This window comes from Rana temporaria, chromosome 12, assembly GCF_905171775.1.
Source record: "Rana temporaria chromosome 12, aRanTem1.1, whole genome shotgun sequence".
NCBI classification, from domain to species: Eukaryota; Metazoa; Chordata; class Amphibia; order Anura; family Ranidae; genus Rana; species Rana temporaria.
In genome coordinates, this window is record NC_053500.1 from 5,395,980 (window position 1) to 5,540,158 (window position 144,179).

Consider the following 144,179-nt stretch of genomic DNA (forward strand, 5'->3'; position numbering starts at 1 on the left):
TGAAGTGCTTGGGCGCCATGAGGAAATTGGGGGGGGGGGAGGCAACAGGGGGTAAGGATTGTTCTAGGAGGTTGAAATTTGCGGGGAGGGTGCTAGTAGAGGAGATTTGGGGGGATTTGTGCTGGGGGGAGGGATGGAACCCGTTGTATCATGTGAGGTGCGGGACCCCATGAGAAAATTGGGGGGGGGAGGCAGGGAATTTGTGTTGGGTGAGGGAATTTGGGGGGACAACAGGGGGTAAGGATTGTTCTAGGAGGTTGAAATTTGGGGGGGGGGGGTACTGGGACAGGTGATTTGTGCTGGAAGGAGAGATGGGACATGTTGTACCATGTGAAGTGCTTGGGCGCCATGAGGAAATTGGGGGGGGGGAAGGCAACAGGGGGTAAGGATTGTTCTAGGAGGTTGAAATTTGTGGGGAGGGTGCTAGTAGAGGAGATTTGGGGGGATTTGTGCTGGGGGGAGGGATGGAACCCGTTGTATCATGTGAGGTGCGGGGCCCCATGAGAAAATTAGGGGTGGCAGGGAATTTGTGTTGGGTGAGGGAATTTGGGGAGACAACAGGGGGTAAGGATTGCTCTAGGAGGTTGAAATTTGGGAGGGGGGGTGCTAGGTGAGGTGATTTGGGGGGATTTGTGCTCGGAGGAGGGATAGAACCTGTTGTATCATGTGAGGTGCTGGGGCGCCATGAGGAAATTGGGGGGGGGGGGTCTGTATTGGGGGAGGGGGATTTGGGGGGCAAATTTTGGGAGGGGATGTGCTAGGAAAAGTAATTTGGGGGAATTGGTGCTGGGGGTGGGGAATGGATTTGAGCTAGAAGAGATGATACGGTGGAGGGGGGGAAGATTTGTGCAAAGAATTATTGGAGGGTATTTGTGGCTAGGAGGGGGGCATGGGGTAGAAATTGTGCTTTTGGAGGGGGGGGCGCAATTTGGTATGTTCGCCCCGGGCTCTAGATGACCTTGTCCCGGCACTACATACGGGTTTCAAGCTCTGTATTTTATAGGTAGACGACGCCCGTTAGGAAAGAGTTTTCTGGATCTTCGCATTCTTCGGAACGCGGCGGCGGCGGCGGACTGGTAAAAGACGGAGTACGCAGCACAGGTGTGACACGGAGGGGAACTCAGATTCGTTCCAAGTGTTTAGTTAAAGCGTTCTTTTATATTTTCTTTCTCTCCAGCGCTTTTGCTCGCTGCTCTATTTGAGTCGGCGCTGTTGCTGAGGTCAACTGATTTTCCCTTCTACGCCGACTGCCGATGACAGCTTTCTGGAAGCAGCTTGCCGGCAAAGACCGCCACTTCCTGCAGCTGCAGCCATCGCTGCTGCCAAAAGCAGACAATGAGTGCGTCTGCGTGCCAAGGACTTTGAACGTCGAGAAAGCACGATCACGATTGCCCTGGCAACTACCCTTAACTCTTCCACCACTGCAATGCAGCCGGCTCCACGGCGACTAACGAGCCCCCTGAGTTTTTAGGGATGGTTTTGCATCTTTTAAATTTGTCCCTGGAAATGTTTTTCGTCTTTTTTTGGGTGTAACCTTGGTGATTGAAATCGTAAAAACATTCCCCATTTTTCTGTATGCTGGAGTGAAATCTCAGGCTTTGAATGCACTCGATGTACTTCGTATCGTGATCTAATGGAGGAGTAGGGTAATGTTTTCAAGTGGAATTAAAGTCTGCTGCCGGTATTCAGGGTTTTTGGCATCATATAGCATATTTGCACATTATAGCAGACATACCTGCCAAAGATCACCAGTTTTTTTTATATGGCGCTCCCCGAAGCGGTGCTTTTGTCGGACCCCTGTGAAATCAAAGCATGCAAAAAAGTCCACAGAGGGTACAGAAAATAGCTAAACCTAAGAAGAAGAAGAGCCTCTAACCCTAAACTTCCCAGGGTGCAAGGCACTGACAGAGGCAAGCTACACCATTGTCTACCTAGGCCCAAGCCAGGTGCACCCCACTCCCTAGGGACCAGCTAAACCCGATCTACCAAGTACTTGGTGGGGCAAACTTCACCATGGTCCACCTAGGCCAAAGCCAGGTGAACCCAACGCCCTAGGCACCAGCTGAAGCTGGTTTAACAGTTACTTGGTGGGGCAAGCTACACCATAGTCTACCTACACCAAAGCCAGGTGGACCCCACTCCCTAGAGATTACCTGAAGCCTGTCTACCAAGGACATGGTGGGGAAAGCTACACCATGGTCTTCCTAGGCCGAAGCCAGGTGGACCTCACTCCCTTACGAATTAGCTGAAGCTGGTCTACCAAGTACTTGGTGGGACAAGCTGCGCCATGGTCTACTTAGGCCAAAGCCATGTTGACCCCACTCCCTAGGGACCAGCTAAAGCCGGTCTACTAAGTACTTGGTGGGGCAAGCTTTACCATGGTCTTCCTAGGCCGGAGCCAGGTGGACCCCACTCCTTAGGGACCAGCTAAAGCCGATCTACCAAGTACTTGGTGGGGTAAGCTTCACTATGGTACGGTATATCTAGGCCAAAGGCAGGTGAACCCCACTCCCTAGACACCAGCTGAAACCGTTCTACCATTTAATTGGTGGGGAAAGCTACACCATAGTCTACCTAGGCCAAAGCCAGGTGGACCCCACTCCCCAGGGATTAGCTGAAGCCTGTCTACCAAGTACATGGTGGGGCAAGCTTTACCATGGTCTACCTAGGCCGTAAGCCAGGTGGACCCCACTCCCTAGGAATCAGCTAAACCCGATCTACCAAGTTCTTGGTGGGGCAAGCTTCACCATGGTCCACCTATGCCAAAGCCAGATGGACCCCACTCCCTAGGCACCAGCTGAAGCTGGTTTACCAGTTACTTGGTGGGGCAAACTAAACCATGGTTTACCTAGGCCAAAGCCAGGTGGACCCCACTCCCTAGGGATGACCTGAAGCCTGTCTACCAAGTACATGGTGGGGCAAGCTAAACCATGGTCTACCTAGGCCGAAGCCAGGTGGATCCCACTCCCTTTCAAATAAGTTGAAGATGGTCTACCAATTACTTGGTGGGACAAGCTTCACCATTGTCTACTTAGGCCGGAGCCAGATGGACCCCACTCCCTAGGGACCAGCTAAAGCCGATCTACCAAGTACTTGGTGGGGTAAGCTTCACTATGGTCTATCTAGGCCAAAGGCAGATAGACCCCACTCCCTAGGCACCAGCTGAACCCTGGAGGAAAAGAACCTCCCCTTGTTCTTGTTCCCACCTAATCACATCAGGTGAATACTAAGTGGCACCCCCACTCAACAAGGGGCTCCAGCTATCTCTCTCCTGAAAACTGATAAGAACAGATACTTGATAACCACAAGGCTAAGAAGCCAAGGAGCACCACTGCGATGGCCGCAATATCCCTTGTCACTCCTGCTAACATCTTCGCCCCGTTGTCTTCTAGGATTGGCATCTTTGGCCACCTCGATTGGCTGACCCGTGGTGACGTCACTTCCACGCATGCACACAGAAGTTAATTCGTTCCTACACATGCATGGATCAGTAAACATTCACAAAAACATTCAGAAAACATAGAAAGAGTCTATAAAGAAAGGAGAGCTGTGGGAGGGACCCAGCATGCTCCACCCACTATAGGCTGGTTGTAGAAAATTGCAGGTGGGGTGGAGACAAGACCAGTCATCCTGCACAGGGAGAGAGAGCAGCAGTGAGCGGTCTTCATTACAGGAAGTCTCACAACTGCATTACTGCACAGATTTTGAAAAAAATACACTAAGCACACCAAGGGGAAAAAAAACATGACAAATGTATTTAGACAATATTTTCTTATGCTGGAGTCCAGCTTAAAGTGATTAACGACTCTCTTTCCGTTTAAATCTGAGGCCAGTTATGATTTACTATAACTGCCAAAATGATGACAAAATATATCCCCCCGCTTCTGTAGCTGGCCCATTGTTTCCCCCGGAGGTCAAGTTACAGGCATCCCCTGCAGCATCCTGCACTGCAAGCTTTGTCCTTCATAATTGAACATTTAAAGAGAACTGTCTTTTGGTTCAAAGCAGGGGCAAACATCGCATTTGTGCAGCTTTTGGGCCATTTTTTTTCTTATTAGTTGTGGGTCAAATGGGTGCTGGGACCTCTCCCACTATCACAGTGGACACTGTTCACTTTTTGTTTAGCTGTCAATTAGTATAAAGTGACTAAAGCCGGGAACACGGCCAACATTCGGCCCATGTGTAGGTCGGTCTGTCGGACGTACATGCTGGAAAACGAGCAGGCGACCGATTCCCGATCAGCGCTTTCAGCCAATGGCGGAGAGCTTTGATTGGAGTGTTCTGGTGGGGGGTTCCCGTGTCAGAACACAATAGCTCCACCGGGGAGATCGCTATACTAACTAGTGAGTAAAGCAGCTCCGACCAGAGCTGACAGCGGGATGAACGGAAAAAAATAATAATAGTGGTTGCCAGGCTGGCCAAATTTGAATAACGGTGGGCTCAATGGCTTGATACTTCAGGACTGAGCCCTAATGAGTTCATTAAGTTGAGACTTTTGCAATGTCTTTGAGGTGGAAGGCTCACAGGGCCATTGATTAAATGGAGGGTTATCAAGCATTTAAGGCCCCGTACACACGACCAAACATGTATGCTGAAACTGGTCCGCGGGCCAGTTTCAGCATACATGTTCGGTCGTGTGTAGGCGCGAGCGGGCCGAATTCCAGCAAACGTTTTGCCCGCCGGGCCTTTTCCCAGCAGACAAATATTCCTGGACGTGTTTTAAAACCGTCCGCTGGAATCCTGCCCGCTCGGACATGTACGGTCGTCAGTACAGACCTACCGTACATGTCCGAGCGCCCGCCGTCCCTCGCATGCGTCGAATGACTTCGACGCATGCGTGGAAGCCTTTAAATGGCAGGCCCGCCATCGTCGCGGCGACGACGACGCGGACACGCCCCGCGTATTGTTTACGCGCGGACTTCTGTACGATGGTTAGTACAACCATCGTACAGAAGCCCTCTGGCAGGCATGTACGGTGAAAACGGTCCGACGGACCGGTTTCATCGTACATGTTTGCTCGTGTGTACCGGGCCTAAGTGTTTGTTTTTTTACAATGAAAAGGCTCGCCTCAGGACTTCTCCAGAGACTCTCCCATCCTCTGGAACTCCCTGCCTCGGTATGTCCGATCAGCCCCTACCCTGTCCACCTTTATGAGATCCCTGAAAACTCATTTATTCAGGGAAACCTATCCCACACCCACCTAACAACTGTCCCCATCAAATTATTCTCTGTATCTATTACTTTTTGTACCACCACCACCCCCTCCCTTTAGAATGTAAGCTCTACGAGCCGGGCCCTCCAGTACCTTCTGTATTGAACTGTACTGTAATTGTGCTGTCCCCCCCTATACATTGTAAAGCACTGCGTAAACTGTTTGGGGCTATATAAGTCGTGTATAATAATAATAATAATGTGTTTCCTGTACATTCACTTTCAATGTACAGTGGAACCTCGGATTACGAGCATAATCAGTTCCAGAAGAATGCTCGTAATTTAAAGTACTCGCATATCAAAGCGAGTTTTCCCGTTGAAGTCAATGGAAACGAAAATAATTTGTTCTGCATTGACTTCAGTGGCATGCAATACCGCATGTGGCCAGAGGTGGAGGGCGCCAGAAGGCCTTGGAAAGGCCAGAGGACACCGAGGCTGATCTTGGAAAGACATAGTTCCCGAGATTAGCCAATGTCAGCAGAGTTGTCCTCTGGCCTTTCTGTGCATTTCCGAATGGCATAGATCGGCGATGTTCGGCTCGCCTCTGGCGCCCCCCCCACCTCAGGCCAAACGCGGTACTGCACAACGCTTTAGCCTGAATCGTGCTAGTTTTGCGAGACAACACTCACAAACCGAGTTACGATTTTTAGAAATACAGTGCTCGTATTCCGAAACGCTCGTTAACTGCGTTACTCGCATTCGAGGTTCCACCGTAGATGCATTTACCTGAAGGTGTATATTGATGGCTCAGCACCTCTGTAACCTCCTTTTCGCCTGCTTCTTGCTCAGAAATGTATGACATTGTAATGTGTATGACCACGACAAGTTGAATTGGACTGTACTGTGATGTTTACATGTGTGATATTTTGCTTTTGCCAATAAAACTTTTTTCTGATTCAAAACACCTGTCCCAAGCTTGAGACTATTTATGGGCTCTTCAGCCACCTACTGGGCACACCTCCCCATAGATTCGGCTGGGTCCCCATAAATATTCAGACTGCCCTTCTGCCTTCCCTCGCCACTGTGATTCCAGAACCCTTCTAGAATGCAGGGTAAAATAATCAGTGAGCCAAAACAATGAGCAGGCTAAAGCAATCAACAACCGCTGAACTGGCTGCAAACGAGCAACTACATTTTTCCTAGCATGCTATACTCTAGGAGGGTGCTGCATAGGGCTGAAGTTTTTTTTTTTTTGCTTGGCTCAGACTTGAAGCCCAATTTTAAAAAATGTTCCCACATTGGCCTGACTGTTATGGGAATCTCACCAATAGAAATAGGGTCAATGTGCCTCCAAAATTGCAATCAATTTTCATGTAAGGTCAGACTGAGCATCTCTCAGCTTGGAAAGGGTTAAGAGGAGACGGTACACTTGACAGCGCTAAACGGGTCATTTAAACAGAGCACTGTGCAGCATTACAGGCCTCCTCAGACCACCATCCTGAGCACTGTGCAGCATTACAGGCCTCCTCAGACCACCGTCCAGAGCACTGTGCAGCATTACAGGCCTCCTCAGACCACCGTCCAGAGCACTGTGCAGCATTACAGGCCTCCTCAGAGCACTGTGCAGCATTACAGGCCTCCTCAGACCACTGTCCAGAGCACTGTGCAGCATTACAGGCCTCCTCAGACCACTGTCCAGAGCACTGTGCAGCATTACAGGCCTCCTCAGACCACTGTCCAGAGCACTGTGCAGCATTACAGGCCTCCTCAGACCACTGTCCAGAGCACTAAGCATTACAGGCCTCCTTAGACCACTGTCCAGAGCACTGTGTATTACCACTGAACGCTGCTGACCGGGCTTTCCCTCCCCGAACACAGCTAATGATGCTCAGACGGGTTCGTGTAAGGTCAGACCGAGCATCTCTCAGCTTGGGAAGGGTTAAGAGGAGACGCTACACTTGACATCGCTAAACGGGTCATTTAAACAAAAATGAATACAAATTTGGAGCTGTACACGAGAGACGTCACCGGAGACGGCACAGGATGTTTTGGCCCGCCCGCCCGCGAGTTCATCTCCAACTGAAGGATTCTTATTTTTAGGATTTGCTATGCAGAGGAAACGGTACGCGGCGACTTTTTTTTTTTTCCCAGCAGATGCCTGCGTATGCATATTGTTCCTGTGTCAGAAATACATCTCGAGCAGAGAACATTTTAGGCCACGGAGCGCCTGTCTCCGCCAATAAGAGCGGAGATGTTACATAAGAGGGGAAGGGAAAAAAAAATCTCCTTCTTTTCAACTGGCACGCAATTTGGGTTAGAATGACCCTGTTATTGCGCTGCAGCAAAAATCCAGGCGGAAGAGAGCCCGGGGAGACGAAATTCTCAATCTAACCAGCGCTGATTGTTAAGGCCATCCGCTCCAATGACTGTTTTTTTTTTGTTGCTGAAACCACTAAAAAGAAAAGGAAACGAGATATCGTTTTTTTGGATATATTTTTTTCCATATTTTTACTATATCGTTTTTTAAATATTTTTTTTCTTTAACCGGTTAAGCCCCGGACCATTTTGCAGGTTAAGGACCTTGCCCCTTTTTGCGATTCGGCACTGCGTCGTTTTAACTGACAATTGCGCGGTCGTGCGACGTGGCTCCCAAACACAATTGGCGTCCTTTTTTCCCCACAAATAGAGCTTTCTTTTGGTGGTATTTGATCACCTCTGCGGTTTTTATTTTTTGCGCTATAAACAAAAATAGAGCGACAGTTTTGAAAAAAAATCTATATTTTTTAATTGTTGCTATAATAAATATCCCCAAAAAGATATAAAAAACATATTTTTTCCTCAGTTTAGGCCGATACGTATTCTTCTACCTATTTTTGGTAAAAAAAAAAAATCGCAATAAGCGTTTATTGGTTGTTTTTTGCGCAAAATTTATACCGTTTACAAAATAGGGGATAGTTGTATGGCATTTTTATTAATATTTTTTTTTTTTTTTACTACTAATGGCGGCGATCAGCGATTTTTTTCGTGACTGCGACATTATGGCGGACACATCGGACAATTTTGACACATTTTTGGGACCATTGTCATTTTCACAACAAAAAATGCATTTAAAATGCACTGATTACTGTGAAAATTACAGTTGCAGTTTGGGAGTTAACCACAAGGGGGCGCTGAAGGGGTTATGTGTGACCTGAAGTGTGTTTACAACTGTAGGGGGGTGTGGCTGTAGGTGTGACGTCATCGATTGTGTCCCCCTATAAAAGGGATCACACGATCGATGACGCCGCCACAGTGAAGAACGGGGAAGGTGTGTTTACACACGGCTCTTCCCATTCTTCAGCTCCAGGGACCGATCGCGGGAGCTTCGGACCGGGTCGCGTGCACGCACCCATGGCGCGTGCGCGACCCCACGGCTGGGCTTAAAGAGTTACGTACATGTACGTGGATGTGCCCAGCCATGCCATTCTCCCGACGTATATCGTCGGTAGGGGGTCCTTAAGTGGTTAAAGAGGACATATATAGACGTCCATGTGCCCAGCCGTGCCATTCTGTCGACGTATATCGGCGTGTGGCGGTCCTTAAGTGGTTAATATATAGTCTTTGGGCCGGATTCAGAAAGAAGATACGACGGCGTATCTGCTGATACGCCGTCGTATCTCTGAGTCCGGCCGTCGTATCTATGCGACTGATTCATAGAATCAGGTTACGCATAGATATGCCTAAGATCCGACAGGTGTAAGTGACTTACACCGTCGGATCTTAGGCTGCAATTCCAGGCCGGCTGCTAGGTGGCGCTTCCGTATCTTTTACGCATCGAATATGCAAATGAGCATTTACGCCGATTCAGAAACGAACGGCCGCCCTGCGCTTTTTTTTTACGTCGTTTGCGTTTGGCTTTTTCCGGCGGAAAGTTACCCCTGCTATAAGAGGGGTAAGTGCGGCGTATCCTATGTTAAGTATGGCCGTCGTCCCCGCACCGAGTTTTGAATTTTTTACGTTGTTTGCGTAAGTCCTTCGCGAATACGGCCGGACGTAATTTACGTTAATGTCGAAACCAATGATATCCTTGCGACGTCATTTGGAGCAATGCACGCTGGGAAAATTTGCGGATGGCGCATGCGCTGTTCGATCCGCGCGGGGACGTGCCTGATTTAAATTTTAGACGCCCCCTAGCCGCAGCCACTGTGCCCCATCAAATGCCGCCACTGTGCCCCATCAAATGTCACTGTGCCCCATCAAATGCCGCCACTGTGCCCCATCAAATGTCACTGTGCTTCATTAAATGCAGTCACTGTGCCCCATCAAATGTCACTGTGCCCCATCAAATGCGCCACTGTGCCCCATCAAATGTCACTATGCCCCATCAAATGCAGCCACTGTGCCCCATCAAATGCCGCCACTGTGCCACATCAAATGTCACTGTGCCCATCAAATGCAGCCACTGTGCCAATCAAATGCAGCCACTGTGCCCATGAAATGCCGCCACTGTGCCCCATCAAATGCCACTGTGCCCCATCAAATGCGCCACTGTGCCCCATCAAATGTCACTATGCCCCATCAAATGCAGCCACTGTGCCCCATCAAATGCCGCCACTGTGCCCCATCAAATGTCACTATGCCCCATCAAATGCAGCCACTGTGCCCCATCAAATGCCGCCACTGTGCCACATCAAATGTCACTGTGCCCATCAAATGCAGCCACTGTGCCCATCAAATTCAGCCACTGTGCCCATGAAATGCCGCCACTGTGCCCCATCAAATGTCTCTGTGCCTCATCAAATGCTGCCATTGTGCCCATTAAATGCCGCCACTGTGCCCCATCAAATTTCACTGTGCCCATCAAATGCTGCCACAGTGCCATCAATTGCAGCCACTGTGACCCCCCCGCTTGCCTGCATTCTGGTGGCGGGTCAGGCAGTGGGTGACGTCGACGGGCTGTGGGACCTTGCAGCGGTGAGCTGTGTCCTCCATGCGTCTCCTCCCCTCCTTCTGATGGCGTCCAATTCGTTTTTCTAACACACCTGTGTGGACTCTGTGTGCAATGCTTTGCGCTCCTAGTCCACCTTTTTTTGAAGCTCTTTAGAGCCTACGGCTATAATCAGGTGCTTTAAAAATACGCCCCCCGCCGCTGAAATTCATGTGCATGGTGTCCGGAAAGGGGCCGGACGCATGAAGAGGGGCTGGACATAGCGGCCATAGATAGATTCATGCTCCATTTTTCATAGAGGGGGTGGCCTTGAGAGAGGAGGCGGAGCCCATGCTCCCTTAATGGACGGGCCGCCCCTGAATGACACCAACAATGGGGCTCTAGTCTCCCCACTGATACCAATGAGGGGGCACTAGTCCTCTCATTGACACCAAATATAGGGCATTGCTTTTACGCCTACTGGATGCCATGACATTTTCTGCTCCCACTGCGCACAATACGGCCCCTCAAAACCCGAAGGACAGTAACCTTTGCTTAGAATGCTTGGCCCTGATTTAGTGCGTCTGCTCTTATCGCCATTGTGTAAACTCTTATGCCCCGTACACACGATCGCAAATTCCGACAAGAAAACCGTGGATTTTTTTTTTGCGACGGAATTTTGACTCAAACTTGTCTTGCATACACGCGGGGCCAGATTCAGAGAGCTTCGCCTATCTTTAGGCGGGCGTAGAGTATCTCAGATACACTACGCCGCCGAAAGTTTGAGCAGCAAGTTGTGTATTCACATAGAACTTGCGCTGAAACTTACGGCGGCGCAGTGTAACTGGGCCGGCGTAAGCCCGCCTGATTCAAAATAGGCTGGTTGGGGGCGTGTACTATGTAAAATAGTAGTGACCCCACGTTTTTGACGTTTTTAACGAACGGCGCATGCGCCGTCCGTGGACGTATCCCAGTGCGCATGCTCCAAATGACGTCGGCAAATCGTCATGCTTTCGCGAACGACTTACGCAAACTACGTAAACATTTCAAAACTCGGCGCGGGAACGACGGCCATACTTAACATAGGATACGCCGCACATACCCTTCATATAGCAGGGGTAACTTTACGCCGGAAAAAGCCGAACGCAAACGACGTAAAAAAAAGCGCCGGGCGGTCATTCGTTTCTGAATCGGCGTAAATACTAATTTGCATATTCCTTGCGTAAAAATACGGAAGCGCCACCTAGCGGCCAGCCAGAAAATGCAGCCTAAGATACTACGGTGTAAGACACACCTGTCGGATCTTAGGGATATCTATGCGTAACTGATTCTATGATTCTATGATATGATGCGCATAGATACGACCGGCCGGACTCAGAGATACGACGGCGTATCAGGAGATACGCCTTCTTATCTCTTTTCTGAATCCGGCCCACGGTCACACCAAATTCCGACGTACAACACTACAAACGAACCGAGGAAATTTGAGTTCGATGATTCCGAGCATGCGTCAAATTGATTCTGAGCATGCGTGGTTTTTTTTTACTCGTCGGAATTGCATACAGACGATTCGGAAATTTCCGACAAGAAACTTTTCTTGTCTGAAAAATTGGGAACCAGCTCTCAAATTTTTTGCTGTCGGAAATTCCGACAGAAAAAGTTCCAATGGAGCCTACACACGGTCGGAATTTCCGACCAAATGCTCACATCCAACTTTTCTTGTCGGAAATTCCGATCGTGTGTACGCGGCATTGAAGGTTTAGCTGTAAATGTGCTAATTGCAATCCCAGTGGTCTGCCTATAACTTTCTAAAGATCGCCTGTTCAGAGCTAAAATTCCGCCACTAGAGGGCTCTCAGCACAATGGGGTAGATTCACAGAGAAGATACGACGCCGTATCTCCAGATACGCCGTCGTATGTCTGAGTCCGGCCGGTCGTATCTATGCACCTGTCTTACACCGTCGTATCTTAGGCTGCATATTTACGCTGGCCGCTAGGTGGCGCTTCCGTATATTTACGCAAGGAATATGCAAATGAGCTAGATAGGCCGATTTAGAAACGTATGTCGGGCCGTTTACGTTAGGCTTTTTTCGGCGTATAGTTACCCCTGCTATATAAGGGGGTATCCTATGTTAAGTATGGCCAGCGTTCCCGCGTCGAGTTTTGAAAATTTTACGTCGTTTGCGTAAGTCGTTCGCGAATAGGGCTGGACGTAATTTACGTTCACGTCGAAAGCAATGACGATTTGCGGCGGAATTTCGAGCATGCGCACTGGGATTTTTTCACGAACAGCGCATGTGCCGTTCGTAAAAAATGTCAAATACGCGGGGTCACGGTTAATATACATAAAACACGCCCACATCATCCACATTTGAATTAGGCGGGCTTACGCAGACACAGATACGTTACGCCACCGTAACTAAGGGCGCAAGTTGTTTCTGAATACAGAACTTGCGCCCTAAATTACGGCGGCGTAACGTATCTGAGATACGTTACGCCGGGTGGATAGATAGACCATTCTATCTGAATCTAGCCCAATGTTTTTATAGCCAGAAGGCCCGGATTCAGATAGATTCCTCTATCTATCTGCGTGCGTAACGTATCTCCGATACGTTACGCCGCCGTAACTTTGGGCGCAAGTTCCGTATGCAGAAAGAATTTGCACCCTTAGTTATGGCGGCATAACGTATGTGTGGCGGCGTAAGCCCGCCTAATTCAAATGGGGATGTTGGGGGCGTGTTTTATTTAAATTTCACTTGACCCCCGCGTATTTGACATTTTTTGTGAACGGCGCATGCGCTGTTCGTGAAAGAATCCCAGTGCACATGCTCAAAATTACGCCGCAAAGCCTCATTGGTTTCGACGTGAACGTAACTAACGCAAAGCCCTATTCGCGAACGACTTACGCAAACGACGTAAAATTTTCAAAACTCGGCGTGGGAACGACGTCCATACTTAACATTAGCTACGCCTCATATAGCAGGGGTAACTTTACGCCGGAAAAAGCCTAACGTAAGCGACGTAAAAAAAATGCGCCGGCGGAGCGTACGTTTCTGAATCGGCGTAAATACCTAATTAGCATATTCCTCGCGTAACTATACGTAAGCGCCACCTAGCGGCCAGCGTGAATATGCAGCCTAAGATACGACGGTGTAAGACACTTACGCCAGTCGGATCTTAGGGAAATCTATGCGTAACTGATTCTCTGAATCAGGTGCATAGATATGACGGCCGGACTCAGAGATACGCCGTCGTATCTCGTTCCTGAATCTGGCCCAGAAGTCTTTACCGGCACGCTGACAAAACGGAACTTCACCACTAGAGGGTGCTCCAGGCTTAGTTTTCTCTTCACCAAGCTATAGTCTGTTCTGCAGTATATTCTGCAATGTATCCTAAGTGAGAACATCTTTTAAAGTGAAACGAAACTCCTGTTAATTTAAAAATTAAAATTGGCTTCTCACAAACCGCAAACAGGACTTCTTGGCCCAGATTCACGTACGACTTACGCCGAAGTATCTTCTGATATGCTGCGTAAGTTCTCGGATGCGCCGTCGTATCTGTGCGCCTAATTCGCAATACAAGATACGCCTGAATTTTGGCTTGATCCGACCGACGTAAGTCTCCTACGCCGTCGTATCTTGGGCGCATATTTGAGATGCGCTACGCCGGCACAAAGATGCGCCGATGTACCTGAATCTGGCTACTTATGTCTTTCTTTCTCCAATGTCTTTCTTCTTGTCACTCTTCCATAAAGGGCAGATATGTGGAGAGACCACTAATAGTTGTCCTGTGGACAGATTCTCCCCCCTGAGCTGTGGATCTCTGCAGCTCCTCCAGAGTTACCATGGGCCTCTTGGCTGCTTCTCTGATGAATGCATGAATGCTCTCCTTGCCCGGCCCGGTCAGTTTAGGTGGACGGCCGTGTCTTGGTAGGTTTGCAGTTGTGCCATACTCTTTCCATTTTCGGATGATGGATTGAACAGAAGCTCCGTGAGATCTTCAAAGCTTGGGAGATTTTTTTTATAATCTAACCCTGCTTTATACTTCTCCACAACTTTATCCCTGACCTGTCTGGTGCGTTCCTTGGCCTTCATGATGCTGTTTGTTCACTAAGGTTCTCTAACAAAGCTCTGAGGGCTTCACGGAATAGCTGTGTTTATACTGAGAATAAATGACACACAGGTGGGCTCTATTTACTAATTAGGTGACTTCTGAAGGCAATTGGTTCCTCTAGATTTTAGTTAGGGGTATCAGAGTAAAGGGGGCTGAATACAAATGCCCCCCCCCCCCACACACACACACACACACAATTTTTACATATTTATTTGTAACAAAATTTGGAAAACCATTTATTATTTTCCTTCCACTTCACAATTACCGGTATATGTCACTTTGTGTTGGTCTATCACAGTGGTCTCCAAACTGCGGCCCGGGGGCCAGATGTGGCCCTTTGCTTGATTTTATCTGGCCCTTGGGGTGCTTTTTTATTCATTGGCACCAATGGAGGGCAAAATTCCTCCCAATAACACCAATGATGGGACAGAATTCCTCCCAATAACACCAATGATGGGGCAGAAGTCCTCCCAATGATGGGGCAGAAGTCCTCCCAATAGCAGCAATGATAGGGCAGAATTTCTCCCAATGATGGGGCAGAAGTCCTCCCAATGATGGGGCAGAAGTCCTCCCAATAGCATCAATGATAGGGCAGAATTTCTCCCAATGATGGGGCAGAAGTCCTCCCAATGATAGGGCAGAATTTCTCCCAATGATAGGGCAGAATTCCTTCCAATACCACCAATGATGGGGCAGAATTTCTCCCAATGATAGGGCAGAATTTCTCCCAATGATGGGGCAGAATTTCTCCCAATGATGGGGCAGAATTTCTCCCAATGATGGGGCAGAATTTCTCCCAATGATGGGGCAGAATTTCTCCCAGTGATGGGGCAGAATTTCTCCCAGTGATAGGGCAGAATTCCTCCCAGTGATGGGGCAGAATTCCTCCCAATAAAGGGGCAGAATTCTTCCCAATAAAGGGGCAGAATTCCTCCCAATAAATGGGCAGAATTCCTCCCAATAAAGGGGCAGAATTCCTCCCAAGGATGGGGCAGAATTCTTCCCAATAAAGGGGCAGAATTCTTCCCAATAAAGGGGCAGAATTCCTCCCAATAAATGGGCAGAATTCCTCCCAATAAAGGGGCAGAATTCCTCCCAATAAAGGGGCAGAATTCCTCCCAATGATGGGGCAGAATTCCTCCCAATGACGGGGCAGAATTCCTCCCAATAAAGGGGCAGAATTCCTCCCAATGATGGGGCAGAATTCCTCCCAATAAAGGGGCAGAATTCCTCCCAATGATGGGGCAGAATTCCTCCCAATGACGGGGCAGAATTCCTCCCAATGACACCAATGATGGGGCAGAATTCCTCCCAATGACGGGGCAGAATTCCTCCCAATCACACCAATGATGGGGGATTTTGTTCTCTTGATGGCCACAGTCCGGCCCCCTTAAAGTCTGGAGGACAGTAATCCGGCCCTTTTTTTAGAAAGTTTGGAGACCCCCCCTGGTCTATCACATAAAATCTCAATAAAATACATTTACATTTTTGGTTGTAACATGAGAACATGTGGAAAATTTCAAGGGGTATGAATACTTTTTCAAGGCACTGTTTTGCATAATATTGGCCACTGTATTCTGTAGTCATATTAGCTGCATTTATGTTTCGACAAAGTGGCTTCCTCAGGGGATTTGTCTGGGACCACCAAAATATAACCCGGCTCTAACACAAAAAAAAACAAAAACAAATAAACAATTAATTATTAAATTGAGACATCAAATACAAAAAATATCAAGGAAATTCAAATAAGAGAATGTTGTCATGGAAATGTTTCTTTGTTTTTCTTTTTTTCTTTCTTTAGTGACCCGGAGTTCTGCCCTAAACAGGTTTCGAGTTTCCATACATCAGGAGGTGGAGCTGCGGCGGGGAGAAGAATCCAGTTTCAGTTTTGTTAGCGATGAAACAGAATAGAAACTGTCTGCAGAGATTACGTGAGCGGAACTGGTGATAGGCCGGCGCTCAGACGAATGCCAGACTGATACGGGACGACTTACTTCCTCCCCAACTCTGCAAGGTGAGTGCAATCCTCAACACTTCTCCAGAGGCTGCTAAATCCTGGGCTCCCCCAAATTATCGGGGATCCTGAGAATGAATGAGTTACTATTGGCTGAGAATGTGGGGCGCAGCATGAAAACATCCCCCCGAATTGTTTGGAAGCATTGATATTGGGGGAACAATTCTCAATCACTTCTACTCTTCATTTCAGGTGCAATGGCGGAGGCGTCCTGGGACGGCGCAGATCCAACGCAGAGACTTCCCGAAAAACGCGAACTCACCAAACTACGTGAGTAGAGAAGACCAAACTCCGCGTATGTCTGTTACATGAGGAGCTAAAAACATCGGGGTAGATTCAGAAAGAAGTTACGCTGGCGTATCTATTGATACGCCGCGGAACTTCTAGGATGCTCCGGCGTATATTTTTTCTGTATTCAGAAAACAAGATACGCCGGAATTTGGCTAAGATCCGACTGGCGTAAGTCTCTTACGCCGTCGTATCTTAGTTGCATATTTACGCTGGCCGCTAGGTGGCGCTTCCGTCGATTTACGCGAGGAATATGCAAATTAGGTAGATACGCCAATTCAAAAACGTACGGCCGCCCGGCGCATTTTTTTACGTCGTTTACGTTAGGCTTTTTCCGGCGTAAAGTTACCCCTGCTCTATGAGGAGTATTCTATGTTAAGTATGGACGTCGGGCCAGCGTCGAATTTTCCGTCGATTACGTCGTTTGCGTAAGTCGTTCGCGAATAGGGCTGTGCGTAATTTACGTTCACGTAAGCTAGACTTAAAATCAGTTTACTGTATCAGCTCAGGCAGTAATTGCGATTGGTTGCCAGAGGTTACAGCATATCATTACCACTTACTGACTGGTTGCTAGAGGTTACAGCATATCATTACCACTTACTGACTGTTTGCTATAGGTTACAGCACACATTACAGCTCACTGATTAGTTGCTAGAGGTTGCAGCACATGATTTCTTCTTGTTGATTAGTTGCTAGAGAGTACTGTACAGTAATACTACTCACTGGTTGGTTGCTAGAGGTTAGAACACATCATCTCTTCACTGCAGAGGGGCATGATATACCTATGAATGCCGCCTTTATTTGCTAGAGGTTACAGCATATCATTACCACTTACTGACTGGTTGCTAGAGGTTACAGCACACATTACAGCTCACTGATTAGTTGCTAGCACATGATTTATTCTTGTTGATTGGTTACTAGAGAGTACTGTAATACTACCCACTGGTTAGTTGCTAGAGGTTAGAACACATCATCTCTTCACTGCAGAGGGGCATGATATACCTATGAATGTCGCCTTTATTTGCTAGAGGTTACAGCTTATAATTACCACTTACTGACTGGTTGCTAGTGGTTACAGCATATCATTACCACTTACTGACTGGTTGCTAGAGGTTACAGCATATCATTACCACTTACTGACTGGTTGCTAGAGGTTACAGCATATCATTACCACTTACTGACTGGTTGCTAGAGGTTACAGCATATCATTACCACTTACTGACTGGTTGCTAGTGGTTACAGCATATCATTACCACTTACTGACTGGTTGCTAGAGGTTACAGCACACATTACAGCTCACTGATTAGTTGCTAGAGGTTGCAGCACATGATTTCTTCTTTGATTGATTGGTTGCTAGAGAGTACTGTACAGTAATACTACTCACTGGTTGGTTGCTAGAGGTTAGAACACATCATCTCTTCACTGCAGAGGGGCATGATATACCTATGAATGCCGCCTTTATTTGCTAGTGGTTACAGCATATAATTACCACTTACTGATTGGTTGCTAGAGGTTACAGCATATCATTACCACTTACTGACTGGTTGCTAGAGGTTACAGCATATCATTACCACTTACTGACTGGTTGCTAGAGGTTACAGCATATCATTACCACTTACTGACTGGTTGCTAGAGGTTACAGCATATCATTACCACTTACTGATTGGTTGCTATAGGTTACAGCATATCATTACCACTTACTGATTGGTTGCTAGAGGTTACAGCATATCATTACCACTTACTGACTGGTTGCCAGAGGTTACAGCATATCATTACCACTTACTGACTGGTTGCTAGAGGTTACAGTATATCATTACCACTTACTGATTGGTTGCTAGAGGTTACAGCATATCATTACAGCTCACTGATTAGTCGCTATAGGTTGCAGCACATGACTTCTTCTTGATTGGAAGACTAGTCCAGCGGTTTGGGGATTATTTGAAATATAATGAAATATCCCTTCAGGGGGGGATTGGCCATTTAATAGATACGATAATAACAATAGTAAAGTATTATTAATAAATGAGAGTATTGCTGGTCTCCTAATAGTTTTATGAACGGTTTACATGGCTGCAGGCGATCACTCGCTGACATTACACTCCTTTCTTACAGAAAACGACATTTATGAGTTCTTGCAGAAAGATAAACCCCAGAAAGCGCTCGCTGTCGCCAAGGCCGTTGGAAAAACCTGCGCTAAAGATGTTAATCCTGACTTGTACACGATGAAAGGCTGGCACTTGCTTGACTGTAGTGAGGACAAGCTCTGGAGCATAAAGGCAGAGAGCCGTGCCTCAGGTAGGCAGTTTTATTTATTGTTACTGTATGTGATAGAACCAACCAGGACGGAGGCTTTTGGAGGGGACTGCAGGGTGGCCTCCTGCCTACTGACTATGGGCCCTGGCATTTAAGGGAGCACAACTCTTTGGGAGGTGTGTGCCTAGGAGACCATTGTAGTAGGGTGCCCACATGTCCCGGATTTCCCGGGACTGTCCCGCAATTTACATGTGTGTCCTGGGTCCCGGGCACCTTCATCCCGGGACAATACAGTGTCCCGGAATGAAATAGAGGACACAGCCACACCCTACTAACTGATTGTTGGAACTGGCTGCTAGGGCAGCTTTGGCATCTAGATGACGCGGCGACGTGCGCGACGCTGGAAGGTAAAGACTTCCACGCATGCGTCGAATCATTACGACGCATGCGAGGGAGGGGAGCGGACGGATTGATCCGGTGAGTCTGTACAGACCACCGGATCAATCCGCTGGAGCCGATTCAAGCGGATAAATATCCGCTAGGCCGTACAGATGACCGGATTTGTCCGCTGGAACTGATCCGCGGATCAATCCCAGCGGATAGATCCGGTCGTGTGTACGGGGCCTTAAAAAAAATAAAAAAAAGATGCCAATCAGTGCCCACAAATGGGCACTGACTGGCAACATGGGTAGATCAGTGCTGCCCCACAATGTCCATCAGTGCCACCCCACAGTGTCTATCAGTGCCACCCCACAGTGTCCATCAGTGCCACCCCACAGTGCCCATCCATGCCCAGTGCCCACCTATCAGTGCCCATCTGTGCCACCCATAAGTATCCATCAGTGCCGCCCATGAGTGCCCATCTGTGCCGCCTATGATTCCCCCAGTGCCGCCCATCAGTGCCGCCCATGAGTGCCCATCAGTGCTGCCTATGTGTGCCCATCAGTGGCGCCTATGTGTGCCCATCAGTGCCGCCTATGTGTGCCCATCAGTGCCGCATACCAGCGCCGCCAATCAGTGCCACCTCATCTGTGCCCGTCAGTACTACCTCATCGATGTCCATCAGTGCCCATCAGTGCCGCCATATCAGTGCCCGTAATTGAAAGAGAAAACTTACTTATTTACAAAAAAAATTACATAAAAAAATAAAAACGTAATTTTTTTTCTAAATTTTCAGTCTTTTTTTAGTTGTTGCGCAAAAAAAAAAAAATTGCAGAGGTGATCAAATACCACCAAAAGAAAGCTCTATTTGTGGGGAAAAAAGGACGCCAATTTTGTTTGGGAGCCACGTTGCATGACCGCGCAATTGCCATTCAAAGTGCGACAGTGCTAAAAGCTGAAAATTGGCTTGGGCGGGAAGGTGCGTAAGTGCCTGGTATGGAAGTGGTTAAGGAACTCAGTCAAGTAATTGCCAGACCGTTGTTCCTAATTTTTACTGACAGTCTACTGACTGAATTGGTACCAACGATTGGAGAAAAGCCAATGTAACACCAATCTCTAAATAAGGACCCTGGGCCAGATCCACATATAATTGGATAGGCGCAGCATATCAGAGATACGCTACGCCGCCGTATCTTACCTGGCTTTAAGTCAAATCCAGGAAGATTTTGCGCCGTAAGTTATGGCGGCGTCGAGTATTTCTGGCGGCGGAATTCAAATCGGCGGGTAGGGGGCGTGATTCATTTAAATGAAGCACGTCCCCGCGCCGATTGAACTGCGCATGCTCCGTTTCGAAATTTCCCGTCGTGCTTTGCGCGAAATGACGTTGCAACGACGTAATTTTTTGAACTTAGACGTGACTTACGCCCATCCCTATTCACGGACGACTTACGCAAAAAAAAAAAATTCAAATTTCGACACGGGAACGACGGCCAGACTTTAACATGGCAAGTCTATCTATACGCCGCAAAATAGCAGCTTTAACTATACGCCGGAAAAAGCCGACTAGAGACGACGTAAGAGAATGCGACGGCCGCGCGTACGTTCGTGGATCGTCGGAAAAAGCAAATTTGCATACCCGATGCGGAAAACTACGCAAACTCCACCCAGCGGGCGCCGAAGTATTGCACCTACGATCCGAAGGCGTACGAAGCCGTACGCCTGTCGGATCGAACCCAGATGCCGTCGTATCTTGGTTTGAGGATTCAAACTAAAGATACGACGCGGGTAATTTGAAAGTAAGCCGGCGTATCAGTAGATACGCCGGCGTACTCGCTCTGTGAATCTGGCCCCAAGTTCCCTGGGAACTATAGACCAGTTAGCCTAACATCAACAGTATGCAAGCTCTTTGAAGGGATGATAAGGGACTATATACAAGATTTTTACTGTACTATAAACATTAAGTTAATGGGTAAATCCACTTTCTTGGGGAAAAGAATAGCAAATAAAGAAAAAAAGAAAAATATAGGGTATACAACTAAATGGGATAAAATTTTAGGAACACAGAACACGGAGGAAAAATGGGTGTGCTTTCAGAGCATATTAAATAAGAGTATTAGCCAGTGCATTCCAAAGGGTAATACATTTAAAAGAGCTAATAAAAGCCCTTGGTGGCTTAATGCCGACATAAAAATTCATATAAATGCAAAGGAGAAGGCCTTCAAAAAATACAAGGCTGAGGGAACATCATCAGCATTCCAACAGTACAAAGAATGCAATAAGAAATATAAGGGTGCAATCAGGGCGGCTACGATAGAACCAGATAGACCAGTTAGCCTAACATCAATAGTATGTAAGCTCATTGAAGGGATGATAAGGAACTATATACAAGTTTTTAGTAATGAAAACTGTATCATTAGCAGTAATCAGCATGGATTCATGAAAAATCGTTCTTGCCAAACACATCTATTAGCCTTCTATGAGGGGGTGAGCTGCCATCTAGATAAAGGAAGGCCGGTAGACGTGGTGTATCTGGAGACTGCGGCGATCTATGCCCAGAAGTGGGAGCAAATACCTGTATTAGACAGGTATCTACTCCCCCCTCCCCCCTGAAAAGTGTAAAATGTGACACCGGAGGGAGGGGGAGGAATCCGAAAAGCGGTTTGGGAGGAACTCTGATTTAACCAGCCTTCTTTTCACATATATCTGCTTACTGGGTTTTAAGCTGGCAGAGACCATCATGGCTTCCTTGACTGTTAAATGCAGGGGTGCCCAACCTTTTGAATAACGAGGGCCACTTAAGCAACTTGGTAACCAATTGCGGGCCACAATGAGCGGAGCGGGCGGATGACAGGTCACGGCTACTCTATAGGCCCTCCGATCTGCCCAGATGGAAGGGGACGAATTCCCTTCTGTTTTTCGGATTGGCGGTAGGCGGCCCTAAATGGACGTCTGTCACTCTATAGAGGTGAATTGAGGGCCCCATTTGGTCAGGCTGATCGTGTGAAAAGGGCCTAAAACTGCTTTCAAACTGATGTGCTGCGGTCTACCCACACCGCGAGTGCAGCATAGTGCACCTGTGTCTATCCTGCGGGTTAGCTGAACTTTGTTATATAGACTCCCCCTGTGGCAAAGCCGGCCCTGTAGAGAAAAAAAATCAGCTTATGGGGCTCTGGTCCACAGCCGCTTTCTTTCCACTACCACCAGCTTCATTCACAACACTGATGCTGTGGCATGGCTGGTCGGCAACCTGCGATCTGGGCTTGCCAACCCACTATTCCAGAGCAGAAGGTCTCGGGCCACATCAAAGGTCTCCGCGGGCCACATATGGCCCCCGGGCCACTGGTTTGACCACCACTGGTTAAATGTATTAATGTCCTTTTGCATCATATAACAGGACATCTTCCTAAATGCTTGTAGCTCCTTCGAAATGCCAGGGCCCATAGTCAGTAGGCATGAGACTAGCCTACAGTCCCCTCAAAAAGCCTCTGTGCTACATGTTCTGTGTGCATTTACAAAAAACAGGTCCAGTTTGCACCTAAGCTAGTGTCGTCTAGTCCTTGGGTACCCTCAGCTATAATACCTTGTTACTGGATCTAGACTGGAGGAAGCTGTATACTGACAGGAGTACCCAAGCTGGGTGCTGCACGGTTCCATCACACTGTATATACTATATATACTGAATGGATGGAGACAATTGGATGGGGATAGATGTATAAAAATGCATTTAATGATGGATTAATGAATACAGATCTTTATTAGTGTGTGGCCTACAGTTCACTTTTTATCTTTTATTCAGTAAATAAAGCAAAAATGGAGCAACCGATTAGGACTGGATCCACAGCGACCAGCCCATTAACAGAGCAACGTGAGTATTCCTACTGAGCAGAACGTTTTTATAAGACCGGTAAGATACAAAAATGGTCTTGTGATGGCCGTAATCCAGTCACCTTTTATTAAAGTGGATGTCCAGGCTACATTTTCTAATCTTAACCACTTAAGGACCGCCTCCTGCACATTTACGTCGGCAGAATGGCACGGCTGGGCACATCCACGTACAGGTACGTCCTGTACTAGTACCCAGCCGTGGGTCGCGGGCATGCGACCCACGGTCCGAAGCTCCGGGACCGCGGGACTCCCGCAATCGGTCCCGCAATCGGTCCCCGGAGCTGAAGAACGGGGAGAGCTCAGGGCCATCTTTTCCATTGGGCACGCCGGGCAGTTGCCCGGGGGCCCCGCTTGCCTGGGGGCCCCACCGGCTGCCCAGCAACTCCAGTAAAAAATTGTGGAGAGTGACGGGTTAGAACTTCCCATGCCCAGTTTGCGTAAATCACAGAGAAGATCCGGTCCTCCACGAGTGCGGGGGGTTGCTGATGTAAAAAAATGTAAGGGGACACTGATATAAAGGTTCCCCCTCCTATATTAGTGACCCCCCTTACCTTAGTGTATTTACTCACCAGAGTGCCCCCCACATCAGAGTTCCCCTTTACATCAGAGTCTGCAGGATTCCCCCTTACAATGCAAGGGGGAACTCAGTCTGCGGACCCTGATATAAGGTGGTCTCTGGTCACCAGAGCCCCCCTCCACATCAGAGTTCCCTCCTTAGATCATGATCTGCAGCGTTCCCCTTTACATAAGAGTTCCCTTTCACTGTAAGGGGGAATCCTGCAGACTCTGATGTAAGAGGAAACTCTGTGCTGGCTGGGTTATAGTAACCTGACCTTCATGTCAATGAAGACATTTTTTTTTACTTTTGTTTAACTTAAACACATTGCTAATAGCACTAGCTACTGTATATGTTTATAGTTTAAATACTGACATTTGCATTATTCGGCACTGAAAACTGTAATTTTAGGTACTTTTTTTGCACTGGCAGTAAAAAATGTGGTTCTGCCAGTAAATTTTATGATTTTTGTCAGTAAATTCTCGTATGTGATTGTGTAGACAGGGCCCCTGTGCACTGTATTGCCCGGGGGCCTATAATGCTCTTAAGATGACACTGGGAGAGCTGTGTGTAAACACAGCTTCCCCGTTCTTCACTGTGGCGGCGTCATCGATTGTGTGTTCCCTTTTATAGGGGGACACAATCGATGACGTCACACCTACAGCCACACCCCCCTACAGTTGTAAACACACTTCAGGGAACACATAACCCCATCAGCGCCCCCTGTGGTTAACTCCCAAACTGCAATTGTCATTTTCACAATAAAGAATGCAATTTAAATGCATTTTTTGCTGTGAAAATGACTATGGTCCCAAAAATGTGTCAAAATTGTCCGAAGTGTCCGCCATATCGTCGCAGTCACGAAAAAAATCGCTGATCGCCGCCATTAGTAGTAAAAAAAAAATAATAATAAAAATGCAATAAAACTATCCCCTATTTTCTAAACGCTATAAATTTTGCACAAACCAACCGATAAATGCTTATTGCGATTTTTTTTTACCAAAAATAGGTAGAAGAATACGTATCGGCCTAAACTGAGGAAATTTTTTTTTTATATATATATACATATTTTTGGGGGATATTTATTAGAGCAAAAAGTTAAAAATATAGAATTTTTTTCAAAATTGTCGCTCTATTTTTGTTTATATCGCAAAAAATAAAAACCGCAGAGGTGATCAAATACCACCAAAAGAAAGCTCTATTTGTGGGAAAAAAAGGACGCCAATGTTGTTTGAGAGCCACGTCGCACGATCGCGCAATTGTCAGTTAAAGCGACGCAGTGCCGAATCGCAAAACCTGGCCGGGTCCTTTACCTGCCTAAAGGTCCGGGTCTTAAGTGGTTAAGCTGGCGGAGACCATCATGGCTTTCTTGACTGTTAAATGTATTAATGTCCTTTTGCATTATATAACAGGACATCTTCCTAAATGCTTGTAGCTCCTTCAAAATACCAGGGCCCATAGTCAGTAGGCATGAGACTAGCCTACAGTCCCCTCAAAAAGCCTCTGTGCTATATGTTCTTAGGTAGATTAACATAGGGCCTAACTTTAGGGCGGCCTAGCCTAGTCTTTTTAGGCTACACCGCCGTAAATTAGTTAGGCTAGTAGTGATTCTCAAATGCTCATTTACATAATCTACGCCGGCCGCAATGGAAGCGCCACCTAGCGGTAAGCCAAAACATTGCAATCTAAGATAGAACGGTGGCAAGCTGTCCTATCTTAGATATGTTTAAGTGTATCTCTGTTAGAGAATACACTTAAACATAGGTCGGTGCAGATTCAGAGTTAGGTCGGCTTATCTGTAGATAAGCCAGCCTAACTCTTTGTGAATCTACCTATCTGTGTGCATTTACAAAAAACAGGTCCAGTTTGCACCTAAGCTAGTGTCGTCTAGTCCTTGGGTACCCTCAGCTATAATACCTTGTTACTGGATCTAGACTGGAGGAAGCTGTATACTGACAGGAGTACCCAAGCTGGGTGCTGCACGGTTCCGTCACACTGTATATACTGTGTATACTGAACTGGATGGAGACAATTGGATGGGGATAGATGTATCAAAATACATTTAATGATGGATTAATGAATACAGATCTTTATTAGTGTGTGGCCTACAGTTCACTTTTTATCTTTTATTCAGAAAATAAAGCAAAAATGGAGCAACCGATTAGGACTGGATCCACAACAACCAGCCCATTAACAGAGCAACGTGAGTATTCCTACTGAGCAGAACGTTTTTATAAGGACCTGTAAGATACAAAAATGGTCTTGTGATGGCCGTAATCCAGTCACCTTTTATTAAAGTGGATGTCCAGGCTACATTTTCTAATCTTAACCACTTAAGGACCGCCTCCTGCACATATACGTCGGCAGAATGGCACGGCTGGGCACATCCACGTACAGGTACGTCCTGTAATAGTACCCAGCCGTGGGTCGCGGGCGCATGCCCGCAGCGTGCGCCCGCAACCCGGTCCGAAGCTCCGTGACCGGGACTCGCGGACCCGATCGCCGCTGGAGTCCCACAATCGGTCCCCGGAGCTGAAGAACGGGGAGAGCCGTGTGTAAACACACCTTCCCCGTTCTTCACTGTGGCGGCGTCATCGATCGTGTCATCCCTTTTATAGGGGGACACAATCGATGACGTCACACCTACAGCCACACCCCCCTACAGTTTTAAACACACTTCAGGGAACACATAACCCCAACAGCACCCCCTTGTGGTTAACTCCCAAACTGCAACTGTCATTTTCACAATAAACAATGCAATTTAAATGCATTTTTTGCTGTGAAAATGACAATGGTCACAAAAATGTGTCAAAATTGTCCGAAGTGTCTGCCATAATGTCGCAGTCACGAAAAAAATCGCTGATCGCCGCCATTAGTATTAAAAAAAATAATAATAATAAAAATGCAATAAAACTATCCCCTATTTTCTAAACGCTATAAATTTTGCGCAAACCAATCTATAAATGCTTATTGTGATTTTTTTTTACCAAAAATAGGTAGAAGAATACGTATCGGCCTAAACTGAGGAAAAAAAACCTTTTTTTTATATATTTTTGGGGGATATTTATTATAGCAAAAAGTTAAAAATATTGCATTTTTTTAAAAATTGTCGCTCTATTTTTGTTTATAGCGCAAAAAATAAAAACCGCAGAGGTGATCAAATACCACCAAAAGAAAGCACTATTTGTGGGAAAAAAAGGACGCCAATTTTGTTTGGGAGCCACGTCGCACGACCGCGCAATTGTCAGTTAAAGCAACGCAGTGCCGAATCGCAAAAAACTGGCCAGGTCCTTTACCCGCATATTGGTCCGGGTCTTAAGTGGTTAAGCTGGCAGAGACCATTATGGCTTTCTTGACTGTTAAATGTATTAATGTCCTTTTGCATTATATAACAGGACATCTTCCTAAATGCTTGTAGCTCCTTCGAAATGCCAGGGCCCATAGTCAGTAGGCATGAGACTAGCCTACAGTCCCCTCAAAAAGCCTCTGTGCTATATATTCTGTGTGCATTTACCAAAAAACAGGTCCAGTTTGCACCTAAGCTAGTGTCGTCTAGTCCTTGGGTACCCTCAGCTATAATACCTTGTTACTGGATCTAGACTGGAGGAAGCTGTATACTGACAGGAGTACCCAAGCTGGGTGCTGCACGGTTCCATCACACTGTATATACTATATATACTGAATGGATGGAGACAATTGGATGGGGATAGATGTATAAAAATACATTTAATGATGGATTAATGAATACAGATCTTTATTAGTGTGTGGCCTACAGTTCACTTTTTATCTTTTATTCAGAAAATAAAGCAAAAATGGAGCAACCGATTAGGACTGGATCCAAAACAACCAGCCCATTAACAGAGCAACGTGAGTATTCCTACTGAGCAGAACGTTTTTATAAGACCTGTAAGATACAAAAATGGTCTTGTGATGGCCGTAATCCAGTCACCTTTTATTAAAGTGGATGTCCAGGCTACATTTTCTAACCTTAAACCTGTCCCCGCCCCCCCATTCTAAGTCCTATACTAACCAGCCTGTGGGGGGGGGGGGGGTGCAGCATGGTGCGGTGGTAATAACTGTAGTAAAGGTGAGAACAATTCACAACCAACCCTGTGGGAGAAGGCTCAACCCGGGAGCACTCATGAATTTCAGCAGCGTGTAGCTGAGCAGGTATCAGCCAAACTGACAGTGGGGTGGATTCAAGAAGCAATTGCGCCTGTGTAACCATAGGTTACACAGCGCAATTGCTTACTTGCCCCGGCGTAACGAGTGCTCCTGATTCTGGAACCTTGTTACGCCGACTGCAGCCTAAGATATGCGTGGCATAAGGCTCTTATGCCCGCATATCTTAGGCTGCATTCTTGCGATGGCCGCTAGGTGGCGTTTCCGTTGTGCTCAGCGTATAGTATGCAAATTGCATACTAACGCCGATTCAAAACGTTGGCGCGAGCCCTGCGTACGCAGTTTACGTCGTTTCCGTACGGCGGTTTTCGCGTAAGGCTGCCCCTGCTATTAGCAGGGGCAGCCAATGTTACGTATACCCGTCGTTCCCGCGTCACGAAATTTTAAATTTTAAATTTCACTTTGAAGCAAATGACGTCCTTGCGACGTCATTTGCCGCAATGCACGTCGGGAAAGTTTCCCGACGGAGCATGCGCTCTACGATCGGCGCGGGAACGCGCCTAATTTAAATGATTCCCGCCCCCTACGGGATCATTTAAATTGCGCGCGCTTTCCCCCAGGCATTTTGCCGGCGCGCCTACGCAATTTACGGAGCTACTGCTCCGTGAATCAAGGGCAGCCCAGTAAATTTGCGGGGGGCGCAGGGCAAAAACTTTGCACCGGCGCCTCCGCAAAAAAAGCGCAATTGTACCTGAATCTACCCCAGTGTCTGTCTGCAAAGGCAACTCTCTAATTAGGCAAATTAGGCGGCCGCCTAAGGCCTCGCACTCTCAGGGGCCTCGCGGCCACATAATTTGCCTCTGCTCGATCACTGGACTGACCAACAGTCTCCAGGTGCCATCTGTAAAAGCTGTGCGGGCAGCCATAGGGCACACCGGGCGGGGCCGCAAGTCCATGTGGGGCATTAAAGCAGTTGAGCTGCTCCTTCAGCCCGCGCCGCTCACCTGGCCTCTCCGCGTCTGGCCGGCTGCCTATTCGGGTCAGGAGTCGGGGCCAGGCGGCGGAAACTTTATCCATTATGGGGCCTCGTGTCTAAATTTTTCCTAAGGCTTCACAAAGCCTAGAGCCGCCTCTGTCTGCCTGGAGGGGCGAAATGCGGCCTCATACCCCAACGGGAAGACGTCCAAGGAGATGGCGAGCCCTAAGCTTTCTTTTCTTGTCTGGAACCTTTCCCTGCCGCTAACACTGTCCTTACACTATCCATACGCGAATGCATGCCAAACCTGGGAGCCGGGGGCCCTTAAATAGGCTCTGCCTGACCCAAGATGGCTGCTAGAGTCACATGGGGGTGGCGGAAGGGTGCTGTACATAGCTTGCTGAAAACATCACAGCACTCTGCCTCAGTTCTTGAGAGGGGATTCCTGGACACACCGCCGCATCTCCGATCTTGGCAAAGAGCCTATGATCTAGGCTCTTTACCATGTGATCAGCTGTGTCCAATCCGATCAGCTGTGTCCAATCACAGCCGATCACATCCTAACCAAGAAGTACCGGTTATTGGCTTTTACTCCATTCACGCTGACAGGGCGCGAGTAGAGGAGAGCTGATATGAAAGGGGGGGTCTGAGCCACGAGTGCCTCCCCCCCTTATCAATCCCCTGCTGCCCCCCCCCCCCCATCTATGCGTCCGGCCCCTTTCAGGACACCGGGTGCATGAATTCCTATGGCGGGGTGTTTTTTGAAGCACTGATTAGTAGAGCCAGAGGCTCTAATAGGCTTCAAAATAGGGGGGGGGGGGCTTGGGGCGCAAAGCATTGTGTCCAGAGCCCACCCAGGTGTGTTGCAACAACGAATGACAATTCGCTGTTGCAACACTGGTCCTCCTCCCGGTTAATCGGTGAAGTGAGTCTGATAACTATCACCCGATTGGCTGAAAGGACAGGCGATCTTATTGGATGCCTAGGGGAAGGGAGGACACAGGGGCCGGCCCCGCCCGCTGTCCATAGAAGCCCGCTGCAGCCACCAGAGCTTGCAAACCAGCGGAGCCCGCAGCCACCAGAGCCCGCCACTGGCACTGCTGCCCGCTCAAGCCTGCCGCTGCCACCGAAGCCCGCTGCCCCCTGATGCCCACCACTGCCTGCCGGAGCACGCAACCCGTTCGCCGGGGCCTGCTTGGGTAAGTGTGTGTGTGTGTAGGGGGGGTGCTGACTGAGATGCCACCGACCAACGTGGGGGGGATTGTTTGCTGCTGCACTCCCCCCCCCCCCCAAAAAAAAAAAACTGGGGTAGATTCAGAGAGCAATTACGCCGGCGTATCCATAGATACGGCGCGTAATTGCTAAGTTGCGCCGGCGTATCTACTTTCTGTATTCAGGAAGCTAGATACGCCGACTGTAGCCTAAGATACGACTGGCATAAATCTCTTACGCCGTCGTATCTTAGGGTGCATTCTGAGGCTGGCCGCTAGGTGGCGCTCCCATAGTTGTCAGCGTAGAGTATGCAAATTGCATACTTACGCCGATTCACAAACGTACGCGCGCCCGGTGGTAGTTTTTTACGTCGTTTGCGTAAGTCGTTTTCGTCGTAAGGCTGCTCCTGCTATTAGGAGGGGCAGCCAATGTTAAGTATGGACGTCGTTCCCGCGTCGCGATTTGAACATTTTACGTCGTTTGCGTAAGTCGTCCGTGAAGGGCGCTGGACGCCATTTACGTTCACGTCGAAGCCAATGACGTCCTTGCGACGTCATTTACCGCAATGCACGTCGGGAAATTTTAGGGACGGCGCATGCGTAGTACGTTCGGAGCGGGAACACGCCTAATTTAAATGATCCACGCCCCCCTACGGGATCATTTGAATTACGCGCGCTTACGCCGGCCCCTTTTACGCTACGCCGCCGCAACTTTACAGGCAAGTGCTTTGTGAATCAAGCACTTGCCCGTAAAACTTGCGGCGGCGTAACGTAAATGTCATACGTTACGCCGCCGCAGTTTTGCGCGCCCCTACCTGAATCCACCCCATTGGCTGCCGCAGGTCTGTGCTGATAATTAGCACATTGATTATCAGTGCAGACCCATTAAGGATGCCCACAAGTGCCCACCTGGAGTGCCAATCAGTGCTCATCAGGGATGCCTGTCAGTGCCTCCACATCAGTGCTGTCCTTCAGTGCCATCTATCAGTGCCCAAAATAGGCTTCCTCCACCGACGTAACTTGATTGCGGCGGCGTAGAATTGTGTGCAATATAACTTTGGCCGCTAAGGGCGCTTCCGTTGTTGTTGGCATAGAATATGCTAATTTCCTAGATACGCCGATTCACAAACGTACGTGCGCCCGGCGTTCGTTTTTTACGTTGTTTGCGTTAAGGCTTTTTTGGCGTAAGGCTGCTCCTGCTATTAGGAGGGGCAGCCAATGTTAAGTATGGACGTCGTTCCCGCGTCGCGTAAGTTGTCCGTGAAGGGCGCTGGACGCCATTTACGTTCACGTCGAAGCCAATGACGTCCTTGCGACATCATTTACCGCAATGCACGTTGGGAAATTTTAGGGACGGCGCATGCGCAGTACGTTCTGCGCGGGAACGCGCCTAATTTAAATGATCCACGCACCCTACAGGATCATTTAAATTGCGCGCGCTTACGCCGGGCATTTTGCCGGAGCGCACACGCAATTTACGGAGCTACTGCTCCGTGAATCGCGGGTAGCGCAGAAAATTTGCGGGGGCGCAGGGCAAAAACGTTGCCCTGCGCCTCCGTAAAAAAAGCGCAAAAGGTACCTGAATCTAGCTCACTAATAAGAATGGTCTTATGTTGGGCTCATGTGGTTTGGGCACAAGGGTGGCGAGTCTCCAGGACCTGTAATAATGTGTCTTTGTATGGCAGAGGAAGAGATCTGTACACTTCTGGAGAAGAGCCGGCCAATGAGAGCGAAGGACATCGCTAAAAAGATGGAGAAAACCAGGAAGGACGTCAATTCCGACCTCTACAGACTGATGAGTATGGGACTCCTCACTCATAACGAGGAAAAACTCTGGAGGCTGAAAAGTCAGAACGATACGAGATGTGAAGAGAGGGAGAAAGGTAAGACACTGACTGAGAGACAGGATACGGAGCAGAGACCTCCAGCAGAGCAGAGTATTTCAGGAGAGGAGAGTTATAGAGGAAGGAGCAGAGTCCTCCAGCAGAGCAGAGTATTTCAGGAGAAGAGAGTTATAGAGGAAGGAGCAGAGTCCTCCAGCAGAGTATTTCAGGGGAGGAGAGTTATAGAGGAAGGAGCAGAGTCCTCCAGCAATGCAGAGTATTTCAGGAGAGGAGAGTTATAGAGGAAGGAGCAGAGTCCCCCAGCAGAGTATTTCAGGGGAGGAGAGTTATAGAGGAAGGAGCAGAGTCCTCCAGCAGAGTATATCAGGAGAGGAGAGTTATAGAGGAAGGAGCAGAGTCCTCCAGCAGAGTATATCAGGAGAGGAGAGTTATAGAGGAAGGAGCAGAGTCCTCCAGCAGAGTATTTCAGGGGAGGAGAGTTATAGAGGAAGGAGCAGAGTCCTCCAGCAGAGTATATCAGGAGAGGAGAGTTATAGAGGAGGGAGCAGAGTCCTCCAGCAATGCAGAGTATTTCAGGAGAGGAGAGTTATAGAGGAAGGAGCAGAGTCCTCCAGCAGTGCAGAGTATTTCAGGAGAGGAGAGTTATAGAGGAGGGAGCAGAGTCCTCCAGCAATGCAGAGTATTTCAGGAGAGGAGAGTTATAGAGGAAGGAGCAGAGTCCTCCAGCAGTGCAGAGTATTTCAGGGGAGGAGAGTTATAGAGGAAGGAGCAGAGTCCTCCAGCAATGCAGAGTATTTCAGGAGAGGAGAGTTATAGAGGAAGGAGCAGAGTCCTCCAGCAGAGTATATCAGGAGAGGAGAGTTATAGAGGAAGGAGCAGAGTCCTCCAGCAGTGCAGAGTATATCAGGAGAGGAGAGTTATAGAGGAAGGAGCAGAGTCCTCCAGCAGAGTATATCAGGAGAGGAGAGTTATAGAGGAAGGAGCAGAGTCCTCCAGCAGAGCAGAGTATATCAGGAGAGGAGAGTTATAGAGGAAGGAGCAGAGTCCTCCAGCAGAGCAGAGTATATCAGGAGAGGAGAGTTATAGAGGAAGGAGCAGAGTCCTCCAGCAGAGCAGAGTATTTCAGTAGAGGAGAGTTATAGAGGAAGGAGCAGAGTCCTCCAGCAGAGCAGAGTATTTCAGGAGAGGAGAGTTATAGAGGAAGGAGCAGAGTCCTCCAGCAGAGCAGAGTATTTCAGGAGAGGAGAGTTATAGAGGAAGGAGCATAGTATTTCAGGAGAGGAGAGTTATAGAGGAAGGAGCAGAGTATTTTTGGAGAGGAGAGTTATAGAGGAAGGAGCAGAGTCCTCCAGCAGTGCAGAGTATTTCAGGAGAGGAGAGTTATAGAGGAAGGAGCAGAGTCCTCCAGGAGAGTATATCAGGAGAGGAGAGTTATAGAGGGAGGAGCAGAGTCCTCCAGCAGAGTATCTCAGGAGAGGAGAGTTCTGGAGGAAGGAGCAGAGTCCTCCGGGGTACAGAGAATTGTATTACATTGTGACTCTCGTGTTACATCTGTAATTTGTATCTGCAGAATGTGAAGAGGTGGGAAGAAGTCCGATCCCCTCAGACAATAATCATACCGATGATACAACTTCTCCAAATCAGACAGAGACTGAAAACCCGAACAATCAGCTCTGTACCGGCACACAATGTAACACCGACACTGGTGAGGACTACAGAGGGATCTGTACTTGGTGACAGTCCAGGGCTGGGGCTGGGGGGCGGCGGTTGGTCTGTACACGTTACACTCCACACACAGGGCAATTTTTTAAAAGATACAATTATTTATATATTTAAATATACATATTTAGGGTGATTTTTGATTTTTATTATATGGTGATAGTGGGGCAGATCCACATACATGCGCGCTGCGCCCGGCGCAGATGTAAGATACGCTACGCCGCTGTAACTTACCTGGCTTTGGTTTGAATCCTCAACGAATTTGCGCCGTAAGTTACGGTGGCGTAGTGTATCTTTCATTTAAATGAAGCGCATCCCCGCGCCGAACGAACTGCGCATGCGCCGTCCGTAAAAACTCCCAGGGTGCTTTGCGCCAAATGACGTCGCAAAGGACGTCATTCTTTTCAACGTGAACGTAAATGGCGTCCAGCCCCATTCACGGACGACTTACGCAAACAACGTAAAACATTTTTAAAATTAGACGCGGGAACGACAGCCATACTTAACATTGAGTACGCCACCATATAGCGGCTTTAATTATACGCCGGAAAAAGCCGAACGGAAACTACGTAAAAAAATGCGACGGCCAGTCGTACGTTCGTGTATCGTCGTAAATAGCTAATTTGCATACTTGACGCGGATTACGATGTGAACGCCACCTAGCGAGCGCCGAAAAATAGCATCTAAGATCCGACGGCCGTACGAAGACGTACGCCTGTCGGATCTAACACAGATGCCGTCATATCTTGTTTTGTGGATACCAAAACAAAGATACGACGCTCAAAATTAGAAATTACGCGGCGTATCAAGAGATACTGCGCATAATTTCTTTGAGGATCTGCCCCAGGGTCTTTATTTTTAAGATTGAGGCGCTCAAAGCGCAGCATTCACTTCTTATTGAACATCCATTCTTGGAGTTGCCTTCTCTTCACAATAAGTGGAAGAAGAGTGAACACCCAAACCACTTCACTTTATATCACTCCCATTCTCCGCACCCCCCTCCCATCCCCATAGAAAGAATAAAAGTAAGGCACACACCAGTTAGGCCTATCATCCCTAATTGAATCTGTTCTGCTACCGAACAATATCACACTGCTGTATCCTCTGCAGCACCTCAATGCTTGTCGTAAAATCCCAGCCTGTGCTCTTTGTCGCTAGTAAATTTGGGCCTAGCCTTGCTATTTGAAAATGTATTTATTTTTTTGTATAATGTGAAAGATGATATTACGCAGAGTAAATAGATACCTAAAATTTCACGCTTTAACCACTTAAGACCCAGACCAAAATGCAGCTAAAGGACCAGGCCCCTTTTTACGATTCGGCACTGCGTCGCTTTAACTGACAATTGCGCGGTCGTGCGACGTGGTTCCCAAACAAAATTGGCGTCCTTTTTTCCCCACATATAGAGATTTCTTTTGGTGGTATTTGATCACCTCTGTGGTTTTTATTGTTTGCGCTATAAACAAAAATAGAGCGACAATTCTGAAAAAAATGCAATATTTTTTACTTTTTGCTATAATAAATATCCCCCAAAAAAGATATAAACATTTTTTTTTTTACTCAGTTTAGGCCGATACGTATTCTTCTACCTATTTTTGGTAAAAAAATCGCAATAAGCGTTTATCGATTGGTTTGCGCAAAATTTATAGCGTTTACAAAATAGGGGATAGTTTTATTGCATTTTTATTTATTACTAATGGCGGCGATCAGCGATTTTTTTTGTGACTGCGACATTATGGCGGACACTTCGGACACTTTTGACACTATTTTGGGACCATTGTCATTTTCACAGCAAAAAATTGATTAAAAATGCACTGATTACTGTGAAAATGACAATTGCAGTTTGGGAGTTAACCACAAGGGGGCACTGAAGGGGTTAAGTGAGACCTCATCTGTGTTTCTAACTGTAGGGGGGTGTGGCTATAGGTGTGACGTCATCGATTGTGATTCCCTATAAAAGGGATCACACGATCGATGACGGCGCCACAGTGAAGAACGGGGAAGCTGTGTTTACACACGCCTCTCTCCGTTCAGCTCCGGGGACCGATCGCGGGACTCCAGTGGCGATCGGGTTCCACGAGTCCCACAGCCGCGGTCACGGAACTTCGGACCGTATCTGGGGTCTAAAATGTCCCAAATCCCTCTTTTGCACTTAAAAGCATTCAAAACACCAAGTTTGACTGTTTTGAATACAGCGGAACCTCGGATTACGAGTATAATCCATTCCAGGAGAATGCTTGTAATTCAAAGCACTCGCATATCAAAGCGAGTTTCCCCATAGAAGTCAATGTAAACAAAGATAATTCGTTCCGCATTGACTTCTATGGCTTGCAATACCGCATATTTATTTTAGTTACAAAATGTAAATCGATTCATATTACTGCTAAACGATTCATATTACATAAAAAAATGTTCATTGTCTTTCAGCACTGATAGGAGTTTCCTCCCCGGATCATTCATACGTGGGAGGTCAATCTCTTACCCAAGTTACGAATGGCTGGAGCGCCGTACAGAGCTGTGAGTTCCTTATGTCGCTTAGTTTGTGTACATCCTGCAAAATTCTGACCAAAACTGTATTTACAGCGCATCCGGAAAGGATTCACAGCGCTTCACTTTTTCCACATTTTGTTACGCCCTTATTCCAAAATGGATTACATTAATTATTTTCCTCCAAAATGTTACAAACAATCCCCCATAATGACAACGTGAAAGACGTTTGTTTGAAATTTTTTCAAATTTATTAAAAATAAAAAACAAAATAAATCCCATGTATATAAGTATCACAGGCTCCTCCCATGTACATACGTATTACAGGCTCCTCCCATGTACATAAGTATCACAGGCTCCTCCCATGTACATACGTATTACAGGCTCCTCCCATGCACATAAGTATCACAGGCTCCTCCCATGTACATACGTATTACAGGCTCCTCCCATGTACATAAGTATCACAGGCTCCTCCCATGTACATAAGTATCAGACTCCTCCCATGTATAAGTATCACATGCTCCTCCCATGTACATAAGTATCACAGACTCCTCCCATGTATAAGTATCACATGCTCCTCCCATGTACATAAGTATCACAGGCTCCTCCCATGTACACAAGCATCACAGGCTCCTCCCATGTACACAAGCATCACAGGCTCCTCCCATGTACACATGTATCACAGGCTCCTCCCATGTACACAAGCATCACAGGCTCCTCCCAGGTACACAAGTATCACAGGCTCCTCCCATGTATAAGTATCACAGACTCCTCCCATGTACACAAGCATCACAGGCTCCTCCCATGTACACAAGCATCACAGGCTCCTCCCATGTACACAAGCATCACAGGCTCCTCCCATGTACATAAGCATCACAGGTTCCTTCCATGTACACAAGCATCACAGGCTCCTCCCATGTACACAAGCATCACAGGCTCCTCCCATGTACATAAGCATCACAGGTTCCTTCCATGTACATAAGCATTACAGGCTCCTCCCATGTACATAAGCATCACAGGCTCCTCCCATGTACACAAGATCACAGGCTCCTCCCATGTACACAAGATCACAGGCTCCTCCCATGTACATAAGTATCACAGGCTCCTCCCATGTACATAAGTATCACAGGCTCCTCCCATGTACATAAGTATCACAGGCTCCTCCCATGTACATACGTATCACAGGCTCCTCCCATGTACACAAGCATCACAGGCTCCTCCCATGTACACACGTATCACAGGCTCCTCCCAGGTACATAAGCATCACAGGCTCCTCCCATGTACACACGTATCACAGGCTCCTCCCATGTATAAGTATCACAGGCTTCTCCCATGTACACAAACATCACAGGCTCCTCCCATGTACACAACTATCACAGGCTCCTCCCATGTACACAAGCATCACAGGCTCCTCCCATGTACACAAGCATCACAGGCTCCTCCCATGTACACAAGTATCACAGGCTCCTCCCATGTACATAAGTATCACAGACTCCTCCCATGTACATAAGTATCACAGGCTCCTCCCATGTACATAAGTATCACAGGCTCCTCCCATGTACACAAGTATCACAGGCTCCTCCCATGTGCAGAAGTATCACAGGCTCCTCCCATGTACATAAGTATCACAGACTCCTCCCATGTACATAAGTATCACAGGCTCCTCCCATGTACATAAGTATCACAGGCTCCTCCCATGTACATAAGTATCACAGGCTCCTCCCGTGTACATAAGTATCACAGACTCCTCCCATGTACATAAGTATCACAGGCTCCTCCCGTGTACATAAGTATCACAGACTCCTCCCATGTACATAAGTATCACAGGCTCCTCCCATGTACATAAATATCACATGCTCCTCCTATGTACATAAGTATCACAGGCTCCTCCCATGTATAAGTATCACAGACTCCTCCCATGTATAAGTATCACATGCTCCTCCCATGTACATAAGTATCACATGCTCCTCCCATGTACATAAGCATCACAGGCTCCTCCCATGTACATAAGTATCACAGACTCCTCCCATGTATAAGTATCACATGCTCCTCCCATGTACATAAGTATCACATGCTCCTCCCATGTACATAAGCATCACAGGCTCCTCCCATGTACACAAGTATCACAGGCTCCTCCCATGTACATAAGCATCACAGGCTCCTCCCATGAACATAAGCATCACAGGCTCCTCCTATGCACATAAGCATCACAGGCTCCTCCCATGCACATAAGCATCACAGGCTCCTCCTATGCACATAAGCATCACAGGCTCCTCCCATGCACATAAGCATCACAGGCATGGGTGTCCGCTGAAATTTTTTCAGAGGGGGGCGCTTCGGCAGCGACGATACACAGTTGCCTTTTACCCTTTCTTCGAACCTCTAGCGCGGGTTAAAAGCGCCCCCCCCCCCCCTCACGTTAAAATGTAAAAACACCCCACTGTGCCCCCTGCATATTTCAATATCTCTTTGTCACTACTGTGTACCCCCTCTCCACAACTGCACCTCTGGACCCCTTTACATTACACAGCACCCCACAGCTCTGGACCCCTTTACATTACACAGCACCCTGCATCACTGGACCCCTTTACATTATACAGCACCCTGCATCACTGGCCCCCTTTACATTACACAGCACCCTGCATCACTGGCCCCCTTTACATTACACAGCACTATGCATCACTGGCCCCCTTTACATTACACAGCACCCCTTTCCCTTGATTGAAACACTACACTATATTGACAATATATTTATTTCAGGTCAAAAAGAGGAACCTTTTGGAATGAGGGACAAATGGATTTGATTCCAGAAGAGGGACAGGCACTCTAAGGGACAACTAGAGGGGAGGGGAGCGCTGCAGTCACCGCTTAAATCGGCCCCAGGACCAGTTCGGCCCTGCTCCTGGCTGTCCCTGGCGATTCCAGGGGGGGTGGGCAAACGACCCCCCTTGCCCTATGGAGCGGATGCCCATGATCACAGGCTCCTCCCATGTACATAAGCATCACAGGCTCCTCCCATGTACATAAGCATCACAGGCTCCTCCCATGTACATAAGCATCACAGGCTCCTCCCATGTACACAAGCATCACAGGCTCCCATGTACACAAGCATCACAGGCTCCTCCCATGTATAAGTATCACATGCTCCTCCCGTGTACACAAGCATCACAGGCTCCTCCCATGTACACAAGCATCACAGGCTCCTCCCATGTACACAAGCATCACAGGCTCCTCCCATGTACACAAGCATCACAGGCTCCTCCTATGTACACAAGCATCACAGGCTCCTCCCATGTACACAAGCATCACAGGCTCCTCCCACGTCGCACGACCCCACAATTATCAGTTAAAACGACAAAGTGCCGAATCGCAAAAAAAGTGCTCTGGTCTTTGGCCAGCCAAATGGTCCATGGGGGCTGAAGTGGTTAGGGGAGCTTGTTCCTTCACTTCCTGTGTGGTCATTGAAGGGATCTCCCACATCCTTCTATCCAAAACCATAATAATCGTACCCTTTGGTAGTCCTGCACTCTGGATTGGGAAGGTCGATGCAATTTGCTGGCAACTGTGGTAATAATAGTAATAATCATTTATTTTTACATTTTTTTTATTACAGATACCCAGATCTGTCCTCCTGTGGTTAAAAATTACACCATTTATATTCAAAACAGTCAAAATTTTACAGTAGGCGATAACATGGTGACCGGAGGAGACAGCCAGGACCCCGGCTACATAACAGGTAACATTTTGCTGTATCAGCAGAAACAGACGAGTGCCCAGATGGGGGCATTAAAGGGGCTTTCTGTAAATCTTTTCTTGTATCTTTTTCATGAGACAACACTGAAGAAATGACACTTTGGCCCAGATTCTCAATGGCGTTACGACGCCGCAACACCATTTGCGCCGTTGTTCTAAGTTCTAATCTGGCCCGGCGTATCTATGCGACTGATTCTTATAATCAGTTACGCATAGATATCCATTAGATCTGACAGGCGTAAGGCTCTTACGCTGTCAGATCTTAGATGCATTTTTTTTCCCGCCGCTAGGTGTCGCCGACGTCGTTTTCCCCGTCGTCTATGCAAATTAGGTATTTACGCGAGATTCCCGAACGTACGCGCGGTCGACGCAGAGAATTTACAACGTTTCTGTAGCTTTTGCGACGCGTAAAGTTGCCCCTGCTATATACGGGGGAAACAACGTTAAGTATGGCCGTCGTTCCCGCGTCGAAATTTAAAAAAATTACGTCGTTTGCGTAAGACGTCCGTGAATGGCGCTGGACGCCATTTACGTTAACGTCGAAACCAATGACGTCCATGCGACGTCATTTAGCGCAATGCACGTCGGGAAATTTTAGGGACGCGAATGCGCAGTACGATCGGCGCGGGAACGCGCCTAATTTAAATGATCCACGTCCCCTACCTGGATCATTTGGATTTGGCGGAGCAACTTTACAGGCAAGTGCTTTGTGAATCAAGCACTTGCCCGTAAAACTTGCGGCCGCGTAACGTAAATGAGATACGTTACGCCGCCGCTGTTTTACGCCAGTCTACGAGAATCTGGCCCTTTGTATCTACAATGTTGTGTAGTGAGTGTACAGCTTGTATAACAGTGTACATTTGCCGTCCCCTCAAAATAACTCAACACACAGCCATTAATGTCTAAACCGCTGCCAACAAAAGTCAGGACACCCCCCTAAGTGAAAATGTCCAAATTGGGGCCCAAAGTGTCAATATTTTGTGTGGCCGCCATTATTTGTAACCCTCTTGGGCATGGAGGTCACCAGAGCTTGACAGGTTGTCACTGGAGTCCTCTTCCCCTCCCCCATGGCGACATCACGGGGCTGGTGGATGTTGGAGACCTTGCGCTCCTCCCCCTTCCGTTTGAGGATCCCCCACAGATGATCAATAGGGTTTAGGTCTGGAGACATGCTTGGCCTGTCCATCACCTTTACCCTCAGCTTCTTTAGCAAGGCAGTGGTGGTCTTGGAGGTGTGTTTGGGGTGGTTGTCATGTTGGAATACCACCCTGCGGTCCAGTCTCTGAACGGAGGGGATCATGCTCTGCTTCAGTATGTCACAGTACATGTCGGCATTCATGGTCCCCTCAATGATCTGTAGCTCCCCAGTGCAAAAAAAAAATAAAAAAAAAAAATAAAACAATTTTAAAAATAAAACAATATTTATTTTTACTTTTTGCCATAAAAAATATCCCAAAAAAAAAATTCGAATTTCTTCATCAAAAATCCCAATAAGCGTATATTTATTGGTTTGCGCGAAAGTTATATATAGGTAGATTCAGAAAGAGTTAGGCCGGCTTATCAGTAGATAAGCCGACCTAACTCAGAATCTACGCCGACTTATGTTTAAGTGTATTCTCAAACAGAGATACGCTTAAACATATCTAAGATTGCGGTCGGCGTAGAATATGCAAATCAGTAGATACGCCAATTCACGAACTTACGCCCGGCCGCCGCAGTACATTTACGCCGTTTACGTAAGAGATAGGCCGCCTAAATTTAGAGCTAGGCCCTAGTGGAATAGTAATGTCAAGTATGGCCGCCGTTCCCGCGTCGAAATTCTAATTTTTAACGTCGTTTGCGTAAGTCATCCGTGAATCAGGATTTACGTTGTTTACGTCCACGTCGAAATCAATAGGCCCGTGCGGCATACTTAGCCGCAATGCACACTGGGAAATGTAGGCGCCCGGCGCATGCGCAGTTAAAAAGAAACGTCAAAAACGTAAGGTCAAGCCCCATTAACATAAAACACGCCCCCTTACACACATTTGAATTAGGCGCCCTTACGCCCGCCCGCTTTAGGCTACGCCGCCGTAACTTAGCAGGCAAGTACATTGTGAATCATGTACTTGCCTCGCTAACTTACGGCGGCGTAGCCTAAACACGCTAAGCTACGCCGCCGCAAGTTTAGGCCAATGTGTCTGAATCTAGCTAATAGTCTACAAACTACAGGATCATTTTATTTTTTTAACTAGTAATTATTAATTTGTTACATTCAATTCGTTTAGATGCGGCATTCGTTATTTTAGATAATTCGTAACGTCGGAAAAATTAGTATTCGTTACGTGATCCGTGGGTACCGTGGCACGGTCAGTTCGTTATTATTTTGGATTTTCAGATTTACGAATTTTTACCAATTTACGAACACCGGCTTCTAAACGAATGGAACATAACAGATTCAAAGTCATGAATTTATTCTAAATAATAAATCTCCATCATAAAGAATGACCCAAAATACTAAAAAATTATCCGCTTGTTTTTTTGTTCAAAAAGTTGCAGTTCTGACTTTCATCCCACTTTTATTTATTTATTTATTTATTTTTGCAAAGGAGATTCATCTGCTATGATCGATGGCTCCGGTGCGCAGGGGGCGGAGCAACCGCCGGCCTCGGAGTGGCCCAACAGCAGTCAAAGTGAAGATGGTTCGATGAACGCCTCCGATCTCTCATTGGCTGAAGGTGATCAGTTATGGTTTTATTATTGGTTTATACATCTCCAGCCACACTGTGATGTCACGGGTTTCTGGGTACATAAGCTTTGGCCGGTGTTTCGTCAGATTAGGCGACCCCAGTGGCGTAGCGTGGGTTGTCAGCGCCTGGGGCGAGGCAAGTAATTTGCGTCCCCCTGACCCATGGACTTACCTATTTTCAGCTAGCTCCAGTCTGGTCATATGATCCACTGTGTGAGACAGCAGTGGCTGTAGGGAAGAGGAGAGCGTGCTTGATAATGACTGGTAAAGCCTGGTGTGGTGACATCATGCATATGTTACTATGTCCCATCTGTTGTTGGCACTCCCTCCTCTCCACACTCGTGACAGGGCCCCTCTAAATTTTGCGCCCGGGGCGGTGGTCCCCCTTGCACCCCCCACGCTACGCCACTGGGCGACCCATCAGATTTTGTAACGGAAGTGACGTTCCATGGCCGTCATCTTGCTACACCCCGCACTCCTTCACAGTAAGGATAGAGTTAGAAGGGGGCAAGCGGACATCTTGTTACACCCACCAGAGCCTGGCATTTCACACTTATTTTTACCAGTGAACTCAGCTTATATAGTGAAATGCAGGATTTTAAAATCGGTCGGACTGTTTAGATGTTGAATTTCAAAAGCGGCAGGCAAGCCTCTTGATCTCACAGGTTTGCTGATCTGACAGAACACCGCTGATTTAAAAAATCAACATCAAAAAAGTTTTACGGATTTAAAAATACAAAATTTCACTATATAAGCTGAGGCCCAGATTCCCAAAGGAGATACGACGGCGTATCTCCAGATACGCCGTCGTATCTCTGAGTCTGAGCGGTCGTATCTATGCGCCTGATTCTTAGAATCAGTTACGCATAGATTTCTATTCGATCCGACCGGCGTAAGTCTCTTACGCCGCCGGATCTTAACTGCATATTTACGCTGGCCGCTAGGGGCGTGTACGCTGATTTACGCCTAGAAATATGTAAATCCGCTAGATAAAGCGAATTCACGAACGTACGCAGTACAGATACACCGTTTACGTTAGGCTTTTCCCGGCGTAAAGCTACCCCTGCTATATGGTGGCGTACCAATGTTAAGTATGGACGTCGTTCCCGCATCGAATTTTTAAAAATTTACGTTGTTTGCCTAAGTCGTCCGTGAATGGGGCTGGACGTCATTTACGTTCACGTCGAAACCAATACGTCCTTGCGGCGTACTTTGGAGCAATGCACACTGGGATATTCCACGGACGGCGCATGCGTCAATCACGTCGGGTCACAAGTTATTTACATAAAACACGCCCCCCTGTTCCACATTTGAATAAGGCGGGCTTACGCCGGCCTATTTACGCTACGCCGCCACAACGGAGAAAGTGCTTTGAGAATACTGCACTTGCCCGTCTAAGTTGTAGAGGCGTAACGTAAATACGATACGCTACGCCGGAACAAAGATACGCTCTTCTACGAGAATTTGGCCCTGAGTTTACAAATAAGTGTGAAATGCAAAACTCCGGTGGGTGTAACAAGATGTCCGCTTGCCGCCTTCTCACTGTATCCGTACTGTCGCCGAGTGCGGGGTGTAGCAAGATGGCCGCCGCGGAACGTCACTTACGTTACAGAATCTGACGGGTCGCCTAATCTGACGAAACATATCGGTATTACAGAGAGAAAACATAGCGGTGTCAGCGGAATGTGCCTTTTGAAATCTTTATCAACTTAGAGGAACCCGTAGCAGAAAGTTTTGCAATTTCAGGGATGCCCTAAAATAATTTTCAGATCTGCAGCTCATGGAACTGTGTGCTCAGCAGTGGCGGCCGGTCCACAAGGGACGTTGCCCCTCCAGCTCGCACCATCTGTGTGGCCGTGTAGGTTTCTACCAGATCCATCACCCTCTCGCAGGCATGTGACCACATCCAGAGGCCCCAATTGGCCAGTTTTATATTGTCCTCGGGGTGTAGTGCTCTGCGCCCCGAGCCCTCCCAACCTCGATTGCCAGTGAATCGGTTTCCAGCGTCCCAGCCATTCAGAACCTGGAAAGAAGACCGGTGAAGACAGAAGCTGCGGTGTGGGACAGTCCAGGGGAGCTCCGTTCTAGGGTGAGTGCGGACCTGAAGGGGAAAGCCCAGCCCCCCCTCAAAATCCTTTAGCACCAGCTGCCATTAGTGCCCAGTTATACAGTACATTGATGGTCATTTGTAGTGCTATTTAGTACATTCCTCCCCATTGGTGGTCAGTTGCAATGTTACCTAACCCCCTGGTGTTGTATAAGTGGCCATTGGCAGTGTTTCTGGTTGTGGTCAGGACTCTGTGAAAGCCAGTCAAGTTCTTTCACCCCAAATTCGCTTATACATGTCTTTCTGGACCTTGCTTTGTGCGCTGGTGGGCAGTCATGTTGGAACAGGAAGGGGGACATCCCCAAACTGTTCCCACAAAGTTGGGAGCATGAAATTGTCCAAAATGTCTTGGTATGGTGACGCCTTAAGAGTTCCCTTCACTGGAACTAAGGGGCCAAGCCCAACCCCTGAAAAACAACCCCCACGCCATAATCCCCCCTCCACCAAATGATTTGGACCTGTGGACAGATTCTCCCCCCTGAGCTGTGGATCTCTGCAGCTCCTCCAGAGTTACCCTGGACCTCTTGGCTGCTTCTCTGATGAATGCTCTCCTTGCCCGGCCGGTCAGTTTAGGTGGACGGCCATGTCTTGGTAGGTTTGCCGTTGTGCCATACTCTTTCCATTTTCCGATGATGGATTCAACAGAGCTCCTTGAGATGTCCAAAGCTGGTTATATTTTTGTATAACCTAACCCTGCTTTATACTTCTCCACAACTTTATCCCTGACCTGTCTGGTGTGTTCCTTGGTCTTCATGATGCTGTTTGTTCACTAAGGTTCTCTAACAAACCTTCACAGAACAGCTGTATTTATACTGAGATTAAATTACACACAGGTGGACACTTTAGGTGACTTCTGAATTACTTCCATTAGATTTTAGTTAGGGATATCAAAGTAAAAGGGGCTGAATACAAATGCCCCTCCCCCACACACTTTTGACATATTTATTTATTTATTTTTGTCCTTGCGTGTACTCGAGAGAGGAGCCGGACTGCAGGAGTTGGGAGTAGGAAGGCCTCCCCCAGAGGCAATCTGCCACCTTTCTCCATGCCCCGGGTGGCAATGGCGGGTGTGTGAGGGGGTCCTCCCACACAGCCCGCCCTACCTGCTCCGCTTTGAAGCCCAACGGGGCAGAGGGACTCCCTATAAGGGAGTGAGAGGATTTGCCCGCTCAACCAGCCCCGTTAGTCCTTCGCCTCTCTTTTTTAGAGACCGCGTGGTCAAAGTGTGTGCATGTTAACCCAATTTCGAGTGCGTGTAAGTGTGGTGGTTTTTGTGGGAGGGTGGTGGGCGTACTAAGCGCAGGCTTACCTCGCATAGCACACCCACCGGGAGCCGGGCTGAGACCACCAAACTCAATTCACATGTAGCAGAGACCGGGATCCGAACCCCTAGCTGCAGAGGTAAATGGCTTGTCAGCGCAGTGCCAATCGCGTTGAGCCACCACAGCTCCCTTTGACATATTTATTTGTATAATTTATCATTTTCCTTTCCACTTCACAATTATGTGACACTTTGTGTTGGTCTATCACATAAAATCCCAATAAAATACATTTACGTTTTTGGTGGTAACATGACAACATTTGGAAAATTTCAAGGCACTGTAACTATGTATAAAATATTCATTTCAGTCTGATGAGTTCAGAGGGCAATAAATCACCATACTAGGGCAGCTTAACAAATTATTTTTTCAATACTTTTTCAATGTATAAAGTATTCATACTGGGAATTATTATTTATGTGGTCTTGTAGAACTACAAACCTCAGCTTTCTTATCAGGTTTTAGCTGAGGAGAAATTCTGGGATTGATGGCTGCATTAGTCATACAGGGTTTATTTCAGTATGGAGCAGGAGTTCAGAGGGCAATAAATCGCCAGGACAGCTAAACAAATGCTTTTTCAAAAGGGGAACTTTGACTAAGACCATTCCTAAGTTCTGACTTTGGCCATCCTATACTGGAAACTTCGTAGTTTCATTTTCCTTAACAGGCTCCGTAATGGGGTCCCCATCCTACCCTAGGGCCCCATAGCAGCTCCATTTAAAACAGTCATCCAATATATTCAGTCAGGGTATAAAGAAATGCTTTCGGTAGACCCACACCTGCACATCATTTGACATACTGGAATTTTTAGAAATTCAATACAGAAAAAAATCAATTTAACAGAAAAGTATCAGAATCGGTGGAAATTTTTAAGGCTACAAAAGGCTAGCCCCTCGGGTTGCAGATGGTATACCAGCCCCTCTCCCGATGCCATGAAAAGTGGAAGGTACTTTAATGGCTCACGATGAGACAGCATCTGCACTAATAAAAAAAATGAAATGAGACCGTTCTTTTTCTGTAGAAATCCAGGAGCGACCACCACGCACGTCCTCCCCCGCCGACACCAATCCATCCCGACAATGTTTAAACCTCTCCACCATCTGCGATGGGATCGAAAAACTGAATCTGGAACAGCAAGACGACCATCTTTCGTGATTCTGTTGCCTCATTGTTTAAAGGGAAACTTCAACTTTAAAGTGTAACCCCCCCACCTCTGTACAGATTCATTTGGCAGCGCCATAACTGACGTGCATCTTCAATTATTCCGCCTCCTTTCATTGTTTACAAGCCAACTGGAAACGTTCAACTTGCTTTTAGCTCTGGGTGATATGTAGACACATGAAATGCTGTGTCTAAGTCACAGTCCTTGGACGTCTCCAAGAAGATTTTTTTAATAGCAAACCAAATTTTTTTAAGAAGTGAAAGATATGTCCAAGCTGGGCGGCCATATTGGAACACTTGCAGTGATAACTTCTATTTAAATGCTTCTTTTCCTTTGCGGTTCATCACCCACCTACCTCCATGTATAGTCCGCTGAGAAGACAATACAGCGCCAGAAGCCATACAGATGGAAGAGCGTTCATTATACCGCATCAGATATACAGACAAGGTTTTTGGATTTATGAAATAATGAGATATGGGCAGAAATTATGTGACTTTGTAAAATAAACATCTCAATGACCCTTCTCTGTATTTGGTTGTCATTAAAAAAAAATTGACTATTTAAAGTGATATTAAATTGACTTTATATAAGTGGGTGTCTCCTTAGCTAGCTGGCCGCTGAGGGGACGCCCATGTGTGTACGCTTCCAGCCGGTGCTGTGTGCATCCATAGACACACACAGCTCCTACTGCCTCCCTTCTCCCAGCAATTTGACTGATGCCATCAGTACCCTTCTCTACAGCCCAGACAACGGGGAGTTGACACAGATCAGCTGATGCTATGACAGTGAAACACACAGGTAAGTGTTGTGGGATGGGGAGCAGCGAAAAAAAGAGAGAAACAGAAAAATAAAGAGAGTGAGAGAAAAAGAAAGAGAGAAAGACTGGAATAAAGGAGGGGGAGGGAGAGAGAGTGCCGGTTCACACAGGGGCAACCCGACTTACAGCGCGACTTTGTAAGGCGATTTGGAGGCGTCTTTAGCATGACTTCAGCGTGACTTTGAGCAACTTACACCGCGACATGAAGTCGCCTCCAGGACAGGCGACTTTGGCTGTGGCCAATCACAGAATAATCAGCTCTGTGGGAGGGGTTTGCCTGGGTAAACTATTTTCCTTTCCTGGAAAGTTGCTTCAGTTAAGATGGAAATCCGGCTTCTGAGGTGACTTCCATTGAAATCTATGGGTACAAGTTGCCTAGAATTTGCCTTGAAGTAGTACAGGAACCTTTTCTGAAGTCGGAGCGACTTCAGTAGTGTACATTAAGACGCCTCTCTTTCACTTCAATGGAATTTCTTATGTCCAGCGACTTGGGGCAACTTGAGGTCTGACAAATCGCTGTAGTGTGAACCGGCACAGAGAGAAGGAGAGCGAGAGGAAGAGAGAAAAAAAGGGAGAGAGCAAAAGAAAGCGAAAGATAGTGCAGTGCAGTACTAGGCGCACTCTGAGTCTCTCCGTCACTGGTTGCTAGATGCCAAGCAACCAGTTTCGACAATCAGTTAGTAGGTTGGCTGTCTCCTCTACTTCATTCCGGGACACTGTATTGTCCCAGGATGAAGGTGCCCGGGACCCAGGACACACATGTCAATTGCGGGACAGTCCCAGGCAATCCGGGACATGTGGGCACCCTAACACAAGGGGGCCCGGTCAGCAGATGGTAGGGGTGCATGTGCTAGAACCAATCCCCCTGCAATGCAGGCGGAGGGAGAAAAAGAAGGAGAAGCTAGCAGCAGAGGCGGCTCTAGGCTTTGTGAGGCCTTAGGCAAGACTTGACATGGGGCCCCACTCACGCCCATGATGGGAAAAATAATTAAAGGACAAGAGCCTCTTCCCCACAACCCTGGCCGGTAGTTGTGGGGGTCTGCGGGCAGGGGGGCTTATCGGAATCTGGAAGCCCCCTTTAACAAGGTGGCCCCCAGATCCTGCTCTTTAATAACTAAGTGGCGGGGCCACCCAGTGATGTCACCTGGTGAACCTGCCCCCTTGTGACGTCATTGACTGAGGGCATGCTGGGTCATTGACGTCACAAGGGGTGGTGTCACCAATATTCACTGGTTGTTAGGGACGCTGTGACTGTGAGGCCTTAGGCGACCTCCTAATTAAAGAGCCGCCTCTGGCTGGCAGTGCTTCAGGGGAGGGCATTAGAGGATCGGTTTCTGCAATAAGACAGTACAGCCAGCCTAACTGCTCAGCAGGTTCCCCGGCCCCCCTTTTGAATTGATGGGGCCCGGGCCCAGTACAGGAAGGCTGGCTGTACTGCCCTGGCCGACATTGCTGGCCTCCTGAAAACTCTAGTTCGGGGATATGCAATTAGCGGACCTCCAGATGTTGCAGAACTACAAATCCCATGAGGCATAGCAAGACTCTGACAGCCACAAGCATAACACTCAGAGGCAATAGCATGATGGGACTTGTAGTTTTGCAACAGCTGGAGGTCCGCTAATTGCATACCCCTGCGTCTAGTTGAATGACAAAGTAGCTGACCTACTGCATTCAGTACATTCTGTATCACAGACCTCTAACAAGGATGCAGTGCCAGAACACCTTGTTAGTGTATCGGAAACCCGCCGGAGCGCAGTGAGAAGAGAGCGATCCTGCCGATCCGGGGTTTCGTCTTCTCTGTTCATGTCTGCAGCTATATTAAATTGGCGATTTTTCTCAGGAAGATGAATACATCCATGTTTAATAGCAGCTGAACTTATCTGTTGGAGGCTGACAGAGCAGATGGCTCACTCAGTGAAATCTCTGACGGCCGAGCAATATCTGCAGCTTCTCGTTTCTGCATCAGCTCTTTATTAATTCCGATGTCATGGCGGTACTTCTGAAAGAGGAGAACCAGCTCAGCTCATTATTTGGCTGATGTCTTAAAGCAGGGTTTGACAAAGTTGCTTGGAATCTAGGAGCCAGCTAAAAAAGTTAGGAGCCAGAAAACGCGCCCCGTCCCGACAAGCTTGCGTGCAGAATAGAACGCGTACGTGAGCAGCGCCCGCATATGTAAACGGTATTCAAACCACACGTGTGGTATCGCCATGATCGTTGGAGCAAGAGCAATAATTCTAGCTATGGACCTCCTCTAACTCAAAACATGCAACCTGTAGTTTTTTTTAAACGTCGCCTATGGAGATTTTAAAGGGTAAAAGTTTGTCGCCATTCCACGAGCGGACGCAATTTTGAAGCGTGACATGTTGGGTATCTATTTACTCGTCGTAACATTATCTTTCACAATATAAAAAAAATTTGGGATAACTTTACTGTGGTCTTATTTAATAAAAAAAAGTGTATTTTTTTTTTCCAAAAAAGTGCGCTTGTAAGACCGCTGCGCAAATACGGCACGACAGAAAGTATTGCAACGATCGCCATTTTATTCTCTAGGGTGTTAGAATCAAAAATATATATGTTTGGGGGCTCAAATGTGAGGAAAGGAGATGGCAGTGAAAATTTTAATTTTTCATTTAGAATTGCTGTTTAACATGTAATGCCAACGGCCACCACCAGATGGCGCCAGCTTACAGAAGGGAGAGCTTGGGACTTCACAAGGCCGCAAAGCCGGGGCCTCAAGTACCGATCGCGCGGCGGGGCGCACGGAGACACAGGCTCCAGTGCCTCCATGCGCCTCCACCTCCCCCGCCGTGCGATCGCAGCAGGCCCACGGTGGCCGGTAATTGAGGCCCGGCCTTGTAGGCCGCAAATCCGGGGCCTCAATTACCGGTGGGCGCCAGGTCACAATTTCTTGTCGCAATTGCGACCTGGCGCCCGGATATTGTCGACCCCTGTCTTAAAGTGCATCTAAAGCTAGTGCTGAGGGGTTAGCACCCATGTCAGATTTTTATTGCTACCTGTGTCATTTATACCAGTGGTCATCAACCCTGTCCTGCAGGGCCCACTAACAGGCCAGGTTTTATGTATAACCTTGGGGAGATGCAGTCTAGAATACTGCAATCACTGAGGAGCAAATGATATCAGCTGTGATGTATTTCAGTTATCTTGCAAACCTGGCCTGTTAGTGGGCCCTGCAGGACAAGGTTGATGACCACTGGTTTATACTATCCCTCATGCTAAAACATCTGCAAGGTGGTGTCTGTTGATTGGGTGCCAGGGCTAACAACTTCCACTAGGAAAACTTGGCTGCCACCTAGGGCACAGCTATGGCCGCTGGTTTGGTGAGTAAACCCCCTTTACTCTGATACCCCTAACTAAAATCATTTGCCTTCAGAAGTCCCCTAAATAGTAAATAGAATCCACCTGTGTGTAATTTAATCTCAGTAAAAATACAGCTGTTCTGTGAAGCCTTCGGAGGTTTGTTCGAGAACCCTAGTGAACAAACAGCATCATGAAGGCCAAGGAACACACCAGACGGGTCAGGGATAAAGTTGTGGAGAAGTATAAAGCAGGGTTAGGTTATAAAAAAAATTATCCCAAGCTTTGAAGATCTCACAGAGCTTCTGTTCAATACAACATCGGAAAATGGAAAGAGTATGGCACAACTGCACATTATGTTAAACTTACCTTAATTAACCGCTTGCTGACCAAGTCTGGTATGAATATTAAGGGGAACCCCGAACCCAAAATGTAAAAAAAAGTGTGTGGGGTCCACCCAAAATACATACCAGGCCCTTCAGGTCTGGTATGGATTTTAAGGGGAACCCTGCGCCAATTTCTCTTTTAAATGGCATAGGGGGTCACCCCAAAATCCATACCAGACTCTTATCCCCAGCACACAACCTGGTAGGTCGCAGGAAAAGGGGGGCGAGAACACCTGACTGAAAAAAAAAGGCCTCAACTGTTCTGCCTCCATGGGAGGCTCCCGGCAAGTGACGCTTCTCACTGTTATAAAGCCAAGGGCAGGGCCACCCAGTGACATAAATGGGTGACCCCACCCCCTTTGACAGCACAGGCGTTTCCCTGTGGCGTCAGAGGGGAGCAGAGGGTCACACGTTTGTCACTGGGTGGCCCCGCCCTCAGCTAACATGGAGGCAGAACTGTTGCGGCTTTTTTGTCGTTCGGTCGCCTGGCGACATGGATTTACATCTCTGGACATTTTTATTTTTTTTTATATTTTTATAAAGGACTTGTCCCAAGCGGTCTCGTCTACCATTTTTGACACTTGTGAAATGGTAGGGGTACAATATACCCGTTACCAATTCAAATGCGGGTGGGATCTGGGGGCCCCCCTGTTAAAGGGGTGTTCCAGTCATTTTTTTATGTTTATTAAAAGTCAGCAGCTACAAAAAGTGTAGCTGCTGGCTTTTAAACATACACTCACCTGCTCCACGTTCCAGCGACGCACCGGCCGTAACTCCGCTCCTCCCCTCCCTGGCCGGCGTGTTTAATCCAAGTGTGGGCACCCAGCCGTGACAGCTTTCGGCTTCACGGCCGGGCACCCACTGCGCAAGCGACGGCGCGCCATCCAATTGGACAGGCGATCGCCTGGGACCTGTCACATGTCCCAGGTGATCGCCTACAGGGAGGGGCTGCAGAAAGGCGATTAGGCTTATTCGCCTTAGCAGCCCCTCGGCGGAAGGAGGAAGTGGGACAGGAAGTCCCACTCCTCCTGAAGCCCCCACTCCCCCCCAAAAAAATGACATGCCAATTGTGGCATGCAAGGGGGCGAGGAGTGGATTAAGCGGAAGTTCCACTTTTGGGTGGAACTCCGCTTTAAAGGGGGCTTCAAGATTCCAATAAACCCTCCTACAGACCCCCACAACCACCGGGCAAGGGTTGTGGGGACAAGGTACTTTGGGGGTCAGAAGCACCAAAGCACCCTCCCCTTGTTGAGGGCATGTGGCCTGGTACGATTCAGGAGGCACTCTCTCATCCCCCCTCTTTTCCTGCAGCCTGCGTGCAAGGATAAGGGTCTGGCATGGCTTTTTGGGGGACCACTACACCATTTTGGCGCATGGTTCCCCCTTAAAATCCATACCAGACCTGAAGTGCTTGGTATGGATTTTGGGGGACCCCCACGCAATTTACATTGCCTTTTTTTTCCAATGAGTTTTATATGTATATTGCCGAGACCCGACAATTCATTACAGCCACAATAAGTTTTAAATGACTATTTCCTTTAGAAATTTTATTTTGTGCAGGGACTGTTCTAAGCACAGGAATAATGCGCTACTTTACAGGCATACTATAGACACCCCCAGGTTTGGAATTTAAATGAATATTTAATTTTTGTTTCACTTTAAAATCACTGCTCCTGAAAAATTTTAACTTTTGCATTGATGCATGTCCGCTGGGGGCAGGACCCGGGTCCCCAAACACTTTGACAATATCTTGCATACAAGCTTTTAAAATGAGCACTTCTGATTTGTCATGTTCGTGTCCCGTAGACTTTAATGGTGTTGACACCAATTTTTTGGGCAAGTTCTGGTGCAAACCGAACCGGGGGGGGGGGGGGTTGTTCAGCCCATCCTTATTAGCAACATGCTAAACATACCGATAATGGGATTTCGGGTTTACACTTATGTGTACATTGCCACCGTTTAACATATGTTCAATTACTGGAATTTGGCAAAATTCAAGAACAAACAAAAAACTCCATAATAATCTTGCACTTTATTGGTAAATTTGACAGAATATACATTCTCCTCTCAAGCATTAAGCACAAAGCCATAATAAAATCAGGTCATACTTCAAGAAACAAGGCTGTAAAAAACACATGTAGTGAGAGGGAGCGTGGAACAAAGTCTCCGATACGAGAGACCAGCAAGGTCCATCAAATCCATGTACAGGGGGGGTTGGTGTCGGGTGAATCAATATCATTGAATTATTTAAATGTGTTATTAAGTGCATTATTTCAAAAACCATGCAAGAATAAAGGCTTAAAATATTAAAATATTTACAATTTCTTAAATATTGTGAATTTAGAACCATGAAATAAAATAAACGCTTTAATTTTATGCATATTCAGTGTTATAATAGTGGTCAAAAATTTGAAGGCATTACCCAATTTTTTTTTTTAACAAAAAAGAAAAAAAAAAGGTTAAAACCCTCTCCCCACCTGGGGCGTGTTCAAAAAAGTCAAAACTAAAAATGTGTTTTTGGGCAAATCTCAAAGTAAACAAGACAATTTTATTAAGACAGGCCTAGTCACAAGACAGGACATACAAATACATAAAACAAATACATAAAACAAATACATAAAACAAATACATAAAAAAAACACAACTTTACCAAGGACATCGCCCTTGGTCTTATAAAGTCTGATGACCTCCAACTGGAGCCAACTTCAAACCTTCTGAAATTCTTGAAGTCAACCAGTTTCGTAAAGGTAGTCTAAGTTACCACCTTATATAAAAAGGTTTATTGTCTTGAGAATGGTGTCGCAGATACAGACATGCTTCGGGATTTGAAGGTTCCTCCGGGGATCTCGCAGCTCCGATTCCTTTTGATTACATCCAAAATGTACTCTTGGCACTTAAGACATATGGACATTGAAGTCCAGTTGTACATTATCCATTTGCGAAATGCAAAGTCACTGGATGCGTTTTTGGGATGAAACATAACCAGAGGAACACTAGGAAGAAAAAGGTCAAAAAGGTAAAAAGTAGGTAGATTTATAAACCATTTAACTCATTAGCTTTGAACATGTAAAAGAAATTTCCAGATCAATTTGAATCTTCAAATGTGTAAAAGGGGGAACTTTTGGGACAGCAGGGAGGAGTATGGTAAAATAGTCTACTAAAAAAGGACAATGTTTTAGGACAGGGGTCTCCAAACTGTGGCCTGGGGGGGATGTGGCCCTTTGCTAGCCTTCATCTGGCCCTTGGGGCACCCTTCCTCCCCACTGACGCCAATGACGGGGCACCCTTCCTCCCCACTGACGCCAATGACGGGGCACCCTTCCTCCCCACTGACGCCAATGACGGGACACCCTTCCTCCCCACTGACGCCAATGACGGGACACCCTTCCTCCCCACTGACGCCAATGACGGGACACCCTTCCTCCCCACCGATATTGACGGGACACCCTTCCTCCCCACCGATATTGACGGGACACCCTTCCTCCCCACCGATATTGACGGGACACCCTTCCTCCCCACTGATATTGACGGGACACCCTTCCTCCCCACCGATATTAACGGGACACCCTTCCTCCCCACCGATATTAACGGGACACCCTTCCTCCTACTCACAGGTGTTACATGTACCCGACCACAAACCCTGAGGCAATGTTAATTTTCACTGATGCTGGGCCCAGGACATTTTCTACCCTCAGTGGCCACATTCCAGCCCCCATAATGCCTGAAGGACAGTAACCACTTTTTTGAAACATTCAGAGACCTGCTTTAGGGTACAACATCCATGCGGATCATGCAAATTAATGTAAATGGCCCAATCATTGGCAGCTCTGTCCTTCGAAAAAGTTTTGCCTATAGTTCTACTTTAAGAGCAAGGTCTGCTCAGTACAGACTCTGCTCCTTCGCATCTCAAATTGCCATACACCACATCCATTTCCTTTGAGGATGTAAACCAGGGGTCTCCAAACTATGGTCCTCCAGTTGTTCAGGAACTACAATTCCCATCATGCCTAGTCAAGTCTGTAAATGTCAGTATTACAATGCCTTATGGGTCACATAGTTCTGCAACAGTTGGAGGGCCTTAGTTTGGAGATCTTTGATGTAGACCAAGTCCCATACTGGGTTTTTAGCCTGAATAAGCTTAGAGCCAATGACCTGGGCACAACAAAAGCCAAGACTTTACTGTTATATACTTTCTGGTCAGCTTAAGACTGGCAGCCCTATGCCCACTCAGTATGGCAGCTTTCATGTTTCTATTGGCCTCCCTTTAAATAGCCGGGGGAACAGCTGACAAGATTTGTCCTCTCCGCTCTTAAGACCTCCTACTCAAGCTCTCGTCTCCTCCTCCCATGCTCATTTCAAGGATTTCTCCAGAGCCTCTCATTCTCTGGAACTCGCTACCTCAACCTGTGTCTGACTATCCCCTACTCTTTCTACCCTCAGATGATCCCTGAAAACTCATCTCTTCAGGGAAGCCTATCACCTCTCAAAATCTTTTACCACTTCCATCAGCTCATTCCCCACAGTTACAACCCTTTGTACCACCTGCCCCACCCTATTAGATTGTAAGCTCTTCTGCATAGTGCCCTCTTAAATCCCGTTGTATTTTATTATAACTGTATTGTCTCCCTTTTATATTGTAAAGCGATGCGTAAACTGTTGGCGCTATATAAAACCCTGTATAATAGTTCAAAAGGTAGGCAAGCATGGGCGTCCGCTGAAATTTTCAGGGGGGGGGGGAGCTCCTGCAGCGGCGATACACATTTAACCCTTTCTTCAAATGCTAGCAGGGGTTAAAAGCGCCCCGCTATCGGCCAAATAGCGCAGCTAAAACGATGGTAAAGCAGCACTTTTTAGCGACGCTTTACCGATAACGCGGCCAGTTGGCAGTGTGAAATGGCTCTTGAGATAATTCAGCTTCACTCCATGCCCATATAAATAAAGTTTAGAGAATGTACGGACCCTCCATCCAGAACAGACGGACCCCCTCCATCCAGAACAGACCGACCCCCCTCCATCCAGCACAGACCGACCCCCCTCCATCCAGCACAGACCGACCCCCCTCCATCCAGCACAGACCGACCTCCCTCCATCCAGCACAGACGGACCTCCCTCCCCCCATCCCATTCAGTACCTCAGATCAGCCATCAGCACGGCCGGGTCACAGCAGCTTCCCTCCCCCTGTGTACACATAAACACTGGAGGGGGAGGCGGCTTCAGTCTGCTCGCTGTGTCTGCGTGACATCCGGCCCAGGACCGATCAGACAGCCCGCAAGACTCTTCAACACCTTCTCGATTTTCCAGGGGGGGTCAATTGCCCCCCCTCACCCTATGGAGCGGACGCTTATGTAGGCAAGATGGTAGTATTCCAGGCTTAGGACGTTAAACTCCGACAAAACCTCACCTGGAGTTGTTCCAATGGAGCAAGTCCTTGTTTCGAGTAAGATCACTCTCCTGCGTGAGAACCAGAGCTTTGAAGAAGCTGATCGGTAAGTGCATGCACTTTTGGTGGGGCATCAACATCTGCAAAAAAAATTGAAAATCTTGGCATTACTTAAAATTCAAGCTAAGAATACATTTCTTTAAACGGTTGATGTTCTAATGTGGCTGAGAGACCCAACCTGACCTACTAAATAGATACCGTATTTATCGGCGTATACACTTTTTTGCCCTGAAATTCAGGGAAAAATCGTGGGTGCGCGATATACGCCGATACCCGCGCCGAGTTTGAACTACTGCATATACCGAGCGCAGTACACTCGTGTATAGTCGGGCAGGCTCGGCTCCTCTCGCGGTCACGTCCTGGACGTACAGGACGCACAGGAAGTGACCGCGAGAGGAGCCGAGCCTGCCCGACTATACACGTGTACTGCGCTCAGTATATGCCGGCGCGGTAGTTCAAACTCAGCACAGGAAGCGGGGAGGACACCGCAGAAGGACGCCGGACCCGACGAGGCCGCTGATTGACGCCGCGCAAGACACCAAAACTAAGTACTAAAATGTTTTTTTACAGGAATGCGGGTCCACTTTAGGGGTGCGCGCTATACACCGGAGCGCGCAATACCCCGATAAATACGGTAATTCCTCCCGACAGTGGGGTCTGAGAATTATTAGAAGGGAGTCTGGTAGAGGGAAGCTGATGATACCGTTTGAAATTGTAATGTGGGCCCTACAGGGCCAATACAGTATTCAATTGTAATTTGAAAACCATAGAGATCTGGATTTTTCCCTAGTTCAAAGCACTGGGTGGGCACACCTACTCAGAAGTATGGCTTGATCATAGGCACTGACTGCAAGGGATCATGGGAAATCAAGCAGTTTTAGTCGTTCCTGGAAGCATTTCATAATTTGCAGCCAAACGAAGGCAGCTTACGGGTCAGAAGCACTAATCCAGCTTGAAGTTGCCTTAGGTCAACCACAGATCCAAAAACCTATTTTAAAGATTTAATTCTGTAATCATTTCACCAATTAAGGACCGCCTCCTGCACATTTACACATTGGCACGGCTGGGCACATGCATGTACTGGTACGTCCTGTGCTAGTGCCCAGCCGTGGGTCGCGGGGGCACACGCCCGCGACCCGGTTCGAAGCTCTGAGACCCGCGGACCCGATCGCCGCTGGAGTCCCGCGATCGGTCCCCGGAGCTGAAGAACGGGGAGAGCTGTGTGTAAGCACAGCTTCCCCGTTCTTCACTGTGGCGCCGTCATCGATCGTGTGATACCTTTTATAGGGATACACAATCGATGACGTCACACCTACACCCACACCCTCCTTCAGTTGTAAACACAGATGAGGTCATACATAACCCCATCAGCGCCCCCAGTGGTTAACTCCCAAACTGCAATTTTCACAGTAAACAAAGCATTTTAAATGCACTTTTTGCTGTGAAAATTACAAAGGTCCCAAAAATTTGTCAAAATTGTCCGAAGTGTCCGCCACAATGTCGCAGTCACGAAAAAAAATCACTGATCGCCGCCATTAGTAGTAAAAAATTTTATTTTCATAAAAATACAATAAAACTATCCCCTATTTTGTAAACTCTATAAATTTTGCCCAAACCAACCGATAAACGCTTATTGCGATTTTTACCAAAAATATGTAGAATACGTATCGCCCTAAACTGAGGAAAATTTATTTTTTATATATTTTTGGGGGATATTTATTATAGCAAAAAGTTTAAAATATTGAATTTTTTTCAAAATTGTGGCTCTATTTTTGTTTATAGCGCAAAAAAATAAAACCACAGAGGTGATCAAATACCACCAAAAGAAAGCTCTATTTGTGGGGAAAAAAGGACACCAATTTTGTTTGGGAGCCACGTCGCACGACCGCGCAATTGTCTGTTAAAGCGACGCAGTGCCGAATCGCAAAACCTGGCTGGGTTCTTTTAGCTGCCTAAAGGTCGGGTCTTAAGTGGTTTAACAGGACGTCCTTTGTAACAGACCCAACTTTAAAATTGATCTGTGGAGGAAAATATATTTCAGTGGATGGCGGTTAACCCGGTTAAAGTCCAACTCAGGGGCGGTGCGTTTATAAGGGGGGCATGGGCGCCGCCCCCTCTCTAATACCATTGATGGATTCATGCATTTCTAAAGAGGAAGGGGTGGCGACGACAGGTGAAGGGGTTGATTTTAAACAGGAAGGGGTGGGGCACATTTAGATAGGGGGCGTTTTTAAGCTAGTATGAACATTTTATAAACCCCTTTCTCCTCTAAAGGGGTTCTAAGGTAAAGTTTTTTTACTTTAATGCATTAGGCTAAAAGCTTTCCATTTGCTGCTCCTTCTCTCCCTCCCTACTTGCATGAATCCTCCCTCGACAGTGCCGAGTTTCTGCAGCAGCCGAGTCAAATCCTGCGAGTAGGGATTGGGGGATGTGGAAAGTCGGGCTTGGGAGCGTACCTGCACAGGTGCCCTGTACCGAGATGAAACTGGGCTCATGTGCATTCCTGCCAACCTTTTTCTCAAATACCCCCAAGTCATTACAAGGAACCAACTCAACCCTAATTCCCAGAAGTATTTACCTCCACACGGCATTCCGAACAAATAGTCCTGCAAAATAAATGAGAAACATTTCTATAGAGCAATCAGAACCATCCAGGGAACCATTAAACCAGGTAAAGTGCAGCCAGAAATCAAGAGCATGTTCTGGTCTAAGGCGAGATATCCTTCTGCTTTAATGTATTCAATAAGCTTCTGGTGCAGTAGTCTCCCAGGGGGCCCGCTGTGGCCCTTTGCTTGCCTTTTTCTGGCCCTTGGGGCACAGTACCTAATTGATACATGGCACCATTCTGCCCCCCCTCGCCCCAACGAGGTACCATTCTACCCTCACCCCAACGAGGTACCATTCTACCTCACCCCCTCGCCCCAACAAGGTACCATTCTACCCCACCCCCTCGCCCCAACAAGGTACCATTCTACCCCACCCCCTCACCCCAACAAGGTACCATTCTACCTCGCCCCAACAAGGTACCATTCTATCTCGCCCCAACAAGGTACCATTCTACCCCACCCCTCGCCCCAACAAGGTACCATTCTACCCCACCCCTCGCCCCAACAAGGTACCATTCTACCCCCCCTCGCCCCAACGAGGTACCATTCTACCCCCCCCTTTCCCCAACGAGATACCATTCTACCCCCCCTCGCCCCAACGAGGTACCATTCTACCCCCCTTGGCCCCAACGAGGTACCATTCTACCCCCTCGCGCCAACGATGAGCTACTATTCTTCACCCCCACCCCCTCACACCAATGATGAGGTACTAATTCCTTCCACTGACCATTGATAGGGCGCTATTCCTTCCACTACTAATGATTGTGTACTTTTGTGCCCACGGACAATGGGACGCTACTCATACTACCGATACCAACATCCAGCCCCCCCTAAAGTCTGGAGGGCAAACTGGCCCTTTGTTTAGTACGTTTGGAGACCCTGTTCTAGTGTAAAAACCTAATACCGGTCTGGTGCAATCATCTCTACCACCACATTGGGCCCTCACTATGCTACCACTTCCAGTTTCCAGTCACAGGTTGGGGGTGCGACCTTGACCATACTGTGTAGCTGTGGTGAGGGAGGGTGAGGGCCTGGCTTTGTTTTCTGGCAGAGGCATCTGGCATGCAAACAAGGCTACAGAGAAAGTTTTGACAGTATTGGATCACGTACATATTTCAACTACATAGTTTGCCAATTTTCTAGATTTCAGTACATCTGGTTCAGACTCATAAGAAAGCAACTGGACCAAGTTTTCATTCATGAAATTGCAATGGATCAGGTCAAATGGAATATCTCCGGAACATGACAATCTTACCTTTCACAGAATTTGCAGAGGACCTGCCTGCACAAAAGCCTCTTGCGACAACTTGAACAAGCCTGCCATGCAGAAAATGGTGTTCAGTTTAACAAAATTAGTTTTACAGCATTTAATGCGATTATATCTGTGTTTATGTTGCATTTTCTTCACTTGCATAAGGAAGCATGTCTGCTTACACAGTATTTATACTCCATACCAACGCACTAGAACCACCCTTCATAAAATTAAAAGGGGCTGTAAAGCTTTAATTTTTTTTTAAACATTTCATACTTGCCTCCACTGTGCAGTTCGTTTTGCACAGAGTGGCCCCGATTCTTGTCTACTAGGGTCACTCAGCGGCTGTATGCTACCCGCTTCTGGTAACCCCCCTCTGGGAAGCGTGCACCCGAATCCTGAATTCGGCGTCCATAGCCGCCAACTACAGGACTCGGCCCCAGCCCCTCGCGTCATGAGAGCCAACAACCTATCCCCGAGAAGAGCCAACAACCTATCCCCGAGAAGAGCCAACAACCTATCCCCGAGAAGAGCCAACAACCTATCCCCGAGAAGAGCCAACAACCTATCCCCGAGAAGAGCCAACAACCTATCCCCGAGAAGAGCCAACAACCTATCCCCGAGAAGAGCCAACAACCTATCCCCGAGAAGAGCCAACAACCTATCCCCGAGAAGAGCCAACAACCTATCCCCGAGAAGAGCCAACAACCTATCCCCGAGAAGAGCCAACAACCTATCCCCGAGAAGAGCCAACAACCTATCCCCGAGAAGAGCCCGACTTTCAAGGGCTCAGGTAAGAAACCATCTGGAGACCATCTGCCACCCTCAGCAGAAGGTTCAACTTCATTCAAACCAGCGCTTACAGGCATAAATTATCCTCAGAATAGTATTAGCCAAACAATTCCATGTCCAATAAAGATCATATACAGTTATTGGCACCGCTGCATTGCTGTCAGACAATGCGTCATTTCACCCAAAAAATTGTCGCAAATCACAAATGTTTAGGCATTACGTTTTTCTTTGATTGTCGGAGGCGGGCCACGATGTTATGACGTCACGCCCGGCCTCTGCATTTAAAAAAAATGGCACCACCTTGGCTGGGGAGCCAGGATTGTTTATTTTTTTCCTTGATTTCAGGCTTCCCAGCCAAGAGGAGATGTGGGGTTTTATTGACCCCCTCATATCTCACTGTAAAGAGGACCCCGGTAGCTCGCACGCAGAAGCGAATGCATACGCAAGTCCCACCCACATATGAAAACGGTGTTCAAACCATACATGTGAGGTATCGCCGCAAACGTTTGAGTGAGCAATAATTTTTGCCCTGCAAACATACAACGGACAGTACTCAACTGTTGTAAATGCACCAATATTGATAGTCTCATACCTTAATCCTTGCCCTCACCTTTTGCCTCAGAACATCTCTACTGGACCGAAAGACTGACACCTCAGTTTTTACCATCAATCGACGAAGAGGAGCCAGCTCCAGGACCGTTGGAGGTAGACTAGACCTTGGAGAGTCCCAAGCCTGAGACTAGGAAACAAAAAAAACAAAAAGGCAGGTGCAATTTCTAGAATTCCCCAAAAAATTTACACTGGAATCATATGCAAGTTATCTATAAATAAGAGCACTTCACATGAATGTTTGATACCTGCTCATCCGGTGCTTCTCCTAGTAAGCCTTCGAAGGAGCTTGACCGCTTGTGACCAAAAGACAGCTTCTTCTGGACTGATGAAGAAAGCAGTTTGTCAGGAGTAGATCCACTGGTTGTTTGGCGGTCCGCTTGGGATGAGCCACAGTTCATTCGGAGGTCCACTTGTGATGAAGTCCACACAGGCAGGAAGGAGAGCTCTTAAAAATACGAAGACCAATTCACAAACTACGTAAAATTAAATTTAATGAGTTACAATACGGTGTGTAAGCTGCCATTTCTCTCCACAAAATTCAGTCTTCAAAAAGTAGAAATTCACCAACCCAGATGGATTAGACCAGAGGCAGTTCCTCCCGGATCTCAGTGACAGGATCTGGAGGATGATCCCCAGGAAAAAGATCCTAAAGCAGCCAGATTCAATTTTAAGTGGTAGGACCCCCCTGAAATGCCAGAGGGCTAGGGTGACCACATTTCCAAACTACCATTTAGGGACACCTTCCCTTCCCAAAAATCAGCTTGTTCAACAAATCACAGCACAGTGATTGGACACAAGAGGCGGGATTTATGATTTCTCCAACAAGCAGGGGCGGGCATTATGCTCCTCCAGGCATTGCCGGCCAGGACAAGTACTGTCCGTGAGTAAAGCGGTGATGTGGCGTCCTTTTTTGGGGGAATCAGATTGGCCCGGGGGGGGGGGGGGGTGTCTGTCAATTTCATTCCGGGACACTGTATTGTCCTGGAATGAAGGTGCCCGGGACAGACCTGCAAAATGAGGGACTGTCCCGGGCAAACCGGGACACGTGGTCACCCTACAGAGGGCCCTCCCAGGAGTTGGTGTCTTCTGAGCTGAGGCAGGGTGCTGGAGGGACTTTGACAGCTCCCCTGGGAGTAGGGCTTGGCACCAGTAGGGGGCTCCATGAGAGGTTCCTGTTATTCTATAGAAAACAATGAGTGGGATTGTATGCAGTCAGTGAGGTGGGTCGGTGATGGCAGGTGGGGAGCAGAGGACAGCAGTGACTCAGGTGTCACCACCTCCTTCAACAACCAGTTTATTTCAAAGACAACATGGGGGAGCGGCCGGGGTCTGGCCTTCCTCCAGGAGCGGCCGGGGTCTGGCCCGTCCTCCAGGAGCGGCCGGGGTCTGGCCCGTCCTCCAGGAGCGGCCGGGGTCTGGCCCGTCCTCCAGGAGCGGCCGGGGTCTGGCCCGTCCTCCAGGAGCGGCCGGGGTCTGGCCCGTCCTCCAGGAGCGGCCGGGGTCTGGCCCGTCCTCCAGGAGCGGCCGGGGTCTGGCCCGTCCTCCAGGAGCGGCCGGGGCCTGGCCCTTCCTCCAGGAGCGGCCGGGGCCTGGCCCTTCCTCCAGGAGCGGCCGGGGCCTGGCCCTTCCTCCAGGAGCGGCCGGGGCCTGGCCCTTCCTCCAGGAGCGGCCGGGGCCTGGCCCTTCCTCCAGGAGCGTAGGACAGTTCAATATGTAAGTGAGGCTTTGTGTGGGTGGGGCTTGTGTGGGCAGGGTCAGTCTACCCCTGCAGAGTATTTTGCATGGGTAAACCGCTGACTGTGCCTGTTTCTACCACCCCCTTCCCCCAGCCTTTAACAAGCGCCTCAAGTTTTAAATTTATTCTAGTGACACAAGTCCACTGCTGGTCAAAACGGACCTATAAGGAGAGTGCTGGGTTTTCATGGCTTGCAGCATAGGAAAATGAATTTGGGGTACCGAATGAGCGCCATTAAAGGTGCTTGTGTCTTGCCTGAATTAGTCAACCGACACTGCCCCCTAGGGGAGGCTGGAGGGCAGCATGGACTCTGCTTACCTGTGCTACTGGACGTTAGGTCTGGGAACTTTTGTTCCGAGGACGATTCCTGGCTTAATTCTGTGTTCCAGCTTATCCTTCCCTATAAATGACAAGACAGGACAGATTACACATTGTACTATCAATAAATCACATCTATCACTAACTGCATTATTGCTGACATTATGGAAAAGACAGATTTTTTGCTGTTCTGCCACCATACTCAAAAAGGTTACCAATTTAACTGCAGAGGAGATCAAATACGACCCAAAGAAAGCTCTATTTGTGGGGAAAAAGGACATACATTTTGCTTGGGTACAGCGTCGCACAACCGCGCAATCGTCAGTTAAAGCGACGCAGTGCCGAATCGCAAAAAGTGCTCTGGTCAGGAAGGGGGTCAATTCTTCCGGGGCTGAAGTAGTTAAAGATGTATTGACCACAGAACTGCATAGATTTCTGCCTGGCTTCCAGTTTTAATAGTAAAGCAAAGGTAAACTGTCCAGAAATAAAGTGGAACCTCGAATTAGGAGTATAATCAGTCTCAGCAGAACGCTCGTAATCCAAAGCACTCGCATATCAAAGAGAGTTTCCCCATAGAAGTCAATGGAAACGAAAATTTGTTCCGTGTTTACTTCAATGGCATGCAATACCGCAAGCGGCCAGAGGCGGGGGGGTGCCTGCCTCTGCAAACTTTGGGAGTAGTATTTTAGTCTTTCCGAACGGCTACGATCGGCTCCAACGCCCTACCCCCAACCTCAGGCCAAACGTGGTACTGCACACCGCTTTGGCCTGAATCCTGCTCGTTTCGCAAGAGAGACTCGCAAACCGAGTTATGATTTTTAAAAATACAGTGCTTGTATTGCAAAACACTCGTTAACTGCGTTACTCGCAATCCGAGGTTCCACTGTATTCAAATTTGATTACTAGAAAAACCGCTGATCATCAAAATGACCAGATCGTTCCCAAGAGATCTGGGTAATCTACTCCTCACCTTACTTGGATCTGAGGTTTACCTCAATCTGATGGTCTTGAAGATCAAAGGCTGGCACGTTCCACCTGGACTCTAGTCGGCGTCTATAGTTAGGACCGTCTGAAGGAACGGAGAACGGGCCATCGGCGATCCCCAAGTCTTCGTCTAAGAAAAGGAAAGTTCATCGGCATTCCTCAAAGACCGACTTTAAACCAAAACTTTTGCATAGACGAATAACGGGATCAAGTAACCAAAAAAAATGAAAAAAAAACTCTGAAAATGGTGTAAAAAAAAAAAAATCTGCCATGACTTACCAAAACTCACCCTGGGAAAATACTTTTTGCGCTCTGCAGATTTGAGTATGGACCTGGAAGACTTAATTTCAGACATCAGGAGTTCGTGTAGGCTCGGCTCCTCGTGTGGTTTCTCTTTCAGCTTACGTTCCGAGGCCTGAAACGAGACGGGATCATCGCTTTCATGAAGTTGTCCTTTAACCCCTCCAATACCCGGCTTTTCTACCCCCCTCCAATACCCGGCTTTTCTACCCCCCTCCAATACCCGGCTTTTCTACCCCCCCCCTCCAATACCCGGCTTTTCTACCCCCCCCCCCTCCAATACCCGGCTTTTCTACCCCCCCCCCTCCAATACCCGGCTTTTCTACCCCCCCCTCCAATACCCGGCTTTTCTACCCCCCCCCCTCCAATACCCGGCTTTTCTACCCCCCCCTCCAATACCCGGCTTTTCTACCCCCCTCCAATACCCGGCTTTTCTACCCACCTCCAATACCCGGCTTTTCTACCCACCTCCAATACCCGGCTTTTCTACCCCCCTCCAATACCCGGCTTTTCTACCCACCTCCAATACCGGGCCTCTTCTGGCACTTCTCTCCTACATGTACAAATCATCATTCTTTGCTAGAAAATAACTCAGAACCCCCAAACACCATTTGTTGTTTTTAGCAGACACCCAAAGGAATAAAATGGCAGCCATTGCAACTTATCTTGCACGGTATTTGCGCAATAATTTTTCAAACGCCTTTTAAAAAATAAAAAAAACGGTTTTCACGAATTAAAACAGTAAAGTTAGCTTAATTTTTTTGTAAAATATGCAAGATGAAGTTACGCCGAGTAAACAGATACCCAACATGTCGCACTTTAAAATTGCGCACACTTCGGTACCTAAAAATCTCCCTAGGCGGCGCCGTGACTCGTGCGCGCCTACGCAATATGGGGGGCGGGGCCTTATCCGCCGGGAGGAACGGTGTCAATCATCTGGGCGACCTCCCAGATGACATTCCTCCTCGGCAGAGAAACGCCTACTCCCGCGGGGAGAACTACCCTGAAGCCGGGTTGCAAAGATAGATTACAAGGTACGTACAGCCTAAAAAAAAATAAAAAATTGCGGACTGTACTTGTTACAAGTATAAGTAAGTTGGTCAGATATAAATGTTATTAGGGTGAACCTCTGCTTTAAAGACTGCATTGTGTTCCTAAATAAGAGTTCGGCTCCCTCTGGTGTCCATTTTTATGTTGTATCATTAAAACTTTGGTCCTGTTAAAACCCATAGAACAAAGCATGGTGGGTATCGTGGTGCAAGAGAAAGTGACTATTGCCGTGGATTGGATTAAGACTACAAAACCCACAATACCACTGTTATTCCAGAATGCAATGGGCAGGCCACACAGCCTGCTGGGGGGGAGGGGATAATAGGGAGACAAGGCCATTGCTTGCTCTCGAGACGCCATCTTTCAACCAACAGGAGGCCTGGTGTAGAAGAGCCTGGGCCTAAAGTTGGAGAGCGGATCGCCTGACAGAGGGATCCTCGTTGACATCCCAGCTGATTGAGCCAGGGAGGGACCGGCCTACACTTCACCATACTAGAAGCCATCCACCCACCTGCATTTGTGAGCGGCCGCGTGGTGAATAGGGTTGCCACCTCATCCCTTTAAAACTGAAAACATATTACACAGGTTCTCTGGCTGATTAAAGGTGCTAATTAAACTCACTTGGTGCCTTATCGACATTAAATTAGCCCCAGAACCTGTGTAATTACTATGTGTTCGGGGTTTAAAGGGGTGAGGTGGCAACCCTAGTGGTGAACCAGCGCCATCTTATCCACAGAGATCAGAGAAGGAACTACGGGCGGAGTATACCAGCGAGCCACGGACTTCTATTGGTGAGCAGGCACTAGCCTACCGAATATTTGACACAGTTGCAGAAGGGCGATTCCTGCCTTCTAAACTGTGCTTGCCGACACTGGCAGTCCTACAGATAGGAACACATTAAACCCAAGCGTTACAGCAGCTTGATCGTGATAGCGGGTTCTTTGCCACCACATCACACGTTCATCGATTACCCCCTTTTTTCTTCACTTATGTGGATTATAACTAAGTGCACCAGAGCTAGCTGAAGACCAACTGAACTTAAAGGAACAGTCATCACTTTATTCCTCTTCTAAGTTTACCACATAGGGTTACGTACCAGTTTGAACTGTCCACCAGAGGGAGCCATTCAGCTGTATGAATATTTTAATGTTTGATGTGACTATTTGCATTGCATTTACTGCTCTGCTGTTTTAGCGAGTGTGTGAGACTTGGTGGGGAAGTGTTCCGGCATCTTGGTGTTGGGAAAATCCTCCACTATACACTTACATCTGATCCCATGTTAGGGTAGATGTGTTCTGCTACAAGACAACTCTGAACTAGTTGCGTTTCCAAGACTCTTAGAGGGATCTGTAAATCTGCAACTGGTTAAGTTACCTCTTGTGTGAGACTGTCTATTGCAACTACGAGTGAAGTGGCCAGTACCAAGGTGACGGTAAATATATATATTTATACCAGTGTGGGTTTGTGGGGTTCCCTTTACCATTGGGTCCCACGTTCATATTGTCCAGTTGTGCCAAGGGGGGGTTTGAGCCAATTTTCTGGGGTTGACAGGCAGAGCGCAGACCCAAATCTAATCCAGCAGCTCCTACGGGGGTAGTGCTACACTTACAAATGGTGCGTCTCATTTTAGAACATGAAGTTCAGCGTATGGACATGGGCGTCCGCTCCATAGGGCAAGGGGGGCAATTGACCCCCCCTGGAAAATCATGAAGGTGTTGGAGTCTCGGGGCTGTGGGCTGTCTGAGCAGTCCCGAGCCAGATGTCACACAGACACAGTGAGCAGAGTGAAGCCGCCTCCCCCTCCAGTGTTTATGTGTACACAGGGGGAGGGAACCTGCTGTGCCCATGCCGTGCTGATGGCTGATCTGAGGGACTGACTGGGATGGGGGTCCGTCTGGGCTGAATGGGGGGGGTCTGTGCTTGAAGGGGGGGGGGTCTGTGCTTGATGGGGGGGGGGGCCTGTGCTTGAAGGGGGGGGGGGTCTGTGCTTGAAGGGGGGGGGTCTGTGCTTGAAAGGGGGGGGTCTGTGCTTGAAAGGGGGGGGGGGTCTGTGCTTGAAAGGGGGGGGGGTCTGTGCTTGAAAGGGGGGGTCTGTGCTTGAAGGGGGGGGGGTCTGTGCTTGAAGGGGGGGGTCTGTGCTTGAAGGGGGGGGTCTGTGCTTGAAGGGGGGGGGGGGTCTGTGCATTCTCTAGGCTTTATATGGGTATGGAGTGAAGCTGAATTACCTCAAGAGCCATTTCACACTGCCAGCTGGCTGCGTTATCAGTAAAGTGCAGCTTTATTATCGTTTTAGCGGCGCTATTTGGCCGCTAGCAGGGTGCTTTTAACCCCTGCTAGCATTTGAAGGGTTAAATGTGACTATGGCCACTGCGGAAGCGCACGCCCCCTAAAAAAATTAAAAAATCAGCGGATGCCCATGTGTATGGACTTGGCTTCCTTGCTTATACTCCCAAAGGGACAATGTCTGGAGCCCTCTTGGGGACCTCACAGACAAACTACTTACCGGTTTCAGCGAGCGAAGCAGATCCAAGATGACGACATTCTCCTCACTCTTGTTTGATCGGCTACTGGACAAGTCACTGTCCTAAAAACATGCAAATCTAGGTTAGCATAAAAACACCACATTTTTGCGACCCCCCCCCCCCCATTTTATCCTGAACAATTTTTCCTGGATTTGGGCTTTACAGTGAACATCTCAGCCGCCTCTTTTGACAAACTTACTTGGACTTTTCGCAGTGTGTACTTCTTACAGCGGATGTCCTCCATTAACATCTCATACGGCGCAAGTTGATACTCAACTGGTTGCGATTTGGAGCACCGTTTGGAGCAGAGTCTCAACCCAACACGGAGCTCTTTCATTACACCTTTCCACAAGGCACTCTGCAACAAAAACCAACATCGTTAATTGCCCCTTTAGTCCGCACCGAGCCATTTGTACAGATACCCCAGAATTAGAGGCAAAACAGTGGGGTACTCAAATGATGCCCTACTGGTTCTCATACTCAGTTCTACATTTCATTACCTGGACCAAGTACCTCCTGGAAAATAGGCATAGTCCCTCAAATACCCAACTCATTCATAGGAGCTGGAGACCAGGAAGGGGCTGTGAATATCTTCTATATTCGACAGCTGAAAGAACTCCATTACATAGACATGCAGATTGACTACAGTCAGACTTGAGACATGCAATAGCTCATTTAGCAGACAAAAGTTTGCTAGTCATGAGACCAGGTACAAAAGTTGTATACCCCAATTAGATGGACAACCAAAATTCTCAATGGAATCCCAGCAAATGCCCCAATTTCAGGATTCAGAGACAGAAGAAAAAGGACTAGTGTTGTAGAAATTTTATGAAGATGTACTTAATATGTATTGTCATAGTGTTGCCCAGTGTTCGTAATCCCGCTCTAAAGAGCTGTCTGGGGCAGACTGACACTGGTTGAGTCCTGTCTGGTAGTGGAAAACTTCCTGGGATTGGAGAGGTGTTTGCAGATTGGGGGGTATGTCCGCCAGTGAAGGGCCCCTGTGCGATGCACAGAACGATCATCTGGGGGGGGATATGTTCACTCCGCAAGGATATTATCATTTATAGGCGGATGTATGCCATTGTCTCTGCTGTGTCTGATCAGCACAAGTCGAGATTCGTAGCTTGCACCTGCAGATAGCCTCCCATCCACAAGGAACAGTAGTATAATACGGGTATGCGATAATACGCAGAATAAGGATCCCTATCAGCGGAAATACAGGAGTCTTTGGGTTGTTATGGTCAGAGACTGGGTCCATGTTTGAAAGCCATGCCTCTTTGTTTAGCTTCCATGCATCCAGTCTCTGCTCAGACACGCCCATAGGACTCCTTTAGCCATTATTCATTGGTTGTTTGTATTAACTCATTCTGTCGGAAGGATTTCCTGTTAAGTCATATCCTGTGATGTCACTTCCCATAGAGGAAGCGATTGGCTGCTGGAGCCATCACTTCCTGTTTGTCATAGCTTTTGTGATGTGAAGCAGACTGGTCTCTGGGCAGTCATGCTGATGGAGCCGAGACGTGAGCTGTGGTGATGTCCGTTTACTTGGGGATATACGGGAAATGGAGTGATAGGTAAGATGCATTATATCAGACGGAATGTGTGTGTAGCACTACCCCCGAACGAGCTGCTGGTTTTATTTGGGTGGCACGTTACCTCCATCTTTCCGCTGTCTAGGGTGCTGGATGAGAGATGCAATAAAGTTAATGTCCACACAGTCTATGTGTTTTCTGTGCTTTATTATCCAGCCGGGTAAAAACTGTAAAAGTAGCAATAGGTGAATGGATAGAAGAAATGGAAAATGGCGGATTCAGGGTTAACAGTGCGGGTATAGTGCATCTGGATATGCCTCTCTCACCAGCCTAGCAGCCAGAGTGTCACTCGGAACTTTAAGGTGAAGTCTCTGCCACAGACCTTTCTAAAGGTGGAGATAGTCTCGGTCCAAAGTCCTTCTCAACTGGATTCAGCACCCGGATATCCTTCAAACCGCTTTAGTTATGTCAGGAACTGATAGGCGACCATCGTTCAGCCTCTCAGATACGAAGCGTCCTTCGATGAGCAAGTAGGCCTCTCCTGAGACACCAGCCTCGTTCTTGGTATCCCCCAGACAGGTTCCTCATCGGTCGGCTTCCTCCCACTTTGGCCAGACAGCACAGGACCACTTGCAAATTGTAGACTCAGTCTGCCTGAGTCTACGAGGTAGAATAATGCTCCGGACCAACATGGCCCCGAAGCCAGTAACACTGCAACACACCCCAGCCAGGAGGGCCACACAGGCATGGTAGGACGACTGCCCAGGAGGATGGCGCGGGAACAACGATGCAAACCAATGACGTCTGTCCCCTAAATACCCCTTCCCAGTATGCACAGCGAGGTGATCAACCCTCCTGATTTGCTGCCCGAGAAGAATCCACACGACCCTGACCTCACTGCTGCCACCTGCAGTCTGGGGGGCCTGAGTCACCAGACAACAGCCATGGGCACACAGTACAGCCAGAGCTGGAACAGAGGCCCTTAAATTTAGCCAAATAAACATGGTCAGAGGCAACCAACTCTCTGACCCCCTCTAAATTTACAGCAGCACCTGCTATGAAAGTAGCCAGGCGCTACATATGCTTATTACCACATGAGATATGGTGTGTGCCAGGGATGGACTGGCCATTGGGACTACTGGGAGTTTCCCAGTGGGCCGATGGCTCAGTGGGCCGGCTCCAGTGACAGCGGACCGCCTCCCCCCTCCGCTCCTCTGTCTTTCTCTCCCCGCAGCACTCACCTGGGGGGGAGGCAGAGAAGCAGGGGGAGGACCAGAGGAGCAGGGGGACGACAGGAGCATGGGGGGACCAGAAGGAGCACTGGGGAGGGGACAGACAGCTGACTCAACAGCTATGGCCTAGGAGTTTCTCATTTCTGCCTAATCTTGTTCCATGGGGGGCACCGAACTGATTCTTTGCCCCTGGTGAAATAATGTCTAGCTTCCCCACTGGTACTGCCTATAAGAGTACTTGGACCAGCCATTCTACTCTAACTAGAACAGCTAGTGGCTAGTGAAGGGGGAGAGGGGGCTTGGGTGGCTGAGGAGGGGGGGGGCAGAAGTTGTCCGGCCACCATAGGAGAGACCCGTCAAAGTGGGCCAGTCTGGATGAAGTCCAGGGCCAACATTTTTGTCCCAGTCCAGCCCTGGTGTGCGCTCTGCGTACAGCCATATCTCCACGACACTAGTAATATTTGTGAACAGAGTAGTGTCCCCGTGGGGAAGATTTACCTTCTGCCCTGGTGACCGTTATCACTAGGACAGAAAGGGATGAGAGATCAATTTACTACAGCTGTCCACAAACAGGAACCAAGGAGAAATTGACCAACATTCACCCGTTTGGGTGACCATTAAGATTTCCAATTAGCTTTTGAGATCTCTTCCGGTTGACTTTAAAGAACGAAGGGAAACATACCCAAGGACAACCCTAAAAAGCTTCTACCCACTCTACTTTCCAATGTTGTAGAACCCTTCCCCACTATTTAAAGTAAAGGTTTTGGCAATACAAATGCCTAAAATGGAGCAAAGCCTTACCCAGTTGTCAAAAACCACAGAGTCATTCTCCTCCTTGCTCCCCAGTTTCTTCAAATTCTGAGAAAATAAAAAAAAGTTTAAGACAGTTCAAACTATAGTATAGTAAAGGCTTCTCTGGATTGAAGACAGGCCTCAGTTGAGTACAAGCTACTGCATTTTTATGGGTGTGTACAATAGAGACAAGATATATTAGAATCAGTGGATTATGAGCTTACGCGCATTGTCTATTGTTGTGACTTGGATGAGGATCCCGTCACATTTTGTGGCAAGCTACAGAAAGCCAGTTCATTCCAAGGGGTTCATATACTTTTTCCCCACTGTAAATGGTGCCCTATGGTTAGGGTGACCCTTATTAAAGGAGGCCCCCAGATTCCGATAAGTTCCCCTCCTGCAGACCCCGACAACCAATGGCCAGGGTTGTCGGAAAGAGGCCCTGTCCTCAACATGGGGACAGGTGCTTTGGGGTGGGGGGCCACACGGCGCCCCCCTGCCTCAAAGCACCTACCCCCCCATGTTGAGGGCATGCGGCCTGGCACGGTTAAGGAGGGGGGCGCTCGCTCGTCCCCACCCCCTTTCCTGACCGGCCTGCTGCTTGGATATGGGTCTGGTATGGATTTTGGGGGAACCCCACGCCGTTTTTTCGGCGTACGGGGTTCCCCTTAAAATCCATAGCAGACCCAAGGGCCTGGTATGCTCCTGTAGGGGGAACCCATGCTGTTTTTTTATTTGAAATTTGGCGTGGAGTTCCCCCTCAAGATTCATACCAGACACAGTGCTTGGTATTGGCAGGGATCCAAGTGGTATTCCTGTTCAATATCGTGCCGTGGCAAAACGCAACTAATCACACTGTACAAATGCAGCCGACCGCTGTGCCTGGAGTCTTAAATTCTAGCAAAACAAACATGCTTTTAGCTGCGGCAAAACAGCCGATCGTGTGAAAGGGGCCTAAAGCAGTGATGTGGCGGCCTTTTTTGGGGGCATCAGATTGGCCTGGGGGGTGGCCGTGTCGGTTTCATTCCGAGACACTATTGTCCTGAAGGTACCCGGGACAGACCTGCAAAATGCGGGACTGTCCCGGGCAATCCAGGACACGTGGTCACCCTACCTATGGTAGACTTGTACTGAACCTAGGGTTGCAATCTTTACTTCAAGCCAAACCTGAACACTTTAGTGGCCTGGGACACCTTTTGGTTTCCCCAAGGAGAGTAGTAATGCGGTGTGCATAGAGTGCCACAGCAAAATGTTGGTGTGGCCACATTGCTTTTGCTGGCATCACCCTGCCCCCCAGGCAGCTGCCTGCAGCTCCCAGGCGGCAACAGATTTGTGTGCGACCATCTTAGTTATTTGGGGAGCCACTGCCTGGTCTGAAAATTGTGTCTGGGTTTCAGTCCGCCTGAAACCCGGACACATGAGTCGAAACCTGGACTGTCCGGGTGAATCCCGGATAGGTGGCAACCCTAATTCTACCCATTATCTGGTTATACACAGACTACAACTTCATTACACAGGACATTAAGTTATGGAGTTCCAGATCATCACTGTACCTGTTTGGATTGCTTTATGGTCTGCAGGAGATTGCAGATCTCAGCATGTACTCCATATTGCATGCGGCACACTGCTTTGTAGTGTCCGGGGGCATCAGTGGGAAGGAAAAGCCTTTCGACGCACACCTGAAAAACAAAACAAAAGGATTCCGGCTGCAGGGCATTTAAGGAATTTTTCGTGTTTAGCGCAGATTGCTGCAAGGGAAAGTGAAATCCAGGCCTACTATCCACCATAGAGCATCACAAGAAAGGCCGATCACAGACACAAGATTTATGAGGAAACTGGGCTAATGAGAAGTCTTTTAAAAAAGGTACCACATCCCTATAGAAAGATTTTTTTTTTAAAGAATGGGACTTTAAAGTGGTTGTAAACCCTTACAGACAACTTTGAAGTACAGGTAGGCCCAGATTAAGGCCCAGATTAAGGCCCAGATTAAGGCCCAAGAAATATCTCCTTGACCCACACGGTTAAGGAGATATTTCCAAGACAACACCAATCTCTACGGCACGCAGGCGTGCTGCTACCAACGGAGTGACGTCATCACTGCTCCGGCCAGTCACAGCGCCGGAGCAGCAAAAAAAAAATTTGTCAAAAATTGTTATGCAACCATATATAATTAGGCATGGAGCACACAGAAGATGAAAACTGCAGTTTATTGGCGTTTTTTTAAAAAGCCCATAAACTGAACTCTGAACTATGTTAGCTTATGTGCCCATGCAGACATGGGCGTTTTTTAGCGTTAATGAGCTCTGGAGTTTATTGGAGCTTTTTTCTGAACGCCCGAAATTTGGGTTCAAAGTGCAGTCTTTCGGCAAAAAAACAACAACAGCCGCTCAAAAAAACACAACAGCCGCTCAAAAAAACACAACAGCCACACAAAAAACACAACAGCCACTCAAAAAACACAACAGCCGAAAAAAAACACAACAGCCGAAAAAAAAGGGCGGGGGGAGAGCGGAAAAAGATAGTAAAAAAGCCATGTTGGAAACCATATGTAGAAAATTGACATAAGCCGATGACCAGAAGGAAATACTCCCCATGGTAGAATACACTTGTAAAAATGGGAAACTAGTAAGGAACTAGGTTGGTGGAACATCTAAATAAGTTGATGCATCTGTAAGCCAGACACGTTTCATGGAACTCCAATCTTCAGGGGTAGATGCGTCATGAATCTACAACAGGGGTCTCCAAACTTTCTAAACAAAGGGCTGGTTTACGGTCCTTCAGACTTTAGGAGGGCCAGACTGACCATCGGGAGTAGAAAAAGTCCTGACATCAGTGGGGGTATGCCTGTATCATTTTGTTTTAGGGGAAATGTGCCCCATTTTGGGTCTCATTGGGCCCCATTGCAGGTCTCATTGGGAGGAATTGTGCCCCTTCATTGGTGTCATGGGGGGGGGGGGAGAATCATGGCCCCGAGGGCCAGGTAAAAGCAATTGAATCTGAGACTGTTTACTCTTATAAAAAGGGCCTGGAGTCTTCATAAAGGACATCCAACATTCTGTATTCTAGCCCCAAAGAAAGTGGGGCGCCATAAAGTGAAGGGGAAATGTGCAAGCTAGAAAATAAAGCAGGAAATCGCATTTAACATCTTTATTTGGTAACAAGTTTTGGAGGGTACCTACCTTTGCAACATCATAGAGGGTGATCTTCCACAAATCACCAGTGGGGGATGTGCAGGTGGCTTTGAGGCCGACCATGCGGTAGAGCAGATAGAGTAGCGGCTCGCTGAGAACGCGTTCCATGTCATTGCTGAGGCCCCAGTCCAGGGCAGAGTACACCACCTTCCCGAGCTGCTCAATAACCTGAGAAGACATGACCAGTTACAGGCACACCAACATTTACTCTTCTAGGAACCCCCTTAACCCAACTCCAGTTTCCAATATCCCCCCCACCCAACCCAACTCCAGTTTCCAATATCCCCCCCAAACCCACCCACCTCCAGTTTCAGTTTCCAACACCCCCCACCAAACCCACCCAACTCCAGTTTCCAACACCCCCCCCCAAACCTATCCAACTCCAGTTTCCAACACCCCCCCACCCACCTCCAGTTTCCAACACCCCCCCAAACCCACCCACCTCTAGTTTCCAACACCCCCCCCAAACCCACCCCCAGTTTCTAACACCCCCCCAAACCCAACTCCAGTTTCCAACACCCCCCACCTCCAGTGTCCAACACCCCCCCGCCCACCCCCAGTTTCCAACACCCCCCCAAACCCACCCAACTCCAGTTTCCAACACCCACCACCCACCAACCCCCAGTTTCCAAGACACCCCACCCACCTCCAGTTTCCAAAAAACCCCCACCCAACCACAGTTTCCAACACCCCCCCACCCCACCCACCTCCAGTTTTCAACACCCCCCCCCACCTGACCCCCCTCCAGTTTCCAACACCCACCCCCCTCCAGTTTCCAACACCCACCCCCCAACCCCAGTTTCCAACACCCCCCCCCCCCCCCACACCCAACCCCAGTTTCCAACACCCCCCCCCACACCCACCTCCAGTTTCCAACACCCCCCATACCCACCCCCAGTTTCCAACACCCCCCATACCCACCCCCAGTTTCCAACACCCCCCACCCACCCCCAGTTTCCAACAACCCGACCCCCCCCCCCCCAACCCACCTCCAGTTTCCAACTCCCCCCCAAACCCACCCACCTCCAGTCTCCAACACACCCCCCCCCCTCCGACCCAACTCCAGTTCCAAACACCCCCCCAACTCCAGTTTCCAACAGTTTGTAAGCAATCTTGGCATCCGACAGGCCACAGGCAGAGCGGCATACCGCCCCCCGCCAATGGGCCACCCAGCTACCTTATACTAGAATGCATGTATTACCGCACCTCACAAATGTGATTGGAAGGTCAGGGAAGAACAAAGCTGATGGTTACCTTTTCCTCTGATTGACAAGCGCCCACCATACCTAGAAGGCACAGAACACATTGTTAGTAGAGAACATAATAAATTGCGGAATATTCATCTCAGAACAAATTAAAGGGGTTGTAAAGGAATTATTTTTTCCCTAAATGGCTTTTACCTCCTTCACTTACCTCATCCTTCCATTTTGCTTTCTTCTGAGAAATCCTCACTTCCTGTTCTGTCTGCAACACCACACAGTAATGCGAGGCTTTCCCCCTGGTGTGGAGAAAGCTTTTTGCCCGTACGCCTCCCCCACCACTGTGCCCGAACGCCCCCCCCCCCCCCCACTTACCTGTCTGTGGGGCAGCAGGTCATGGCAGTGGCCACTCTCATCGACGTCTTCTCCTGTCCTCTTCCCGTCCTCTGCTGTGATTGGACACAGGCGTCCAATCACAGGTGACAGGTAACAGACCCGAGCACCCAATCGGCTGAGGGGAGGTCCAGCGCCAGGAAAGCAAATATTCGCTTTCCTAACAGCGCAGAGTGAACCGCGAACGCCCACCAGCATGGCGCCTGCTGTTCACCTTTTTGGATGCCTATTGGAGCTTATGGCTCTAATCAGGTGCTTCCAAAAAATACCCCGTCGCTATAATTCAGGTGCCCAAAAAGGGGTCGGGCACCTAAATAGGGGGTGGCAGCAGCAGCCATAGATTCTTGCAATGCAGGAATCTATGGTGAGAGAGGGGGGGCGGCGCCCGTGCACCCTTTATGGACGCACCGCCACTTCAACCGATTGCGATACCAAAGTTAAATCTCTAGTCGTTTTACACCAATGAGAGCCTTCAAAGCCCCCAAAACTCTTACCTGATGTCGTGACTCCCAGATACTCAAGACACCTATGTACACTAAAAGGTGGGTGGGAGGAGAGCTCTTACCATGCGCCAATCCAACTTCCTCCTCAGAAAAGCTCTAATGCCCCTTCAAAGCTCACCCAGATAATATACCCCTTCAAACCGCAACATTTAACCTATGGCCAATACATTTCCCATTAATCCCATCATGTAGGGCACTGGTTCTTAACCCCGTCCTCACTCACCCCCAACAAGCCATGTTTTGGGCATTTCTCATAAATAGCTGCCCAAAAGACCAATCCAATGACCGATTTAACCACTTAAGGGCCAAGACTTTCAGATTCAGTGTTTACAGCCGCTGCAATTGATGGACCACAGCCAACACCCTGTACCCACCCAACTCCAGCTTCCAATCACCCCCCCCCCACCTTCCAATCAACACCCCCCCCACCTCCAGCTTCCAATCAACACCCCCCCCACCCCCAGCTTCCAATCAACCCCCCCACCCACCTCCAGCTTCCAATCAACCCCCCCACCCACCTCCAGCTTCCAATCAACCCCCCCCCCACCCACCTCCCAATCAACCCCCCCCCCACCCACCTCCCAATCAACCACCCACCTCCAGCGTCCAATCAACCACCCACCTCCAGCGTCCAATCAACCACCCACCTCCAGCGTCCAATCAACCACCCACCTCCAGCGTCCAATCAACCACCCACCTCCAGCGTCCAATCAACCACCCACCTCCAGCGTCCAATCAACCACCCACCTCCAGCGTCCAATCAACCACCCACCTCCAGCGTCCAATCAACCACCCACCTCCAGCGTCCAATCAACCACCCACCTCCAGCGTCCAATCAACCACCCACCTCCAGCGTCCAATCAACCACCCACCTCCAGCTTCCAAAACCCCCATGGGGCCCACAATCCATGGGGCCCACGGCGGCCACAATCCATGGGGCCCACGGCGGCCACAATCCATGGGGCCCACAATCCATGGGGCCCACGGCGGCCACAATCCATGGGGCCCACAATCCATGGGGCCCACAATCCATGGGGCCCACAATCCATGGGGCCCACAATCCATGGGGCCCACGGCAGCCACAATCCATGGGGCCCACGGCAGCCACAATCCATGGGGCCCACGGCAGCCACAATCCATGGGGCCCACGGCAGCCACAATCCATGGGGCCCACAATCCATGGGGCCCACAATCCATGGGGCCCACAATCCATGGGGCCCACAATCCATGGGGCCCACGGCGGCCACAATCCATGGGGCTCACGGCGGCCACAATCCATGGGGCTCACGGCGGCCACAATCCATGGGGCTCACGGCGGCCACAATCCATGGGGCCCACGGCGGCCACAATCCATGGGGCCACTTTTCACTTTAGTTTGCCCCCCCAAAAGCACCAGCCGCCACTGCTGGAAAAACTCACACCAGGAGGTCACAGCCTACATACCACTTACCAGCAGATTGAGCAAAAGAGACGGCTCCATCCTGGTGAATGAAGATGCTCTCCACGCCTCCCAGCACCGGCAGCGGCTTAGAAACCTGCCGGATCTGCTGGCATTTGTAGCTGCATTGGTAGCACAGGGCCCAGGCCTGCTCCTCTGTGATGACTTGTCCCGAATTCTTCAATATCTCTTTCAGCGTCACCTTGCGCTGAGGCTCTACGGAGCCCCAATCAGTCATTTCTCATATGTTCCCCTTTGATGGGTCTCACCAAACTTCCAAAAGCCAGAACGTGGCTCTACAGTAAATCAAACAGAGAGGCCAATCATGTGGCTTCCACCAAACCTGAGCACTTGGCCCTTCCTGCCTTTTGTAGGGCCCAGCGGGCTGCAATTTCCCATCAGCACCAATTAAGACCTGGAGTCTTAACCCCGTCCTGCCCTTGTGCACCACAGATGAAAGGTCAGGTGGTTACATGAGGACTTCTAATATGGAGATGTCCATCACACTGCGGCTTACCAGAATTGTCCTGGATAAGTAAGTCCAGCTTTCCAAACTTATATATAGTAGATGTAAACCATATTTGGACATTTCCTTTGCTAAAGCGCCGCGTATCATAACCACTTCACCCCCCCGTACCATTTGGCTGCCCAAAGACCAGAGCGATTTTTTGCGATTGCAAAATGTTATAACCGGAACAAACGAAAAAATGCAGAGGTTATCAAATACCACCAAAATAAAGCTCTATTTGTGGGGAAAAAATAATAAAATTTCTGTTTGGGTACAGTGTAGCACGACCGCGCAATTATCATTTAAACAGCGACAGCGCTGAAAGCTGAAAATTGGCCTGGGCAGGAAGAGGGTGTAAGTGCCCCCCGGTATGGAATTGGTTAAGGCCAGGCTCTCAGAGAAGGACCTGGATAAGGGAAAGATGTGTCCACCAGGGTCATAGACCGCCGATGAGCAAACCGTCAACACTTGGACGTTGATGTGCATTACCATTCGCCGCCGCGGCACACAGGTCTGAACGGGTCCATTAACCACTTTAGGACCCCTTCACGCCGATATACGTCGGCAGAATGGCACGGCTGGGCACAATCACGTACCTGTACGTGGCTCTTTAAGCCCAGCCGCGGGGTCGCGAGCGTGTCGCCGGCGGCGCGTTCGCGACCTGGTCCTAAGCTCCGTGACCGCACCCTGGACCCGATCGCCGCCGGTGTCCCGCGATCGGTCACAGGAGCTGAAGAACGGGGAGAGGTGTGTATAAACACAGCTTCCCCGTTCTTCACAGTGGCAGTGTCATTGATCGTGTGTTCCCTGATATAGGGAAAGGCGATCAGTGACGTCACCTGTCCAGCCCCGCCCCTCTACAGTTAGAAACACAGATGAGGTCACACTTAACCCCTTCAGCGCCCCCTTGTGGTTAACTCCCAAACTTCAATTGTCATTTTCACAGTAATCAGTGCATTTTTATAGCACTTTTCGCTGTGAAAATGACAATGGTCTCAAAAATGTGTCAAAATTGTCCGATGTGTCCGCCATAATGTCGCAGTCACGAAAAAAAATCGCTGATCGCCGCCATTAGTAGTAAAAAAAAAAAATATTAATAAAAATGCAATAAAACTATCCTCTATTTTGTAAACGCTATAAATTTTGCGCAAACCAATCGATAAACGCTTATTGCGATTTTTTTTTTACCAAAAATAGGTAGAAGAATACGTATCGGCCTAAACTTTTATATATTTTTGGGGGATATTTATTATAGCAAAAAGTAAAAAAAATGCATTTTTTTCAAAATTATCACTCTATTTTTGTTTATAGCGCAAAAAATAAAAACCGCAGAGGTGATCAAATACCACCAAAAGAAAGCTCTATTTGTGGGGGAAAAAAGGACGCCAATTTTGTTTGGGAGCCACGTCGCACGACCGCGCAATTGTCAGTTAAAGCGACGCAGCGCCGAATCGCAAAAAAAGGGTCCAGGTCCTTAACCTGCATAATGGTCCGGGGGTCTGAAGTGGTTAATGTTCGCACCATGTTTTCCTTATCCGGCACTCCAGCGCCTTCGCTGACATCGCGGCTGACCTCGGCGTTTACCTGCCGCCGCTATCTCTGCCGTCGAGTTTACAGCTTTACAATCAGTTTTCGTAACAAATTGCTTCTCGTGAAAGTCGAAGTCGCTCGGGGGGGGGGGGGGGGGGGCCGAGATCCATAAATTCCCGGCGGAGCCGATTTCTCTATCAATTAAAAAGCACTGATTGGGAAAAGTGCAGATAAATATGTTCCTCCCTCCCCCGCAATGTGTTCTCTGATTCCTTGCAGGGAAGCTGGAGAATAAGGACCTTTGTTATGTTAAAGGGGAACTCCGGGGAAAGAACTGTGACCTGCACTTCTCAATGGCCCAGATTCAAAGAGCAATTGCGCCTGCGTAACCATAGTTACGCAGCGCAATTGCTTACTTGCCCCGGCGTAACGAGTTCTCTTGATTCAGGAACCTCGTTACGCCGACTGCAGCCTAAGATATGCGTGGCATAAGGCTCTTATGCCATCGTATCGTAGGCTGAATTCTTGCGATGGCCGCTAGGTGGCGTTCCCGTTGTGGTCAGCGTATAGTATGCAAATTGCATACTAACGCCGATTCACAACGTTACGCGAGCCCTGCGTACGCAGTTTACGTCGTTTGCGTACGTCGTTTTTTTGCGTAAGGCTGCCCCTTACAATAGCAGGGGCAGCCAATGCTAAGTATACCCGTCGTTCCCGCGTCGCAAAATTTGAAAATTACGTTGTTTGCGTAAGTGAATCGTGAATGGCGCTGGACGCCATTCACGTTCACTTTAAAGCAAATGACGTCCTTGCGACGTCATTTACCGCAATGCACGTCGGGAAAGTTTCCCGACGGAGCATGCGCACTACGCTCGGCGCGGGAACGCGCCTAATTTAAATGATTCCCGCCCCCTACGGGATCATTTAAATTGCGCGCGCTTACGCCGGGCATTTTGCCGGAGCGCCCACGCAATTTACAAAGCTACTGCTCCGTGAATCGAGGGTAGCGCAGAAAATTTGCGGGGGCGCGGGGCAAAAACGGTGCCCTGCGCCTACGTAAAAAAACGCAAATGTTACTGAATCTACCCCAATGTTTTTACCCTGGAGCGGGGGAGGGGGGGGGGGGGTCTCCAAACTTTTTAAACCAAGGGCCAGTTTACTGTCCTTCAGAATTTGAGGGGGCCGGACTGTGGCCAGTAAGAGTAGAAAATGCCCAGACATCAATGGGAGTAAAAAATGCATCATCATAGGTGTTTGCACTAGGAACGGTGCCCCATCATTGGTATCAGTGGGAGGAATAGTGTCCCATCATTGGTATCAGTGGGAGGAATAGTGTCCCATCATTGGTGTCAGTGGGAGGAATAGTGCCCTATCATTGGTGTCAGTGGGAGGAATAGTGCCCCATCATTGGTGTCAGTGGGAGGAATAGTGTCCCATCATTGGTATCAGTGGGAGGAATAGTATCCCATCATTGGTATCAGTGGGAGGAATAGTGTCCCATCATTGGTATCAGTGGGAGGAATAGTGCCCCATCATTGGTGTCAGTGGGAGGAATAGTGCCCTATCATTGGTGTCAGTGGGAGGAATAGTGCCCCATCATTGGTGTCAGTGGGAGGAATAGTGCCCCATCATTGGTGTCAGTGGGAGGAATAGTGCCCCATCATTGGTGTCAGTGGGAGGAATAGCGTCCCATCATTGGTGTCAGTGGGAGGAATAGTGCCCCATCATTGGTGTCAGTGGGAGGAATAGTGCCCCATCATTGGTGTCAGTGGGAGGAATAGTGTCCCATCATTGGTGTCAGTGGGAGGAATAGTGCCCCATCCTTGGTGTCAGTGGGAGGAATAGTGCCCCATCATTGGTATCAGTGGGAGGAATAGCGTCCCATCATTGGTGTCAGTGGGAGGAATAGTGCCCCATCATTGGTGTCAGTGGGAGGAATAGTGTCCCATCATTGGTGTCAGTGGGAGGAATAGTGCCCCATCATTGGTGTCAGTGGGAGGAATAGTGCCCCATCATTGGTGTCAGTGGGAGGAATAGTGTCCCATCATTGGTGTCAGTGGGAGGAATAGTGTCCCATCATTGGTGTCAGTGGGAGGAATAGTGCCCCATCATTGGTGTCAGTGGGAGGAATAGTGTCCCGTTGTTGGTGTCAGTGGGAGGAATAGTGTCCCATCATTGGTGTCAGTGGGAGGAATAGTGTCCCATCATTGGTGTCAGTGGGAGGAATAGTGTCCCATCATTGGTGTCAGTGGGAGGAATAGTGCCCCATCATTGGTGTCAGTGGGAGGAATAGTGTCCCATCATTGGTGTCAGTGGGAGGAATAGTGTCCCATCATTGGTGTCAGTGGGAAGAATAGTGTCCCGTTGTTGGTGTCAGTGGGAGGAATAGTGTCCCCATCATTGGTGTCAGTGGGAGGAATAGTGTCCCATCATTGGTGTCAGTGGAAGGAAGGAATTGTGTCCCATCATTGGTGTCAGTGGGAGGAATAGTGTCCCATCATTGGTGTCAGTGGGAGGAATAGTGTCCCGTTGTTGGTGTCAGTGAGAGGAATAGTGTCCCCATCATTGGTGTCAGTGGGAGGAATAGTGTCCCATCATTGGTGTCAGTGGGAGGAATAGTGTCCCATCATTGGTGTCAGTGGGAAGAATAGTGTCCCGTTGTTGGTGTCAGTGGGAGGAATAGTGTCCCCATCATTGGTGTCAGTGGGAGGAATAGTGTCCCATCATTGGTGTCAGTGGGAAGAATAGTGTCCCATCATTGGTGTCAGTGGGAAGAATAGTGCCCCATCATTGGTGTCATTGGGAGGAATGGTGTCCCGTCATTGGTATCAGTGGGAGGAATAGTGCCCCATCATTGGTGTCAGTGGGAGGAATAGTGTCCCATCATTGGTATCAGTGGGAGGAATAGTGTCCCATCATTGGTGTCAGTGGGAGGAATAGTGCCCCATCATTGGTGTCAGTGGGAGGAATAGTGTCCCATCATTGGTGTCAGTGGGAGGAATAGTGTCCCATCATTGGTGTCAGTGGGAGGAATAGTGCCCCATCATTGGTGTCAGTGGGAGGAATAGTGTCCCGTTGTTGGTGTCAGTGGGAGGAATAGTGTCCCATCATTGGTGTCAGTGGGAGGAATAGTGTCCCATCATTGGTGTCAGTGGGAGGAATAGTGTCCCATCATTGGTGTCAGTGGGAGGAATAGTGCCCCATCATTGGTGTCAGTGGGAGGAATAGTGTCCCATCATTGGTGTCAGTGGGAGGAATAGTGTCCCATCATTGGTGTCAGTGGGAAGAATAGTGTCCCGTTGTTGGTGTCAGTGGGAGGAATAGTGTCCCCATCATTGGTGTCAGTGGGAGGAATAGTGTCCCATCATTGGTGTCAGTGGAAGGAAGGAATTGTGTCCCATCATTGGTGTCAGTGGGAGGAATAGTGTCCCATCATTGGTGTCAGTGGGAGGAATAGTGTCCCGTTGTTGGTGTCAGTGAGAGGAATAGTGTCCCCATCATTGGTGTCAGTGGGAGGAATAGTGTCCCATCATTGGTGTCAGTGGGAGGAATAGTGTCCCATCATTGGTGTCAGTGGGAAGAATAGTGTCCCGTTGTTGGTGTCAGTGGGAGGAATAGTGTCCCCATCATTGGTGTCAGTGGGAGGAATAGTGTCCCATCATTGGTGTCAGTGGGAAGAATAGTGTCCCATCATTGGTGTCAGTGGGAAGAATAGTGCCCCATCATTGGTGTCATTGGGAGGAATGGTGTCCCGTCATTGGTATCAGTGGGAGGAATAGTGCCCCATCATTGGTGTCAGTGGGAGGAATAGTGTCCCATCATTGGTATCAGTGGGAGGAATAGTGTCCCATCATTGGTGTCAGTGGGAGGAATAGTGTCCCGTTGTTGGTGTCAGTGGGAGGAATAGTGTCCCCATCATTGGTGTCAGTGGGAGGAATAGTGTCCCATCATTGGTGTCAGTGGGAGGAATAGTGTCCCATCATTGGTATCAGTGGGAAGAATAGTGTCCCGTTGTTGGTGTCAGTGGGAGGAATAGTGTCCCCATCATTGGTGTCAGTGGGAGGAATAGTGTCCCATCATTGGTGTCAGTGGGAAGAATAGTGTCCCATCATTGGTGTCAGTGGGAAGAATAGTGCCCCATCATTGGTGTCATTGGGAGGAATAGTGTCCCGTCATTGGTATCAGTGGGAGGAATAGTGCCCCATCATTGGTGTCAGTGGGAGGAATAGTGTCCCATCATCGGTGTCAGTGGGAGGAATAGTGTCCCATCATTGGTGTCAGTGGGAGGAATAGTGTCCCATCATTGGTGTCGGTGGGAGGAATAGTGTCCCATCATTGGTGTCAGTGGGAGGAATAGTGTCCCATCATTGGTGTCGGTGGGAGGAATAGTGTCCCATCATTGGTGTCAGTGGGAGGAATAGTGCCCCATCATTGGTGTCAGTGGGAGGAATAGTGTCCCATCATCGGTGTCAGTGGGAGGAATAGTGTCCCCATCATTGGTGTCAGTGGGAGGAATAGTGTCCCATCATTGGTGTCAGTGGGAAGAATAGTGTCCCATCATTGGTGTCAGTGGGAGGAATAGTGCCCCATCATTGGTGTCAGTGGGAGGAATAGTGTCCCATCATTGGTATCAGTGGGAGGAATAGTATCCCATCATTGGTATCAGTGGGAGGAATAGTGTCCCATCATTGGTATCAGTGGGAGGAATAGTGTCCCATCATTGGTGTCAGTGGGAGGAATAGTGTCCCCATCATTGGTGTCGGTGGGAGGAATAGTGTCCCATCATTGGTGTCAGTGGGAAGAATAGTGTCCCATCATTGGTGTCAGTGGGAAGAATAGTGCCCCATCATTGGTGTCATTGGGAGGAATAGTGTCCCGTCATTGGTATCAGTGGGAGGAATAGTGCCCCATCATTGGTGTCAGTGGGAGGAATAGTGTCCCATCATCGGTGTCAGTGGGAGGAATAGTGTCCCATCATTGGTGTCAGTGGGAAGAATAGTGTCCCATCATTGGTGTCAGTGGGAAGAATAGTGCCCCATCATTGGTGTCATTGGGAGGAATAGTGTCCCGTCATTGGTATCAGTGGGAGGAATAGTGTCCCATCATTGGTGTCAGTGGGAGGAATAGTGTCCCCATCATTGGTGTCGGTGGGAGGAATAGTGTCCCATCATTGGTGTCAGTGGGAAGAATAGTGTCCCATCATTGGTGTCAGTGGGAAGAATAGTGCCCCATCATTGGTGTCATTGGGAGGAATAGTGTCCCGTCATTGGTATCAGTGGGAGGAATAGTGCCCCATCATTGGTGTCAGTGGGAGGAATAGTGTCCCATCATCGGTGTCAGTGGGAGGAATAGTGTCCCATCATTGGTGTCAGTGGGAGGAATAGTGTCCCATCATTGGTGTCGGTGGAGGAATAGTGTCCCATCATTGGTGTCAGTGGAGGAATAGTGTCCCATCATTGGTGTCGGTGGGAGGAATAGTGTCCCATCATTGGTGTCAGTGGGAGGAATAGTGTCCCATCATTGGTGTCAGTGGGAGGAATAGTGCCCCAAGGGCCAGATGAAGGCAAGCAAAGGGCCACACCTGGCCCCTGGGCCACAGTTTGAAAACCACTGCCCTAGAGGAATCCCTCCTCCTCCCTCCCCCTGCCACCGGGCCAGTAGGAGAGAGGGGCGGGCCTCGGGCATGCGCAGTTTGGTTCCCGTCGTGAAGCCCAAAAGGCTGCACTGCCGGGCTCCCTCACCCGCAATGGCGGCGGCAGCACCGCTTTAAGGCCTAAGGGAGTGAGTGGGAAAAAAGTCCTATACATTGGAGGTCATTGGAAAGAATGCCCCCCCTCCCCCCTTACAATGGTGGCCAGAATGGCACCCCTTATAGACCGCTGAAAAGATCCTTGGTATAATGCAGCTGCCTCTGCTAAGTGGCTGTGACCCGGGAACTATCCAAAGCTCCAGGAACTTCCTGGCGACCTCCGGAGGAACCCTGCTTGAGATTGGCTGTGATAAGCCGGCCGTACATGGATCACATTTTGGAAACCAGATACGCTTAAATTAGGCTAAAATACGAGCGGCGCAAGTCTCCTACGCCGGCGTATCTTAGGGTGCAATATTTACGCTGGCCGCTAAGTGGCGCCTTCCGTTGTTTTCCGCGTCTAATATGCAAATGAGCTAGATATGCCGATTCACGAACGTACGTGCGCCCGTCGCAATTAGTTACGCCGTTTACGTAAGAGATACGCCGGCGTAAAGATAAAGCTGCTCCCTAGGTGGCGCATCCAATGCGAGGTATGGACGTCGGAACAAGCCTATCTTTTTATGTTGTTTGCGTAAGTCGTACGCGAATAGGGCTGTGCGTAAGTTACGTTCACGTCGTAGGCAGTGTTCGACGTATCTTAGGCATTCTATCCGACGCATGCGCACTGGGATTTTTTCACGAACGGCGCATGCGTAAAAAACGTCAATTACGTGTGGGGTCACACTAAATTTATATAAAACACGCCCACATCATCCACATTTGAATTAGGCGGGCTTACACCGGACCACATACGCTACGCCGCCGTAACTTAGGGCGCAAGTTCTTTCTGACAACAGAACTTGCGCCCTAATTTACGGCGGCGTAACGTATCTGAGATACGTTACGCCCGCGGACAGATACACTATTGTATCTGAATCTGGCTAATAGGCTCTAATAGACTTCCCAAAAGGGTAAACAGCGGGCGCATTGCTGGCCGTTCGCTGATTACTCAGTGTTGTGTTAGGGAACCGAATACATCGCTTCCCTAACACTGACCCGCCTCTTAGCCAATCAGGTGCACCGGGTCTGGTTAACCTGTCACCTGATTGGCTTAAGCAACAGGCTGCGCTATTGGACGCCTGACGGGACGAGAGGACGGCAGTCGTAGATGAGGACGGTGCGGAGAAGTGCCCCAGCCCCGCAGGAGACATGAAGGACCCCGCTTGTCACCGTCACCCGCTGCCCCACAAATACAGGGTAAGTGCCGGGGCAGACGGCGGTGAGCGGGGGGTCACACTGGCAGCATTTAATGGGCACACTGGCAGCATTTGGCACAGTAGCAGCATATGATGGGCACACTGGCAGCATTTGGCACAGTGGCAGCATATGGTGGGCAGCATTTGGCACAGTAGCTGCGTTTGATGGTCAAAGTGGCTGCGTTTGATAGGCACAGTGGCTGCGTTTGATGGGCACAGTGGCTGCGTTTGATGGGAACAGTGGCTGCGTTTGATGGGCACAGTGGCTGCGTTTGATGGGCACAGTGGCTGCGTTTGATTGGCACAGTGGCTGCGTTTGATTGGCACAGTGGCTGCGTTTGATGGTCAAAGTGGCTGCGTTTGATGGGCACAGTGGCTGCGTTTGATGGTCACAGTGGCTGCCTTTGGTGGTCACAGTGGCTGCGTTTGATGGGCACAGTGGCTGCGTTTGATGGGCACAGTGGCTGCGTTTGATGGGCACAGTGGCTGCGTTTGATGGGCACAGTGGCTGCGTTTGATGGGCACAGTGGCTGCGTTTGATGGGCACAGTGGCTGCGTTTGATGGGCACAGTGGCACACAAGAGCCAGTTTGAAAAACCATGCAGACATGGAGAGAATATACAAACTCCGCACAGGTAGTATTCTAAACCCAAGGGTACAGGTCAGGTCACCACAATATAAGTTGGCCACTCATGGACTAACCTTTTGTTAATTCACCAGGAATTCTTCGGTGGCACTGTTGGCACTACCTGGCTCGATACGCTACGCCCGCACAAACTTACGGCGGGCTTTCTGAATCTAGCCCATTGTTTTTTGGGGGTCTTTTTCGCTCTTTTTTTGTTTATAGCGCAAAAAGAGGTGATCAAACGCCACCAAAATAAATCTATTTGTGGGGGAGGGGGAACACGCCAATTTTGTTTGGGAGCCACGTCGCACGACCGCGCAATTGTCAGTTAAAGCGACGCAGCGCCGAATCGCAAAAAGGGGCCAAGCCAAATGGTCCGGGGGGGCTGGAGTGGTTAAAGCTGCCTGGACTTCATAATAAATAATATATAATAATATAAAAAATAATATATCTAACCTACGTGCAGTATAAATCACTGACCGGGTATCGTTTCCCAAAATATCAAACGTCAAGTCCATTTTTTTTCTTATAAAAAAAACAATTTATTTTTCCACTTAACAACGTTGAGAAAATAATAACACGGGTATTCAAATATATACACAGAATATATAGTTAGGTATAAAAAGGTATAAAGTAAGCATAACTACAAGAAAAAATATACACTTAAAATCTCCTGAAAGCGCTCTGCTCCTCCAGGACTCTCAGGATTCTCACCTACGATCCCCTCCCCCCACTTCACTTTTTCCTTCCACACTCAAGTTTTCCTATTACAAGCTTCAGGATATATATTTTTTTTGTCCTTTTTTTTTTTTTACTCCCCATCCTCTCTTCTTTATAAACACAAAATGCAGAGAAGGAAAATAGAAAGAAAAGGAAGACAGGATACAGTACGTACTACTACTTTAGGTCCACCCCCCCCCCCCCCCCCCCCGTTACTTCGGAAAAAGCCCAAGATTATGTGGTACAGAGTAGGAACCACGTGCTTATTTATTCAGCCGGGGGACCCTCGTCTTTAGAAAGAAGTCCTTCTCTAAAACTGAAACAAAAGTGCTCCATCGCGACTAAAACTCGACTCTTCTTCACAACTGTTTCAACCTCTCCTCCAAGGAATCCAGCTCCCACTCTATTTCGTAAGGCAGGTCCACGTTGACTTGGTCATCAAAATATTTTCGGATGTCCTTGACTTCATCCTCCCAGAATTCTTTGGATATTTCGAACAGCTCTTCCATGTTGATGTCTCCGAGCCCTTTCAGGTTCAGGCAGCCTTCGGCGGGGATGTGGCCGATAGGCGTCTCCTTGGCGCAGTCTTCTCCGTTGATCCTGTTGAACATCCACTCAAGAACGCGAATGTTTTCTCCGTAACCGGGCCAGAGGAAGTTTCCTTGCTTGTCTTTTCGGAACCAGTTGACGTGGAAGATCTTAGGCAGCTTGGCAGATGGGAGGTGCTCCATGCTGAGCCAATGGGCAAGGTACCGGCCAAAGTTGTATCCAAAGAAAGGCCTCATGGCAAACGGATCATGCATGATGACCTTGCCTACAAAAGAAACAACATAAATATTTTTTCGATTACTCCTTTTGGCCACCATAGTGTTAGTGTTTATTATATGATGCTTTTAGAGCCGGTGACTTGTCGGTATGGTTCCCCTATCCAGATGGTTCCTGTAAGGCAGGGGTGCCCAACCTTTTGAAGAGTGAGAACCACTTAAGCAACTTGGTAACCAGTCGTGGGCCACAATGCGCGGAGAGGGCAGATGACTGGTCACGGCCCTCTGATCCACCCTGATGGAAGGGGACGAATTCCCTTCTGTATTTCGGATTGGAGATAGGTGGCCGTAAACGAACATCTGTCGTTCTTTAGAGGTGAATTGAGGGTCCCATTTGGTCGGGCTGGTCGTGTGAAAAGGGCCTAGGACTGATTTCACACTGATGTGCTGCGGTTTACCCACACTGCAGCGTAGTGCACTGTTGCTGTGGTATGGCGGGTCAGCAACCTGCGATCTGGGCTTGCCAACCCGCCATTCCAGAGCAGGAGGTCGCGGGCCACATCAGAGGGCTCCGCGGGCCACTGGTTGGCCACCCCTGCTGTAAGGACTGCACAGGCGCAATCCTTGCCGACGGGAATCTCAGAACCTCGGCTGGCATCCAAGCTCATTCCTTAACATCCCCATGGATTGGAGGATGTTAAAAAAAAAAGCCAGGAGGCCGAGCGAGCTGGCCACTTTCCTCAAATTCCACATCGCCCTGGATGACGGCCGAGGTTCAGAGATTTCCGTCGGCAAGGATTGCGCCTGCGCAGTCCTTACAGGAACCATCTGGATAGCCGGAACCATATTGGCAGATCACCGGTTCACACAGGGGCGACTTGGGATCCGACTTGAAGTCGCCCCCAAGTCGCGCGGTTGAGAAAGTCAATGTAAGTGAATGGGAGCCGTCGGAATGTACACTACTGAAGTCGCTCCGACTTCAGAAAAGGTTCCTGTACTACTTCAAGGCGACTTCTAGGCGACTTGTAGGCAACTTGTACCCATTGATTTCAATGGAAGACGCCTCCAAGTTGGATCCCCTGTCTTAACTGAAGCAACAACACAGGAAGAGAAAATTGTTTTCTCAGGCAAACCCCTCCCCCTCCCACAGAGCTGATTGTTGTTTGATTAAATGATTGAATGAATGACTTGCATAGCTATACACATGCAAACTGAATCGCCTCTAGGCGCTTTTTTCAGCCAGTGTCTTCCTTGCTGGTGCGGTCATTTTCCCCGAAGGATCTCAACACGCTTGGGACACAGTCGTACACACATATATACATATATATACTGGGTCAATTTGGACAGGATCCAATTAACCTACCAGCATGTCTTTGGAGGGTGGGAGGAAACCGGAGTACCTGGAGGAAACCCCACACAGACACAGGGAGAACATGCAAACTCCAGGCAGATGGTGTCGTGGTCGGGATTCGAACCAGCGACCCTTTTGCTGCTAGGTGAAAGTGCTACCCACTACACCACTGTGCTGCCCCTGGAAAGCCCTGGAAAGCCTCCTGTCCTAGAGGCAACTTGAAGTTGCCTTGTAAGTTGCCCCCAAGTTGCGCTGTGGTGCGCGTTCAGGTCGCCTCGCACAAAGTCGCTGCCAGAGTCGTGTCGCCCCTGTGTGAACCGGCTCTTAGGGTGGCTGATATAGGTGGAATTTCATGGTTACTCACCTTTATACTCAGCTGCAGCTGTTGCTTCAGACCTCATGGCTGACCCAACAAAGACACCATGTTGCCAACTCATTGCTTCATAAACCAGTGGCACACCTAGAATTTAAAGTGACAAACTGGTTACATAAAATCTTAAACAAATCAACCGTAATATTCAAGACAGGATACCGATTTTCAACGTTCTACAGCAAATCTACTGGATGTGAAGAAGATTTTTTCCCCCTTCTTTTTTTTATTTATTTTTTCTGACGTGTTCAGTTAAATTTATTAGCTTTAGATTACATACCCAATGCCGTATCCTGGCCTAGGCCAACAAGGTCCAGGCCTAGGGCAGCAATTTGCATGGGGGCACCGAAAGAGTTCCCCCTGACTTGTGCTACACTGTTAGTGTAGCGCCAGTCTTATGGGGCGGACTGTGCTGAGAGGCAAATTAGTATGCGGGCGGCCAGCATAAGGGTTTTAGCCCCTGTCAGTTTATTTTTTTACCATCTCTGTCAAATTGCAGAGATTTTCCGTCACTTCCTGCCCCATAGCCAAACAGGAAGTGAGAGGAAATCTATGCAAATTATGCAAATCATTGCCCCCCCCCCCCCAGACCCTCAGAACTAGCGTCCCCACTCGAAAGTTTAAATAGAAAGGGGTGTGGCCTTGACACAAATTATGCAAATCCATTGCCCCCCCCCCAGACCCTCAGAACTAGCGTCCCCACTCGAAAGTTTAAATAGAAAGGGGTGTGGCCTTGAAACAAATTATGCAAATCCATTGCCCCCTCCCCAGACTCTCAGAACTAGCGTCCCCACTCGAAAGTTTAAATCGAAAGGGGTGTGGCCTTGACAGGAAGGGTGTGCACGAGTTTAGTCAGGCCTAGGGCAGCACAAAACCTAAATACACTACTGTACATACCTGCAGGTCTACGACCACCAAAGATGATGCCTTCAATAGGTACACCTTCCGAAGATTCCCACTCGGGGTCAATGATCGGGCATTGGCTGGCCGGAGTACAGAAGCGAGAGTTGGGATGGGCAGCAGGTTCACCTGTAACAATGGAACTTTTGTTAAAATTAATCGTTCAAGACATGGATCATCCTAGTGTTTGTGAAGAAAGTTGTTGGAATGTTTACCCCCGTATTAATGCCCCATATTTAAAGCGGAGTTCCAGGCTTTTTTCGTAAAAGTCAGCACCAGGTCGTGACAGCTTTCGGCTTCACGGCCAGGCACTCACTGTTCATGCGCGAGTCGCGCTGCGCTCCCGGAGGTGTCCCAGAAGATCGCCTAGAGGGAAGTGCCGCCTAGGTGGAGAGAAGGAGTCGCCTAGGCGGGCCCGTAGTATGAAGAAGGAAGTGAGACAGGAAGTCCCACTCCAAGGAAGCCCCCACTCCCCCCCAAATGTGGCATGTTAGGGGGCGGGAAGTGCTTAAAGCGGAAGTTCCACTTTTGGGTGGAACTCCACTTTTAGAAAAATATATACAGTAATTAATTATTATGGGTTAAACATAGTTAGCGGACTAAATTAAAACTTTGACGAGCTTGAACAGGAATTCTTGTTGAATTTGATCTTCAGATTTTATGGTAGAATGGGGGGCCCAAAACATTCTGGTGTATAAAATGTGTTATTTTCAGAGTTCTGCTGCCCCTGGCGGTCTTACCATCTTCAGGTGTACATTCTTTGTTTTTCCACGAAGTCAAAGTGATTCCTGGTTCAAGTTTGGCGCCCATCCCCTCCCAGTAGACTCCACCATCGCTGGTCTCTGCTACGTTGGTGAATATGGTGTTCTTTCGGATGGTTTCCATGGCGTTTGGGTTGGTCTTCTTAGAGGTTCCAGGGGCCACGCCAAAAAATCCATTTTCAGGGTTGATAGCTCTTAGATTGCCTAAAAAAAATATATCAATTATATTATCGAATTAGTATGCAAATTTAGACATCAACAAGATAAGTGCTCTTTAGAGGGCAAATGAGATCAGAAAACATTATGTGGTACGTTTTCTAATTTTGTTATTTTTAAATCCTATAAATGCCTGATGCACAAACTCCATCCCATTGGCTACTTTGTGGCCTCCTGAAGAATATGGCCCAGATTCACAAAGCACTTACCCTGACGTATAACAAGTGCAAATGTGCGCCGTCGTATCTGTGCGCCGGACCCACAAACTAAGATGCGCCTAAAAACAGGCTTCATCCCGCCGACGTAACTTGCCTACGCCGGTGTAAGGTGGGAGCGCACATTTAGGCTGGACGCATGGTGGCGCTCCCATTGATTAGCCATTCAAATATGCAAACGAACATATGCAAACGAACATACGTGCGCCGGACGCAGTGCGCGTAAGTTGTACGTCCGGCGTAAAGTTATTCCCCATAAAGGAGGTGTAACCCAGCAGCAGACATGCAAAGGGCTGCACCAGGGAACACAAGCCGGCGCATTTTACGTTGGACGTGTCTGGCTGGGCGTAGGTTACGTTCACGCCGTACGCAGTGATCCGGCGTAGTTTAAGCAGTTGTTCCAACGTGGTTGTGAGCATGCGCATGGGGATGCGTCCACGTTTTGGCGCATGCGCAGTTCTTAATACATATCTGGCGCAAGGCCCATCATTTGCATGGGGTCACGCCTCATTTGCATGGCTCACGCCCACTTCCACCTGCGCCGGCGTATGCCTTCGAAACCCAGCGCAGCGTTGGGAGCACTGGCTTGGTGAATTCCATGCTTGCCTCTCTGCGCTGCGTTGGCGTAGCGTACATTGTTTGCGCTACGGCGGCGTAATGTGCGCCCGCTCTCTGTGAATCTGGGCCTATGTGTTTTTGGTGCTTACTCAAGCCAGTGAAGGAAAAATATTCTTTGGAGCGGTTTTTACTAAATGGTTTGATTTATTTATTTTATTTACACTAGTTTAATTTGTATGTGAAGCCCATTCCTCTTCTTTTATTTTTTTATATTATATACTATATTATTATTATATTTTATATTAGTTGAATATTATAAGTGGCCCTGTAAGGGGCTGCACATAAGGCCCCCCCAAAAAATCAAGTTGGTTGACCACCACTGCTATAAATGACAAAACTTTGGAGAATAATCTACGCCTACTAGAGTCTGTATGGTACTGTAGATGTCAACGTATTATTACCTTGCTCATCAAACTTCATCCAGGCAATGTCATCACCAACGCACTCAATCTTCCAGCCTGGCAGTGAAGGTTTCATCATGGCCAAGTTGGTTTTCCCACAAGCACTTGGGAAAGCGGCAGCAAAATATTTCTTCTGCCCTTCGGGATTGGTGATTCCCAAAATCTGTGAGGGTCAAGGAACAGAAATACAATATAAATATAATACCTAAGACAAACGTCATTTCGTTCTAGGTCTTCAATCAAAGATCAAGACAATCTGATATATATATGTCACATACAATTGCAGAAGATAGACAGTGACCCGAAACAAGCATGCAGCTAATGTAGATAGAGAATACTCTGGAGGGTCAATGACTCAAAATGTTGAAGCTTTTGGTCGGGATCAACTACAAGCTAGCAAATTTAGAACTTCAAAAAAGAGCTTTTAAGCCCAACTCCATGGAAGTTTTCTCTTTGTTTTTGCTTTCTACTGCGCACTACTTGGCCTCTCTATGCTTTAGTGCTGCATTCTTTTCTTTCTCCTCCTGGGGACGTGCCATCGAACCACCCTGTATGCTCAGGCGAATGATACAGAGAATAGCGCCCCAAACTATTATGTGGCATTATCCTCTGCATGATATACCACCACTGCAGAACCAAAGAGCGGAGGACTGGGGTACCTAACAGTTCAGACCATAAACAAATCTAAAAAGTTACCCATATATACGTATAAGTATAAGCCGACCTGAATATAAGCCGAGGCACCTAATTTTACTACAAAAAAACTGGGAAAACATATTGACTTGAGTATAAGCCTAGGGTGTCCATCTGCATGCCTCACTGTGCCTCACTTTGCCTCACTGTGCCCATGCCTCACTGTGCCCATGCCTCACTGTGCCCATGACTAGACTGACGTTTAACTTGGGAGTCTATGAAAGGGGTGCCCGGGTTTGAAAAATCGGTGCTCCCCAGCCATAGGTCCCCCAGACAACAAACTTTGCACACTTGTAGAGGAGAAATGGGGCTACATATGTGGCAAGTTTGGGGTCCAGGGGACCTGGAATATATATACGGGTACATTTTTAGATCGCCTTTTGTTCCAAACTGTTAGGTTCCCGTGGTCCTCCTCTCTTTGGTCCAGGGGACCTACGACCGGCCGGTAACAGGTCCCCAAAGTCACCAGAGAAATTACCGTTTAACATGGGAGTCTATGGAAGGGGTGCCCGGCTTTGAAAAATCGGTGCTCCCCAGCCGTAGGTCCCCCGGACAACAAACTTTGCACACTTGTAGAGGAAGAGTGGGGCTACATGTGTGCCAAGTTTGGGGTCCAGGGACCAGCACCGGGTCCCCAAAGTGCAGGAGATCAGGCGCAAAAAGGTGACTCGAGTATAAGTCGATGGGGGGCATTTTCAGCACAAAAAAATGTGCTGAAAAACTTGGCTTATACTTGAGTATATACGGTAAAATAATTAATTAGGAGGAGCAGGGGAACACTGAACTTGGTGTCATTAAGCAATGACAACCCATGTATTTTGTCAGTATAGGATTCCTTTAAAGGCGTAAGTTTCAAATTCTGTGTTTATCCTTACCAGCATGTGCTCTGACAGCCAACCTTCTTCTTTTGCAATCCGACTGGCAATCCTGAGAGCGAAACATTTCTTCCCCAGAAGAGAATTTCCACCATAGCCACTTCCGAAGGAGATGATCTCTCTGCGGTCTGGGATGTGCGCAATGAGCGTCAGCTCTGGATTACATGGCCAGTTGTTCACCAGTGGTTCTGCAGAACACATATACAAATATTAATAAATTTGCCCGAGACCATTTTCTTTACTTCACATCCAATACACGTGCATACATTTTGAATACAGTCTCGTTGACTTACTTTTTAGTGGTAAAGGGCAGCCAACCGAATGAAGGCATCGAACAAACTCCCCTTCTCCGAGGGCATCCAAGACGGCCGTTCCCATTCGGGTCATGATTCTCATACTGCCCACTACGTAGGGTGAATCCGTCAGCTGAATGCCAATCTTTGAAAGCGGGGAGCCAATAGGACCCATGCTGAATGGAATGACATACATTGTACGACCTGCCAAAAAAAAAAAAAAAAAGAAGCCATGTAGACATTAACAACAAAGCTAGTTGTGTAAGATTTAGACATGTGCGTTCGTTTTCGTCCGAATGCATTTTCGTCCGAATTTTGGTGATTTTCGCGTTCGTTTTAACAAACGATAACAAACGTGCAGTATCCGAAATCCGAAAGATATGATGTAAAAAATGCTTTATTTTCGTTTTGTTGTCACAACAGTTCGATATGCATAGAAGATTCAACATGACAGTGACAATAGCGATCTGTGTCTATCGAACCTGTGGTTGAATGTGCCTAACCTAACTCTATTAGTCCAAGATTATTCGACATAGAGAGAAAAGATTCAACATTATAGAGACATGAAGATTTGACATAGAGAGAAAAGATTCGACATAGAGAGAAAAGATTCGACATTGAAGAGACATGAAGATGCGACATAGAGAGAAAAGATTCGACATTATAGAGACATGAAGATTCGACATTATAGAGAGAAAAGATTCGACATTATAGAGACATGAAGATTCGACATTATAGAGACATGAAGATTTGACATAGAGAGAAAAGATTTGACATTATAGAGACATGAAGATTTGACATAGAGAGAAAAGATTTGACATAGAGAGAAAAGATTTGACATAGAGAGAAAAGATTTGACATAGAGAGAAAAGATTTGACATAGAGAGAAAAGATTAGACATAGGGAGAAAAGATTCGACATTATAGAGACATGAAGATTCGACATAGAGAGAAAATATTCGACATTATAGAGACATGAAGATTTGACATAGAGAGAAAAGATCCGACATTATAGAGACATGAAAATTTGACATAGAGAGAAAAGATTAAACATTACAGAGACATGAAGATTCGACATTATAGAGAGAAAATATTCGACATAGAGAGAAAATATTTGACATTATAGAGACATGAAGATTTGACATAGAGAGAAATTATTTGACATTATAGATGCCTGAAGATTCGACATAGAGAGAAAAGATTAGACATAGAGAGAAAAGATTAGACATAGAGAGAAAAGATTAGACATAGAGAGAAAAGATTAGACATAGAAAAGATTAGACATAGAGAGAAAAAATTTGACATTATAGAGGCATAAAGATTCGACATAGAGAGAAAATATTCGACATTATAGAGACATGAAGATTCGACATTGAGAGAAAAGATTTGACATTATAGAGACATGAAGATTCAACGTTATAGAGAGAAAAGATTAGACATAGAGAGAAAAGATTAGACATAGAGAGAAAAGATTAGACATAGAAAAGATTAGACATAGAGAGAAAAAATTTGACATTATAGAGACATAAATATTCGACATAAAGAGAAAAGATTCAACATTATAGAGACATAAAGATTCGACAAAGCAGCTAAAAACATACAAACGGACATTTATGGTCAAATGCTCGGCCCATAGACTATAGAAGAATTCTAATGTTGGTTGACTAGTAATATTAATAAATATAATTATTACTAGTGTCATACAACATTAGAATTCTACTATAGCTTGTGGGCGGAGCATTAGACCGGAAATGTACGATCGCGGCGTCGTAGAGTTTAGCTGCTTCGTCAAATCTTCTTAAAACATTCAACGGACACCATAAGCCTTCAATGACAGATTCGACCTCAATTCGTTTGGATTTTCACACGAATGCCTTTTTTTAACGAAACAGAATAAATAAAAATGAATTTCGGGAGTAACTAAATAAATGTATTTTTCGGACGAAAACGAAATTCGGAAAACAAAATATTTCGTGGGGCACGTGTCTAGAAAGCATTGAGATTGCCTAAAAAGGAGTTGCGCTAAAAGCACAGTTAAGTGGGTCGTTTGGGGACCCCATTGCCGTACCTTTCATGCAACCGGGAAATCTGGACTTGAATGCTTTCTCAAAATCATCCTCGGACATCCAGCGACCTAGTTGGCTAAGTCCGCTTTTGGCAACGGGGACCGTATCTCTTTGTTCTTGAGTAACGATCACAGTTTTGCTTTCAATTCTTGCCACATCGCGGGGATCCGTACGGGCCAGCCAACTAAAGAGAGGGAAAAAAAAGTATTACAAAATGAACTCTGTAAGTTCTATGACTACTAATATTCCAGATGAATTCTCAAATCTTTCCCAGCCTACGATATTGGCATAGACTTACGTACCAGTTCTCATATTTGGGCAGTCTCTTGATCATGCCAGTCTCTTCCATCTGGTGGATGAGCTTCTTGTTCTCCTCTTCGGAGCCATCACAGATGTGGATGTTATCTGGCAAGCAGATGCGGGCGTTGGAAAAGATAAAATCGGCCGCCTCGGAACTTAAGCAGTTTAGATCTCCATGGGTCACGATGCCGGCGACGTTCAGCTCGGTCTTCTTTTGGGATGGCATTTTGAATGTCGGGTTTTCTTTGTTAACCTTCAGAGAAACAGAGGTTTTTAAACCATGAGTGTTTAAGAACTACACCGGCCGTATATAAAATGGCAAATATTCTGAATTCAGATATAGGAATAAGTGTTAGCACTTGATATTGTCTTTTTGTATCTTCCCAACCAGTGACCCCCAATCTCCCAAAGCCGAAGGATGGTGTTATGTCACATACTCAGGGCATTGCGGTGCATCGCAGTGTAAATAAGCCCATAGACTTTTAAATGAAATGGTAATATCCATTATCAGGTGAAGAGCTTTTCTTTCTCACCAGGTGTTTTCATTCTTACATCGCTTCATTACCATTTCATTGAAAAGCGTGTGGTCGTATTTACACCGCGCTGCCCCGTTTTACATATTTTTTTATTTACATTTGAGGTGTTACAATTAGCCTTTTGGTGTACAGCTTGCAATTTTGCTGATTGTCCTTTAATTCAAAAAAAGGAAATGTAAGATTAAAAAGTAAATAAAAAAAAGATAATTCCTGTATATTTGGGTGCAATTGCAATAAAAAAGAAAAATGTATGCTTAAAATAAAAATAAAAGATATATCCTAAATAAATATTTGTGTGTAATTGCAATAAAAAACAGAAATGTAAGCTTAAAAAATATATATATTTAAAATATATATATATATATATATATATATATATATATATATATATATATATATATATATATATATATATATATATATATATTTTTAAGCTTACATTTCCCTTTTTATTGCAATTACACACAAATATTTATTCAGGAATTTATTTATATAATATTACTGTATACATATTTGTGTGTAATTGCAATAACAAGGGAAATGTAAGATTAAACAAAAAAAAAAAAAAGATAATTCCTGTAAAAATATGTGTAAATGTGTAAAGAGACGAAATCTGATCACCAATGTAAGGGACATTCTTCCCACTGATCACCAATGTAAGGGACATTCTTCTCACTGATCACCAATGTAAGGGACATTCTTCTCACTGATCACCAATGTAAGGGACATTCTTCTCACTGATCACCAATGTAAGGGACATTCTTCCCACTGATCACCAATGTAAGGGACATTCTTCTCACTGGTCACCAATGTAAGGAACATTCTTCTCACTGATCACCAATGTAAGGGACATTCTTCCCACTGATCACCAATGTAAGGGACATTCTTCCCACTGATCACCAATGTAAGGGACATTCTTCTCACTGATCACCAATGTAAGGAACATTCTTCTCACTGATCACCAATGTAAGGAACATTCTTCTCACTGATCACCAATGTAAGGGACATTCTTCTCACTGATCACCAATGTAAGGAACATTCTTCTCACTGATCACCAATGTAAGGAACATTCTTCTCACTGATCACCAATGTAAGGGACATTCTTCTCACTGACCACCAATGTAAGGAACATTCTTCCCACTGATCACCAATGTAAGGGACATTCTTCTCACTGATCACCAATGTAAGGGACATTCTTCTCACTGATCACCAATGTAAGGAACATTCTTCTCACTGATCACCAATGTAAGGAACATTCTTCTCACTGATCACCAATGTAAGGGACATTCTTCTCACTGACCACCAATGTAAGGAACATTCTTCCCACTGATCACCAATGTAAGGGACATTCTTCTCACTGATCACCAATGTAAGGGACATTCTTCCCACTGATCACCAATGTAAGGAACATTCTTCTCACTGATCACCAATGTAAGGAACATTCTTCTCACTGATCACCAATGTAAGGGACATTCTTCTCACTGATCACCAATGTAAGGGACATTCTTCTCACTGATCACATTTCCTAATGACCCCCGATGAACTATTCTTAGCAGGGGTTCCCTGAGACCTGAAAATTATTTCAAGGGTCACTCTGGGGTAAAAAGGTTGAGAAAACTGCTGTAGAGCTTCAGCCTGAATGCCCCTATAATTCAGGCAGCCATATTGAAAGCCAAACCACTGTGTCCAGCCAATCAATTTTCTGGGACAAAACTAGAGAATCTGGAGCCATGAAATTCCTCCAGTCTCCATCGTATTGGCAGGTCCAAGCGAGGCGATTGGCTGCGTTCGCCCAATGCTAAGTCTAGCATATCATCATAAATGGCCGTACACCGAAAGCCCTGTACACACGATCGGTCCATCCGATGAGAACGGTCTGATGGACCGTTTTCATCGGTTAACCGATGAAGCTGACTGATGGTCAGTCGCGCCTACACACCATAAGTTAAAAAACCGATTGTGTCAGAACGCGGTGACGTAAAACACAACGACGTTCTGAAAAAAAAAGAAATTCAATGCTTCCAAGCATGCGTGGACTTGATTCTGAGCATGCGTGGATTTTTAACCGATGAACGTGCCTACAAACGATCGGTTAGGTATCCATCGGTTACATTTAAAGCAAGTTGGCTTTTTTTTAACCGATGGATAAATAACCGATGGGGCCCACACACGATCGGTTTGGTCCGATGAAAACGGTCCATCATCAGACCGTTCTCATGGATTTGACCGATCGTGTGTATGCGGCATAACACTAGACAGGTACACTTAACAATATCAAGAATTGGCAATGAATTCACAGGCATTTATACAATGTATAGGGGAAAAAAAGGATTAATAATGCAATACACACAAAATACAAAAAAGAATGCAAAACTTGTCAAAAATTAAAAAAATAAAAACATCATCAAAGCAAAGTGTGAAAAAAATATAAATGAAGTTTCTGAACTTACAAGGAAAGTAGTAGAAAGTTGTAGATCTTCTCCCTCTTTTTCTTCCTCCAAGTCAAGTCACTTTTCTTTGTGACATCAGGTGAAATGCCGGTTCTTTAAATAGCAACAAGTAATACAGGCTCCGCCCCCAGCTCCCCCCCCCCCCCCCCCCCGCAGGTCTGTCCCTTTCGTCATATTGATCTGTTCCGACTCTCAGACCTGCAAACAAGTCTTTTGTCGTAAGAGAGTTTCTGATCAACAAAATTCCTTTAAGAGCTAATGATTGATCAGGAAGTGGAATAGAGGATACACCGCGTACCGTCTTATCGCCCCCGGGGGCCACAGGACACAATAACAAAAAACATACACCTTCCCCAACATAAATAATAATTCACGCTGGAGTCATTTATGAAAGAACTTTTTTAGGATTGCATTTCCTTTTTTATTGCAACTGCACAGAACTATTTACATAGGAATTATTATTATTTTTTTTTTATTCTAGGCTTGCGTTTTATTTTTTATTGGAATTACACATAAATATTTATACAGGAATTATGGGCCAGATTCACAAAAGGGATACGACGGCGTTTCTCCTGATACGCCGTCGTATCTCTGTTTCTATCTATGCGGCGGATTCATAGAATCAGTTACGCATAGATATCCCTAAGATCCGACAGGTGTAATCGTTTTACACTGTCGGATCTTAGGATTAGGAGTTTGCGTCCTAAACCAGCGTCGGGTATGCAAATTAGGACTTACGGCGATCCACGACGGTTTTTCGCGTTCGCTACGTCGCCGCTAGTCTAGTTTCCCGTCGCAAAGTTAGTCTTTTTTTTTTGGTGCCCTAACTTTAGTCAGCAAACGTATTGCTGTCTAAAGTATGGCCGTCGTTCCCCGCGTCTAAATTTAAAAATGAACGTCGTTTGCGTAACACGTCCGGGAATACGGAATTACGCTACGCGCGTCGCCGTTCGAAAAACCCATTTGAATTGGCCCGCCTTGCGCCGGAGGCCGACGGCGTAGGTTTTCATCGCAAGTGCTTGGGGAATCAGGCACTTGCGATGAAAAATTGCGGCGGTGTAACGTATCTAAGATACGTTACGCCGCCGCTGCCCTACGTGAATCTGGCTCTATCTTCTTTTTTTTTTTTTTTTAAGCTTGCATTTCCTGTTTTATTGTAGTTGCACAGAACTATTTACATATAAATTATATGTGAATTATAATTTTTTTGTTTTCTTAAATTTACGTTTCCTTTTTTATTGGGATTATACACAAATATTTATACAGGAATTATCATTTTTTATTAAGCTTACGTTTCCTTTTTTATTGGAATTACAATACAAATATTTATATAGGAATTATCTTTTCTTTTTTTATTTTAAGCTTGCGTTTCTTGTTTTATTGTAGTTGCACAGAACTATTTACATATAAATTATAATTTTTTTAATTTTTTATTGTAAGCTTACATTTTCCTTTTTTTTTTTATTGCACAGAACTGTTTACATATGAATTATCTTTTATTTTAATTTTTTATTTTTTTAAGCTTATGTTTTTTTTTTATTGGAATTACACACAGATATTTATACAGGAATTTTTTTTTTTTTTATTTTAAGCGTACATTTGCTTTTTTATTGTACTTACACAGAAATATACAGAAATTGTAATTTTTTTCTTTTAATCTTACATTTACTTTTTTATTGCAATTACACACAAATGTATATACAGTAATTTATATATATATATATATATATATATATATATATATATATATATATATATATATATATTAAGCTTACATTTCCCTTTTTATTGCAATTACACACAAAAATTTATTCAGGAATTATCTTTTTTTATTTTAGGCGTACATTTTCTTTATTATTGCAATTACACACAAATATCCAGGAATTATATATATATATATATATATATATATATATATATATATATATATATATATATATATATATGTATATATTATTATTATTATTATTGTTTTTAAATATTAAATTTCCTTTTTTATTGCAATGACACACATATATTTATACATAAATTATCTTTTTTATATTTTAAGCGTACATTTTCTTTTTTATTGTAATTAGACAGAAATATACAGGAATTGTAATTTTTTTATTTTAATCTTACATTTCCTTTCTTATTGCAATTACACACAAATATTTATACAGGAATTATATATCTATAGATACATAGATCTATCTATAGATATATATATAGATATATCTATTTATATTTTAGCTTACATTTCCTTTTTTATTGCAATTACACACAAATATTTATTCAAGAATTTTCTTTTTTTTATTTTAATCTTACATTTCCTTTCTTATTACAATTATAATTATATTATTATTATTTTTATTTTTATTTTTTTAAATCTTACATTTCCTTTTTTATTGCAATGACACACATATTTATACAGAAATGATCTTTTTTTTATTTTAAGCGTACATTTTCTTTTTTATTGTAATTACACAGAAATATACAGGAATTATCTTTTTTTATTATTATTATTATTATTTTAATCTTACATTTCCTTTTTTTATTGCATTTACACACAAATATGAATAAAAGGACAATCGGCAAAATTGCAAGCCGTACACCAAAAGGCAACACCTCAAATGTAAATAAAAAAATATGTAAAACGGGGCAGCGCGGTGTAAATACAGCCACACGCTTTTCAATGAAATGGTAATGAAGCGATGTAAGATGAAAACACCTGGTGAGAAAGAAAAGCTCTTTACCTGATACTGGATATTACCATTTCATTTAAAAGTCTATGGGCTTATTTACACTGCGATGCACCGCAATGCCCTGAGTATGTGACATGACACCATCCTTTGGCTTTGGGAGATTGGGGGTCACTGGTTGGGAAGATACAAAAAGACAATGGCCCAGATTCAGGTACATTTGCGCTTTATTTGCGGAGGCACAGGGCAACGATTTTGCCCTGCGCCCCCGCAAATATTTTGCGCTGCCCTCGATTCACGGAGCAGTAGCTCCGTAAATTGCGAGGGCGCGCCGGCAAAATTGCCCGGCGTAAGCGCGCGCAGTGTAAATGATCCCGCCGGGGGCGGGAATCATTTAAATTAGGCGCGCTCCCGCGCCGAGCGTAGAGCGCATGCTCCATCGGGAAACTTTCCCGACGTGCATTGCGGCAAATGACGTCGCAAGGACGTCATTTGCTTCAAAGTGAACGTGAATGACGTCCAGCGCCATTCACGATTCACTTACGGAAACGACTTAGATTTTAAATATCGCAACGCGGGAACGTGGGTATCCTATAGCATTGGCTGCACCTGCTATTAGGATGTGTAACCTTACGCGAAACCCGACGTACGCAAACTACGTAATTTGCGTAATCTACTGATACGCCGGCGTAATTTTAAATTTCCAGCGTCGTATCTTTGTTTTGTATCCACAAAACAAGATACAACGGCATCTCGGGTCGATCCGACAGGCGTACGTCTTAGTACGCCGTTGGATCTTAGCTGCAATTTTTCGGCGGCCGCTAGGTGGCGTTTCCGTCGAAATCCGCGCTGAGTATGCAAATTAGCTAAATACGGCAATCCACGAATGTACGTCCGGCCGGCGCATTTTTTTACATCGTTTTCGTTCGGCTTTTTCCGGCGTATAGTTAAAGGTGCTATATGGTTATGGTGGCGTACTCAATGTTAAAGCGGATGTGCCACTAAAACAATATATTAAAAGCTAGCAGCTACAAATACTGCAGCTGCTGACTTTTAATATAAGGACACTTACCTGTCCTGGAGTCCAGCGGTGATCGCAGCAGAGGATGAGCCGATCGCTCGTCACCCTGCTGCTCCCCCCTCCATCCACGGTGAGGGAACCAGGAAGTGAAGCGCTGCGGCTTCACTGCCCGGTTCCCTACGGCGCATGCGCGAGTCGCGCTGCGCCCGCCGATTGGCTCACACGCTGTGTGCTGGGAGCCGAGTGTTCCCAGCACACAACGGGCGACAGACGGGATGTGACGGAATGCCCGTCTTTCGCCCGTAGCGTGTGGCCGGAAGTGGGTGCAAATACCTGTCTTTAGACAGGTGTCTGCACCCCCCTCCCCCCTGAAAGGTGTCAAATGTGACACCGGAGGGGGGGAGGGTTCCGATCAGCGGGACTCCACTTTAGGGTGGAGGACCGCTTTAAGTATGGCCGTCGTTCCCGCGTACAATTTTGAATTTTTTACGTTGTTTGCGTAAATCTTTTGCGAATAGGAATTTGCGTAGAATGACGTCACCGTCATAAGCATTGGCTGGTTCCGGTTTAATTTTGAGCATGCGCACTGGGATACCCCCAGAGACGGCGCATGCGCAGTTCCACAAAAACGTAGTTTACGTCGGGTCACGACGTATTAACATAAAACACGCCCCCATCACTTCCATTTGAATTCCGCGCCCTTACGCCGCAACAGATACACTACGCCGTCCTAACTTATGGCGCAAATTCGTTGAGGATTCAAACCAAACAAAAGTAAGTTACAGCGGCGTAGCGTATCTTAGATACACTACGCCCGGCGCAGATGTATGTGGATCTGCCCCTATGGGCTTATTTACACTGCGCTGCACCGTTTTACATATCTTTTTAATTGCACACAAATCTTTATTCTTTATACAGGAATTATCTTTTATTTATTTATTTATTTTTTAAGCTTACATTTCATTTTTTATTGGGATTACACACAAATCTTTATACAGGAATGATCTTTTATTTTTTATTTTTTTAAGCTTCCATTTCATTTTTTTTATTGGGATTATACACAAATATTTATACAGGAATTATCTTTTTTTTTTGTTTTTTAAGCTTACATTTCATTTTTTATTGTAGTTACACAGATCTATTTACATATGATTTTTTTTCCTTTTTTTTTAAGCTTATGTTTCTTTTTTTATTGGATTTACACACAAATATTTATACAGGAATTTATATATATATATATATATATATATATATATATATATATATATATATATATATATATATATATATATATATATATATTAATTAAGCTCACATTAACTTTTTTATTGCAATTACACACAAATATTTATGCAGGAATTATCTTTTTTTATTTTAAGCGTACATTTTCTTTTTTATTGCAATTACACACAAATATCCAGGAACTATCATTTATTTTATTTTAATCTTACAATTGCTTTTTTATTGGGATTATACACAAATATTTATACAGGAATTATCTTTTTATTTTTTTAAGCTTACATTTCCTGTTTTATTGTAGTTACACAGAACTATTTACATAAGAATTAAAAAAAAAAAACATTTAAGCTTATGTTTCCTTTTTTATTGGAATTACACCCAAATATTTATACAGGAATTTTTATATTTATATAGATATAGATAGATATATCTCTATCTATCTATCTATCTATCTATCTATCTATCTATCTATCTATCTATCTATATATATATATATATATATATATATATATATATATATATATATAAATAGATAGATAGATATATATAAGCTTACATTTCCTTTTTTATTGCAATTACACACAAATATTTATGCAGTAATTATCTTTTTTTTTTTTTTTAAGCGTACATTTTCATTTTTATTGCAATTACACACAAACATCCAGGAATTTTCATTTATTTTATTTTAATCTTACAATTACTTTTTTTATTGCAATTACACGCAAATATTTATTCAAGAATTATAATTTTTATTTTATTTTAGGCCTAAATTTACATTTTTATTGCAATTAAACACAAATATATATACAGGAATTATCATTTTTTTATTTTTTTATTTTAATCTTACATATCCTTTTTTTTTATTGCAGCTACACACAAATACTTATACAGGAATTATCATGTTTTTAAGCTTACATTTCTTTTTTTATTGTAGTTGCACAGAACTATTTAAATATGAATTATCATTTTTTTTTTTATTATTGTAAGCTTTCATTTCCTTTTTTTAATTGTAATTGCACAGAACTATTTGCAAATTAAGTAATATATATATATATATATATATATATATATATATATATATATATATATTGTTATTGTAAGCTTACATTTCCTTCTTTTTTTTATTGTAATTGCACATAACTATTTTCATATGAATTATAATTTTTATTTTTTTTTATTTTAAGCTCATATATATATATATATATATGGGGCCAGATTCAGGTACATTTACGGCGGCGTAACATATCGCATTTACGTTATACCGCCGCAAATTTTACGGGCAAGTGCTTGATTCACAAAGCACTTGCCTGTAAAGTTGCGGCGGCGTAGCGTAAATCCCTCCGGCGCAAGCCCGCCTAATTAAAATGATCCGGGTAGGGGGCGTGGATCATTTAAATTAGGCGCGTTCCCGCGCCGAACCTACTGCGCATGCTCCGTTTTGAAATTTCCCGCCGTGCTTCGCGCGAAATGACGTCGCACCGACGTCATTTTTTGAACGTAGACGTGAGTTACGTATTTTCCTATTCACGGACGACTTACGCAAAAAAAAAAAAATTCAAAATTCGACGCGGGAACGACGGCCATACTTTAACATGGCAAGTCTATCTATACGCCACGAAACAGCAGCTTTAACTATACGCCGGGAAAAGCCGACTAGCGACGACGTAAGAGAATGCGACGGCCGCGCATACCTTTGTGAATCGCCGGAAAAAGCTAATTAGCATACCCGACGCGGAAAACGACGCAAACTCCACCCAGCGGGCGCCAAAGTATTACACCTACGATCCAAAGGCGTACGAAGCCTCGAAGCCAAAAGTTGTTGTATCTTGGTTTAAGGATTCAAACTAAAGATACGACGCGGCAAATTTGAAAATACGCCGGAGTATCAGTAGATACGCCGGCGTACTTTTTCTGTGAATCTGGCCCATTATTTTTATTTTTTAATTTAAACATACATTTCCTTTTTATTTTATTTATTTGAATTACACAGAACTATTTATACTGAGTTTATTTCATTTTTATTATTTTATCATTGTCCTTTTAAGCTAGGCTCATGATACGGGGTGCTACGCACAAAAAAAGCAGATCCTTTTAGCCGGCGTACAGCGGTGCCATTAATTCTTAAAGTGGAGCTGAACTTGCCTTGCCTTCAATAATCCCCTTCCCCTGCTGGCGCTGGCATCTTCTGCTGGGTGCCAGTCTTCTGCCGCCCACTGACGCATTTCGCCTCCCGGCCCACAGGGACCCCATGACTAAGCCCTGTGGGTGGGCCCAGATTTTCCTAGGCCATGCCTCTAAATGCATTTTGCTCTGCCCACAGGGACCCCATGACTAAGCCCTGTGGGTGGACTCAGATTCTCCCAGGCCACGCCTCTGACGCATTTTGCTCTGCCCACAGGGACCCCATGACTAAGCCCTGTGGGTGGGCCCAGATTCTCCCAGGCCACGCCTCTGACGCATTTTGCTCTGCCCACAGGGACCCCATGACTAAGCCCTGTGGGTGGGCCCAGATTCTCCCAGGCCACGCCTCTGATGTATTTTGCTCTGCCCACAGGGACCCCAAGACTAAGCCCTGTGGGTGGGCCCAGATTCTCCCGGGCCACGCCTCTGATGTATTTTGCTCTGCCCACAGGGACCCCATGACTAAGCCCTGTGGGTGGGGTGGCGAAACATGTCAGGGTGTGGCCTGGGAGAAGCCAGGATGAAGCCATCCTGATTCCTGTATACACTCCAGGGGTTTCTGTGTGCGGAGCTTCCTCCTTCCTCTTTCTACATGTGTATACCAGATCCAAGACGGGCCTTTTCCTAGCTCTGGCACCCACCTTCCATGTGAGTCACCAGAGACACGGGTGATTGCTTTGAACGGCGCCCGTAGGCTTTTCTACACATTAAAATGCACAGTCGCACACGTGCCGTTTTACCGGCATAGGTGGGGGTAGAGCCTAAAAGTGTAAGTCCACCTTTTCAGATTTTTTTTTAAAGGTGAACTAAAACTCCCCCCCCCCCAAGTCCCCGCCGTACTCTGTGGGTGGTGAGCTGCTGGCGCCCACTTCTTTCTGCATGGCTTCTGGGACAGATCAGAGTGATTCTGATTGGTCGGCTTTGGCATTGTCAGGACAAGGTCACCCAGAGCCCAGGGCGAACATGTGAAACTGCGCCCCCCCACCCCCCTGTTTCCCGACTTGGCCAAAACGTCAGGCGACAACTGACGTGGAGCCAAGGAGGAAGCCACTGGAGCCAGAGAGGAAGCCCCGCCACCCTGAGGCCGCTGCCCAGACCCCGCACCCGCTAGCCTGGAGCCGCTGCCTGAACCCCGCTAGCCGTGGACCGCTTCCTGAACTCCGCTCCCGCTAGCTGGGAGCTGCTGCCTGAACTCCGCTCCCGCTAGCTGGGAGCTGCTCCCTAGACCCCGCACCCCCTAGCTGGAAGCCGCTGCCTGGACCCCGCACCCGCTAGCCGGAAGCCGCTGCCTGGACCCCGCACCCGCTGGCCAGAAGCCGCTGCCTGGACCCCACACCCGCTAGCTGGGAGCCGCTAGCTGGACCCCGCACCCGCTATACGGAAGCCGCTGTCTGGACCCTGCATGCGTTAGCCGAAAGCCGCTGCCTGGACCCCGCACCCGCTACCCGGAAGCCGCTGCCTGAACCCTATACCCGCTAGCTGGGAGCCGCTGCCTGGACCCCACACCCGCTAGCCAGAAGCCGCTGTCTGGACCCCACACCCGCTAGCCAGAAGCCGCTGTCTGGACCCCGCTAGCCGCTGCCTGGACCCCGCACCCCCTAGCCTGAAGCCGCTGCCTGACCCCCGCACCTGCTAGCCGAAATCCGCTGCCTGGACCCCGCACCCGCTAGCCGGAAGTCGCTGCCTGAACCCCTCACCCGCTAGCCGAAAGCCACTGCCTGGACCCTGCACCCGCTAGCCGGGAGCCGCTGCCTGCACCCATAACCCGCTAGCCTGAATCCGCTGCCCGCACCTGCTAGCCACTTCAGCCCCGGAAGAATTAACTCCCTTCCTGACCAGGCCATTTTTTACAATTCGGCACTGCGTCGCTTTAACTGACAATTGCGCGGTCGTGCGACGTTGTACCCAAACAAAGTTGACGTCCTTTTTTTCCCCACAAATAGAGATTTCTTTTGGTGGTATTTGCGCTATAAACAAAAAAAGAGTGATAATTTTGATACTTTCACTATAATAAATATCCCCAAAAAGTATCAGTTTAGGTCGATACGTATTCTTCTCCATATTTTGGTAAAAAAAATCACAATAAGCGTTTATTGATTGGTTTGCACAAAAGTTATAGCATCTACAAAATAGGGGATAGTTTTATGGCATTTTCATAATTTATTTATTTTTTACTAGTAATGGCGGCGATCTGCCATTGCGGCGGACACATCAGACACTATTTTGGGACCACTGACATTTATACAGCGATCATTGCTATAAAAATGCTCAGATTACTGTGTAAATGTCACTGGCAGGAAAGGGGTTAACACTGGGGGGTGAACAAGGGGTTAAATGTGTTCCCTAGGGAGGTGTTTCTAAATGTTGGGGGAGGTGGACTGACTGGAGGAGGAGAGAGATCGCTGTTGCTGATCACTGGGAACAGCAGATCTCTCTCTCTCTCACCTCCCCTGTCAGGGTGATCAAGGGGTTACTTTTTTTCCTAGGGAGGCGTTTCTAACTGTGGGGGGAGGGGACTGACTGGAGGAGGAGAGAGATCGTTGTTGCTGATAACTGGGAACAGAAGATCTCTCTCTCTCCTCCCCTGTCAGGGCGATCAAGGGGTTACTTTTTTTCCTAGGGAGGCGTTTCTAACTGTGGGGGGAGGGGACTGACTGGAGGAGGAGAGAGATCGTTGTTGCTGATAACTGGGAACAGAAGATCTCTCTCTCTCCTCCCCTGTCAGGGCGATCAAGGGGTTCCTTTTTTTCCTAGGGAGGCGTTTCTAACTGTGGGGGGAGGGGACTGACTGTAGGAGGAGAGAGATCGCTGTTCCTGATCACTAGGAACAGAAGATCTCTCTCTCTTCTCGCCTGTCAGAACGGGGATCTGTATGTATACATTGACAGATCCCCATACTGGCTTTCTGTGGAGGGCTTACGACATCGCGCCCACCGGTCACGCGCATCGGCTCCAGCGTCGCGTCGCGTGCACGCGCCCCCTATCGTTTTTTAAAGCGCCCGACGTACACCTATGGTGATTCGCACAGGAGAGCCATCCTGCCGCTGGTCCTTACGTGGTTAAAGTGTACGGTGGAACCTCGGATTGCGAGTACTGCGGTTAACGAGCGTTTCGCAATACAATCATTGTATTTTTAAAAATCGTGACTCGGTTTGCGAGCGTTGTCTCGCAAAACGAGCACGATTCAGGCCAAAGCGGGTGCAGTACAGCGTTTGAGGCCTGAGGTACGGGGGCACCGGAGCAGAGCCGAATGTCGCCGATCTCAGCTGAGCGGCGCCGTTTGGAAATGCACGGAAAGGCCAGAGGACAGCACAGCTGACCTCGGCAAATTATGGGAACAAAGTCTTTTCAGGGTTTGCAGAGGTCAGCCGACGTGTCCTCCGGTCTTTTTGGCCGTTTCCGAGGCTCTCCAGCGCCCCCCCCCCCCCACCTCAGGTTAAACGCGGTACTGCATCCCATTGAAGTCAATGCGGAATTAATTATTTTCATTTCCATTGACTTCAATGGGAAAAACTCTCTTAGATATGGGAGTACTTTGGATTACGAGCATTCTCCTGGAACGGATTATGCTCATTACCGAGGCTCTTCATTGCCCCCCCACCTCTGGCCACATGCGGTATTGCATGCCATAGAAGTCAATGCGGAACAAATTATTTTCCTTTACATTGACTTCTATGGGGAAACTCGCTTTGATATGCGAGTGCTTTGGATTACGGGTAGAGATCCACTTTAATTGACCTCTTGTCGACCGCGCCTATTCTGGCACTTCTCTCCTTCATGTAAAAATCAACATTTTTTTGCTATAAAATTAATCAGAACCCCCAAACATTATGTATTTTTTTAAAATGGCGGTCATTGCAACTTTTTTTCTAGCACGGTATTTGTGCAATCATTTTTCAAACGCCTTTTTTTGGGGAAAAAAAAACGGTTTCATGAATTAAAAGATAACAAAACAGTAAAGTTATCCTAATTTTTTTATATAATGTGAAAGATGATGTTACGCTGAGTAAATAGATACCCAACATGTCACGCTTTAAAATTGCGCACACTCATGGAATGGCGCCAAACTTTGGTACTTATAAATCTTCATAGGCGACGCTTACATTTTTTTAACAGGTTACTATTTTCGAGTTACAGAGGGGGTCTAGTGCTAAAATTGTTGCACACGTAAGGGGTCCGGAGGTCCCCAAGGGCCCCCGGATGGAAACCCCCCTTTTTTTTATTTATTTTTTATAAAAAAAATATATATATTTTTAATATATATATTTTTTATTAAAAGGCCCAGAGGTCCCCAGAGCCCCGGAAGACAATCTCCCCTTTTTTATAAAAAATATATTTTTTTATATATTTTTTGTTTCTATTTTATATATATATATATTTTTTTTTTTAAAGGGTCCAGAGGTCCCCGGAAGGCAACCCCCCTTTTTTTTATTATAAAAAATGTACATTTTTTTTATATATTTATTTTTTTATTTTTTCTGTTTTCTTTTTATTTCTTTCTTTCTTTATATATATATATTTTAATTAAAGGGCCCAGAGGTCCCCAGGGCCCCATGTGGCAACCCCCCTTTTTTTTATATTAAAAAAAAAAATGCATTTTATATATATTTTTTATTTCTTTTTATTAAAGGGCCCAGAGGTCCCCAGGGCCCCGGATGGCTACCCCCCTTTTTTTTATAATTTTTTTTCTTTTATATATTTTTCCTTATTTCCCCCCGCTTCCCAATTCGCGGTAGCCCCCCCTCCCTCAATTTTAGGCAGCACCCCCCCCCCCCCGGTTCTCTGCTCCAGGGGGGGCCCATGCCTGAAGCTGTGTAAGGGGCCCCATAATTCCTGATGGTGGCCCTGCATCATCCAGACAAAGTTGAGACCGTCATATGACGTCCTCGGTTGGCAAGTGGTTAAATGAAGAGTTGCATCAAATAAAAATAAAAATAATAATCTGTTGCACAAGGCCCGCCGGGGGTACGATGCTGTAAAGCCGATTGGACGTTCTTATTGTTTACCGCCAGGCAGACATAAAATCATAGTCCAGCCACATAAACCGGTTTAATGTATTTTCTGCCCCTTATAACCGTTGCAAAGGTCTCCGGATGAAGAAAACATGTTTCCCCGATTCCTGCGCTGCTCAGCAAAAAAAAACACGATCACCTTTGTCCCATTTCCTGATGCAAGAAGCTGCGGCTGTTACACTGGGAGAGGATCCAGGTATGATTACATCAGGGGAAGGGGCGGGGCCCAGGCACAGGTCTGGCCCGGAGCGAGCCGTCTCATTGGCCGGGGTGGCCGGGGGCTCGTGTTAGGTGTGTGGTAATGGGATGCCGGACGGCTTTGGCAGCTCCGTCCTGTACAGTCGTCACTCGTTACATTATCAGTCTGGGACTTTCTCTGCTCGCTGCAATCACTGTGCCTAGAAAAAGTATTCACACCCCTTTCTCACATTTTCTCATGTTACAACCAAAAAACGTAAATGTGTTTTATTGGGATTTTATGTGATAGACCAGGGGTCTCCAAACTTTTCAACACGAGGGCCACATTGTAGATTTTACAAGTTTTCGGGGGCCGAAAAAAAAAATGTATGTATAAAATGTCAACGGTGTCCCCATCAACAGCATCCCCATCAGCAGTGTCCCCATCATTGTTAATGGGGACACTGCTGATGGGTACACCAATGATGGGGACGCCGCTGATGGGGACACCGGTGTCCCCATCAGCGGTGTCCCCATGTCCCCATCAGCGGTGTCCCCATCAGCGGTGTCCCCATGTCCCCATCAGCGGTGTCCCCATCAGCGGTGTCCCCATCAACAGCATCCCTATCAGCAGTGTCCTCATCATTACTGATGGGCACACCAATGATGGGGACGCCGCTGATGGGGACACCGGTGTCCCCATCAGCGGCGTCCCCATCATTGTTGATGGTGACACTGCTGATGGGTACACCAATGATGGGGACGCCGCTGATGGGAACACCGGTCCCCATCAGCGGTGTCCTCATTAGCGGTGTCCCCATCAGCGGTGTCCCCATCAACAGCATCCCTATCAGCAGTGTCCCCATCATTGCTGATGGGCACACCAATGATGGGGACGCCGCTGATGGGAACACCGGTGTCCCCATCAGCGGCATCCCCATCATTGTTGATGGGGACACTGCTGATGGGTACACCAATAATGGGGACGCCGCTGATGGGGACACCGGTCCCCATCAGCGGTGTCCCCATCAGCGGTGTCCCCATCAACAGCATCCCTATCAGCAGTGTCCCCATCATTGCTGATGGGCACACCAATGATGGGGACGCCACTGATGGGGACACCGGTGTCCCCATCAATGGGCATCCCCATCATTGTTGATGAGGACACTGCTGATGGGCACACCATTGATGGGGACTCCGCTGATGGGGATGCCGATGTCCCCATCAGCAGTGACCCCATGTCCCCATCAGGGGTGTCCCCATCAACAGCATCCCCATCATTGCTGATGGGGACACTGCTGATGGGGACGCCGCTGATGTGTCCCCATTAGCGGTGTCCCCATTAGTGGTGTCCCCAGTAATGTTCCCATCAGCACAACAATGTAACACAATAACAAGATCAGTCTCTGACCTCTGTACTAGATGACTTCTGGTCTTCTGCAGCTACCGTCACCGATGCGCGACACCTTCCTTCTTCCCGCCCGCTGTTTGAAGTTGCGATCCCACGAGTGACGTCACAGACGTGGCACCTCCCCTCTTCCTGCCCGCTGTTTGAATTAATGATCCTTCCACGCGTGTAGCAGCGGGCAGGAGGAGGGGAGGTGCCGCGCCTGTGACGTCACTCGTGGGATCGCAACTTCAAACAGCGGGCGGGAAGAGGGGAGGTGCCGCGCGGCGCCTCGGCTTCTCTTGTTTAAAAAAAAAAAAACGGCGTGGCAGCATGGGCGGCTTTGTTTACACTGCGGCCTGCGGGCTGGGCAAAAACACACAAGCGGGCCGGATGTTGCCCGCGGGCCGGGGTTTGGAGACCCCTGTGATAGACCAACACAAAGTGGCCACATAATTGTAAAGTGGAAGGAAAATGATAAATGATACAAATAAATATGTGAAAAGTGTGGGGGGAGGGGCATTTGTATTCAGCCCCCTTTACTCTGATACCCCTAACTAATATCTAGAGGATATTAGTGTGGGGGGCCAGGGCCGACACTACCACTAGGCAAACTAGGCTGCCTCCTAGGGCACAGCTATGGCCACTGGTTTGGTGAGTAAACCCCCTTTACTCTGATACCCCCCTAAATAAAACCAATTGCCTTCAGAAGTCACCTAATTAGTAAATAGAGTCCACCTGTGCGTCATTTAATCTCAGTATAAATACAGCTGTTCTGTGAAGCCCTCAGATGTTTGTTAGAGAACCTTAATATACTGTAGAAACAGCATCATGAAGGCCAAGGAGCACACCAGACAGGTCGGGGATAAAGTTGTGGAGAAGTATAAAGCAGGGTTAGGTTATAAAAAAAAAAATCTCCTAAGCTTTGAAGATCTCACGGAGCTTCTGTTCAATCCATCATCCGAAAATGGAAAGAGTATGGCACAACTGCAAACCTACCAAGACATGGCCGTCCACCTAAACTGACCGGGCCGGGCAAGGAGAGCATTCATCAGAGAAGCAGCCAAGAGGCCCGTGGTAACTCTGGAGGAGCTGCACAGGAGGTGCACAGCTCAGGGGGGAGAATCTGTCCACAGGACAACTATTAGTGGTCTCTCCACAAATCTGCCCTTTATGGAAGAGTGACAAGAAGAAAGACATTGGTGAAAGACATAAGAAGTCCTGTTTGCAGTTTGTGAGAAGCCATGTGGGGGAGGGGACACCTGACAACATGTGGGAAATTTCAAGGGGTATGAATACTTTTTCAAAGATACTGTATTTAGAATGGAAGATTTGAAAGGCAAAAGTCATTCACAGTCATCATGAAACGGCACATTTTGCAGGTCAGAACGTGGTAGTTGGTGGGGATGCGGGTTGTTGGGTGCTGTGCCAGTGCTTTATGGTTTGCCGGCTGATATGATTGCCCGCGAGTCTGGGAGAGGGGTGACTGCCATCCATGATAAGTGCATTTGAAGTACAGTATGTAATCAAGAGGGGAAGGGGGGGGGGGGGGGGTAGGTGGCTGTGGTCTGTAGAAGGTGGCAGCAGAAACAAGGGGCATGGGTAGGAGAAGCAGTGGGCATGGCTTGTCGTCACCCCAGTAGGGTAGCAAATGTTTGTTATCCTCAGGGGCTGTGTGGGCACCCAAACCGTCCTCTCCGCTCTTCTCAAGACCTCCTACTCTCAAGCTCTCTCGTCTCCTCCTCCCGTGCTCATCTCCAGGATTTCTCCAGAGCCGCTCCCATCCTCTGGAACTCGCTACCTCAACCTGTCCGGCTATCCCCTACTCTTGCTGCCTTCAGGCAATCCCTGAAAGCTCATCTCTTCAGGGAAGCCTATCACGTCTCCAACTAATCTTTTACCACTTCCATCAGCTCATTCCCCACAGTTACAATCTTTTGTACCACCTGCCCATCCATGATGCCTCCCCTCCCGTTCTCCGCTCTGCTTTTACACCTCACAACAGGTAGGAGAATGCCATCTGCACACTCCTGTTTGTGTCTGGAGGATGGTGTGAAGGGGGAAAAGGACACTGCTTTAGGGGGGGGGGGTGCAGGTCACTACAGTGGGGGGGGGGGGGGTGATGTGAAGGGGACAGGGGACACTGCTATGGTTGGGGGGGCGGGGCAGAGGGTCAGCGAACACTACAGTGGGGGGTGATGTGAAGGGGACAGGGGACACTGCTATGGGGGGGGGGGGGCAGAGGGTCAGCAGATACTACAGTGGGGGGTGATGTGAAGGGGACACTGCTATGGGGGGGGGGCAGAGGGTCAGCAGATACGACAGTGGGAGGGGGTGATGTGAAGGGGACAGGGGACACTGCTATGGGTGGGGGGTGGGCAGAGGGTCAGCGGACACTACAGTGGGGGGTGATGTGAAGGGGAAAGGGGACACTGCTATGGGGGAGGCAGAGGGTCAGCAGACACTACAGTGGGAGGGGGTGATGTGGAGGGGTTGAGGACACTGTTAGGGGGGGGGGGGGGGCAAAGAGGGGCAGCAAACTCCACAGTGTGAAGGGGGGTGATGTACAGGGGACAGAGGACACTGCTATGGGAGGGGGGCAGCAGATACTACAGTGGTAGGAAGCAGAAGGGCAGAGGACACTACAACGGGGGGTGATGTGGAGGGGCAGAGGACACTGCTATAGGGGGCAGAGGACACTACAGTGGGGGGGGAGGATTTGAAGGGGCAGAGGACACTGATTTGAAACACTGCAATGTAGGGGGGGGGGGGGGGGGACAGGAGTGCAGAGGACACCACAGTGGGGGGGGGGGGGTTGATGTGAAGGGGACAGGGGACACTGCTATGGGTGGGGGGGGGGGTTAAGAGGGCCAGCGGACACTACAGTGGGTGGGGGGTGATGTGGAGCGGGCAGAGGACACTGCTATGGGAGGGGGGGGGGCAGAGGACACTGCTATGGGTGGGGGGGGGCAGAGGGGCAGCAGACACTACAGTGGGGGGCAGAAGGACAGATGACACTTCAGTGGGGGAAGGGGTGATGTGAAGGGGCAGAGGACACTGCTATAGGGGGCAGAGGACACTACAGTGGGGGGGGGGGGGGTTTGAAGGGGCAGAGGACACTGATTTGAAACACTGCAATGGGGGGGGGGGACAGGAGGGCAGAGGACACACAGTGGGGGGGGGTGATATGAAGGGGACAGGGGACACTGCTAGGGGGGGCAGAGGGGCAGAGGACACTGCTAGGGGGGGCAGAGGGGCAGAGGACACTACAGTGGGGGGGATGATATGGAGGGCGCAGAGGACACTGTTATGGGTGGGGGGAGCAGAAGGGCAGAGGACACTACAGTAGGGGGGTGATGTGATGGGAGCAGAGGACACTGATATGGGGGCAGAGGGACAGAGGACACTACAGTGGGGGGGGGGGTGATTTGAAGGGGTCAGAGGACACTGATATGAAACACTGCAATGGGGGGCAGGGGGGCAGAGAACACTACAGGGCACTGATTTCCTCCGTATTGTCCAGGTAGATCTCAACATCTGGAAGGTTGCCTACCCCTGTATTAGAGAGTAGGCTTCGGAGGACAATCGTTTTAGACGTACAGAACTTTGTGTACGGAGCAGAGTACATGGCCAGCTACTCTGAGCTCAGCAGGCCGAGTTCTGGACAGATAGGGGCTGTTTTCCACAATGCTGAAGGCCGCAATGTATAAGCTTGTTGACGACTTCGTTGCCAGAGGGTGAAAGTAGGTGAAAGATCAGGACAGCCAGGTGTGACGTATGTGCTCGTTGATCTGACTCCACGAACTCAGAGCCTTGGGTTAGTGGTTAACAATTCTAAAAACAGTTCTAGGATAAGAAACCCGTCAACAGGACAAACCTAACAGCTGGAACACGGGCGTTTTGGACCTTGCTCCTCCCTTTTGCCCTGTTCCTGCTTCAAAGAAAACAGTTGGGCCTTCGGGCCTTGTGATATCTCAGGGAAAACTAGATCTGAACAGGTAGACATAATCTGCAATAAAATGATTTTCAAACAAAGAAATAATCCATGCGCATTTTGTCCCTTCTTCGTTGTATCAAACATGAGCCTAATAAACGATATCGCCAAAGGTATGTGGACAACTCTCTGAATTCTTCATTTCAAGTGTTTTCAGTGAAGGGTAGGGGTAAAACTCCATCAGACAGTACAAAGATATTTTAGATCTGGCTTCACTATAATGGCCGAGTGACAGTCCTGTATCCAGACCGTGTCCGCAACAATTAGCAGCCTGGGTGTCCTCTCCTGAGTATCCCCCCCCCCTCCTAACAGCAGGGCAGATGGAGGGACGCATGGCAGGTCTGAACAGGTGTTTAAGTTAAAAAACACCTGTGATGTAAAGGGTTGGTTGGGAGGGCCTGTGATGTAAAGGGGTGGTTGGGGGGGCCTGTGATGTAAAGGGGTGGTCGGGAGGGCCTGTGATGTAAAAGGGTGATTGGGGGGCCTGTGATGTAAAGGGGTGGTTGGGGGGCTGTGATGTAAAGGGGTGGTTGGGGGGCTGTGATGTAAAGGGGTGGTTGGGGGGCTGTGATGTAAAGGGGTGGTTGGGGGGGCCTGTGATGTAAAGGGGCGGTTGGGTGGCCTGTGATGTAAAAGAATGGTTGGGGGGGCCTGTGATGTAAAGGGATGGTTGGGAGGGCCTGTGATGTAAAGGGGTGGTTGGGAGGGCATGTGATGTAAAAGGGTGGTTGGGGGGCTGTGATGTAAAGGAGTGGTTGGGGGGCTGTGATGTAAAGGGGTGGTTGGGGGGCTGTGATGTAAAGGGCTGGTTGGGAGGGCCTGTGATGTAAAAGGGTGGTTGGGGGGCTGTGATGTAAAGGGGTGGTTGGGGGGCCTGTGATGTAAAGGGGTGATTGGGGAGCCTGTGATGTAAAGCGGTGGTTGGGGGGACCTGTGATGTAATGGGGTGGTTGGGGGGCCTGTGATGTAAAGCGGTGGTTGGGGGGACCTGTGATGTTATGGGGTGGTTGGGAGGGCCTGTGATATAATGGGGTGGTTGGGGAGGCCTGTGATGTAAAGGGGTGGTTGGGGGGCCTGTGATGTAAAGCGGTGGTTGGGGGGACCTGTGATGTAAAGGGGTGGTTGGGGGGACCTGTGATGTAAAGCGGTGGTTGGGGGGACCTGTGATGTAATGGGGTGGTTGGGGGGACCTGTGATGTAATGGGGTGGTCGGGAGGGCCTGTGATGTAAAAGGGTGATTGGGGGGCCTGTGATGTAAAGGGGTGGTTGGGGGGCTGTGATGTAAAGGGGTGGTTGGGGGGCTGTGATGTAAAGGGGTGGTTGGGGGGCTGTGATGTAAAGGGGTGGTTGGGGGGGCCTGTGATGTAAAGGGGCGGTTGGGTGGCCTGTGATGTAAAAGAATGGTTGGGGGGGCCTGTGATGTAAAGGGATGGTTGGGAGGGCCTGTGATGTAAAGGGGTGGTTGGGAGGGCATGTGATGTAAAAGGGTGGTTGGGGGGCTGTGATGTAAAGGAGTGGTTGGGGGGCTGTGATGTAAAGGGGTGGTTGGGGGGCTGTGATGTAAAGGGCTGGTTGGGAGGGCCTGTGATGTAAAAGGGTGGTTGGGGGGCTGTGATGTAAAGGGGTGGTTGGGGGGCCTGTGATGTAAAGGGGTGATTGGGGGGCCTGTGATGTAATGGGGTGGTTGGGGGGCCTGTGATGTAATGGGGTGGTTGGGGGGGCCTGTGATGTAAAGCGGTGGTTGGGGGGACCTGTGATGTAATGGGGTGGTTGGGGGGACCTGTGATGTAATGGGGTGGTTGGGGGGACCTGTGATGTAATGGGGTGGTTGGGGGGGCCTGTGATGTAAAGGAGTGGTTGGGGGGGCCTGCGATGTAATGGGGTGGTTGGGGGGCCTGTGATGTAAAGCGGTGTTTGGGGGGACCTGTGATGTAATGAGGTGGTTGGAAGGGCCTGTGATGGAAAGGGGGGGTTGGGGAGCCTGTGATGTAAAGCGGTGGTTGGGGGGACCTGTGATGTAATGGGGTGGTTGGGGGGCCTGTGATGTAAAGCGGTGGTTGGGGGGACCTGTGATGTTATGGGGTGGTTGGGGGGACCTGTGATGTAATGGGGTGGTTGGGAGGGCCTGTGATATAATGGGGTGGTTGGGGAGGCCTGTGATGTAAAGGGGTGGTTGGGGGGCCTGTGATGTAAAGCGGTGGTTGGGGGGACCTGTGATGTAAAGGGGTGGTTGGGGGGACCTGTGATGTAAAGCGGTGGTTGGGGGGACCTGTGATGTAATGGGGTGGTTGGGGGGACCTGTGATGTAATAGGGTGGTTGGGGGGCCTGTGATGTAAAGGGGTGGTTGGGGGGCCTGTGATGTAAAGGGGTGGTTGGGGGGACCTGTGATGTAAAGGGGTGGTTGGGGGGACCTGTGATGTAAAGCGGTGGTTGGGGGGACCTGTGATGTAATGGGGTGGTTGGGGGGGCCTGTGATGTAAAGGGGTGATTGGGGGGCCTGTGATGTAAAGGGGTGGTTGGGGGGACCTGTGATGTAAAGGGGTGATTGGGGGGCCTGTGATGTAAAGGGGTGGTTGGGGGGCTGTAATGTAAAGGGGCAGTTGGGTGGCCTGTGATGTAAAGGAATGGTTGGGGAGGGGGGCCTGTGGTATAATGGGGTGGTTGGGGGGACCTGTGATGTAATGGGGTGGTTGGGGGGACCTGTGATGTAAAGGGGTGGTTGGGGGGACCTCTGATGTAAAGGGGTGATTGGGGGGCCTGTGATGTAAAGGAGTGGTTGGGGGGGCCTGCGATGTAATGGGGTGGTTGGGGGGGCCTGTGGTGTAATGGGGTGGTTGGGGGGACCTGTGATGTAAAGGGGTGGTTGGGGGGCCTGTGATGTAAAGGGGTGGTTGGGGGGACCTGTGATGTAAAGGGGTGGTTGGGGGGACCTGTGATGTAAAGCGGTGGTTGGGGGGACCTGTGATGTAATGGGGTGGTTGGGGGGGCCTGTGATGTAAAGGGGTGATTGGGGGGCCTGTGATGTAAAGGGGTGGTTGGGGGGACCTGTGATGTAAAGGGGTGATTGGGGGGCCTGTGATGTAAAGGGGTGGTTGGGGGGCTGTAATGTAAAGGGGCAGTTGGGTGGCCTGTGATGTAAAGGAATGGTTGGGGAGGGGGGCCTGTGGTATAATGGGGTGGTTGGGGGGACCTGTGATGTAATGGGGTGGTTGGGGGGACCTGTGATGTAAAGGGGTGGTTGGGGGGACCTCTGATGTAAAGGGGTGATTGGGGGGCCTGTGATGTAAAGGAGTGGTTGGGGGGGCCTGCGATGTAATGGGGTGGTTGGGGGGGCCTGTGGTGTAATGGGGTGGTTGGGGGGACCTGTGATGTAAAGGGGTGGTTGGGGGGACCTCTGATGTAAAGGGGTGATTGGGGGGCCTGTGATGTAAAGGAGTGGTTGGGGGGGGCCTGCGATGTAATGGGGTGGTTGGGGGGGGCCTGTGGTGTAATGGGGTGGTTGGGGGGACCTGTGATGTAAAGAAGGTGGGCTGTGATGTAGAGGGAAACTAATGTAGAGAGGAGATTGTATTATCCGCAAGGAGGGTGGGATGGGGGTGAATGTATTAATGCTCATGGTTTTGGAATGCTTATGAAGATGTGACAGTCGGGGGTATACAAACTTTTATCAAAATGGTGTATGTAGGATCTGTAGTCAGTGGTGTGTCTGAACCCTTATAGCTCTGTCTCTCCTTTCTAACTAATGTGTAAACCTGTTGGGCCCTCAGAACAATGCCTGGTTATACTGACCACGCGCCAATTGTTTTTTCTGTGTTCCCACTGTGGAATTGCAATTTATTTAATTTTTTTGGCCCGGTATTTCAGGCAAAGCTTGGAGTCACTCGAATCTGTCGGATTGTAATGTAGTTTTGCTTTTCTGTGACATTGTGCAGTTCTAGATTCTCTTGTTCTCTTTGTTGTATGAAACGATGACAATGTAATGTTTGCAATTCCCATGCATGCTTACATATTGCATGTTTTGTGATTGTCGTTTTCCTAACTCAGATAAGCCCAAAAGAAAAAAAACTGTGCCCTGAAAGGGGCCGGACGCATGCATAGTGGGTTTCCGTGGCAGCCATGGATAAAACCATTGCATAAAGGAGGGGGTGGCTTGGAGAGAGGGGGGCGGCGCCCGGGCACCCCTAATGGACTGGTGAGGTGTCGTCATCATCTGTACTGCTGCACACTGCTGTTGGCGTCGCTGCCCATTCTAATTTCTTCTCCACCTGTCCCTGCCTGGGAGGGGGCCGCGGCCCCCCCCCTCCCCTCCCAAGAAAGTTGAGCACCGGCCCCCACTGGCCATTCTTACTGACCTTGGTGGTCTCAGATTTTGCTGCTACATTTTTTGTTATATTCTTGTTCTATAAAAAGTGTATAGAAACCCAACAGAGTGTAATGTCAGCACAGGGGCTGCGATGGGTGCGAACACCCAGCCCATCATGATATTTTACCCCTTTGCCACGGAGGCCGTATCTATAGTAGAGGAAGGGTTAATGACTGGGCCAGCTTCAGAACGCCCTGTTTGATTGCTATAATAATGGTGTTTTTTTTTCAGGTGCTGCTCCCTTTTTATATAGGAGACCTTTCGCCTGACAAACAAAGTGTTCTGAGTTCTTATCTGCTGGCCAGAGGCACAACACGCTGCAGTATATGTTGTTTTCGCTGTACAGTAAAACGACTACATTTTATGTCAGGGAAAAATGATAAACAAGACAAGAGTCAAATCTTTTTTTCTCTTGTGCTCACTGCTGTTCTCTGGAGCTCTGCAGGCTGTTTGTGTCCTGGAAGCTGAAGGTTTGGTATGGACATCAGGGTTGGGACAAGGGGTGGGCAGGAGGGGAAGCCTCCCCGGGTGCAGTGAAGCAAAGGAGCAAAAAGTAGACACAGGGTGGTACACCCATTCTACAACATGTTTTAACAGTGGGGGAGGGTCACAATTAAGGATCCTTGCCCTGGGCGCTAGACGACCCCCTTTTTCGGTACTGATGGACATTATTGCATAAGCAGGGGCCCCCAGCGTCCCTAACAACCAGTGAATATCAGTGACACCACCCCTTGTGACATCAATGACCCAGCATGCCCTCAGTCAATGACCTCACAAGGGGGCGGGTTCAGAAGTTGATATCTCTGAGTGGCCACTGCCCCTTAGTTAATAAAGGGCAGGATCTGGGGGCCACCTTGTTAAAGAGGGCTTTCAGATTCCGATAAGCCCCCTGCCCACAGACCCCCACAACCACCGTCCAGGGTTGTGGGGAAGAGGCTCTTGTCCTTGAATTATATTTCCCATCATGGGTGTGAGTGGCCCCCCATGTCAAGTTTTGCCTAAGGCCTCACAAAGCCTAGAGCCGCCTCTGAGAATCAGATCCACAGGTCACTGCTGCAGTCACCATTTTCTATAAATTTATCACTGCTATGTATCCAGGTCCCGTGTCGAGCTTCTGCCCTGCTGTTATTTTCTATTCTAGTCTAATCTACTCTTTTCTATTCTATTCAAAATTGATTCTATTTGAATTTCTATTCTATAGTTTTGTAGCGCCCCTTTACTTTTCAGTACGGGCGCTACGCTAAAGTTAGTGGGGAATGGGAGGATTAGTTTACTCCCATTCACAGTTTATGGAAATTTAGGCTGTTGCCAATTTCAGAATTCGTCCTGTGGGTCAGTCTGCGCTATCACCCCCGGGCGGCAGCTGGCGCTAGAGGGGTTCTGACAGACCCACCTTCTCCCAGCAGCCAATCAGAGGAGTTCTTCCCTCGTTGGGCATGCTGGGAGGGGATATATCTGGGCAACCGCCTTTGGGCCGTTCTGTTCTGTGCATCCACCTTCAGGGTGTGCACATCCATGGGCCCCGCCACCGTGACCTGCCGTACTGAGGTCATGCACCATGCGGAGCCTCATCCCAACCTTTCTTAACCACTTAAGGACCCCCTACCGACGATATACGTCGGCAGAATGGCACGGCTGGGCACAATCACGTACCTGTACGCGTCTCTTTAAGCCCAGCCGTGGTGGTGCGCTCGCGAGTCGCGACTCAGTTCGAAGCTCGCGCGCCGGAGTCCCGCGATCGGTCACCGGAGCTGAAGAACGGGGAGAGGTGTGTGTAAACACACCTTCCCCGTTCTTCATTCTGGCAGTGTCGGTGATCGTCTCTTCCCTGATATAGGGAAAGACGATCACTGATGTCACACGTCCAGCCCCGCCCCCTACAGTTAGAAACACATATGAGGTCACACATAACCCCCTACAGCGCCCCCTAGTGGTTAACTCCTAAACTGCAATTGTCATTTTCACAGCAAGCAATGCATTTTTATAGCTGTTTGCTGTGAAAATGACAATGGTCTCAAAAATGTGTCAAAAGTGTCTGATGTGTCCGTCATAATGTCACGAAAGAAATCGCTGATCGCCGCCATTAGTAGTAAAAAAAAAAATTATTAAGAAAAATGCAATAAAACGATCTCCTATTTTGTAAACGCTATAAATTTGGCGCAAACGCTTATTGCGATTTTTTTACCAAAAATAGGTAGAAGAATACGTATCGGCCTACAATGAGGGGAAAAAAAATGTATATCTTTTTTGGGTATATTTATTGTAGCAAAAAGTAAAAAATATTGCATTTTTTTCAAAACTGTCGCTCTATTTTTGTTTATAGCGCAAAAAATAAAAACCGCAGAGGTGATCAAATACCACCAAAAGAAATCTCTATTTGTGGGGGGAAAAAGGACGCCAATTTTGTTTTGGGAGCCACGTCGCACGTCCGCGCAATTGTCAGTTAAAGCGACGCAGTGCCGAATCGCAAAAAGGGGCAAGGTCCTTAAAGCGGGGGTTCACCCCAAAAAAATGTTTAACATGACATTCAGCCGAGTTATCAGAATGACAATCGGCTGTTTTTTGTTTTTTTTTAAGTGCCGTACATACCGTATTTTCACCGCCGCTTCCGGGTATGTAATATGTGGGACTGGGCGTTCCTAATTGATTGACATCCTTCCGACCGGCGCATACAGCGCGTCACGAGTTGCCAAAAGAAGCCGGACTGCGAGTCGGCTCTATACGGTGCCTGCGCACTTTCGGCAACTCGTGACGCGCTGTATGCGCCGGTCGGAAGGATGTCAATCAATTAGGAACGCCCAGTCCCGCACATTACATACCCGGAAGCGGCGGTGAAAATACAGTATGTACGGCACTGAAAAAATTCTGCAAACTCGGCTGAATGTCATGTTAAAACATTTTTTTTTGGGTGAACCCCCCGCTTTAACCTGTATAATGGTCCGGGTCTTAAGTGGTTAAAGCAACGTACTGAGCTGGACAGAACCACCAAAAGAAAGCTCTATATGTGGGGGGGGGGAAAGGACGTCAATTTTATTTGGGCACGGCGTCGCACGACCGCGCAATTGTCAGTCCGCTGGAGCGTTTCCAGCGGAGATTCCTCCTCCGGATTTGGATCCGATGGCTTGTACTCACCATCGGATCAAAATCCGCGCGGAATTCATCCGCGGTGACGTGTCGCGCCGTCGCCGCGATGATGACGCGGCGACGTGCGCGACGCTGGAAGGTAAGTACTTCCACGCATGCGTCGAATCATTACGACGCATGCGAGGGAGGGGAGCGGACGGATTGATCCGGTGAGTCTGTACAGACGACCGGATCAATCCGCTGGACCCGATTCAAGCGGATACATTTCTTAGCATGCTAAGAAATTTATATCCGCTTGAAATCGATCCGGCCGAGAAATCTCCGTGGATAAATATCCGCTAGGCCGTACAGACGACCGGATTTGTCCGCTGGAACTGATCCGCGGATCAATCCCAGCGGATAGATCCGGTCGTGTGTACGAGGCCTTAAAGTAACGCAGTGCCGTGTCGTAAAAATTTCCAGGTCATGAAGGGGGGGGGGGGTAAATCTTCCGGGGCTGAAGTGGTTAAAGAATTGCACAATTTTTGTATGAATTTGTGTAAAATCTATTCGCTACAAATAAAAAGGGGCGTGTCTCGGTGGGTGTGAAGAAGTTCACCTGCCGGGTTTTTCCTGAGTCAGGGTGTTTGGTGAATGATATGGAACCAGTTGGGATCGGATTGGCCTCTTATCGTCTTCTGCAATATATGTAGAATAGTTAATATTAACTGTACTATGGAAAGGTCTCTTATTGTAAAGTGTAAAGTCTGATGTATGTCACTTCTTCAGCACGCCGGCGCAAAGTTCCCTTTTGGGGTGGAAGGGTCGGCTCTAAGCACCTCGCAATACAACTGTCACTTCTTGTCATGGAACGTGCAGACACCAGATCGGTGATCGAAGGTTGCCTTGTAACAGATAGATAGTAAAAAGAGATTATTACGGAATGCTGGGTTCATATCTAATAACATGACAGTGGGGTAGATTCAGGTACAGTTGCGCGCTCCTTACGGAGGCGCAGTGTACCCTTTTTACCCTGCGCCTACGCAAATTATTTGCGCTACGCTTCATTCATGAAGCAGTAGCCACGTAATTTGCGTGGGCGCTCCTCAAAAATGCCCGGCGTAAGGGCGCCTAATGTAAATGATCCCGTAGGGGGGCGGGAATCATTTAAATTAGGCGCGTTCCCGCGCCCCGAGCGTAGAGCGCATGCTCCGTCGGGAAACTTTCCCGACGTGAATTGCAGTAAATGACGTCGCAAGGACGTCATTTGCTTCAAAGTGAACGCGAATGGCGTCCAGCGCCATTCACGATTCACTTACGCAAACGACGTAAAATGTAAACCTCGCGACGCGGGAACGACGGGTATCCTTAGCATTGGCTGCCACTGCTTTTAGCATGGGCAGCCTTACGCAAAAACCGCCGTACGCAAACGACGTAAACTGCGTACGCAGGGCTCGCGTAACGTTGTGAATCGGCGTTAGTATGCAATTTGCATACTATACGCTGACCACAACGGGAACGCCACCTAGCGGCCTGCGTAAGAATGCAGCCTAAGATATGAGGGCATAAGAGCCTTATGCCACGCACAGGCCCGGATTGGCCATAGGGCAAACCGGGCAAATTCCCGGTGGGCCGCGGCCGCTAGGGCCACCAGGCCGCAAGTCCTCGCAGGGCCCAAGAGAGCTGGGCTGCTCTTTAAGCCCGCGCCACTCAGCTAGCCTCTCCGCGGCCGCACGGCTGTCAGCTAAACTCAGCCATCGGCGCTGGGAGGACGGAACCAAAGAAGGAGGAGCTAGATGACACAGCTACGATACGGCCGCCTGTATTGGTCAGCCGTCGGTGCCGGGGGTGTGACTAAGAATGGGGAGGAGCTAGAGCTGCTGTCTCCTGCCGAGAAAGGTCCCACGATGCCCGGAGGATAATGCCCGCCTTGATGACAGAAACCGTGAGTACAGCAGCCCCCCCCCCCTCCTGTAACCTGGATAAAAGGAGCACCCTGTGCTGCCCACACCCCCCTACCTGTGCTGTCCACACCCCCCTACCTGTGCTGTCCACACCCCCCTACCTGTGCTGCCCACACCCCCCCTACCTGTGCTGTCCACACCCCCCTACCTGTGCTGTCCACACCCCCTACCTGTGCTGTCCACACCCCCCTACCTGTGCTGCCCACACCCCCCTACCTGTGCTGTCCACACCCCCCTACCTGTGCTGCACACACCCCCCTACCTGTGCTGCCCACACCCCCCTACCTGTGCTGCCCACACCCCCCTACCTGTGCTGTCCACACCCCCTACCTGTGCTGCCCACACCCCCCTACCTGTGCTGTCCACACCCCCCTACCTGTGCTGTCCACACCCCCCTACCTGTGCTGTCCACACCCCCCTACCTGTGCTGCCCACACTCCCTACCTGCGCTGTCCACACCCCCCTACCTGTGCTGCCCACACTCCCTACCTGTGCTGTCCACACCCCCCTACCTGTGCTGTCCACACCCCCCTACCTGTGCTGTCCACACTCCCTACCTGTGCTGTCCACACCCCCCTACCTGTGCTGTCCACACCCCCCTACCTGTGCTGCCCACACCCCCCTACCTGTGCTGCCCACACCCCCCTACCTGTGCTGCCCACACTCCCTACCTGTGCTGTCCACACCCCCCTACCTGTGCTGCCCACACCCCCCTACCTGTGCTGCCCACACCCCCCTACCTGTGCTGCCCACACCCCCCTACCTGTGCTGCCCACACTCCCTACCTGTGCTGTCCACACGCCCCTACCTGTGCTGCCCACACACCCCCCTACCTGTGCTGTCCACACCCCCCTACCTGTGCTGTCCACACCCCCCCTACCTGTGCTGTCCACACCCCCCTACCTGTGCTGCCCACACCCCCCTACCTGTGCTGTCCACCCCCCCTACCTGTGCTGCCCACACCCCCCTACCTGTGCTGCCCACACCCCCCTACCTGCGCTGCCCACACCCCCTACCTGCGCTGCCCACATCCCCCTACCTGCGCTGCCCACACCCCCCTACCTGCGCTGTCCACACCCCCCTACCTGCGCTGCCCACACCCCCCTAACTGCGCTGCCCACACCCCCCTACCTGCGCTGCCCACACCCCCCTACCTGCGCTGCCCACACCCCCCTACCTGCGCTGCCCACACCCCCCTACCTGCGCTGTCCACACCCCCCTACCTGCGCTGTCCACACCCCCCTACCTGCGCTGTCCACACCCCCTACCTGCGCTGCCCACACCCCCCTACCTGCGCTGCCCACACCCCCCTACCTGCGCTGTCCACACCCCCCTACCTGCGCTGTCCACACCCCCCTACCTGCGCTGTCCACACCCCCCTACCTGCGCTGCCCACACCCCCCTACCTGCGCTGCCCACACCCCCCTACCTGCGCTGCCCACACCCCCCTAACTGCGCTGCCCACACCCCCCTAACTGCGCTGCCCACACCCCCCTAACTGCGCTGCCCACACCTCCCTACCTGCGCTGCCCACACCCCCCTACCTGCGCTGCCCACACCCCCCTACCTGCGCTGCCCACACCCCCCTACCTGCGCTGTCCACACCCCCCTACCTGCGCTGTCCACACCCCCTACCTGCGCTGTCCACACCCCCCTACCTGCGCTGTCCACACCCCCCTACCTGTGCTGTCCACATCCCTGTGCTGTCCACACCCCCCTACCTGCGCTGCCCACACCCCCCTACCTGCGCTGTCCACACCCCCCTACCTGCGCTGTCCACACCCCCCTACCTGCGCTGTCCACACCCCCCTACCTGTGCTGTCCACATCCCTGTGCTGTCCACATCCCCCCTGTGCTGTCCACATCCCCCCTGTGCTGTCCACATCCCCCCTGTGCTGTCCACACCCCCCCTGTGCTGTCCACATCCCCCCTGTGCTCTCCACACTCCACATCCCCCCCTGTGCTCTCCTCCTCCCCCCTGTGCTTTCCACATCCCCCCCAAGCTCTCCCCCCCCTCCCATGTGTTCTCCACACTCCACATCCCCCCTGTGCTCTCCTCACTCCACATCCCCCCTGTGCTCTCCACATCCACCCCTGTGCTCTCCACACTCCACATCCCCCCATGTGCTCTCCCCACTCCACATCCCCCCCCCTGTGCTCTCCACATCCCCCCCCTGTGCTCTCCCCACATCCCCCCTGAGCTCCCCACATCCCCCCTGAGCTCTCCACATCCCCCCCTGTGCTCTCCACACTCCACACCCCCCCCTGTGCTCTCCACACTCCACATCCCCCCTGTGCTCTCCACATCCCCCCTGTGCTCTCCACACTCCACATCCCCCCTGAGCTCTCCACACCCCCCATGTTCTCTCCACATCCCCCCTGTGCTCTCCACATCCCCCCTGTGCTCTCCACATCCCCCCTGTGCTCTCCACATCTCCCCCCTTTGCTCCACATCTCCCCCTTGTGCTCTCCAAATCCCCCCCTGTGCTCTCCACACTCCACATCCCCCCTGTGCTCTCCACATCCCCCCTGGGCTCTCCACACTCCACATCCCCCCTGTGCTCTCCACATCCCCCCTGTGCTCTCCACACTCCACATCCCCCCTGTGCTCTCCACACTCCACATCCCCCCTGTTTTCTCCACATCCCCCCTGTTTTCTCCACATCCCCCCTGTTTTCTCCACATCCCCCCTGTTTTCTCCACATCCCCCCTGTTCTCTCCACATCCCCCCTGTTCTCTCCACATCCCCCTGTTCTCTCCACATCCCCCCCCCTGTGCTCCCCACTCTCTACATCCCCCGTGCTCTCCACATCCCCCCATGCTCTCCCCGCCCCCTGTAATCTCTACCCCCACCCCCCCCCCGTGCTCTCCGCCACCTCCCTGTGCTCTCCACCTCCCCCATGCTCTCGCTGCCCCCCTGTGCTCTCCTCTTCCTCCCTGTGTTCCCTGCCTCACTTGTGCTCTCACCCCACCCCATGTTCTCAAGGTTATTCCCTGTGCTCTCCACCCCCCTATGCTCTTTCCTGGTCCCCCCTCGCCTACCCTCCCCCACACACACACACACACCTCTTCCGGGATCCCGTCAGGGTTAAGAGTGGGGAAAGGGCCGGTTAACATGTCACGGGCTGCTCAATCCAAAATGCCCGGGCCTATTTTTTATCCCAGTCCGGGCCTGGCCACGCATATCTTAGGCTGCAGTCGGCGTAACGAGCTCTCTGATTCAGGAGAAGTCGTTACGCCGGGGCAAGTAAGCAAGTAAGCAATTGCGCTGCGTAACTATGGTTACGCAGGCGCAATTGCTCTTTGAATCTGGGCTAATGTAAATCCTCCTGTTGTGCCAAACCTACCACCCTAACACCTCCCCGCCTGGCCTATAGAAGAATGGTGGGCAGGCGGGGGGCTCCATTGTCCTGATTGGATGTTATACAACCTCATTCAGAACAAGCCGCCCCCTCGGGCGGCGCACAGCATAGCGATCTGTGGTGCGGTGTGTTGTCTGGACACGCCGCATCTCCAATCACGGTACGGATGACGAAGGCTTTTTACCATGTGATCAGCGGAGACCCCCTTCTATTGTGCCCAATCCCCTCAGTTTAATAAGGGGTCCCCCCTTGAAAAGCATGAAATTACTGCTAGGTCTCTTTGCAAAGTCTCATGGGCCCACTCTGCCCGTGACATGTTTTTACCGTACATCCCCCAACATAAAAGTGTAAATGACGCCTTTGAGTTTGAAAGACCTTAAACCCCCCCCAGGAAAAAACTGAAACCCCCGAACCCCCCCAAAGGAAAGAGCTGAACCACCCCCCCCCCCCAGGATTTTTTTAAATCTACGCCCCTGACCTAGTGAACACGCATTCTAAACTGGTTCCTCTTGTGGACAATCGGTGTGCGCGGCGTGATCGGGAGGTGATCGCATTTTTCGACTGCCGTCTCCATTCTGTAACCTGCCTTTGTTGTTGACAGTTTCTGCTTTTAAAGGCCCCGAGGGACTTGAACATAAAAGGAATTGGTCAACAACATGTTGCAAATGAACTCTGAAAAACAAAATAGCCGTGTAGGCCCCCGAGGGCCAAACGCGTCGTCCATGCACAGGAGGAGGAGGAGGACATACCAAGAAGAACTTGACGTTACGATGTCACTCGAAAATGTAGATGTTCTAGAATGACGGAACGTGTTCTAGGAGGAGACAACAACACCACCTTTTACCTGGTCAGTTCCCGGGAGTTCTCCAGAAGAGAGGAAAACAGATCAATCAGTGAGCTGGATATGGATGTGAAAGTTCCTTCAGCCCAACCGTCACTGCTTGGGCAACCCGAAGCCATGAGAACAAATGATACAGGAGGTAAAATAAGTATGGAACCCGGCGCCATTTTTCTAGGTAAATATTTTGGTAAAGGTGGATTGACCTGAAATTTTCACCACATTTCGGTAACAACCCCGTACAATCCCTACATACAAAGGCCCGGATTCACAAAGCACTTACGCCGACGTATCTCGAGATACGCCGCGTAAGTGTAAGTATGCGCCGTCGTATCTGTGCGCCGTGCCCATAAACTGAGATACGCCTGAAAATAGGCTTCATCCGACCGACGTAACTTTCCTACGTGGGCGCATATTTACGCTGGCCGCAAGTGGAGCTCCCATTGATTTCCTATTCAAATATGGAAATGAGGGAGATATGTCGATTCACGACCAGACTTGCGCCCGGCACATAATATACACGGGCCCGGATTCAAGTAGATTTGCGCGTTTTTTACAGAGGCGCAGGGCAACGTTTTTGCCCTGCGCCCCCTGCAAATTTACTGCGCTGCCCTTGATTCACGGAGCAGTAGCTCGGTAAATTGCGTGGGCGCGCCGGCAAAATGCCCGGCGTAAGCGCGCGATTTAAATGATCCCGTAGGGGGCGGGAATCATTTAAATTAGGCGCGTTCCCGCGCCGAGCGTAGAGCGCATGCTCCGTCGGGAAACTTTCCCGACGTGCATTGCGGCAAATGACGTCGCAAGGACGTCATTTGCTTCAAAGTGAACGTGAATGGCGTCCAGCGCCATTCACGATTCACTTACGCAAACTACGTAACTTTAAAATTTCGCGACGCGGGAACGACGGGTATACGTTACATTGGCTGCCCCTAATAGCAGGGGCAGCCTTACGCGAAAACCGCCCTACGGAAACATTGTAAATTGCGTACGCAGGGCTCGTGCAACGTTGTGAATCGGCGTTAGTAGGCAATTTGCATACTATACGCTGAGCACAACGGGAACGCCACCTAGCGTCCACCGCAAGAATGCAGCCTAAGATATGCGGGCATAAGAGCCTTATGCCGCGCATATCTTAGGCTGCAGTCGGTGTAACGAGGTTCCTGAATCAGGAGCATTCGTTACGCCGGGGCAAGTAAGCAATTGCGCTGCGTAACTATGGTTACACAGGCGCAATTGCTTCTTGAATCCAGGCCACGGTTTGCGTAAGTCGTATGTCCGGCGTAAAGTTATTCCCCATATATGAGGCGCAACTCATGCTAAGGTATGGACCAGGAAACACAGCCGTCGTATTTTACGTCGTTTTTACCACCAAAAGAAAGCTCTATTTGTGGGGACAAAAGGACGTCAATTTGAGGCGGCCGTCAGCACCCCCCCCCCCCCCCGTCAGTTCCCGGTTCTCTGGGGGAGGGGGCCTTTGATAGGGGGCTCTGTTCTCTGCACCAGGAGATCTGTGCTAAAAACTACCAGCCCCCCCCCCCCCCCCGACCGTAACGGACGGCTCATTAAAGCCCGGGGTGAAAAGTCAATACAACAGTAATAAATAAAACATTATTGGAATTCAATGGGACCCGTTCACCTGTAAAGTAGTTTAAACTTTGTCCTGATAAGCGGGGGAGGGGCAATGCGTCTCATTATTCTCTATAATGTCACCTTATAGGTCATTTATTGATTAGAGCAATCGAACATTTTGTTTTCTTCCATGTCTCACTTACTAGTTCATAGTGCAAGAAGAGCGACTTGCCAAAGCATATGATTAGGCTCTAATAGGCTTCAAAAAAGGGTGGGCTTGGGGCACTGTGTGTTCCGATCCCACCCAGTTGTGTGACAATAGCGAATGGATTTTCTCTATTTTCACACTAAATCTTCTCCCCACCAATCAGGAAGCAGGTGTAAGACCCGTTTCCCGATTGGCCAAAATGTCAGGCGATCCTATTGGACACGTGACTTGGAGCCAAGGAGGAAGCTGCTGGAGCCAGAGAGAAAGCCCACCACCCTGGAGCCGCTGCCCGTACCCCTTACCCGCTAGCCTGGGGCCGCTACCCAGCACTCGCTAGCCTGGAGCCGCTGCCCGGACCTCGCTAGCCTGGAGCCGCTGCCCAGACCCCTCACCCGCTAGCCTGGAGCCACTGCCTGGGCCCCGCTAGCCTGGAGCCCCTGCCCAGACCCCTCACCCGCTAGCCTGGAGCCGCTGCCTGGGCCCCGCTAGCCTGGAGCCGCTGCCCAGACCCCTCACCCGCTAGCCTGGAGCCACTGCCCGGGCCCCGCTAGCCTGGAGCCACTGCTTGGACCCAGCACTCGCTAGCCTGGAGCCGCTACCCAACACTCGCTAGCCTGGAGCCGCTGCCCGGGCCCCGCTAGCCTGTGGCCGCTGCCCGGACCCCACTCCCAGTAGCCTGGAGCCTCTGCCCGGACCTCGCTAGCCTGGAGGCGCTGCCCAGACCCCTCACCCGCTAGCCTGGAGCCGCTGCCCGGACCTCGCTAGCCTGGAGGCGCTGCTTGAACCCAGCACTCGCTAGCCTGGAGCCGCTACCCAGCACTCGCTAGCCTGGAGCCACTTCCCGGGCCCCGCTAGCCTGTGGCCGCTGCCCGGAACCCACTCCCGCTAGCCTGGAGCCGCTGCCCGGACCTCGCTAGCCTGGAGCCGCTGCTTGGACCCAGCACTCGCTAGCCTGGAGCCGCTGCCCGGACCTCGCTAGCCTGGAGCCACTGCTTGGACCCAGCACTCGCTAGCCTGGAGCCGCTCCCCGCACCCCATCATTCTGGATGACACCCCCTATCTATCTGAATCTATCTATACAGGTAAGTGTCTGTTTAGGGGGTTGTTAGTGCCACGCCGGGTGTAATATCCCAGTGGTAGGTGTAATCAGGAAGATAGAGAGAAGGATAGTCAGGAGCAGAGCATATCCTATCATACACACTGGTGGCAATTGGTAGGGCACACTGGTGGCAATTGATGGGGCAAACTGGTGGCAATTGATGGGGCAAACTGGTGGCAATTGATGGGGCAAACTGGTGGCAATTGATGGGGCACACTGGTGGCAATTGATGGGGCAAACTGGTGGCAATTGATGGGGCAAACTGGTGGCAATTGATGGGGCACACTGGTGGCAATTGATGGGGCAAACTGGCGGCAATTGATAGGGCAAACTGGTGGCAATTGATGGGACAAACTGGCGGCAATTGATGGGGCAAACTGGTGGCAATTGATGGGGCAAACTGGTGGCAATTGATAGGGCACACTGGTGGCAATTGATAGGGCACACTGGTGGCAATTGATGGGTCAAACTGGTGGCAATTGAAGGGTCAAACTGGCAGCAATTGATGGGTCAAACTGGCAGCAATTGATGGGGCAAACTGGCGGCAATTGATGGGGCAAACTGGTGGCAATTGATGGGGCAAACAAACTGGTGGCAATTGATGGGTCAAACTGCCAGCATTTGATGGGGCAAACTGGCGGCAATTGATGGGGCAAACTGGCGGCATTTGATGGGGCAAACTGGCGGCAATGGATGGGGCAAACTGGTGGCAATTGATGGGGCAAACAAACTGGTGGTAATTGATGGGGCACACTGGCGGCAATTGATGGGGCAAACTGGTGGCAATTGATGGGGCAAACTGGCGGCAATGGATGGGGAACACTGGCGGCAATTGATGGGGCAAACTGGTGGCAATTGGTGGGGCACACTGGCGGCAATTGATGGGGCAAACTGGCGGCAATTGATGGGGCACACTGGCGGCAATAGATGGGGCAAACTGGCGGCATTTGATGGGGCAAACTGGCGGCAATGGATGGGGCACACTGGCGGCAATTGATGGGGCAAACTGACGGCAATTGATGGGGCAAATTGGCGGCAATTGATGGGGCAAACTGGCGGAAATTGATGGGCACAGTGGCTGTGTTTGATGGGCACAGTGAGGCTTTTCAGTTTGTTTACGCCACTGTATCCTGGTGGTGGTAACTAATCAGAAAGGTAGCTAGGAGGTCAGGAGCAGAGTATATCCTTCCATGTTGGAGGATGTGATATCCTGGAGCAGAGTACTCTCTACTCATGGAGGGTCATGTTGGAGGGGTGTAGTAGCCTCTACTCATGGAGGGTCATGTTGGAGGGGTGTAGTAGCCTCTACTCATGGAGGGTCATGTTGGAGGGGTGTAGTAGCCTCTACTCATGGAGGGTCATGTTGGAGGGGTGTAGTAGCCTCTACTCATGGAGGGTCATGTTGGAGGGGTGTAGTAGCCCCCCACCGGGGAATTCTAGAACCTCACAGCTTACAGGCGATGATCACCAGAATGTGATTTCTACATCGGTTTGATAAAACGTTTGCAGCACTTTAAACCAACTTCACATCCAGCCGATCACTTTATTATCATTACGAGGTGTGAAGCCCAAATCTTTGTAGATGTGAATAGAAGATTCATAAACAACAACAAAAAAAAAAGTTTCACATATTGGCATTTACATGCCTGGCAGCTCACAGGGATGCCGATGAATTTTTTATTCCCTCAGCACGAGCGCCAATTGAGGCGACATCCGTGACAGCCTGTTCTTTTATCAGCTCGAGAACCTCCGGAACAGAAATAAACAGCTTTTTCCCTGCGCAGTACGGCGCGGCTCTTAAAGCCGTCGGCAGGAATTTGGAAGAATACGGATATTTTGCAAATTCTTCAAATAGCGCAGCTTGAGTAATTCGGTAGAAAAACACGGCGATTCATTTTGGGTATCTGTTTACGCCGCAGGGGTGTCAAACTCAATTTTATCGTGGGCCGCATGGGCATTACGGTTGTCCTCAAAGGGTCAGTTTTGAGCGCCACACACCACCTTACACCAGATTTTAAGAGTGCCCCCCACCCAGGCCCATCGCTACAGGACAGGCAAAACAATCAATTGCTTGGGGCCCCGAGCTGGCCTGGGGCCCCCAACTTCCCCTTCCCAGGCTGTAGCGTGGCCGAGCTCCTCTTCCTTCCTCCTGGAGTGCCATCAGTTCGCGCGCGGTACAGACATGAGCCTCTCTGCAGCTGCACAGAGAAGGGCAGGGAGAGACACCCACATGTAGTAAGGCTTTATGAAAGACAGCGTTGTGCGGAATCTTTCCTTTCCCTTGCCCTGGGAGATCTTCAGAGCAGTCAGGTGGGCTGGTGAAGAAACAGCTGGGTGGGCTGGCATTTCCTGCAGTCAGTAGAACTGGGATCGGTGTCTACAGGGGAGTTGGGCATACTCCGGTATGCCGCCATCAACACTTTGTGCTACTTTATAAAGGGACTGAGGGATCCTAATCTAAATGAATGGAACGTAACAAATTATTAACCACTAAAGGACCACCTCCTGCACATATACGTCGGTAGAATGGCACGGCTGGGCACATGTACGTACAGGTACGTCCTCTTTAAGTGCCCAGCCGTGGGTCGTGGGCGCGCGCTCCCGCGACCCGGTCCGAAGCTCCGTGACCGCGGAACCCGCGGACCCGATCGCCGCTGGAGTCCCGCGATCGGTCCCCGGAGCTGAAGAACGGGGAGAGCTGTGTGTAAACACAGCTTCCCCGTTCTTCACTGTGGCGCCGTCATCGATCGCGTGTTCTCTTATATAGGGAAACACAATCAATGACGTCACACCTACAGCCACACCCCCCTACAGTTAGAGACACAGATGAGGTCATACATAACCCCATCAGCGCCCCCTAGTGGTTAACTCCCAAACTACAATTGTCATTTTCACAGTAATCAGTGCATTTTAAATGCATTTTTTGCTGTGAAAATGACAATGGTCCCAAAAATGTGTCAAAATTGTCCGAAGTGTCTGCCATAATGTTGCAGTCACGAAAAAAATCGCTGATCGCCGCCATTAGTAGGTAAAAAAAATAAAAAAATAATAAAAATTCAATAAAACTATCCCCTATTTTGTAAACGCTATCAATTTTGCGCAAACCAACCGATAAACGCTTATTGCGATTTTTTTTTACCCAAAATAGGTAGAAGAATACGTATCGGCCTAAACTGAGGAAAAAAAAGTTGTTTTATATGTTTTTGGGGGATATTTATTATAGCAAAAAGTAAAAAATATTGCATTTTTTTCAAAATTGTCGCTCTATTTTTGTTTATAGCGCAAAAAATAAAAACCGTAGAGGTGATCAAATACCACCAAAAGAAAGCTTTATTTGTGGGGAAAAAAGGACGCCAATTTTGTTTGGGAGCCACGTCGCACGACCGCGCAATTGTCAGTTAAAGTGACTCAGTGCCGATTCGCAAAAATTGGCCAGGTCCTTTAGCTGCCTAAAGGTCCGGGTCTTAAGTGGTTAATAATAAATAATAATAAAAAGTTTTTTTTATTATTATTATTATGAATTTGTTACGTTCCATTCATATAGATGCGGCATTCGTTATTTAGGATAATTAGTAACTTCGGATAAATTCGTATTGGTTACGGTTTACTAACAGCCAAATTTGAAAGAAACTATTATTGGTCAGTTCGTTTATTATTTCGGATTTTCGAATTCTCGCGTTTTCAAATTTTTGGTCTTAATTTCCGATTTTCGTTCTTTTTTTTTTATTTTCATTCTTTTTTTTTCTAATTTACGAATCAACAAATTTTGTCGAATTTCGTCGACAAAACAAATCCAGAACGAAACTAACTGCACATATCTAGTTTGCCAATCGACCGACCGAATGGGCGCAGGGGGGAGGGGGGGTTTGACTGACTGACCAACCGGGGTGGCGGCGAGTTTGTTTGCTTCCGCCCCCGACCAGCCGCAACTGATAATAATATTCATGCTCGGTATGGGTGATATTTGATTTTTCAGCAGTTGTTGATTACAGAGAAACAAAGGAAGGCACGAAGAATGTGAAATCTCAGGTAAAAAAAATCACTAAAATAGATGTAAACTCCGCCCAGGTGACATTTAGACTGCTCTGTACATGACGGGTCATGAAATATTGCTGTGTTGTTTTTCCTTTTTAGAAAATGTTTTCACCTTTTTTCTCACCTTTTGTGCATGTTGTTTTGCTACGGGCCGTCTCCACCAGAACACGTGATAGAGGAGTGACCATGCTGGACTCATGGAAGATCCGTTGTTGCTGCTGGGGGTTTATTTTTGCTGGAAGGGGGTTTATTGTTGCTGGGGGGGGGGGTGGTCTATTGCTGCTGGCTGCAAGAGATCATTAACAAATTCCATAAAAATTCCATAGCACCACAAAATAATACTTGGCTCTGGGGTGGTACTGAGATGTGGGTAGGGGGTGGAACCAAGGAACGGTGGTAGGTGGGGGGGGGAGGTCCTGCACCTATTCTCTGAGAAAAAAAGCCCTTACCATAGCTATACTGCATGCAGGTTACCTGGGACTGTCATTAAGTGCAAAGACACTCTTAAAGGGTCCCAACGATAGCCGGCAGAAGAACATTTCAATGGGCTGCCCTCCTATAATAATTATTCTGCAAGCCCCCTTTGTTTCCTTGCCCCTTCCAATACCATTCTCTTTTTCTTTTGGACAGTGCCTACCCATTTGGTTAAGTGCCAGCCCCTTCACCTTCTAGCGATGCGGCGATGCCCTGATCCCCGACGCTCATTGATGTCCGCCGAAGCCCTGATCCCTTATGCTCCTTCATGTCCGCCGATGCCCTGATCCCAGACGCTCCTTGATGTCTGCCGATGTCCTGATCCCCGACACTCCTTGATGTCCACCGATGCCCTGATCCCAGACGCTCCTTGATATCCGCCGATGCCCTGATCCCAGACGCTCCTTGATATCCGCCGATGCCCTGATCCCAGACGCTCCTTGATATCCGCCGATGCCCTGATCCCCGACACTCCTTGATGTCCACCGATGCCCTGATCCCAGACGCTCCTTGATATCCGCCGATGCCCTGATCCCAGACGCTCCTTGATATCCGCCGATGCCCTGATCCCAGACGCTCCTTGATATCCGCCAATGCCCTGATACCAGACGCTCCTTGATATCCGCCGATGCCCTGATCCCCGACACTCCTTGATGTCCACCGATGCCCTGATCCCAGACGCTCCTTGATATCCGCCGATGCCCTGATCCCAGACGCTCCTTGATATCCGCCGATGCCCTGATCCCAGATGCTCCTTGATGTCCACCGATGACCTGATCCACGACGCTCCTTGATGTCCGCCGATGTCCTGATCCCTTATGCTCCTTGATGTCCACTGATGCCCTGATCCCAGACGCTCCTTGATGTCTGCCGATGCCCTGATCCCCGACGCTCCTTGATGTCCGCCGATGCCCTGATCCCCGATGCCCCTTGATTGACGCCGATGCCCTAATCCCCGACGCCCCTTGATTGACGCCGATGCCCTGATCCCCGACGCTCCTTGATGTCCGCCGATGCCCTGATCCCTGATGTTCCTTGATGTCCGCCGATGCCCTGATCCCCGACGCTCCTTGATGTCCGCCGCTGGCCGAACCCCTCTGCTGCCCGATGACCGCCGCCTAGATGGGGTAAGTGCACTAGCAGATGAATTTTTTTAATGTTTATCCAGATTATGCTTGCCTAGTTACCAACCAGACTGGGTGGCAATATATAAGGTTTGCCTTTACTCCCTGGTTTGGTGATGGTTTTCTTTGATATAGCGCTACTATTGGACACATGGGGCCAGATTCTCAGTCAGCGGCGTATCTTTGCCCGGGCGTAACGTATCCGATTTACGTTACGCCTTCGCAACTTAGACGGGCAAGTGCTGTATTCTCAAAGCACTTGCTCCGTAATTTGTGGCGGCGTAGCGTAAATCGGCCGGCGTAAGCCCGCCTAATTCAAATTTGGATCGGGGGGCGTGTTTTATGTAAAACTACTGTGACCCGACGTTATTGACGTATGCATGCGCCGTCCGTGGAATTTCCCAGTGTGCATTGCTCCAAAGTATGCTGCAAGGACGTCATTGGTTTCGACGTGAACGTAAATGACGTCCAGCCCCATTCACGGACGACTGAGGCAAACTACGGAAATTTTTCAAATTTCGACGCGGGAACGACGGCCATACTTAACATTGGTACTCATATAGCAGGGGCAACTATACGCCGGGAAAAGCCTAACGTAAACGTCGTAACTTTACTGCGTCGGCAGCGCGTACGTTTGGGAATTTGAGTATCTAGCTAATTTGCATACTCGACACGGAATTCGACGGAAGCGCCACCTAGCGGTCAAAAAAAAATGCAGTTAAGATCCGACGGCGTAAGAGACTTACGCCTGTCGGATCTAATGGATATCTATGCGTAACTGATTCTAAGAATCAGGCGCATAGATACAACGGGTCGGATTAGGACTTACGACGGCGTACGTGGCGCTGCGCCGTCGTAAGTCCTTTCAGAATCTGGGCCTAAGTATTACGTTCTGTGATTTCCTTTGATATCGTATGTTTGGACACTCAACCTGGTGTGTCAGAGGAGCTGTTGAGCTTCTTCAGAAGGTTGAGGCACAGAACAGAGGACCAGTGGCTCCTACGGAGGTAGCGCTCCATACAGTATATCTTATGCCAAGTGTGTTTACAGTGTACTTGGTGTTTATCGCTGTGTTCTCTGCAGGAAATGATGGGTTGTCACACTATAAATAGACTCTACTAAAACTTCTAGCCAGCTAAACAAATCCATAAACACTTTTATTGATGAACTGCACTGTCCTGGCCGTGTTTCCGTCCTTATCTTCCAGTGCCAGCTGCGATTCTCATCATCAAAGCTGTCGCAGGTTTACCTTTAACACGTGTGCAACTTGGACATCAAAGTCGCATGACAAGTAGTCCCCCCCCCCCATGCTTTCCAATGATAGCCATTCATATACACTATATTACCAAAAGTATTGGGACGCCGGCCTTTACACACACATGAACTTTAATGGCATCCCAGTCTTAGTCCGGAGGGTTCAATATTGAGTTGGCTCCGCCCTTTGCAGCTATAACACCTTCACCTCTTCTGGGAAGGCCGTCCACAAGGTTTAGGAGGGTGTCTATGGGAATGTTTGACCATTCTTCCAGAAGAGCGTTTGTGAGGTCAGGCACTGATGTTGGAGGAGAAGGCCTGGCTCACAGTTTTAATTCATCCCAAAGGTTTTCTATCGGGTCCAGGTCAGGACTCTGTGCAGGCCAGTCAAGTTCCTCCACCCCAAACCCGCTCATCCATGTCTTTATATATATATATATATACATACACAGTGCCTTGAAAAAGTATTCATACCCCTTGACATTTCCCACATTTTCTCATGTTGCACCCAAAAACTTAAATGTCTTTTATTGGGATTTTATGTGATGGACCAACACAAAGTGTCACA

The 144,179-nt window shown here is 48.5% G+C and overlaps 3 protein-coding genes across 7 annotated transcripts; 1 reads left to right on the plus strand and 2 right to left on the minus strand.

Annotated features, from left to right (window-relative positions):
- Positions 1 to 15,986: 15,986 nt before the first annotated feature.
- On the plus strand, positions 15,987 to 47,499 carry ZBP1 (Z-DNA binding protein 1). Of its 5 annotated transcripts, XM_040329986.1 has the most exons (12): positions 15,988 to 16,184; positions 16,377 to 16,454; positions 18,585 to 18,767; positions 22,903 to 22,971; positions 25,682 to 25,750; positions 27,346 to 27,414; positions 31,542 to 31,739; positions 33,271 to 33,405; positions 35,847 to 35,936; positions 39,520 to 39,642; positions 42,248 to 42,376; positions 46,835 to 47,499. In XM_040329986.1, the coding sequence occupies exons 2-12, from the start codon at positions 16,382 to 16,384 to the stop codon at positions 46,966 to 46,968; spliced, it is 1,272 nt and encodes a 423-aa protein (XP_040185920.1). In that variant the 5' UTR covers positions 15,988 to 16,184; positions 16,377 to 16,381; the 3' UTR covers positions 46,969 to 47,499. The 5 variants fall into 5 exon arrangements, with proteins under 5 accessions (XP_040185922.1, XP_040185924.1, XP_040185925.1 ...); XM_040329988.1 differs by lacking the exon at positions 27,346 to 27,414 and having other exon boundaries at positions 15,987 to 16,184; XM_040329990.1 differs by lacking the exon at positions 25,682 to 25,750 and having other exon boundaries at positions 15,987 to 16,184.
- Positions 47,500 to 53,506: 6,007 nt separating this feature from the next.
- On the minus strand, positions 53,507 to 79,764 carry LOC120918459 (protein spire homolog 2-like). The gene is made up of 16 exons (XM_040330047.1): positions 79,400 to 79,764; positions 77,109 to 77,140; positions 75,843 to 76,022; positions 74,217 to 74,342; positions 72,673 to 72,729; positions 69,304 to 69,462; positions 69,086 to 69,166; positions 65,512 to 65,647; positions 65,241 to 65,362; positions 64,249 to 64,330; positions 62,441 to 62,640; positions 62,194 to 62,322; positions 60,795 to 60,856; positions 59,512 to 59,539; positions 56,895 to 57,013; positions 53,507 to 54,486 (listed from the first exon to the last, which is right to left on the minus strand). The coding sequence occupies exons 1-16, from the start codon at positions 79,623 to 79,625 to the stop codon at positions 54,273 to 54,275; spliced, it is 1,953 nt and encodes a 650-aa protein (XP_040185981.1). The 5' UTR covers positions 79,626 to 79,764; the 3' UTR covers positions 53,507 to 54,272.
- A 9,799-nt stretch (positions 79,765 to 89,563) lies between these two features.
- Positions 89,564 to 102,643, minus strand: PCK1 (phosphoenolpyruvate carboxykinase 1). The gene is made up of 10 exons (XM_040329741.1): positions 102,566 to 102,643; positions 99,582 to 99,832; positions 99,282 to 99,463; positions 97,215 to 97,418; positions 96,922 to 97,109; positions 95,354 to 95,516; positions 93,883 to 94,107; positions 93,140 to 93,271; positions 92,237 to 92,332; positions 89,564 to 90,571 (listed from the first exon to the last, which is right to left on the minus strand). The coding sequence occupies exons 2-10, from the start codon at positions 99,803 to 99,805 to the stop codon at positions 90,117 to 90,119; spliced, it is 1,869 nt and encodes a 622-aa protein (XP_040185675.1). The 5' UTR covers positions 99,806 to 99,832; positions 102,566 to 102,643; the 3' UTR covers positions 89,564 to 90,116.
- Between the last annotated feature and the right edge of the window lie 41,536 nt (positions 102,644 to 144,179).

What these genes read in the sequence shown, in the direction of transcription:
- PCK1 (XM_040329741.1), bottom strand. Translation starts at nt 99,805, where the DNA reads ATGCCATCCCAAAAGAAGACCGAGCTGAACGTCGCCGGCATCGTGACC. An exon ending in GGCTGTCAGAGCACATGCTG is followed by an intron (nt 95,517 to 96,921) that starts GTAAGGATAAAC and finishes TGACCCTCACAG; the next exon opens with ATTTTGGGAATCACCAATCC. An exon ending in TGGTGGTCGTAGACCTGCAG is followed by an intron (nt 92,333 to 93,139) that starts GTATGTACAGTA and finishes TTTAAATTCTAG; the next exon opens with GTGTGCCACTGGTTTATGAA.
- LOC120918459 (XM_040330047.1), bottom strand. Translation starts at nt 79,625, where the DNA reads ATGACTGATTGGGGCTCCGTAGAGCCTCAGCGCAAGGTGACGCTGAAA. An exon ending in CCTAACGTCCAGTAGCACAG is followed by an intron (nt 62,641 to 64,248) that starts GTAAGCAGAGTC and finishes CGTATTTTTAAG; the next exon opens with AGCTCTCCTTCCTGCCTGTG. An exon ending in GAGAAGCACCGGATGAGCAG is followed by an intron (nt 62,323 to 62,440) that starts GTATCAAACATT and finishes TTTGTTTCCTAG; the next exon opens with TCTCAGGCTTGGGACTCTCC.
- ZBP1 (XM_040329986.1), top strand. Translation starts at nt 16,382, where the DNA reads ATGGCGGAGGCGTCCTGGGACGGCGCAGATCCAACGCAGAGACTTCCC. An exon ending in CTGGAGCGCCGTACAGAGCT is followed by an intron (nt 35,937 to 39,519) that starts GTGAGTTCCTTA and finishes TTTTTATTACAG; the next exon opens with ATACCCAGATCTGTCCTCCT. An exon ending in CGATCTCTCATTGGCTGAAG is followed by an intron (nt 42,377 to 46,834) that starts GTGATCAGTTAT and finishes CTTTTTCTGTAG; the next exon opens with AAATCCAGGAGCGACCACCA.